Source organism: Pseudonaja textilis, chromosome 1, assembly GCF_049901715.1.
Source record: "Pseudonaja textilis isolate UNSWEBS1 chromosome 1, rPseTex1.2, whole genome shotgun sequence".
Lineage (NCBI taxonomy): Eukaryota > Metazoa > Chordata > Lepidosauria > Squamata > Elapidae > Pseudonaja > Pseudonaja textilis.
This window is the reverse complement of record NC_141990.1, coordinates 138,918,953-139,021,329: the sequence shown is the minus strand read 5'-3', so window position 1 is coordinate 139,021,329 and position 102,377 is coordinate 138,918,953. Positions and strand designations below refer to the sequence as shown.

At 37.1% G+C, this 102,377-nt stretch overlaps 1 protein-coding gene across 28 annotated transcripts; it reads left to right on the top strand.

The window, feature by feature from the left end:
• The first annotated feature begins 3,775 nt into the window (after positions 1-3,775).
• PUM2 (pumilio RNA binding family member 2) lies at positions 3,776-74,891 on the top strand. Of its 28 annotated transcripts, none has more exons than XM_087917812.1 (21): positions 3,776-3,898; positions 13,627-13,695; positions 23,423-23,528; positions 23,681-23,868; positions 24,688-24,860; positions 29,622-29,892; positions 30,467-30,560; positions 31,273-31,395; positions 37,790-37,932; positions 40,283-40,421; positions 47,111-47,254; positions 50,164-50,445; positions 53,019-53,255; positions 60,232-60,499; positions 61,025-61,154; positions 65,478-65,606; positions 66,213-66,350; positions 67,070-67,195; positions 69,488-69,609; positions 71,070-71,262; positions 73,087-74,891. In XM_087917812.1, the coding sequence occupies exons 2-21, from the start codon at positions 13,645-13,647 to the stop codon at positions 73,216-73,218; spliced, it is 3,189 nt and encodes a 1,062-aa protein (XP_087773938.1). In that variant the 5' UTR covers positions 3,776-3,898; positions 13,627-13,644; the 3' UTR covers positions 73,219-74,891. The 28 variants fall into 28 exon arrangements, with proteins under 28 accessions (XP_087773938.1, XP_087773935.1, XP_026551125.1 ...); XM_087917809.1 differs by having other exon boundaries at positions 65,478-65,612; XM_026695340.2 differs by having other exon boundaries at positions 29,619-29,892; positions 65,478-65,612.
• The last annotated feature ends 27,486 nt before the right edge of the window (positions 74,892-102,377 follow it).

Genomic DNA, 102,377 nt, shown 5'->3' with positions numbered 1-102,377 from the left:
TCTGCACAGCTGGGCATTTGAATGTTTGTTTGGGTATAACCAGGAGAGAGCAATAGGAGACCAAGAGACAACCAACCAACCACCAACCAACATTAAACCAAACTTACTTACTTACTTTCTCCCTTCCCTTCCCTTCTGTTCTTTATTTTGATTTTAATCTAATAAAATGCAATAAATTGTTTTTCCTACCACTATAAACATTACAATTTGGTTGCCACAACTTCCAAAAATGGTTAATCACAGGCTTTGAGGGGAGTTTCATATGGCAACTCTATAACTTCAGCAAGCAAACAAAAATAAATGATCACGTTGGCTGTGATCAGAATAATTTTTGACACAGGGGCGCTGTGCTTCCCAATTTTTGGGTGCAATTCTTATTTCTCTCCAAAAGCTGCCAGCAGTTTTATTTATTTGTTTTTTTAAAAAATTCTATGCTTCTTCCAGCATTTTTAAAAAAATCACAAAACAGTTTACAATTAACCAAGCAGGTAAGAAATAATGGTAATATTTAATGAGAGGAGGATGTCAGCACAAATACAAAGACTTAACTCTATAGGCAAAGTCTATAATAGTCTATAGGAAGACAAGAGAAGAAGAGGACCACTGTCAGCAAGACGGATGGACTCAATTACAAAAGCAATGGTTTCACTTTTAAAAGACCTGAAGGACCACATTGGGAACAGATCCTCCTGGAGAAAATCTATTTTTGTGGTCTCTAAGAGTTTGCCTTATTATTACTCTTCCCTTATTATTTTTATAACAACAAACATACTCCTTCCTTTTCCTATTTTACCCAAAACAACCAGGTGAAGTGGGTTGGCTTGAGAATGACTCGCTTCTATGTCTAAGGCAGGACTAGAACCTGCAGTGTTGCTTTCTACATTGGTACCTTAACCAGTAGACCAAACTGGCTTCTTATTCCACTTATTATGTTTATTATTATGCATATAACATATAATTATCTGATAAAATACATTAAATATTTAAATTATTATAATATAAATATATTTATTAAATTTAATAATATTAAAAATGTGAAACATATAATCATTATAATCATATAATCATAATCATTCACAACATGAGATCACAGCTGCCAGTTCTTTAGCTGGCATGTTGGCTTTCATGCACATTTTCTTCCCCAAAACTTAGGATGCTGTAATGTATTGACATAGTACATGTGCGGCTCCAAGCAACAGCCTTTTGCAACTGACAGATGGAAATTTTGTCAATTATTATTATAATAATCATCAATAATTGCCATTATTAATCAATACTACTAATATTTACTTATACCAGTACTCATGTCACATAATTATAAGCAGAATTTTAAAAATGCACCACAGACTAGCCCTTGAAAAAGCGGCAATGAAGACTTTGGAAAAGATATTCAGGTATCATGACATGTCTACACAAAGATCAGAATTGTGCATACTCATTTTCTTTGGAAGTGAAAATAAGACTTTGAAGAAGCAGGACAAAAAAAATATTGCCTACAAAAATTTGATGTTGGAGATACCATGGATACTAAGAAAACAAATAAATGGATCATTGAACAAATCAAACCAGAGTTTTCACCAGGGGAATGAATGACCAGGCTCAAATGATCATATTCTGTATACCTCATGCTGCAAGAACTCTTTTGAGAAGTGGGGAATGCTAAAAAAGATGCAAAGGGAGAGGATGACCTGTAGCAAGGTGGATGGATTTCATTATAGCAGCAATGGTTGTATTGTTGGAAGTCCTGAAGGGCATCCTGGAGAAGATACAGGTAGTCCTCGATTTATAATCAATATTGAACCCAACATTTCTGTTGCTAAGTGAGTCAATTATTGTGAATTTTGACCCATTTTATGGCTTTTCTTGACAGCATTTAAATCAGGGTTGTCCAACCTTGGCAACTTTAAGACTTGTGGACTTCAACTTTGCTGGCTGAGGAATTCTGGGAGTTGAAGTCCACAAGTCTTAAAGTTGCCAAGGTTGGACAACCCTGATTTAAATGAATCACGGTTAAGTAATTAATAATATGGTTACTAGTGATTAAGTGATTAATAACAGAGTTAGTAAGTGAACCTGACTTTCCCGTTGACTTTGCTTCTCAGAAGCTGGCAAAAATAACCCCAGGACACTGCAACCATCGTAAATATGAGTCAGTTGCCAAGCATCTGAATTTTGATCACATGACCATGGGGGTGCTGCAGTGGTCATTAAGTGTGAACAATGGTCATAAGTCACTTTTTTCAGTACCATTATAATTTGGAATGGTCACTAAATGAACTGCTGTAAGTCAAATACTTACAGGTTTACCTAAGTGGTAGCACACAAATTATCAATCAGTTAACGACTGACAAGACTTGAACAATGGACCCTATCCAACAAAATGCAATTTAATGTTTACACTTGGACAGGAAAAACCAAAGGTCCAAGTACAGATTAGGCACAACCTGGCTCAAAAACAGTAACTGTGAGAGGGACCTCGCAGTCTTAGTGGATGATCACTTAAACATGAGCTAGGAGCGTATGGCAGCAGCCAAAAAAGCTAAATACAATCCTTACTTATATAAATAGAGGGTCAGAATAAAAATCACATGAAGTATTAGTAACGTTTTAGAAAACCTTAGTAAAAGCACACCTGGAATACAGCATCCAGTTTTGGTCCCCACATTAGAAAAAAAAACATTGAGACTTTGGAAGAAGTGCAAAGAAGAGCAATTAAGTTGATTAAAGGCCTGGAGACAAAAACATATGAAGAATGGTTGCAGGATTTGGGTATGGCTATTCTAGAGAAAAGAAGGACCTAGGTGGAGCATGATTTCGGTGTTCCAGTATTTGAGAGGCTGCCACAAAGAGGAGGGGGTCAATTTATTTTCCAAAGCACCAGAGGGCAGGACAAGAAACAATGGATGGGAACTAATGAAGGACAGAAGCAACCTGGAACTAAGGAGAAACTTCCTAACAGTGAAGACAATTAACCAGTGGAACAGCTTTGCCTTCAGAAATTGTAGGTGCTTCATCACTGGAGGTTTTTAAGAAGAGACTGGACAGTCCTTTGTCTGAAATGGTACAGGATCTCCTGCTTGAACAGAGGGCTGGACTAGAAGACCTCCAGGGTCCCCTCCAGCTCCATTTTGATTCTGATCCTGAATTACTTCTGCATTTCCATTCTTGAAAAGTGCGCCGAGAAAAACGATTGAAGATGCCACGATTCTAAAATGGGCGTGAGAAATAAATGAACACGGCACAAAAACCAAATGGGCGGAGGGAGGGAGAAGAGGGGTCATCCGGTGTGCTGCAGGTGACCTTGACTGCGGACTGCTGATGAAGCCTGTCCCTTCGCAGGTGTTCAAGGCAACGTAGCGGTTTTGCGTGCCTGTTTTCCGAGGAAAGGTCCAATTCATTCAGAACACTCGATGAAAAGGCAGCTTTGCCTTTGGCGCGGCTTTGCCTTTTGACGCCCTTTCCCTTTGCAGCGGCATCCCACTTTAAAACCGACTGTAATCAAAGGCCGGAAGTCTCCTTAGTACCTTATGACGACTCGCACTCTTCGCTTGAACGGGTCTGGGCTTTGTTTGGGTGTATTACCCCCACCCCACCCCCGGCGGCGTGCGTCCGTCCGTCGTACGCACGCGCAAAAGCGGACGCCAAGCGAGCGCTTCACGCTTCGGAGAAACGCGCCGAGACGCACGCACGCCCGCGCGCCCGCGCTGTCAAGTCAAGCCGTCCTACCGTCCCTCCCTTGTGCCGGCGTCCGCCGATGGGTTGGCGGCGCGCATGCGCACTCGTGGGCAGCTGCTGCCGCCGCCGCCGCCGCCGCGTATGTCCGTCCCTCTCTTTCTGTCTTTCACTCGCCATGTTGTGAGCTTTCTTCCCGTTGACAACGACGGTGGCGGCGGCAGAGGTGGAGGAGGAGGTGGTGGTGGTGGAGGAGGAGGAGGAGGAGGGGGAGGGGCGGTGGCAGGAAGGCAAGGGTGGCAGGGAGGGGGCAATTGGATCGTTGTTGGCAAGAGTCTTCCGGGAGGAAGAGGGAGCCCCCTCCTTTCCGTGTCCGTTACAACAAACAGCGCTGCCCGCTCCCCCCAGCTCGTGAGTATCCGGCCGTGGGAGAGGAGGAGGAGGAGGAGGGGGGAGATGGAACGGAGGGGCAGCGCGCGAGGGAGGAGCAAAAGGGTAAACACCCCCCCCCGCCCCACCCCCACCACCCGCGCGCGCCTTTCCATTCCCCACACACGGCGCTTCACCCACGTTCTTTTGTTTCGGTCCCGGGGAAAGAGCGGCTGCAGCTGCAGCTGCCCGAGGCCTTGACGGGGTGGTTTGGCGCACGTCGCAGCCTCGCCTCCAACCTCCCTCCCCTCCCCTCCCTCCCTCCTTTGTGTTGCGGGGAAGTAGTAGGCCTCGTTAAGGCAGGCCCGGGCTGGCCGAAGCGAGGAGGAAGCCGTGTAAAAGGGGAGGTGGAGCGGGGTGGGTGGGGGGTGTGCAGCCGCCGCCGCCGCCGAGAGAAGAAAGGAGACGGGTCCGTGTGGGTGTGGTGGTTGGAACGAGCCACTATGGTGTTAGTAGGAACGTTTGACCGGGTGGGTTTGTTTCCGTTTCTCTCTCTCTCTCTCTCTCTCTCTTTGTTGTTATGGCTGCGTTTCGGGCGAGGAGGAGTCGGATAGAAGGTGGCTCGGACCGCGGCTTGTTTAGAAACGGGGAGGGGGAGAGAATGGTGGCTGGCGGATCTCTTTTTGTGGGGGGGGGAAGGGCCGTTTGGGGAGGAAAGGGGGGGTTATTTTCGTTGGGAGCTTCAGCTCTTCCAACCCTTCGGGGTGTCCCCCCCAAAAAAAATATTGAGGAGGATGCGTGGGGCAAAAGGAGAGGGGGGGAGGAGACAGCGTTGGACCGAGCAGACGTCGTTTGCAGAAAGGAGTGCTTGAGGGCCTGTTCTTCGGTGAGGGGGAATCAAGCGACAGAGGGGAAGGGAGGGAGGGATGGGGGTCTCCGAAGATTTACCCTGGATCGGTCGCGAATAAAGTACTTATACTGCCTTTGTTTCGGAGACGGGATTTGTCTCTGCGGACTCGCGGCGCTTCCCCTCCCCGGCAAGCGTTCACGTTGGGGTGCTAAAATGTCAAGCATGGGTCTTTTGACCAGGGAATCGGAAAGGTAAACTGATCGCTTGCTTTCATTGTATAAGTAGTCTGTTGTTAATCTTAATTAGGGTGAATGAATGCATGGGGGGCGGAACAGTGCTAGAAGAGGGGAGGCAATAGTCAGAATTCGCTTCTGCTTGAAAATTGGTGAAAGTATTTTAAAGGTAATCCGAGTTGCAAATAGAGAATATGGTTTGTTTGCCACTTTGAAATAATAAACTTTCCTTTGGACCTGCTTCTTTCTAGGATCAAATTATTCTTGGGAAGAAAATACAGATTCAAATCGAAGGGTTCAAAGAGACAATTTAGCTATTAATTTAGACGTGATTCTACTTAGTTCCATTCTCTGTATGGTGCTGTATATTGCAACGGTAAGAAGTCATCTTACTGATGACTTCGTGAGTTAGGTTCGCAGAACTTATTAGGCTACAGTATTGGCTGGTGATTATAGTTCAGTATGTTGTGCTAATATATTGTGTTTGGTGGTGAGCACCCCATTCTTACAGAACTTTTGAAGGCTGAGGTGAAATGAAATGTGTAAGAACAGTTTGTTTTGATGCTTGTGGGGAGAATCTCTGGAAAGTGCAACCAGATATTATGAATGATACAACAAGGGTCAACAAACAGGAAATAGTGTGGGGAAATTGTGTACTGTGGTTTTTAGGGTGTAACAAGATACTCAGTAAAAAAAAAAAAAGTCCTTCAACTATGCCTTGGTTAAAAAAAAGATATTCTAATATATTTGTGAAGCATAGTCATGATTTAAGCAAGGCAGATAAGCATATATTTCACTGCAATTTTAAATTAAATCTGAGTGATGTGTGAATAAAGCAACTAGCAAAAAATGTTTAAAAGTTTAGATAAATATAGTTCTGAATAGCATTTTCCTTTTTGTGTCTTTAGAGTAGTAAATACTTTTGTAGGATATATATAGTTCAAATGACAATAAATTTAGTTTTAATTAATGTTGCAATCAGAAAAAAAAAACTATTTTTTTCAGATTTTTTGATGTACTTTTCACTATATATTGAATAATGTAATTCAGGTTATTTAAAATGGTTAGTTTAAATAGTACACATTATTGTACATTTTACTGAAGAATCTAGATTATCGTTGCAGGTACAAGCCACTGGGCCAGTGGCATACATTTGTTCACCCCCAAACCTATAGGGTTTGTCTGTGTCAAAAAACATAGCTTAAGAGATTCTTCATGATCCAGTAAAATTGAATATTCATTAACAAAAACAAACTAAAACACTTTGTAGATTAAATCTAGAAATAACATTGAGAGTCAGCCTCCTCTACTTTCTGTATAGAGTTCTTTGTAGAGAAAAAGCATTTGAAAAGGTATGTCCAATGAATGCCCCTTCCCAAATATTCTGTTCTGCACTATTCTGGCTCTTATTTTACCTTATTTATGTATCAAATTTATGGACTGTCGTCTTACTCAAAACAACTTCTTGGGGGATGGAACGGAAGGGAGATTTGGGAGGGGAGGTGCTACTCTACATTCAAAGTAATTTTACACTCCAGCGTGTGTTGACAAACTATTTTTAAGAAACACTCCTTAACACAAACTCATGGGAATAAAAGAATGGCCCAGCTTCAATAGCTATATTTTCTGTGTACTAAGTCTAGGACTCAAGGGGAGAAAGCATGTTTAAAAACTTCAACCCACAGCCTATAATGCAACCCACAGCCTATTATAGCTCACATTAATCACATCTTTGCAGTCATTGTTTATATTATTCAAGACCTAGAAAGAGATAGTGTTCTAGTGGCAGTGGAATCCTTTTTTCCTCATAGTGTGTAACAATGCCTGTGAATCAACAAAGATTGCATTTGCTAGTGCTAGTCCAAAACAACATTGGACATTAGATTATGTCCTCTTGTACCATACATATACTTACTAGCTTTGGTTTTTTTAATCATGGTGCACAGATAAAAGGAAGAAGACTCATATAGCTTTTTAAAATTGGAATTACCACATTGAAAATGCATGTCCCTGCTCAGTTCAGAAGAGAAAAGAAATTGTGAAGTACAGGGGACTTAAACAGGCAAAGAAAACAGCAAATGGACAAGTAACTTTTAGTAGCTTACTTGCTTGATCAATATCATTGAAAAGAAAACTGAACTAATTGATTAAAACCCATACTATAAATATCAGGAGGCAAGTTTCCATGTGGTTGAACATGATGGACATATAAATACCAGGCATATGTTGCTCAGGCTGACAATCTAATCATGTATACTACAATCATGTGAATTGTAGAAGAAGCCCTTCTGAAAATTTCTTCATCACAGAGTGGGTCTTTCAGTTCTGTATGGAACTAAGTGTGATGTAGATCATGAGGAGAGCAAAATATAAACTGAGGAAAGAACAGTGTTCAGCAGTTGCATGGTTCTAGGATGCACAGTGGATTATTTTTTGGTCAAGAAATTAGAGGTAAATGAAATGAATGAAGTCGCCAATATTCATCAATGGTATTTAAAGCCTGTAAAGGCAATCCTTGATTTACTACCATGTGTTTAGTGGCCATTTGAAATTACAATAGCACTGAAAAAGTGACTTGTGACCGTTTATCACACTTAACAACCTTGCAGTATCCTTGTGGGTCATATGATCAAAATTTGGACACTTGGCAATTGGCAAGTATTCATGACAGTTGCAGTATCCCAGGGTCATGTGATCATCTTTGGTGACCTGTTAAGCAAAGTAAATGAAGCTAGATTCACTTAACAACCACATCATTAGATTAACAACCGCCGTGAATCACTTAACTGTAGCAACAAGGGTCATAAAATAGGGCAAAACTCACTTAACAATGAGCTTCTTTAGCAACATAAATTTTGGCTCAATTGTGGTTGTAAGTCAAGAACTACCTGTAATAGATATGGCCATATACCTTTCCTGTTTGTAGAGCTGATAGCGGTATGCAGTTAAATTATAGATTGGTCTGTTTCTTACAGGCCTGGTTTTGGTGCTGTAAGGCAAATGAGGACAATGAGTGTTGAGCCTGCAGCTATAATTATTAGAGCGGAAGACATTACTTTTTTCACCAGAAAGTCCACCTATGTTGAAAGGCATCTTTTATAGTTGAAGGATAATTTCCTCTGATGAGGATAGGAACATTAATGAAGTTGTTTGGAGAAAAGGTGATATCCATAAATGGGTGAAGGGCTTGAGAATAGGGGATAATTACAAGTAGTTCTCAACTTACGATCCTAATTCAGCCCAACATTTATGTTGCTAAGTGAGACATTTGTTAAGTGAGCTTGCCACATTTTATGCCTTTTCTTGCAACAGTTCTTAAGAGAATCACTGCAGTTAAATTAGTAATATGGTTGTTAAGTAAATCTGGCTTCCCCATTGACTCCACTTGTTAGAAGGTCACAAAAGGGATCACATGACTTTGGGACACTGCAACCGTCATAGATGTGAGTCAGTTATCAAGCATCAAATGTAAATCATGTGACCAGGGGATACCGCAAAGATTGCAGTGTGGAAAATGGTCATAATTCACTTTTTGAGTGCTAGTAACCTCATACAATCACTAAACTAACTGTTGTAAGTTGAGGACCACGTTTAAAGCATTTTAAAAACATTTTCAGCACTGTTTTTTCTAATTTTCTTACTTCCTGACCACAACATTCTATTCTCACCCCGCACCCAACATTTACTTATAGAATCTAGATTATTGGTTGAATATACAGGTAGTCCTGAACTTACAACAGTTTATTTAGTAACTGTTCAAAGTTATAATAACACTGAAAATAGTGACTTATGACCATTTTTCACACTTTATAACCATTGCAGCATCCTCATGGTCACATGATCAAAAATCAGACATTTGGCAACTGACACTTATTTATGATGGTTGCAGTATCCCAGAGTCATATGATGATCACCTTTTGTGATCTTCTGTCAAGCAAAGACAATGGGGAAACCAGATTCACTTAACTGTTTTACTAATTTAACAACTGCATTGATTCACTTAATATCTGTAACAAGAAAGGTTATAAAATGGGGCAAAACTCACTTAGCAACAAAAATTTGGGGCTCAATTGTAGTCATAAGTAGGAGACTAACTATATAGAGTCTCAAAGATTGGTGGTTAGAATTATAGGAAGAGAGTGCCTCAAAATAGTTCACAGTAGTTCAGTTCCTTCCTATGTTTTAAGTTTAGATTTTATCCATTGCAAGATATATTCCATTGGTTCCATCAGTAGAGTTTTCTTTCATATATGTGACTGTGAATCCAGAATAATATGACTGGTGGTATACTGCTCTTGGATGCTGAATTACACTGTTCCGGATTAATTGGGGCATAGAGTTGTGTGAAACTCATTAATAAAAGAAAACAACATACTCAAAAATTCCAAAATATTCTGTCCCTCCTCTGGATGCTTATTCTAGGTGAAACGATTTTTTGAAGTAAATCTTTCTACTGAAAGCTTGGGATACTTCAGCTCATTTCTGGTTCAAACAATTTACTTTCAAAAATCAACAAACTATATTTAGGAACAGCATGGTCTCTAGAGGAGGATCTGTTATGTTTCAGACTGCTCTATTCTTCAATGACTGAATTTTATATGTTTCTATTGGGCAGTAACTTCATTTTTTTTTTCCATATCCATGGAATTCATGAATTTGCCTTGTGCAAATTCATTGGCTTGAAGTTGTCCTACTAAAATGGAAGAATTTGAGAGAATACAGAAAATACCATAACTGTGATACTGCTAATACCTATACTGTAATTCATGTTTCAGCTTTTCATTGGCAGAACGATTCTGAGAATGTATTTTGCCCTCTATACTTTAATACTGTAATTTAACATAGATTTCATCTGGAGTATCTGCTGTTTTTATCCATTCCCACATTTTATAAATGTGAAGAATACTTTGAATTTTTCAGATATGCTGACTATGCTAGAGTTTTAAGAGTTTGTTGAATATTGTTAAAATAGAAGACAGCCCTTCTTTCAGGCAGATTGAAGCATGCGCAATCTCACATGAACCCAAAAATCTGAAGTGTGCAGATAGCCTGAGCCCCAAGTGATGTTTTTGTGAACCTCTGACAAAAATTGATGGAGCAAGTTCTCATTATGCCTTAGGACAGAACACTTTAAATGGTTTATCTTTTATACTGCTGTGAAAGGATGCAACTCTGAAACTGAAACTGTTTTGTCCTAAGCTTGCACACTCATATAAATTTTTGTAGGACTTGGTGATCTTATGAGATTATAACCATTTCCAATATTTTAAAATTAGAGAACTTTTTTAATGTTAGAAGTTGTTGCTGACCACTTTTATAGTAGAAATACATTAACAAGATTTATATGTATCATATGTTATTTGGTTCTGTGCCTGTTTGTTTAGTATAGCATTTGACTCATTGTTATTTTGAACTGGTTAATTCTAAATAGAAGAGAAGCTGGAGATGCATACTAGTTATAGCAGGACACTTAACAAGGTTATAGTGATGAATAGAAACCATTGTTAAATAAAACTCCTGAGTTTTCCCCACCATCTTCATGATAAGGAATTTGGATTAATTATAACTTAATTGTATTGTCTTTACCCTGTAGTTTTATAGAGACCTGGTCCCAAATCTCGGTTTCCATCTTACTCTTGTATGTTATTTTTTTTCCAAACTGATAACTATAGTTGAATGATAAAAAAAATAATGCTCCCCTTTTTATTTCAGTGCTGTCGCTGCACTCTTTTTAAGAATGTGTATGAGTGAAATCACACAATTTCAAATGGAGTACTAATTAGTTGTATAATAAGAATGCTACAGAATACTTAAAATTCAATACAGGTAGTCCTCGACTTATGACCACAATTCAGCCCAAAATTTCTGTTATTAAACGAGACATTTATTGAGAGTTTTTCCCCATTTTATGACCTTTCTTGCCTCAGTTGTTAAGTGAATCATTGCAGTTGATAAATTAGTAACCTTTTTATTAAGTGAATCTGGCTTCCCCATTGACTTTGCTTGTTGAAAGATTGAAAAAGATGACCACATGACCTTGGGACACAGCAACAGTCATCAGTATGAACCAGTTGCTAAGCATCTGAATTTTGATCACAATTAATGATCCTGTGGATGCTGCAAATGTCGTGAGTGAAAAATGGTCATAAGTCACTTTTTTTCAGTGCCATTATAACTTTGAACAGTCACTTAATGAAAGGCTGTAAATTGAGGACTACCTGTACTCAGATTATTTCAGAAAGTACATTCCAATTAAATAATACAAAGAAAAATTCTTTTAAAAGATTCATTTGCACAGGGAATACAATAGGAACTTCATAAGCAGTTCTCAAGCTTGAAGGTGATAGTGTCATAGAGCTGAATAGCTTGAGGGAAGCATGAATTCTGGCTTATATTAGAGAATTCTAAGAAAATAAAGCTCTTCTTGTTTACCAGAAGAAGGGGCCAATAGGAAAGATTTAACTTTACCTTTTCTAGTTAGAAGGCAGTGCTTAATGTTCTTTGCCATCTGGTGATAGCTAATTTCTTCCCAATCTTAGTTCTACCTTTTGCAGACTAAGAAAGGCGTTTCCTCTTTGGTACCATTTTCAGGACTAGGGTTTTTTAAAAAAAGGATGGAGGAAGGAAAATCCTTTTGGAAGTGCAGTGCAAGTGACAAGCAGACAGCCTAGCATCAGTACTCTGCTTCTTTGTCTCCGGTCAATGGAGAGTCAGTTGATGGAAAGTAGCTGTGTTAGCTGTAGTCAGGCCAAGAGAGTCTATTGGAGTAATCTTCTCTGATCCCCAATTCAGCAACGGGCCGAGAAGTCCCTCATGACTCCTCCCAGTTTTTTTGTATTTAGTCTGCTATCATCTTTGTATACTTCCTGCAAGAGTCAAATATTGACTGGCACTAGTTACAGAAGACCTACTTTCCCCTCCCATCAGAAGCAATAGAAACTCATACGGCTCAATACACCTGAGACTGACTTCAGAGAGGCACAGGCAGTTTGAGTAGTTGAGTAACATAGTTGGCTTCAGTTGTGGTGCCCTTTGATAGTCCTCCCCTTTCCAACAGGAGCTGGCAGATAAAGATGCAAATCCAGCTCCCATCCAGTGCTGGCTAATGGCTAGTGGTAGAGATTTCAGTTGTCTGCAATAAAAAGCCGCCTGCAGCTTCTAAATTAGAACAGGTACCTCTCCCCTCAGTGTCTTAAATGTCAAGATGAGAGTACTGAATTAGAGATGCTGCTTGCAGAGTATGTGGGCTCGGCTATAGCTTGGGCTAGTTAGGCCTAATGGACCTAGAATTATGGGAAAGTGCAGTTCCCAGTGGAGTCAGTGGCAGACTCTTGGGTGGATACAAACTGCAGTCTACCAAATATCAAGCAGAACAGTAGAGTTCTCGGTGCTGAATCATTTGTTGGACTGGTCCAAAGCAGTTCAGAGCTCACTTAAGTTTGAGGAGCCATCAACCATCCCTTTTCTTGTCTAAAGATCCTAGGGCAGTCTTTCTTAATAGGACCAAATAAATACTCACAGGAGTCCCTCTAGGAAAGGAGAGGTAAGAGAGATAGCAAAGTAACCAACAGAAAAAGCTCTTATCCAAACTCAACTTTGAATTCCTTAAATGGAAAAGAAAGCTTCTCACTAATACAGTGTGTGAGTGCGAGGTCTAGGAAATCAAATGGGCCAAAGGCTGCTTTTCAGAAAAGAATAGCTTTGTGATGAGGAAGATGGAAACACACTTTGGCACAAAGGTTCCAGAGGCTGTTCAAGTCAGATGCCTACAATGTGAAAGTCGAAAAGTTGGCAGTGTGCTACTGCTTACATTACTAAAAAGATCAGAGAGGTGCCAGGCACATTCACGCCAGACTGGGATTGCCTCTTCCTGATTCCCCCCGAAATAATTAGTAAGGAATGGGTGGAACTATTGAAGAAACAGAATTAGTGTCTTCCTTGTTTGACTAGTTTTATTTCCTGTCTGAGGAACATATGGACTGGATAAAAACTTGGAACAGAATTTGGGAGTGTACATGGGGCAGGAGCAAGTCCTTCTGCATAAGGATTTCATCTTTAGTTTAAATACAAAATTTAGTGAAATTGGATGTTTTGTATCAAAATGAGTATGTATCCTTGAAATGTTACTTGTTAGAATGGTTCATTCAGATTTTGGTTGTGCTGTATTTATTTATGTAGAAATTTCTCAATATAAACTCACTTAATGTTCTGTTTTTGTAGTTTGTATTATTTTTTAAATTCCATAACATTTGAATGTGGCAAATACTTATTCACAAAGTTTAATATTTATTTTGAAGACAAATAATACAATTTATAGGAAATGTTTTCATAAAAATAAGTGATAATGGAAACAATTAGTAAAAACTGTACATCATTGTTTGAAAATAAAATAATTCAGTTGTATCACCTGTACTACAATTCTGTGAAATCTGATATTGCATAACGTTTCATATAAAATCAATCAGTATTCTGTTTTAATTTATTTTTTCCTGTCTCTCTTAGGTTTGCTCTGTGGATGAAATGAATCATGAGTTTCAAGCTCTTGCATTAGAATCTCGGGGAATGGGAGAGGTAAATATTTAAAAATGCAATTTACAGAATATATATTTATATTTATTTGTTAATTGCAAATTTTAAGGCCTAGAAGTGTTATTCTATTTAGAATATATAATCATTCTCTCAAAACATAATTATTTAAATAATAATATACACAAAAGAGATCAATTTTAATGTAATTCTCATTTTTAAAAACTGAGTTTTTGCTTGTTCATAAAAGTTTAATTATTTCCTCAAGGGTTTTCAACTGATTAAAAAAATCAGTTTTTAAACATGCAAAAAAAGTAATCATCTTAATGTTTATTCTTTAACTGAAAACGCAAGGAAGAGAGGCTTCATGGAGTATCCAAATAATAGATGTATTTATTATAATACAGAGACTAACACTTGTTACATGCAATTTTTTTTTATTCTGCATGAGGTTGCAACAATTTTTTAAAAAACATTTTGGTGCATTACAGTGTTAATTATTCCCTGCATTTACAAATTCCATATTCATCTAAAAGAAACATTGCTTTGAGTTTAAGGGAATCCCTTTTTTTAAAAAAAAACAAAACAAGGCATAAACTTGCCAAAAATTCTACATTCTTCCAATTTTTCTTGTGCTGCCAACTAGAAGTGTCATCTCTCCCTGAAACTAATCCTGTATGAATCAGTATGAATTCTTCAACAGGTGCACATGTGATTCATTTGGTTTATGCATAAATGGTTTTGTACACTCCAAAAAGAATACATAACAAAATTTAATTGAATTAATAAACATTGACTATTGATTAAAAGTGCTTTAATTTAATTTATTTAATTTACATAAATTAATGCTATCTATGGGAGCGTGTATTTTGTATATATGAACGTACTCATGTACATGTACATGCAAAGAAGAGATGCATACACACATTCAAACCATTCTCTTAATATATAATGCTTCCTTATACAAACACACAATTACATATAGTCATGCAGAATAACTTTAAGCAGGTTAACCTGCTTTGACAGTTAACTCGCTGTCATCGTGGCGGGGGTGGGAGTTGTGGGGGGTGATTTTTTTTTATTTTTTCCAGATTTTGTTCTACTGTGCTTTATTAATTTATTTGATTCTTTTTGTTTTTATTTATTTTATTTTAAGTATGGTTTTACATTCTGTAAGCCACCTAGAGTCGCCATGGGTGAATAGAAGGCAATATATTATGCAAGCTCACTCAGCAATAAATCCCATTGTGTTCAGAGGTCATCAGCTGGGATGCTGGCCTTGCTCCTCTCTCATTCCTATTTCACATTGAGACCAAGAAACTTCAATGAAGAGCCTCTTTATTTACAGAGTCCCCATTCAATAATGGTCTTGCTTCCTCATTTACTGGAAAGTCTCTATTAAATAGAAGCATTTCGATGCTGAAAAAGTTGTGCATTGTTTATACATGCAAGAGAACAAGAGAATAGGGTTAGTATGTCTATCTCACGTTCTTCCTCTCCTCAGTTTCAGCCATGATATTCATTATTTGCACTTTTTTCATTAGCTTCTAAAAATGTTCTCTGCAGAAAGAGAAAGATAGGGCTAGCATATTCATCCCAGTTCCCTACCTGCCATTTCTCCTCTCTCCAGCTTTTATTTCAGTTTCTTTCATTACTTGTTTCTTTTACCAGTTAGCTTTCTATCAACAGTATCTCTGATTATTATCAGTAACGTGATAATAAATACCAATAGCAGGATAAAAACTCCCCCATCCATAAAAATCTTTATTTCAGTGCAAGAACAATAGCTTGAAAAAAAATTGTCTACCCGAGATAATTTGGGAAGTTCTTATGTAAAATAAGATGTTAAATGAAATATTCAAATTGTTGTAAATAACATTTATTAAAGTAGGGTTAAATTATTTTGGAATGAAAAACTGTATACAAACCTATCATTGTTTTCCCAAGTGATGTTACACTGATTCAAGAAAAAGAGTAAATATGAAGCAAAAGATTTGAAATAAATTCTATAAAAGTCTAGTTAAATAAGTTATATTGTCTTGCTTCTAAATTAGTTTTACGAGATGTATCTTGTCTTTGAATTGCTTTATTTATACATGCTACTTATATAGCCATTCATCTCACATCAGTTACTTTAGATGGTATAGAGAGGGTTATTTTAAAAAAGGAGCGCAATATATAATGTAAACAACCAAAATAATCTGAAATAATAGTAATATATGCCTACAGTCTAGAAAACATTCTATTTTCAATCTAGAGCAGCGGTTGCCAACCGGTGGGCCTTGAGAAAATTTTGGTGGGACGCATAGAAATCTCATCCCCAGAGCACCCCCCCAAAGCAATTAATCCAGGCTGCGCAGGAACACAAGGCTGTGCCGCCCACATGGCCCACAGGAACCCTCCTCGCCCACTCACTCCTTACCCAGCAAACTTGCCTGCTAAATTGCTATTTATCTTTTTTCCGACCATCATCTGTTCTGCTGTGCTGGGAGATTTACATTAGCTAGCAAGCAGGAAATGGTTGGATTTCTTGCTTTCTAGCTAAGCACCGCCAAACCTCCCTTATGACTGAAGGTTTGCTTGCAAGTAAATTCAGTGCAGACTCATGGCAAGCAAATTTGAGAGACTGAGCTAGCCGATGGCACTGAATGATTCTGTGAGCAACTCAATCTGCCTGCTTTGCCTGATTTTGGGTAAAAGCTGCTCTTTTTTAAATAAAAAAAAATCAATATTTACATGCATGGTGCGTTGTGAGTTAATTTTATGTGTTTGCTTGCAAGCAAATTTTATGTGACAGACTGAGCTAGCCGATGGCAGATAGATAGATCACTGAATGAATCTGTGATTCTGTGAGCAACTCAATCTGCCTGCCTGCTTTGTCTGATTTTGAGTAAAAGTTGCTCTTTTTTTTATAAAAAATTCAATATTTATATAAATATTTATAATATTTACATGCAAGCCATGCCCAGCCAGTCACATGACCACCAAGCCACACCCAGAAATTAGGCCATGCCCACAGAACCAGTTAGTGGTCCCTGGGATCTAAAGTTATGAGTTTGGTGGTCCCTGAGGTGCAAAAGGTTGGTGACCCCGATATAGAGCAAAACAAATAAATCTGCCAGTAGGACTGATTTCATCTCCCAGTCCAAGTGTCTGAGGGAACTGTCCATGTTTTTAATGCCTTATGAAAGATCAAAAGCTTTGGGGGTCTTCTGTGTATCTGGGAGGACACCACTCCATAGTACAGGTCCTAGACCAGGGGTGTCCAACCTTTCACCTTCCCTGGGCCACATTAGAAGATGAAAATTTGGTTTGGGCCGCACATAAAATAAAATAACAGTAACGATACCTGATCATCCCAAAAAAACATAGAAAACATAGTTAACATATTATATTTATTTGGAAATGAAGTTAGTGAGATGTTTTTATTATGTATTATTAATTATTTATTAAAAATTATTTATTTTTTATCACGTTTTTTTTATCACAGTTTTTATCACAGTTTATTTTCCGGCCAAATTTTGCGGGGGGGGGGGGAGAAAGCTCGCCCTCCTCACGCCTACCTCTCCTCCTGCAAATGGCCCAGCTGGATGAGGCAGGACTGGAAGGCAGAAGCAGCAGCAGCAGCGGCGGGGGCAGAAGCCTTCCCCGCCACCGCTGCCGCTTCTGCCCTCGTTGCCGCTGCCCCCGCCGCCGCTTCTGCCCGCCGCCGCTTCTGCCCCGCTGCCGCTTCTTCCTCTGCCACCGCTGCTGCTTCTGCCCCGCCGCTGCTGCCCCTGCCGCCGCTTCTGCCCCCGCGCTGCTTCTTCCCCGCCACGGTTGCTGCTTCTGCCCCGCCGCTTCCTCCACCGCCGCCCTTCTGCCCCGCTGGGGCGGCGGGGGCAAAAGCAGCAGTGGTGGCGAGGGAAGACGCGGCGGGGGGGCAGAAGCGGCGGCAGCGGGGGAAGCGGCGGCGGGGGCAGAAGCAGCAGCCGTGGCGGGGGAAGAAGCGGCGGCGGTGGGGGCAGCAGCGGCAGCGGCGGGGGCAGAAGCGGCGGCGGTGCCGCTGGCGGCAACAGCAGGAGGTGGCGCTCTGATGGTGCCCGTCTTTTCTCTTGCTGCTTGGCCTGGCGCTCGCCTCGCCCCGCCTCGCGCCTGCCTCTCCTCCTCCTCCTTGCTGGCTCTGGCACGAAGGTTGGAGTGGGCACTGGGCCGCATTACAAGGCGACCTGGGCCGCATGCGGCCCATGGGCCGCGGGTTGGACAAGCCTGTCCTAGACAGACAAGGTATAACTTTTTAAGTTCTACAATATGACATTTCCTAATAGAGTGGATCTGGAGCATCTGTTTCTGCTGGCTGCTGTGAGGTGAACAGAAACATAGATGGTCCCAAAAGAACTCTATACCATGGAAAGCTTTGTAGGTGGCAATCAGAATCTTGAGTTGCATCCTGAAGCCCATTGAAAGCCACTGCAACTCACAGAGCAGAGATGTCATATGGATATTTAATAGCGCATCCTACACTGCCTGTCCCACTGCATTCTGGACCAGTTGCAGCTTCTGAATGCTCTCTAAATGCAGTCCTATGTAGAATGCGTTATAGAAATCCAGCTGGGACTGGAGGGGAGGTCTAATGCTTGAGTTACTACAAGTAAAGCCTCCCAGGCAGACTACCACAATAGCGGCCTATCTCAATAAAATATAATTTTAGTCTTCCTGTGGAGTTCGTTTTCTGGTCTGGTCTTTGTAATGGGGCTAACAGAAAATGGCTCAAAAACTATAGCCATTTGCTTTTACTAGGTTTTGCTAAGGCCTGTTCTTCCCCATTCAGATTCCCAAAGCTCAAGACATTGAGACAGAACTTTGTTAACATGACTTTGTTGGCATGGGACAGAGATGTGTATTTGTTATCATCAGCATACTGATGATATTGTACTTTGCCCCATGCCAGAGGGTGACCTCTTCCGGTGGTGTCCAGTAGTTGTTAAGTAACAGAAAGGAGAAAGCAAAGCAGGGGCCTCTGGCTTGATCACCCACTTGCCAACATTGTTGGAAGTGGCCTGGGGAAAAGGAGGAAAAACACAATTTGCTGCTTTGCCATTAAATAGTTTGAGTTTGCTAAACTACATAACGTACTTACCGGACTATAAAGCGCATCAGAATATACGTCGCACCCAGTAAATTTTAAAAGAAAAAAATATTTTTACATATATTAGCCGCACCAGACTATTAACCGCAGATATATATGCATCAAGTGCACCAAAAACTACTGGTAGCGTCGTCTTCTATGCATTGACCTCTTGCGTCTGACACGTTTTTTGCGCCCCCTGATGGCAGTTAGCAAAGAAAAATCTATAGATAAGCCGCATTGTTGTATAAGCTGCGGGGTTCAAAGCGTGGGAAAAAAGTACCAGCTCATAGTCCGGTAAATATGGTAAATAAGGAGAACTAGTAGAATTCTGTTTATAGTTAAATGTATTTAATCTTTCCTAATGAATTTGGGAAATAGTACCAAACATGGCTTAAGAAGGACCCACTTAGGTTATTGGAGGAATGGGATGGGTGCTCGAATGTCAGAAGACTGAAAAGTTGATGGGAAAAGAGGAAAACTGCATGAAAAAGGATGAAACAAGAAAGATGACCTTGGGGGACAAGGGGAAGAGATGCTGCCTGGGAAACAATTGGATAAGAGAGGGAGAATCCTCCCAATGGCTTATGGTCAGGAAGAGATACTTAGGATCTGATCTAATTGATCAAGCAATTAAAAGTGGTGGCAGGAAGTTTGTACCTTTGGATTTACAAGATTAATGTAGCCTTATAATGAAATAGAATTAGCTCATCTAATTGTGTTGCCTGTCTGGTTTATCTGGGAGGGATTACAGTGAGTGATTGAAGAATTCTTCTGTAGCCCTGAAGGGCAGGAGAGAAGACATTGGCATCTGAAAACCTCAGAGGGATTTGACAGCTGATATAGACCAAACTGAAAGAAGAAGAGGCAAAGTCCAGACAGATGGATCATTAGCAATCCCAGCTTCAGAGTGGTTAAGCCCAGATTCGACAGCTGACAACAGGAATTAGACGAACAATAAAACAGCCAAGCAAGAGGTAGTCGGTAGTTTCTGAGATTGGGACCAGAATAAATAGTTACAATAGAACTAAAGCTCAATAGAGAGATTAAAAATCAAGATTTGGATTAAGAGTAGGAATATTAGACAGCTATAAAGGGATAACAACAAAGAGTGGAAGCTAGTTACACATAGTCCTCAATTTATGTCTGTCATTGAGTTCAGAATTAGTCGTAATTCTTGCCAGTTGTTAAGTGAGTCATATGACTGCCTGATCTTACAAACTTTTTGCAGCAGTAGTTAAGCAAACATTATGATCATTAAGCAAATTTTCACAAAAAATAAAGGAAACACAGGTAATTAAAAGAGTGGAGTATAACCCATTATCTGAAATGTCTCTATACTAATAAGTTGAGTTGGATGCTATGAGACACAAAAGCAATTATGATAGAATAGGGATTACAGAAATACAATGAGATGAAATCAATCAGTAAGAGGAATATGAATGCAAGCGAGGTAATCATGTAATAAGAATGTACATGTATAAAGGTACTCTAGATTGATACTAGCAAATTTAGAAAGTAGACTCTGCCTTGGATTTTGTCCTTTATAAAAAGGGAATTGGTGAGAATTCTTTTAAGTTCAAGTGATTGCATTGTAAGATTTTTTTTAATAACAAAAGCAAAACACAAAGGTGATATTGATGGGGGTGTATGTATGCATTGACAAAGAGAAGAGAAATAAAACACATTAAAAGTGCCTTAACAAATAAGTGAAAAACTACAAAGCAAAGTCTATGTCTATAGGCAGTTTACTTATAAATGGCAAATGCAATCAGGTCTTCAATCCAGGAGCCATATATTTATTTTTTCTTTATTTTTTTTCCCTATGCATTTATCTTTACTATGTTGCAAGTCTTTTGGCAATGGTATGGGCACAGAGAATACACTTATGTTGTCCATTTTTCAAATTCCATGTACTAAGTGTATAGTCAATAGTTTAGTATCCTCTGAAAATTTTAGCTTTTGTTGCATTTACATTATCCACTAGAGATAGTCCTCAATTTATAACAGTTCATTTAGTGACCATTCAAATTTACAACAGCACTGAAAAAGTGACATGATCATTTTTCACATTTATAGCCATTGAAGCATTCCCATGGTCATGTGATCAAAATTCGGATGCTTGGCAATTGGTTCATATTTATAATGTTTGCAGTGTCCTGTGTCATGTTATCCCCTTTTACAACCTTCTGACAAACAAAAATCAATGGGGAAGCCAGAATCACTTAACAGCCAAGTTACTAAACTACTGTAATGATTCATTTAACAACCGGGTTACTAACATAACAACTGCAACAATTCACTTAACAACTGTGGCAAGAAAAGTAGTAAAATGAGGCAAAACTTACTTAACAAATGTCTCACATAGCAACATAAATTTTGGGTGATTGTGATCATAAGTCAAGGACTACCTGTACTTTTCCCCAAAACTTGGTTTGGTTTGTTCAAATATAACAGTAGAAGGAGGAAAACAAATGAGGCATTGGGGTCATTGCTTACTCCAAATGAAAAACCTTCATAGATCTCAAAAAGAATATAAAGGAACTCATGCTAGTTTGCTTATGTCTGTTCAAGACTAACCTTGTCTCCTTTAACAAGGTAGCTAATGGTAAAGGGTTTGGATATGATTGCCTCAATTTCAGCTTTTTTAAGCAAGCTTTTTACAAGTGTGCATGTGACATTCTCATTGACAAGTTGATTTGGATGGCCATAAGTGGCTGACAAAATTACACTCAGCATAAATGGCACTTCATTGAGCTAGAGAGCAGTAACTATTGGGGTCAAGTGGGGATCTATCAAAAGGCAAGTATTGTTCAACATGTTATTAATATTGGGGTTGAGTTGCTTGTCCAATTTGCCCAAAATTCAAAGGTCTGGCCAACATCCTGGAAGATTGAATGAGACTATAACTTAATCTGGAAAGATTAGACATCTCAGCAGAGAAAATATAAAGTATTGCATTTGGAAAAGAGAGATGTATGGCATATATACAAGATGCAAGATTTATAGCTTGAAAGCATTATGTCAGAAAAGGACTTGGGCATAATCACAGATAGCCAGCTGAATGTGAGGTAGCTACTATCAGTAGGACTAATGCAAGTCTGGACTGTGTTATAAAAATGCAGTACTGTCAAATACAGATGGAATTCTTATTCTCTCCCCCACTGATGAAACCACTTCTGCAGACCTGTGTATGATTCTAGGCTCAACATTTCCGTAAACATATTGACCTTCCCTTAAGAGGCTGACAAAGATTTGTTGACAAAGGTTCTGTGATAAAAGGCTGGAAGAACCTGAGATGTTCAGCTTGAAACAAACACTGAGGGTAGACATGCCATTGTTCAGGTCCTTAAAAGGGTATCATGAAAAAGATATTTAGAAACTATGGTATTTCTGTTACGGCATAAAACAAAAATCAGAAATAATAAGTGCAAGTTTCAACTACCAAATTCTATTTAAAGAAAACCTTTTTGACAATAAGATCTGCACAGGAGAAGAATAGTCTGTCTAAGGCAGTGTTGGCGGGGGAGTGCCAGAAACTAGAAGTTCAGCTCCTCGACGCATGCATGCACACTGGGGAACTCTTTTTCTGGTTTCCAGCACACCCATGCGCACAAAGATCAGCTGGCCAGCGTGCTGGAACCCAGAAAAGCAACGGGCAATAGCTGGCGTGCCCAGAGAGATGGCTTTGTGTGCCACTTCTGGCACATGCCATGGGTTCACCATCACGAGAGCCTAAGGAGATTATGGGTTCTCTCTCTGGAGATTATTTTTAGAGTCCAAGCATTCATTCATTCTTCACAGTTTTGACTTGCCCACCTCTATCAGAGAAGGACTCTGACTGGTGTACAATAAAATGTTAAAATATAAAAATAGTATTTAGAAATTTAGTTACAACTCATGAAGATGGGTTAATTTGTTTTCCTGTAGCCTATAGAGTTCATCATCCTTGTGGTCCCTTCCAACAATTTTACAGCAGGTAGACTCTTGTTAATACTAAAAATATTTTTAAAAAACCAGCTTCCAGAAGTAATTGTTATGAATGTGTGACCTGGTTGAGGTGTATACTGGCCTTGAAACTGTAACCCCATAATTTGGTTGGAGAACATTTAGCATCTATTTCAAGTTCACATTTATTTATTAAACCTATATAGATGTTAATCTCCATACAAGACTCTAGGCAATTCATAAATAAAAAGATAGCAAAGCAATTCAAAAAAAGAGTGACTCTGGGTCAGTCATACACACTCATCCCAACCTATATCACAGGACTGTTGTAGGAAAAATAGGAGTGTTAGATTTTCTAATAAAGGCAGGATAAAAAATTACAGATAGTTAAAAACAATAGGAACTATAAAACCATTTAAAGTGAAAGCAAAATTTATAACTGAGACAATCATTTTATACCTAATAATATAATATAGCCACTGCACCAATATTACCATACCTGTCTATCATCATGCTTCTCAAATACAAAAGTATGGCACGTAATAAAGTACATTATTGGTTTATTAAATGCATTATTGTTTAATAAATACATTTATATCAAAAGAGATAAATGCAGCAACTCTAAATTCCTTTCTATAAATATAATTTATGAATATACATCTGGGCATTAGTTTGTTAATAAATGATCATATTTTTGAAATGTTTCTTTTGTAACAGCTGCTACCTGCCAAAAAATTTTGGGAACCAGATGATCCAGCAAAGGATGGACAAAAAGGGATATTTCTTGGTGATGAGTGGAGAGAAACTGCTTGGGCAACACCTCGTAAGTGGTACTTGTTTAAGTCATTATGTAAACTGTACAATTTACGGTGGGAAAAGACTGTTCCTAGGTTCAGTGATAGAAAAATCTGCATTGATTTAAGCTGTATTAATTTGCATATTGATTTTAATATTTCTCTTTAAAATTTAAAATAGACCACTCCATGTCCCATCCTATTATGGTTCAAAGAAAGCCTGGACATGTTTTTCATGGAACAAGTGAAGTAAACGCTGTCTTATCTCCTCGATCAGAGAGTGGTGGCCTTGGTGTGAGCATGGTCGAATATGTGCTAAGTTCTTCTCCAGCTGATAAATTGGACTCCCGGTTTAGGAAAGGAGCTTTTGTAAGTAGCTTGTTTGTATCAAAAGTTATTGTAGGCTATTCTACAATATTACTACCTGTTAGATTTCACTCATGCTGCCATGTAATACAGCAACAAATATATTAATTATTTTTGTTGTGGTCTCCAGAAAGCAGTGCTTTCTGCTAAACAAGATCTTATACGTATACTCAACTGTTCCATGTTCCTGTTGGGAAAATGGCTTCAAAATCATAATTGTAACATGAAGTGTTGTACATAGATCATCCATATGCCCTGCAAATATTTTTCAAAGGCTTTCTGTTCATAAGAAATCCTTTTAAATAGCTGTATTTATTCCAAAGGTGCTTTCATTATGAGAAAGAGCAAGATGTCTTACAAAAGCATAAAATGACATTTTGGTTATATGTTGTTCAGTCATTCAATGGCTTCCAACTCTTCATGATTTGATGAAGATAATTTTACTAGGATTATCTATCTGTAATTGCCTCTTTGAGCTTATGCCATTTTAATTTAATATGTCTTATAGTATTTCACTCTAGACAGTATTACAGGGAAGAAAGGAGTACCAAAAACTGCCTCTTATGTGCAGGGTTAAATTCCTTTGGATTATCAAAACCTCTCACAACCAGAAAAGCCACCCTTAGAAAATTTAACGTCCGCTAATGTTGATTTTTTCAGTTTTATCCTGAAAGCTAGCTTTATTTTATATATGTGCAACACATTTTATTTAAGAATGACATCTGACAATCAAGGTAGCTTACAACATTAGTTAGATTTGGTAATTGTGGGTGCTACATTTATTTTCTGCTAGATTCAGACCAAACATGTTTTTTTACTTAGGGCACTAGAGAAGCTGAAACAGATGGACCTGAGAAAGCAGACCAGAAAGGCAAGGTTTCTCCATTTGAGGAGGACAAGAACAGAGATCTTAAACAAGTTGATGATGACGATGTTACCAAAATAAATGGCAGAGGCTTGCCAAATGGAATGGATGCTGATAGCAAAGATTTTAAGTAAGGCTTAGATATTTGGGGGGTGGGGAGGAAGAGATATCTGTTTTCAATAAATAAAATTTATGGATGTACGGGTTCAGGTTAAAAGTTTCATTTAGGTTTTGTGATATTTTGCATAATGCTTGCGATCTTTATACATGTTAAGTTTTATTATGTTTTAATTATGGGATCTATGCAGGCAGTAATACAGATGGGTGTCCTGTTGTTATCACTAAATTTAATTAATTGAAATTGGAGTTCAGCAGCAACTTCTGGGAGGCCGTAAGTTGTTTGTTCTGCTAAAAAAAGAGTACACCCCCTCCCAGATGTTTCCACTAATTTAAATTGTAGGTCAGTCATCATCTTCAAGAAGAGAGCCTATTCTCAGTCTTTGACACCACATTAAAGGATATGATAATTTGTACTTTTTCTTTTCAATTTTTTTTTCCATGCTATGTTCATGGATGATCCATGGTTTTCTGCATTGATCAAGACTCATTGTTCAGATCTACCTATATGAATGTATCCAAATACATATGCTCGTGTTTCCTTTATATCATACAGAGTCTTCACTTAGCAACAGCAATTGGGACTAGAATTTCTATTGCTAAGCAATGTGGTCATAAAGTGCAATATCAGGTGACCTCATTGCTTAGTAATACCAAGCTTACTACAGGTCATTAATTGGGGACCTCCTTGCAACTACCTTCTATCTTCAGGTGACTGTGGGATGCTGCAGCTGTTGTAAGTGTGAGGCAGTTCCAAGTGCCCATATTGCCATCATGTGGCACAAGGGTCAGATGATCAGAACTTTGAATCAGTCATGTGTATCCCTTTGATCAATGTTAGGGACGGTTGATGAATGAATGATGCTGTTTAACCAAGGACTACCCGTACAACAAATGTCCCGGTTAGTTTAGTTGTATATCATCTTGGAAAACAGTCTGCCGAACACTTTATTAAATTCTGACAAAGATATTAGCAGCTTGGTATGAAAGAAGGCCAACTAATGACTATCAGAAATCACAAAGAATGCGTATATTATATTTCATTGGTGCATGGTTATGTAAACAGGGTTAACAAATGTTTTCCTGGGAAGTTCAGAGAGAGAAAAATGACACCCCCCCACAAATGTATATTTTGAATGATTGTGTACAGAACTGTAAGGGCTAAAAAGGTCATCTCCTGAATTAACTGCTGATCAGAAGGGGTATGTCTGGAGAATTGCTTATTGTCCATTGTATATGATTAGGTGACTGATAAAGGAGAATATTTGTAGCTCAAAGTTGAAATTAGGTTAACGATTGGGTGACTGCTTCCTGCTGAATAACCAGAGAGTACAAAGAACATAAGGTAACTTGGTTCCAACAAGATAAATGGGAACTGCTACAGAATTTCACTGGGGAATTTAAGTGAAAGTCCAAGTTTGTACTTGGCTAATCCAGAAGCCTGAAGGGGAAAAAAAAAAAGAAATAATAGATTTTCTACTGGTGGTAGTCTAAGAAGTGGAATGTTTCATCATCGATACTGAAAATCACAAAACAAACCCTGAATTGTGTTCTCATATTTCATGCTTTCACAACATGGATGAAGAATAGGAAGGAAAAAGAAAAATATTGCAAATCAATGAATGACTATGCAAGTTAGGTTAATAAGAAAGATTTAATTTCTGAGACGGGCTTGTGGTCCAAAGTATTTACATTCAAAACTACTGACATAAGATACATTGTATGTCATAAGGAATGGAAAATGTGTCTGGGCTGCACATGATAAGGTTGATTAGAAGAGCTTTACATTGAATCAGTGTATGTACACTCCTCGTTAAAGTCTTGTGTACTGTACAGAAGGGTTCTGGAAATGAACTTTTAAGTTTTTAAAAAATAGGCTTGCTTTCATTGCCTTCATTGTCTGTACTTTAATGTTCAGAATGAATAAAATGAGTTTGCTCTTTGGACAGAAGCGTAAATATGATTTAAAGATATCAAAATGACGTGGTGGTCTGATTCCTTTGACTGCATTGTGGCATTTGAAGAGGAAACCATTCTTAAGAAGAAAAGCAGTTGCACCGTCTGTTAAAAAAAATTGATTCCTACCCATAAAGCCAAATCAACAAACCTGGAATTGTTTAGCCTATTATCAAAAAAAAAAACCAAACTCAGAATGAGCAGAGGTTAGTGGAGATGCTAAGAAGAACAAAAACAATCTTGTTAGATAAGTTCAAAATGAAAAGAATCAATACACCAGCTGATCAATAAAGAAGGAAAAGTATTTACAGGCAACAAGAAAAAGCAGAAACCACCGAAGCTACATAATTTGTTTCATTTTTCCAGCCACAAAGAAGATTGTGAAGCCAGAATAATAGGGGTTGAAGCTTGTGATTGATGGAAACATAATCAGGGAAAAACTCTTTAGTTTGACTGGGTTTTAATCTTTTGGGGTAAATGAATTGCATCATAGGGTGCTGAAGGAACTAGTTGATTGACCTGTTATCCTGGTGAACAGATGAAGTTCCAGATGAATTGAAGAAAATAAAAAAGGCGGTGGGGGGGAGATCCCTTGTGCCCAGTGACTGACATCAGTATCTGGGCAGGAGATAAAGAGGTTGGTCTGTAGGCTCTTTCAAAGCACTGTGATAATTGCTAATGTTAGCGTGGGTTTATCTTGAATAAATACATTTTCCTCAATTTTTTTTTCATAGGATAACTTCCATAATAGATCGTGGGAGTGCTATATATCTTCAACAAAATACTCAGTGATTAAAGCTGACCAGAAGACATAAATTACATTAAAATTTTGATAGTTTGGAGAAATGGGTTGAAAAGGGTAGAATGAGTTTAACAGAATCAAAGATAAAGTTTAAACAAAAATCACATGTACAATTGTAGATGGCTTAGTATTAATAGTAAATAGTGTGGTTTGGCAATAGTTATGGAAACAATTGGAATTTAGGCAATGCTCTTTTTATGAACAGGTTGCATTCTGAGAGGCTGTTCATAAATCTGTTTTGTTCACAAGTCCAAACAAATATATATGTAACATGCTGTAAATTAACCTCCTCCCAATTTTGGGGACCTTTCCTGTTGGAGTTGTGGACAGGTTTTTTGTATTGGTGAAAGTTCATAACTCAAAAGTTTGTAAGTGGAATAATGTTTTGTAGTTGATTCCAAATTAAATATGAGCTAGCCATTGGATGGGACTCTCCAAAAGGCAAATATAGTTGTAGGCTGCAGCAACAGACATATCATTTCCTAATTAAAAAAAGAAATTATTCCACTCTGTTCTGCTTTGGTCAGATCCTGTCTTGAGTGTTACAACCAGTTCTGGGAATTACAAGGAGTCAGAAAAATTCAAACAAGTTCTAGTAAGAAGAATGAAGCTAATCAAGGGACTAGAAGCTAGATTGTATGAGGAGAGATTGAAAAAAAAATCTGTATTTAGGTTTGAGAAAAGAAGATTAAGGATGATGTGACAGAAACTCTTCAAATAGTCCTTTTTGAAGAAACTCTTCAAAAGTCCTTGGTTAATGACCATCATTCAGAGATTCTTATTAACAATGCTGAACAAGTGGTACTTATGACTGTTTCTCAAAGTTCTAGCTGTCCGACCCATGGTTTGGCAAATGGCTTGTACTGAGGAGGTTGCAGAGTCCCATATCACATGATTGCCATTTGCAACCTTTCCTGCTGGCTTTCCAACAAAGTCACTGGGAAAGCTGACAAGGAAGGTTGTAAGCCATTCCTGTAAGTCATTCTCATTCACACCACTTTCCTGCGTCCTTCCGTATTGCTATGCTTGTACCAGCAACCACTTGGCCTAGCACTGGCTTCTTGTCAGCTTCCCCATTATCGTTGCTTAAAAGCTGTCAGGAAGAGGTCCTCAGTTAACAACCGGTAATCCTCAGTTATGGTACGAACAGATTGTCAGGATTGCCATGACTAAATGATGTGGTTACATAATGTGCTTTATAATTCCCTAGTTTCTTCATTTTATCTTCAAAATAGGGTCTTGCCTGAAATGTTTTAATAGAAATAGTATTCAATTATGTAAGTTTTTCAGTGTAAAATAGGCTTGCTGTGTAATTGACTTGGAATAGGATTTCCTTAATGCTGCCCTTTTAAGATTCACAATTAAGTTGGCTTTGAAGACATGAACTTAGCTTTGAAGCCTGAGCTTCCCATATCCTGCCAAGCGTGCTTTCCTATCATCATCACCACCATCACCCTCAAAATGTAGATCTACTTTTTTAAAGTCTGCGCTTTCTACTATAGCATATTTATTAAACATTTATGTTACCTTTACCAGAAAGTACTAAGCACATACTGTGCGTGCTGTTTCATGACTTGGCTTGTTCAAGAAAAACAACAATAGCAGCAAATTTTACCAGCAGGTTAATTTTACCAACTGTTTACCCTAAAAAGCAATATCTATAAATTAATGTGTAGGTTTGGGGTCATTAATCATTCAAACATGTTAATTTTCCCATTCGCTGTTAACATTCCACTGCTCCTGAAAGTAATCATTAACATAACAAGATAACAGTTATTTTGTACATCATTATTTGAATTACGTACCAATTAATGTAAAATTATAGATGGATCTAATTTTCAAACAATTTCAACATTAACTATCATATAGAACAATTGTGTGCCATTTTCTTATAAATCAAGGAACAAAAAATTATTGTGACATCTTTATATGTATAAAGTTTTTCAACATCTTTTTAGCCAGTTGTGTTTTTTTTTAATAAAAGCTCATTTTTTTTCTTTTTCTTTTTCTAAGCAGTCGTACTCCTGGAAGCCGACAAGCATCCCCAACTGAAGTAACTGAGCGTTTGGGTCCAAACCCTAACTCTGCTGAAGGCTTGTCTTCGCTTTCTAATCCTTCAACTCACAAGCCACTGGTGGAAGAATTTTCAACCTCTGAATCTCAGAATTTGGATGCTATGGAACAAGTGGGTCTTGATTCTCTGCAGTTTGATTATCCTGGAAATCAGGTACAAATGGATTCTTCAGGAACTACTGTGGGACTCTTTGATTACAATTCACAACAACAGGTTAGTATTTCTTTTATAGCCATATTAATGGTTGGAATTATAACATTATATAACTCACCAGTTTCAACTAAAAATGGGAGTTTTCTAAAGTTCTTACATCTCTTTTTACTATTGCTGTTGTCTTTTTAATTTGTAGTAAAAAAATTGTTTACATCATGTCGATTCCATATCAAGGGAAGACACTGGATTCATATAATTTCAGTCATAATGTCTTAGCTTTGAATAAACTCACCCATTGTCATTTATGAATCATAATTCATAGCTCAATATTTTGCATGGTGTTTGAGACTTCTACCACCAGGTAGTACAGTATACTAAAGAAAAAGATGAAGTATAAGTTGCATTTCTGGTAGTAGTTTATTATAATGTGGAATTCTTTCATAACATTATTGAAGAATTAATTCTATTTAAATTTGAAATTCAGTGTTGAACAGTCCTGTGCTTAACACTCCATGGACCAATAATGGGCCAGTCTTATAAATTAAATAGGACTAGAAAGTGTCTTTGTTAATGTTGTAATACATGTCTCCTTCAAAAATCGAATCCCTTTTGCTTGTTGTCATTTTTGTCTTAGATATTTCAGAGGACTAATCCTCTTACTGTTCAGCAGTTAACAGCAGCACAACAGCAACAATATGCACTGGCAGCAGCTCAGCAACCACATATAGGTGAGACATTTTAAAATTTGTAATAAAAAATTTCTGGACTTAAAGTTGGTATAGGGAACTATGATTTTATATATATATACACATAGATTTAGTAGAAATATTTCAGGTTTTTTTTTAAGCCAGTGGTAATAAGCAGGAATATGTACAATAGATTTTTTTCCAACTGCCAAAGGGCTCTTGTTTCCTCCTCAAAAGACTATCCATAGGATTGGTAGATCTTAACAAATCATGTTTGGCTGTGTCTTTAGCTGCTGCAGTTGGAGGGAAGGAATTCTTGGGAACCTTAATGAGAAGTGCCAGATTCTTCCACTTGATCTTTAGCAGATGCAGGTCAGACACTGTGTGAATTGCTTTCTACCTGCACTACATTGTATATCACCCTTGGGACCTCAGAGCTTTGTCAGTAAAGATTGTGAAACTGTGAAGTAGAGTCGTAGTAGTAGTAAAATAAAAATATTTTATTGGAATGTATGTTCTAGTATGAAATGAGCTTACAAAATGCTTTATTGCATATTACTTATTACATATTTTACATACTGAATTTTTAATATTGGCAGAAAAATTTAAATTGTTGGTTACAATTAAAGCCTTTTCAATTTTTTACCAATATTCTCTGAAATCACATCAAACTTGTGACATTTAAAAACTTGTGTGGTACAACACTGTGCGATGTCTGTTTTTGGTGAAATTGAACCTTTTGTTACTGTAACAGGTGTATTTTCGGCAGGCTTGGCTCCAGCTGCTTTTGTGCCAAATCCCTATATTATCAGTGCTGCTCCCCCAGGTGCTGACCCATATACAGCAGCAGGCTTGGCTGCCGCAGCTACCTTGGCAGGTAAGGCAATACTGCTTTAAGACAACTCCAGTATTACATATTTTAAAAACATTTGCTTTAAAAAAAGTATAAATCATCCAGGTTAGTGATATTGTTCCCCTAGATTTTCAAATATCAAATTTACTATGGACACTATCGAGTATTCAGTCCTGTTTGTTTTCTGTTGAACCCATGTCTGTGGAATGAATTCTAACCAAGATTTTAATTTGACTTTTCTACACCTATTGTTCTTAGTCTACCAAGTCCCTTCATTCAACACCCGGCAGCAGAAAAACTAAACCAAATGTTAGCAATTTATTGTCTTCCTTTTGAATGATGTCACAAAATTGGGACAGGGCAGGAAAGAGGAGCATATCACTATTTTCAGTATTTTAATTATAAATTGACCATCAGATAAAATGGATCAAACCTGACATTTGAGAACAGAGATGAAGTCGTCCTTGGATTAAAATCCATAATCAAATAGATAGCATCATCTAATTTGCTATCTTAATCTGTACATAGTTAAGTTACTTTTTCTTGGGCTTAAATGATTTATGTATGGCTATCTAAGGGAGTTTGTTATTTAGGAAGCTGCTGACTGAAAGGCTGATTCAAATCACAAAACTGAATATGATTTATCCTCAGTTTTATTAATCTATATGATTTGCAGGCATAGAATAAGTTTTCTAAATACCAATTCCAGGTGAACCTATGATCACAACCACAGACCAGTCAATTAGGGTTCCTCTAGGTCTGGATGGAGACAAGTATTTAAGGCTAAAAAAGACAGATTCTACTAGCACCTACCCTCCAATTGTTCATAAGTAAACCCGTTTCTTGTTCTACAATTGTTGTCAGTTGATGCAAATTATTTGGTCACATCTAATTTTATTCTTAATAAATATTTAGTCTGCAACCTTATTTGGATTACTATAGCCAGTGTAATTGATGTAAATCTTTACAGCCTCGTTATTTGGTTTATGATAGCCTGATTTCAGCCTTAGACTCTTGCTGGCAGTTCTTACTATCTACACAGTAACCCAAACAAATTTTGCTGATAAGGAGAACCTGACAAAGTTTCTTATAAAGAAGCTTTCTCATCAGAGGAGGAAGAGCTACTGGGTTGGCCTTAGTGGTGGAATGTTATATTATCAAAAAAACCTCTAAAATATTGCCTGGAATTGGGATAAAATTTGAAAGAAAGGTACAAAGTGGCTGGCAACTAAAATGAACCTAGACAGCTCTGGTTGTTGAAGATTTATGGTATTAAAGTGGAACTAATATGGTATAATATGGACTGGTATATAGCTCAGTTGGATTTGGCAATGTTTATTAATTCATTGAGAGATCTGGAAAAGACCGCTGAAGAGTTTTGGGCACAATTCAGAAAAGAGTGCTGAATGATTAGGAAGATACATTAGGTGGTGTGGTCTGCTCTGTCCTTCTTGAGGAGGATGGAAAATCTAAGGTTTGCCACTTGGAGAAAAGCCAGCTGCCAGCCTAATTAACAGAGGGAAAATTGGTGTCAGTGTCAGTAATTTATAATTCCTTCCTTAATTCTAAATAAGGAAGTAGGTAGGTAGAAATATAATACAGTCAGACAGAGAGACAAGATTATAGAGTGCATTCATGCTGTACCCATAGAAAAATCTTATGTTACATAATATTAAATAAGAGAGAAAAGTGCAGTCATTCTACAGTTTAGAATCTCTTCACTTATGTAGAAATAAGTAGAAGAAGGTGTGCGATCAGAACTTGGCACATCAACCATAAATCTATTAGGACTGCTAAAGAAAAGCAGCTGTTGGACTGGAAGGAAAGGTTAAACAAATGGAATATACTTCTTTTTTACTTTTGTGTCCATTGTATGCAGCAGTGGGGTCCTACCTGTTCAACTACTGGTTCGGTGATTGCGCATGTGTGCACGCACACCTAACCCGCATGCGCAACTTTCCCCACACCAGCTGGGGCCTGCAATGCCCATCAGCTGAGAGGAGAAAGAAGAGAAAAGCGCAGGGACAGGTGGGAGGGCACTTTTCTCTTCTTTCTCCTCTCAGCTGATTGTCCTTTTTTCCCTCCTCTTAGCTGATCATGGGGGGACTTTTTTTTTTTTTTAACTAGCAGTTCAGCCGAACTGGTCTGAAACGGTAGCATACCACCACTGATTGTGTGGTACTAAATAAATGTTTGGAGGGTATGGGAGAAATCCTCCTCCCTATGTTTGGATCTTTTCATATTTTTAGATGGTTAAGATGATGATTCATGTTATTTGTATATCGTTGCCCATCCTCTCTATTTTTTTTAAATGTGAAGTTGTTTTCTTTTTTTCTGTAAGTCTGGATTCATTGTATTATTTCAAGACAGTGATACTTGTACAGCATTAATTAAAATATATTGACATTGCTTAGATAAATTAAGAACAGTAGAAGTAAAAAAGATAAATATTCTATCAATATTCATTACAATTTAGGACATTGGTACTGCAAGCATGAAATTATTTGATCTTTTCTTCCATAACTGAAATAACATTAAAAAAGAGGTTCTTGCAGATCACATTGAAGTCTGTATATAATGTAAATAAGAAGAGGAAATAAATACAGATTTAGCAAGAATTAAAATAACAAATAAATAAATGAGGTGGAAGGGGAGGAAAATGAACTATTGGGTTTCTAACATTCACTTTTTGGTATATCTGCTGATTTATTATTGTATACTATTGTATTGTAAATGTCTACAGTATTGTAGACATTTAAGCCCTATAGATGCCTGATGGTAAGTGATTATATTTACCTTGTGTTGTGATGTTTGGGAACTATTTTTTGCTTAAATTTGGTTAACATTCATTACATATATCTATACTGTTAGTTTTGCCATAGCTAAATACTCTGTGTCCAAGTTTCCAATCAGATAGAATTGTATCTTTCTTCCAGTGTTAAACACAATTCATCCTCACTGCTGTAAACATATCTTTCATTAAATTCTAATGTTTCTTGTTGATTTTTGCTGACATAATAACTAATAAAAAGCATTCATTTCTACTTAAAATTGCAAAATTTTCTGTGTTGTGGTATGTATAGCTTTCTAATACTTGAGTGGGTTTTTACATGCTCAGCATGTGGTTTTGTGACATTTCCAATATTTATTACTGTCTATCTTAGATATTATTATAGAGTTTTATACCAGTTGTAGAATACCTTTAAATTTTCCTTTAAATTTTTTACTTGATTTGAATTTTATAGATTTAGTCTGTAACTCTTCCCAATGCGGTGTTGTAACTGTCTCTTTAAATTGCTGCATCGTTTTATCATACAGCTTTTGTTTTCTTTCTCTTGGCGCAACATATCTAAGCAAAAATTTATACAGACTCCCTAACAGCTGGTGCTGTTTTTGTATGAGTATTTCAAAATTTTGCCTATTTTAAATGTCCGTCCGTCCTTGAAATTTGATTTTACTTTCCAGCAATTTGTAAGTACATCAACCAAGATACCTTCCAGCCTTCACCAAGTAGTTCTTGCTGTCTTTTTAGAATCTGAGTAAACCATATTTGCATATGTAATTACATTTTTCTTGCTACAATTGTCTCCAACATGAAAAACATTTCAGAGAACCACTAGAGATGAGCTTATTATTCTTTTCATTGAATTTCATGTTGTTGTCCCATTTTGTCTAATAATATATCATTTAAATTTTTATCATCCTTTGTAGTTGGCAACGATTAGCAAAATAAAATTTGCAGGGACTCCTTAACTTTGTTTTTAGCATCTCCACACCATAATTATGTACAAAATTATTGGCTAAACTGGTTCCTTCCAAAATTGCTGTTCTACAATCAAAGGATTTTATCTACTCTGTTGTCCACTACAGGCAGTTTGCTTTATGATGCTGTTTAGACTTTGGAAAAGCAAGATCATCTCTGTGGAATCATGTAGGATTTTTGTTGTTGTTTGATACTTGGTTTTTTTCCCAGTGTACATAAACTTACTGACAGTTTCTTACAATTCTTGTAGAGTTCTCTTTGAAATTCTGATTGATCCCATTAGGAATAGATAGTTTATCTTGGGTAGTACATTTATTTTAATCATTGTGTTCTGCTGACAATCATGAGTATAATTGAGCAACCATTTCATTTAACAACCAAGTTGCCAATCCCAGTTGTCACCAAATGAGGACCATGTGTAGTTTGAAATTAAAACAAAGTTTTTCACTAAATGGGCTTCCTGCAGAAGATTGGTTTCTCCTTTTGTTAAAAATATCTTGTAATTATTTTTGGTTTTGAATTCAGAATATACTCCAAAATGATTGTTTTCATGAACTATTTTATTTCCTATTGTGGTTCTGTAATAAAACCATGTCATCTGGATAACGTTTTTCCACAAATTTTGAAACCTATTATTTGTTTGAAACCTATTATTTGCAGGCTTTTTCTGCCACTATTTCTAAAGTAATGTTAAATAATAAAATGGACATCCTGGTTTATTTATTTATTTGGAAATCTGAAAAGAGCATTCCATTAGCTATAATCGTCACTTTTTTCTATTAGTGTATATGTTTAACCTAAGCTTGAACTTTTTCTGCAGGATTTATTTTATTCAATACTACCAGCAGGAATTGCCCTGAAAATGGTCAGAGGCTCTTTTTGCATACCCTCAAACCAGTTCATTTTCCTTCCTTTTCTTGTTTTTAGGTTCTATTATATTGATTATAACCCTAGTGTTGTTCTTTGTATTTCTCTTTGGGATAAAACCAGTTTAGTCAATATGTATGATATCTGGTACACATTTCTTCAGTCTATCAGGTAATATTGTTGTAAAAAAACTTGTAAGCTACCTTCAGTTCTCCTAGGGGGTAAGCACTATTGTAGAAAAGTTTGTAGAACTTGAATCATACCTGGAGGTAAGCAGAATCAGTGTAGTTCTCAAAGAAAGGGGGGTTACATGGTCATGTTTATTTAAAAATTTAAGTCATCTAAACATCAGAGAGTTAATTATCTCCAATCAATAAACAATATAAGTAGTTCTTGATTTACAACCACAATTGGGGCCAGAATTTCAGTTGTAAATCGCATCAGTTGTAAGTTGAGGCTCCCACATGACCAGACTTTTTTTGGTTATTGTTTTTATGGTGGTCATTAAGCAAATTACATCTTCCGTCCAAATCTATTCGTCCAAATGAGCATTTTTTGGATCACACATCGGGGTCACATGACCATGGGATGTTGAAACCAGTTGTAATGTAAACCAGTTGCCAGCTGCTTGACATACGGTTTTGACTGCAGGGAGGTAGCACAGCATTTTACAATTGCCAGAAGGGCTTTACAGGCCATATTGTACCCCTTCCAAAGCCTTTGTAACTCCAAACAGTAGGTAAATGATCAGTCATAAGTTGAAGACTACATGTGCTATAGTTACTACTAGTATTTTATAATAATACAGTAAAATAATGCTTTTTTAAAAAGGAGAGGCCGGTTAGGAAATCTTTGTGGGATCATAGTTTGAGAATCATTACTGTTATAAAACAACTTAGGATCCAAATTTCTTTCCCAGTAACTATCTGGTCTGTGCATTAAAAAAAAAAATGGGAGGATTTATTCACAGTCCCACTGGTGGCTTCAGCTCACAGTGAACAAAAGTAGGGCCTTTTCTGTAATGAAACTCCAATTATGAAATTTCTTCTAAGTATATGGCTTTCCCCAGGATTATTGTATTTTAAACAACTAAAATATGCCTATTCAGTCAAGTATTTATAAGATAGCTGTTTAGGATCAGACTACCCTGGTTGCTTTTGCAAACTGCTTTAATTTGTTGCATTTTTATTGTTTTGGATTAATAGTTTCATAGTGTTACTTTTTTGTAGGCCACTTTGTCTCCTTTTGGAAAAATTACGGCATGAAACAAAAATAATTATTAATATTAAATGGAATTTTATTTTTCACTCTGTGTTTTCTACACTAATGTTTTAAAAGATTGCTTAGGAAGTGATGTTACCTAATGTGCGTCAGATGATGCATGGGCAGAAAATGAGCAAGAACTTTTTAAAATTACAGAAAAGCTTCACTTGAGCTGTTCTTTTTATATTATGTATTAGTAGATTACATATGAAACATTGATTTGAATTGGAGGGAAAAAACATAATTTTCTCATTAAAATCAAATTGTAAAAGATTCAATTTGACTGGCTTTCAAGAGGTATTGTTTTATTGACTGTATACTAACCTCCCACATATTTCTTTCAACTGTTAGAGACAAAATATAGCCGTCTTTTGGCTGACAGGGAGTTTAAGGGAATTTTGATATCACATATGTAGTGATGTTTGCTTATTTATGATAATATTAGGTATTATCAAGTTACTTTTGTTCCCAAAGCATTAGAAAGTGAAAATATAAATATTCTGATAAAAATCTTTTCTTTGTCAGGGCCAGCAGTTGTTCCTCCTCAGTATTATGGTGTTCCTTGGGGCGTGTATCCAGCCAACTTGTTTCAACAGCAAGCAGCCGCCACAGCAAACAGCACTGCCAATCAGCAGGCTGCATCACAGGCACAACAAGGACAGCAGCAGGTAAACCAGACAGATAAACATGCCAAATATTTCTTTGCTTGTGTATTTTGCTATCTAACAATCTATATATTATTTCTCCCTCCCTCCCCTCTGTGTGTGTGTGGGGGGGGGTGTATAAATATTCCTATATGGCTTGACATATTTCTTAGATGTAGCAATCCAAAAACTCTGATTCAAGTGTATTTCATTTTCAGGTTGGTCTGCAATTTTTAGTTTCTATGAACCATGATTTTGACTGAACTTGATTTTTGAACCAGAGATACTTACGTTTTTTTCCCCTGTTTACTAGTTGAATTCACGTAGGCATCATGTTGGCTTTGTGTGTATGTGTGTGTGTGCAACACCCCACAGCAGCAAAGATCAAATTCAAAAAATAGCAGAAAGCCAGAAATCAACCAACCTGAAGGATTCCAAGTTTTACCTTGGAAATAGTTTGGAAAGCTATTGATTTCTCTTACCTGGTCCCTACTCTAATTTATATCTGAAAGAATCACAAGACATCCGATCCCATTACCATGCCCTACAAAATATTTGTGGAGTGTACTATTTCTCATTTCCATAGTTCCCTGCCAACTACCATACCAAATCCACCAAGCTGATTCCACAAGTAGAAATCATCTTTTTAGGAAGGCTGTTTGTCTAGCTCAAGGGTGTCAAACTGGCAGCCTGTGGGCCAGATGTATCACACGCAGGCCACACCCACCCCAGCTCTGCAAAGGGGGAAAACGTCACGATACATCATGTGACAGCAAAGCGACACTACCAGTTTGAAACCCGTCATCTAGCTGATATAGCCACCAATTTTTATTGCATGGCAAGGAAGAGAGAGTGCAGGATTTGCAGAGGGTGAAGGAATTGGCAAAAAGTGGATTCCTGTCTTAAATAAATAGAAGTGGCTTTTGCTGTTTAAAGCTGGAATCAGAAAATGCCTCTTGACATTAAAAATGGAGTTTATATGAGAATAATTATCCAAGGTATTGATCACAAATTGCTGATGTTGTCTCAGGATTATTTCAAAGGGAATTTTAAAGGGAATCTGATTATCTGTTATCTTATACAAATGTGCTTGAACAACATAATTTACTGCTTTATTAAAAGAAATGGCCTGTTTTTAATTATTTTAATTCATGTTAATGTCTCTTGTAATTTATATTTGTGCCTGTTATTAGGTGATAAATCTTAGGCTCATACAGATGTAATATTTCCTGGCTCCTAATTATAATTAGATTCCTTTCTTCTTTTACTCCTTTTTTCCCCAGCTAACTTTGTTTAATGTTATATCAGTTTGGTAATAGAAGGGTAGTTAGAACGTGGCTTTAAAATTAATTTGTAAATGTTGCTAATGATCACTACTATTAACCTATTTACCTCATGATTAATTGGAAAAACACAGGAAATTTGCATGTGATGCTGATTTTGAAGCAAAATGACTACAACAGACTTTGACTGCACTAGGCCTTAGGACAGTATTTTATGAGCGACACTTCTTGTTTCTTCCTACTACATAGCAGAACTGAGAAATTTCTTTATTTCTCATGAGGATAATTAATAATAATAATTGGATATATAACTTTAGACAAAATGCTAAATACTTCTTAAAATACCTGTCAATTGAAAAGAATTCTCTAGTAAAAAAATAAAAAAAAATGACTTTGATGAAGACAAAATATTAAATCATGAATAAATGTATATGAAAATATATTTTTTTCAAGAATTGTTGTAGAGGTCACATGTCAGATTTTTGTGATTTATCATATTGTATGTTCAGTTTCATCAGAATAATAGGTGAAAGATGCTTATTATCTATAATTTGAAATGTTTGTAGAGTAAAAATACTAATTCAATCCTCAGGAGTTCAGTCTGATCTGTACTGACTCTGATTGGCAAACAATTGACCATGGTTAAAAGTACTGAGGTAACTTTCACTAAACAAGATGTACTAAGAAAGAGATCATTATTATCTGTTAAGAATTCTTTCTGTATGATTTTGAGCCAACAAGCATTATATCTGCAATGATCCAAGAAAGTAGATACTTCACTAAACCTAGTAATCCCAATTTTCTGATAACTGCAATTTTAAAAATGTTAAGAAACACAATATCAAGGCTGGTGATGGTTATAAGGATGGAATTCTTACCTGTTTGCCATGCTTACCTACTGCAATGTGTGGAATTCAATTCCTTGCCATTTCTTGAATTATATTTCGCAGTATTGGATTCTACAAAACCTCATGTCTTGAACTTGCACCTCTTATGCTGTATATTTTCTATCAAAATAATTTGCTCCTAATACACATTTCTTTTGATTGTACACACAAAAAAATACAATGAAAGCCATTGGTCTTTTATAGGTTCTTCGTACTGGCGGTAATCAGCGCCCTCTTACACCCAACCAGAGTCAACAGGGGCAACAGGCAGAGTCACTTGCAGCAGCTGCGGCAGCAAATCCAGCTTTGGCTTTTGGTCAGGGTCTTGCCACTGGCATGCCAGGTATATAACGATGAGTCAAGAAAACTAAAAGAAACTCAGTCTAAACATCCTGAAATCTTGATGTTATCACAATAGCCTATTTAGCTGTAATTTCTTTATTTAGCCTGAGTAAAACTCTGAAATGTGATTTTCGCCATGTTTATATCTATCAGGTTCAGCACGGAAGAATGCATCGGGAGAAAAGCCAAGATTTGGGAATGATATCTAATCTAGTAGCCTGGTTCCAGCCCTCTAGCCTAGCGTGTTGTAGCTATACTACCTTCCCCCCAAATTAAAATTCCCTAGTTCTAATCTCCCACTTAATAGGGTTGGAAATAGGGAATAAAAATAGAGTAAAAATGGGCCTTGTTCTATTTCTGTAGTTTGTTTTCTGCTGCAGCCTTGGGTGCTTTCCAAAATATCCATGCCAGGAACCATCTGAAATAGAAAGTGAACCATAAATGAAAGACAATTCCTATGTGCATTGTATCCAGCACCATTTTAAGATGTTTATCTTAAAATGTATTTAGTATTTGTTATTATATATAATTTAGAACTCAGTTCAGCAACATTTCAGAAATGTTATTTTTTTAAAAAAAAATATTCTACCTTAATTCATATTGATTATATAATATATTGATATTAAAGCATGCATTTAGAGCTTTCTTTTGGTTAACGTTAATTTAGATTTGTAATGTATGCATTTCTAAATTAGAAATTGAGTTTGCATGCATAGCATTTAAGCTTTGCACTGCTGATAATGCAGCTGTGTTTCTCTGCTTTTATGCAAATCACAAAGCTGCAAATGGCTATTAAGGAGTTACTTTATTGCATAATAGTAAGATTTTGGAAAACAGTTTAAACTTGCTGATAATCCACAGCTATGGCTGCTTTGCCTATGAGTGCAAAAGGGTAGCTTGGGGCACTTTTTATTTGGAATATTTCATCTTCCTAGCAAATGGATAATTGATCATATTCCAAATAGAAGGTGAAGCTTTGTGGTACTTTTTCTGCAGTGTGTCTGACCAAGTCAGGTATTCCCTTGGCCAGTTGAATAAATCCTGTTCCACCAGGATTGCAGTTTCAGTTTATAATTCAGTCAACCATTTCAGATTTCTTTCAGTTGCTGCAGAGGAGTCCGAGAGCCTGTCAGCTCCTTCTCTCTCCCCTTTCACTCCCTTGGAGCAAATAAAAAATCCAGGGTGCTTTGATCCTGGATAGGTATGGGTTATCCATGCACTCTTTTGCAGTAGGTAAAACACAACAAGAATACAAATAAAATGCTTAATAAGAACCATCTTTGTAGTACCGCTTGGTGGAGATAGTTTGAATTTCTAATTAGTCCTGCCTCTACTATTAACTGGATTATCATCTTCTCAACACACACTAATGCCTCTTCTCTGATCTAATTAAGTCTGTTGTGTGAATATTCTCTATGTCCATCCATCTATCTACTTTGCATTTCCTTTCAAGCACCGGAACCCCTTTTCTCTAGATATAGTAATCTAATTTGTTACAGAGTCCTTACGTGCAAAAGAAGAAGAAGGCTTTTTGCCCCACAAACATTTATAGTAGAGTTTTACATATTAGACAGACTTCAGCCGGTATTTACATACACTTCTGTTCCGGCACAAATTTGCTGGTGAAAAATCTGGGCATTGCAGAATATTGCTGTTTTAAAGTTATTTAGAATGTTTTCTTGACTGCATTTAACTGTTAAACTAACAAATAGAAAGTATAGGAACCCTTAGCATTCGGAGATACAAGTATTCTCATATTATGTTACAATATAAATCATGCTGCATATAGCTTCATTATGTATCAGTGTCACTCGCATTGAATTCAATTTTAGTTGGCAAAGCCAGACTGTTTATAATTTTAAGCATTAAAGAGAATCTGAGGGGACATAACAGCTTTTTTTGCTAAGTAAACGTATATAGGTCTACATTATAATGGGTATCTATCCATGTATACTTGGAACGAAATCCTATAATATTTCCACCTCAACCTCCTCTTTTAAAATTATTTTAGTAAAATAGATACCAGAGCTTGTCCAGTAAATTGCAGTTAGATATTTTTGGAGATTTAAAAAGATAAATTTGTTTTTTAAAAAAGAAAAAAATTAAAAGGAAAAAAAAGAAGCAGCATAATTGCTAAAGTATAAGGCCAAAGAAATACTATAATGATTAAGTTATGATGTTTTCCAATTTAACATTGATTAAGTTTATCCAGCGGTAATTGAAGTGGCTTAGGTAAATCATGGAAAGATTAAATTCAGTGTTATGAAAAGACTTCAGGAGAACACTGTAGATCTCAATTTTGGATATTTCAGGTGTATTTTACCTGATTCAAGAACTTTTAATAAACAGAATAGAAATAAAAAAATGATTGGTGCTACACCACTGGCATGCTCATACTTGTAGAATAATTAAGTAATGCTTTCTTCATAGAACTCAAAGTCAATATGGAGTACAGATAGTCCTCAACTTATAGCCATTCATTTAGTGATTGTTCAAAGTTTCAGTAACGCTGAAAAAAGTGACATGATTGTTTTTCACATTTACGACCGTTGCAGCATACCTATGGTCATGTGATCAGATTTTGGATGCTTGACCAATGAAATGTTTTTATGGCAGCTGCAGTATTCCAGGGTCATATTGATCAGCTTTTGTAACCTGACAGGCAAAAACAGTGGGGAAGCAAGATTTTCACTTAACAACTGTGTTACAAACTTAACAGCTGCAGTGTGTCACTTAACAATTGTGGCAAGAAAGGCTATAAATGGAGCAGTACTTAACAATTGTTTTTGCTTAGGAATGGAAATGGGCTCAGTTGTGGTCATAAGTCAAGGACTACCTGTGTATTCCAGATAGTTAAGAATTCTGTTGTGAAATTATATCACAGCCATGAATGACAGTCAAAGAGAAGTGTATTCATATATACCTTTTTAAATGAGTAGCTACTCTGCTCTGCTTCCCTCTTGACAAGTATTCTTACTTGGCATAGGTTAGTTTTCATTCTGCCAGCTGAAATTTCTACAGTAACAAGATGTAAATCAACTTTGTGTTAGTAAGATCCTAATTACTACAGCTGTTTCAGCTAGTAGAAGAACTAAATAAGAAAAACTTGACATTGTTCCTTAGAATTTTTGCTTATTTTAAGGGGAAAAAACTAGCTAATTTTCTTCTCTACCTCCAGATCAAACTTCAGGAATGGACAGATACGCATAATGTTAGGGATAGTGTCACCATACTAATTAGAACACTTTATGATGCTAATGTACTTATTTCTTACATATCTAGTACTGCTTATGACGCACATTCAGTTTTAAGTAAATTGTTATTTTACTTTTAAATATCCTCTAACAGATTATTCTACATTCTTTACAGAGGAGCAGTGAGCAGAAAGCAGTGAAAACCTGATCATTTGCTAGCACGTGAAAATATTAGCGAAGGTAGTAGAACAGAACAGCACAGTTTAGCTTTGTATATGCATCTATAATATGAAACACAGTAATTCCACTTTTCAGAAGCATATTCTGCTGACAATACTTGAGTACTGTAGCGATGACTTAACTCTGCACCATCTGTTTTGTTACCTTTTTGTCTGTTTGGTATATTTGCTTATTTCATGCTAAGGAATGATGTATGCCAGACATCAAATAACAATTCTTTCTAGGATTACATCTATAGAATATTATCACTCAGAACATGAGTGCTCTTGAAGGAAGTGATACTGGATCATGTTGCTGAAGTTTCTACTTGCTTTAGTTTCTTTGATAGATGTTAGCATTCTTATTAATAGGATAGGTATAGTATCATGAGAAGCATTTTGCTAAAATTAAGAGAGAATTGCCACTATAGCTTGGTTGTATCATTTTACCTCATGAGAATGATGGATCACCTGGGTTTGTGACTTTTCTAGAAAATATAGCCTTGCTCAGATTTCCTGCTCTTTATTTGGAATTAAAGAAGATTCATGTTAGAATTCACATAATACATTGCGAGGCTCGGAGCAGTAAAAGTATCAAGGGTTCTAGCTGAAGCATGAGTGCCAGGAAATTTGTACGTCTGTTTTAGTTCTTACTCTAGCAATGGTGATAACAGGGTGAAGTGGTCACTTTGCCAACACAATTTTGTAGATCCCTTTTGGGTGGGAACCAGCTTTTGGAGTGGACATGCAAAGCAATAGCATGAAATGCTAGAACAGCTTTGCTCTATCTGCAGAATTATGTTGAGTACTCAGACATATTCTGATTCAAATTTACTGTTGGTTTGGAGACAGAAATAACTTCGGACCTCCTGGTACCCCCACAATTATATATCTGTAATCATACAAAAATTACTAACTATAATTACTGTGCTATATTACTATGTTATAGTTACTATAACACCCCTCACAATTAGCCGTGCCAGCTGGGGGAGTTAGGAGCTGTAGTACAACAGTATTCAGAAAATCATAAGTTGTTATTACTTTGATAACTTATCAGAAAATAAGTAGGTGGGATAACCAGGAAATTTTGACAGCTTGGAAAAAATGGATTTGTAAATCATGTTATTTATTCTGGTATTTTACTGAATTTCTTAATGGGGAAGGAACACAGGATGCCCAAAATCCTTGGAAAAAATATCTGAGAATGTATTGCCTGCATGTTACTCCTCTGTACCATTGCCTAAGAAATGACCTAAGGAGTCAACGTTATCCTTACGTTCTTCATTATGTACATTAATCTGCTAGAGTAAAAATTTGTGATTTTAGAATGACAAGCCAATAAAATGTGAATTAGACATGTATCTTTCATTTTTATCTTTTGACTTTGGGGAATTCCAGAAGCTTTTGAGGTGCTGTGTTCAAATAAAATGGCCAATCTGAATAAAGGAATTACTATTGCTGTAGATTGGTTTTATTTGCCCTGAATGAAGAACTAAACGATCAGTGTAGTGCCGTATAATTTGACACTACTTTGGGGAAACCTATGGGGATTGTGACAATTGCTTTTTTACACAGTGGGCATAGTATCCCTGGTCCAGTCCTGCCTGAAAAGAGCTGATTATGTATATTTTGGTGACTTCTGAAAAGGACAATTTTAATGTGCTCTGCAGGTGGCTGCCTTCATCGATAATTCAGACATTTTACCTGTTGCAGAATAGGACTGCACAAATAATGGCTGAAACCTGCTGATTATTCATGTGGTACGATATTGCTCCAGCTGCATATGTTCCAATGCATTTTCCAATCCAATTTAAAGTTAGGGTTTTAACTTTTAAAGCTTAAACTATTTGGGCTCAACTTAAAGATTAACTTGTCCATTTTCAACAAGAAAGTCCCTTTACTTGGCATATGTTGCTACCAGAGTCTCATTAGAATCAGCAATTTGATGATCTTCTATTGTGGATTTGTCAGGAATCTTTTTTACAATAACTGCTTTAATACTAATGTAGTTTGCTTTGTTGTGTGGCTAGAATCCGTTTGAGTATTATGTAAGACAATTATATACGACAATATTGGCCATAAGAAAATTTGAGAGCTGCCTTGGTTATCCTCCCCTCCCCGCAATAATCTGTGCATCTTGCACAGATCAGAAGTAATTTTGACTGTAATAGCTGTAATATATAAAATACATTTCATAAAGTGGAAACTCTAAAAGTATGCGCTTGCTGTTTCTTTGCAATAAGCTTTAGGAGAGTTCTATCACAAGCTTATACTACTTTATACCTGATAAAATTTAATATATCTGCAGTTTACATTCCATCCAATAATACAATCTGATACAAGATCTTGGTGTGTTCTAAGTTTGATTGTTTATTTGCTGATATTTCATTATCCAACAAGGTAATACCAATGCAATAGTGAAATTTGTTCACTATTTATATACAAAAACTTGCCCTACCAGTTTTGATGGTGGTGGGGTTTTCTCCTTGATAGTTCCTTGATTAGGGTATGAAACACCCCCACAGGCAACAAAACTAGCAGGGCAAGCTACTATACATAAACAGGGAGCAAACCCTACTCTCTACTGATGATGTTACCTAGTTGGGTAATGAAACATTGGCAAGCAAAAAACGAAACTCACCAAACACTGAAAATACTTGACACTGAGCTAAATATATGGTTTTCTATTATAATCTGGTAAAGTTAAATCCCCCCCCTTTTTTTTCTTTCCTTGTTTGATGAAATGATTGAAACTCAAAAAGACTTCAGCTAGCCCAGTAAAGGTGTTGGTACAATGACCAGCATTTCTAATTCTTTTGTAGTTAATCTGTTATTGTTTTACCACACATCTTTTACATATTCTGCTTTGAAATAGTACTACCTTAATGCTTCCTTTAAAAAGTTAATCAATATTTCTGTAATATCATTTTGCCTGGCTAGGAAAAATGAGCTGGATTTATCTTGCATTTTTCTTCTAGTTTGAAAATATCAGGAGAATGTGATATAATGGCACATGACTGAATAACTAGATGAAAGCAGGAGGGAAGGGCAGGTGCATGGCCTTATTTGTTCAGTCTGGCATTAATCTATCTAGCCTTGAACAAAAACATATTAGCATACTGTACTGAGTAATACTTAAGCACAAAAAGAATAAAGGTTTTCAGTTCTAGAAAACAAATAACATCTACCACTTTGCTCAAAAGTTAATATAGCCAGTTAGTTACAAGATGAAACCTTCACTCTAAAACTTATTAGATTGTGTGTTTTGTATTGATTAGGCTATCAAGTGCTAGCCCCCACTGCCTATTATGATCAGACGGGTGCCTTGGTGGTAGGTCCAGGGGCCAGAACTGGACTTGGAGCACCTGTCAGGTTGGTGGCTTCAGCACCTGTTATCATCAGTTCTGCAGCTGCACAAGCAGGTAAGTAGCTTTTTTGCAATTTTATGTTTAAAATGATCTAATAGTTCTTTTCCCGCTTTGCAGTCTTCTAGATACTGTTCAGAATATTTATTTGTTGCCACACTCACACATAGATGCAGGAACGTTCTCATCTCGGATATTTCTCTTGACATTTATTCTGTCATTTGTCCCAGGGGCATAAAAGATTTCAGTTACTGTTTCTCAGGTTAATTCAGAAGTACTCCCCATTTGTTTTATTTGTGGCATAGTGTTAAAAAAGTCTGGATGAAATAACAGTGAACAGAGTAATCAGCAATACTCAGTGTGCTATAGTTAAAATATATTCTTTCCATCCATTAAGAATAAGGTAGTTCTGAACTTGCAATCACAGTTAGGACCAGAATCTTAGTCACTGAGTAAAGTGGTTATTAAACAAGATGTTACACTCGATGACAGCAATTCAGGCAATCCTGTTTATGGCCATTAAGCAATTTTGCAGGCCATTAAGTGGACAGAATCCCAGATAAGGAGGATTGGGAGCCTGGGAGGTGTGATGCAGGCCTCACGTACCAGTAAGTGTTTTTGAGCTCAGAAGCTGCAAAGCAGAAAGAAAAAGCTACCTGCCTGGTTAGATTCCAAGTCTAAACAGCACAGAGCTAAAATTCTTCCATGGGCAGCTCTTTTAAGAATGCATGAGCTGCCTGCCAAAAGATAACAGCTCTCAGAGACGAAATCGCCACCACCAGCCCAAGAATCAAGAGGAAGTCCTCTTGGCAGGCAGCAGCATCATTCAACCTTCCTTATCAGTTTTTCCATTGACTTTCTGGGAAAGTCAGCAGAGAAGGTTGCAAATAGCAGTCGTGATTGCAGGGAACTTGACATGTCATTTGACCGTGATACTTTGCAATGGGCAGAAGTTCTTTACACTGTAAAATACCTTTTCCAAATCTATTGTTAATGCAAACTGTTAAGTAAAAGGTTTTAAGTCAAGGACTACCTGTACATTTGTTATAAAGGTTATCTGTGTAGCCATTTTACATTAAGAAATCTTGATTAGGATGGTGCTGTTGGGACATGGAGAAGTGGTTCATTGGCTGAAATTTTCCCTTTTTTTGACATTAAATAATTGGGCATTGTACAGATGTAAAGGTACATACCAAATTAATAGTAAAATATGAATTTAAGATGCATTAAAAGTGCTGCAATTTGTGTTCATTGTTGGAGATGCAGTTCAGTAGTTGAAGCTTATTTGTTGTGTATTAATATTGCTTGCTTATTTATTTATTTATTTATTTATTTATTTGCGCATGTCCTGCTTTTGTCATATTGGTATAAAATTCATACAAAAGTTTACTTTTCAAAGAACCATATTCTTCTATCCCCCGCTCCCCAAAATTGGAGTTAATCAAACTCAAGAATTGTGATGTTTTTATGAAGGGGAAAGATCTTGGGATGAATCTATATTTGATCTGCCCACAGAAATTCTTGACCCATTGCATTCAGTTAACACGTCTCTAACAAAGGGGAAAGAAAAGTTAACCTTCTGGCTCTCCTGTCATTTTCATTTAAACATTTTTATAGTCTATACTGACTGATAATTACAATTTTAATACAAACTACATGATTATGCCTTAGTATTTCTTAATGCTTATGTAGGAAAACAGCTGTCAACCATATAATCAGTATAACACTAAAAGATGAATTAAATATTTGTAAGTTTTTTTATATACAATATAGTATATTGCTACTATCACAGTAACTTTGTAGGGAATATTAAGTTTTTTTATTTTGAGCCCTGATTAAAACAGCCTTAATAAAAAACATGTTGTATTCTAAGCTGTTCAAAAGAAACAAAATATGGAATGCTTATAATGTTCCATTATAGGAAATAATGGAGTAAGAAATTTATTCTGCATTCCCCTGATTTTCTTCCAAGAGCCACAAACAAAAATAAAATGATAGTTGACTGATACCTATCATCTAGCTTATAGAAAAAAAATGACGAAATGATTTTTAAAGTAAAATCAAAAGCAGTGATAGAAGCTGAGCATACACACAGTATTAATTGAACAGCAATAGCAGCAAAAATATTTTTCTCTGGCTATTGACTTGAGACCTCTATTTCAAGCATTTGGTACCTGCCAGTGTCGCTCAAGAAACAAACAATGTACCGTGTTTCTCATATAATAAGGCTGGGTCTTTTTTTTTTTTTTTATGAATCCCTAAAAAATGGCTAGGCCGTCTTTTTTGGGGTGACTTAATTCCCCCCCTTGCATCTTTGGGCAGGCGGCGACGGCTTGGATGTTGACCTCGGCGTTGGTGAGGCACTTAGTATCAGGGTCAACGCAGGCAGCACCATATCTGGGTGTGCAACAAAAGTACTTCCTAATGGCAAGCCCCCCCTCACCATTCCCCCCCATTTTGCATGTTTTAATATAGGCCTTAATTTGGGGGGAGGGGCTTAATTTCATTTCATGCCTATAAAACATGCTGGGACTTCCTATTGGGGGAGGCCATATTGTTGGAGAAACAGGGTAGTATTTATATTTAGCTTACAGCATGAACTTTCACTTCATTAAGTGCATATAGTCACACATATTAAAGCTCACAAACAAACCAAAGGGCCATTGAATTTGCATTTTAAAAATTTAGAATTGGAAAATCTCAACATTATTAGCAATATTTAGCAGAACCCAGCACAGATCTTTGCATTCGTCCATCAGAGGATGTGAGACTTTAGGGACATTCAACAGCCCCAGTTATTTAAGACAGTGTTCTCGGAATACTGATGTACCCCTAATATTTTTTCTTAGGCATTGTAACTTTTTGTATTGAAAATTTGCTATCATGGGAGATTTTAAGTGCCCTATTTCTAAAACTTGAAATGTTCTACATTCCCACTGATTATTGAAACCCGTGGTGTCTTTCAGCTGCCGCAGCTTCAGCTGGAGGAACAGCAAACAATATCACAGGAACCACAAACGGGCTTTTTCGGCCCCTTGGTCCTCAGCCTCAACAGCAGCAACAGCAGACAAACAACAATCTACAGTCTAACTCATTTTATGGCAACAATACTTTAACCAATAATTCTCAGAGCAGTTCACTCTTTTCACATGGTCCTGGTCAACCAGGAAACACATCTCTTGGCTTTGGAAGCAGCAGCTCCTTGGGAGCTGCCATTGGGTCTGCACTTGGTGGATTTGGCTCAACCGGTAAGTTATTACTTTGAAAAAAAGAAAAGAGGGGAAGAGGTTACATGGGTTGATGTGAATCAAATAATTTTTCTTTAAATTATTTGGATGCATTGAATTTCTATCTCTTGATCTGAAAGAAAATCAGTTGGACCAAGCAGATCTCGCATATGAGGAACAACTTACATTAGTGACTATGAAAGATAACTCGCATTTTAAGGGTTTTTTTTAAATAGCCCATTTTTGTGCTCATATGATTTTATATTCAAGATTGTTGCATAAGTGTTAAAAGGGTTACTTTTGTCACAGAGGTGGGCAAGAAATATCCTTTTGCTTTCCTTCCCCCTCTCTCCAGCTTGGTCAATTATCAGGAGGACTGTTGCTGGAAGTGAACAATAGTTTCCTTTCTCAGTGTTGCATGGATGCTCTCAAGAACACCTGGAGGACTATGTTGAGCATTCTTCACTGTTTAAGCCAGGCATCTTACAGTATGAGAGAGTAGAAGCAAATATCTTCCATTTCCTGCTTGAAGACATTTTGCTTCTATATGGAGGCAAGAGATGTTCTTTTGCAGTTGTCTTGGAAATTCATGTAGCATTTGTCTTTCAAACACCTTGCAGTAGGTAAACTTTGTTTTAATTGTTTCAGTCCACAGATGCCAAATCTTGTCATTTTCTATAATTTCTATTGTATAATGTTTACTACTTTATTCACAGTGTGATGGTACATGGCCCCCCTTTTAGAATTCATAAAGTTCTTAGATTGTGCAAATTGTTTTCTCACCGGCGAACACGTCAACATATATTGATGCAGATAATGTATGACTTGTTTATTTTGCATAGGCTAAGGCATGAAGAAGCACACACAATTTTGTGCACTGTATATAAGTGAGCTTGCACACCTTGATCTTGGAAAATGTCCCATGTGAAACAATTTTTTTTAAAAAATAGAGGACTTATTGAAGCTGTTCATATTGATTGTTATAAGCAATTCCTCATCACTTTTTTGTCTTGTAGAATTTGTATTTTGGTTGATGTCCATTGAAATTAATAAATAGAAAGAAAACACTATAAAAAGAAAGGATCTAATAAATGCATAGTCATTCATTACATGTTTTTAATTGAAAATTATTAACGGCAAAATCAAGGAGTAAGTTTCTGTGATTTTTTTTTACCCAAGGAGAATATCCTTAAAATATTTTTAAAAATTGTAGGCTTTCAGTCTTATTTATAATTTTTCTGCATTTTTATGAATAATTAATTCTCTGTATGAGTATTCCACTCAAACAAATCCTGGCTTTTATATAAATAAGTTTATTCAAATCCATAATTAGTTTTTTTAAAAAAAAAAACTGTATAAGACATAGTCTTTTTGTACCAATCACTCATTTTTCCCTTCATTGCATTTAGAATACAATTATTCTCAACTAGTCTTAAAAGTGTAAATTTCTGAAATACATTTTTAAAAGAATACCTTTGCTTGCTACTCTTATAACATTATCTCAAGGAGACAAGATTAAGTGATTTGTCAAGAGTCATCTAGTGAGCTTGACAGTTGAATCAGGATTTTAAAATATCGATCCATATTTCATTTTAATTTTGAAAGAATTCATCCCCCCCATATTTTACTGCTCAGTAAATTAATTGCTCACTGTGCTATCTTAATCTTTAGAAATCACTGAGGTTTCTTTTTTCTGCATTAGACTGAAATTAAGAAATTCTAAATAAAATATACATTTGCTAAATAGGGATGCAAAATTGTTAATTATGGTTAAACAGCTCAAAGTTCATAAAAAGTGGTATTTCAAGATTTATATTAGTTAAATTACTCAGATGAAACATTCTGTGAGATCAGTTTAGAAGTATAACAAATATTAATGTAAACTCCTAAACCATACTTTTATGAACACATCCAATTTTGTTATTTATATTTGTTCACCCATCCCTATATTCTCTGTCTGTGATCCAAATCATTTTAAGACTTGCTTTCAAAGTATCTTAGATTTTTTTTTATTAAATTCCTTTATTTGTTGTTAACCAAGAATGTATAGTGTGGCCACTATATCTTATTTCTGAAGAGTGCAGAATCTAAGGCTAATTTTAGTAACAGCTGTAAAACAGGATGAAGGAGTTTATTATTTAGGCTATCTTTATACAAAAAGCTCTGTTGCATGCCTAGAATATGATTGAGTAGTTTCCCCCTCTTAGACTAGTATTTAAACTGAAAAAAAATTGAAGACATTTGCAGAAATTATTTGCACTTACGATTCAATTTCATTGGTTTGTATTAACACATTAAGACATGCCTAACTTGGTCCCAAAGCCTGACTCCAGAATGCCAAATACTATGACAATGTAACTAAGTCTTGAGTGAATCAAGATTTGGAGATTGCTCAAAAAATTTTCATATCTAAGGAATGCTTGTACTCATTTGTGATTTATTAAATCATGTGTGGTTATCACAGTAATTGTCTCTAGCATAACTTGATTGTTATAACGAATATGATCATATCATGTATTGCCCAGCTGTAGGTTGGGGCTAGGTTTTCTTTGGTTGACACTGTATGTAATAGGGTCTTTTTATTTCTTCTTCAGTTGGCAGTTCTGCAAGTAGTAGTGCCACAAGGAGAGAGTCTCTATCTACAAGTTCTGACTTGTACAAAAGATCTAGTAGCAGCCTAGCACCCATAGGGCAGCCATTTTACAATAGTCTGGGATTTTCCTCCTCTCCAAGCCCAATAGGCATGCCTCTGCCAAGCCAAACTCCAGGACATTCACTTACGCCACCGCCATCACTTTCATCACATGGATCCTCATCCAGTTTGCATTTAGGTAAAAAAAACAAAGCCCTTTTTTGTTTGTATATGTTTGTGTGTATATGTATTTTTATATGTATATCAATATTTTATGTTGGGTAAAGATGTCAATCTGCCTTTTTGGTAAAACACTGTATAGGGTGTCTAGTCCCAATATGTTGCTAATTGATTGGTCATTGAGAGTGATCAGGTTTGGGAGCAAAGTATTGGCCCATGCCACCCTACAGGTTTTCCACATAAAAATGAAATCCTGATACTTAAGTAAAATAAGAATGGGTTGTGGTGGTGGTGTTGTATGACAGGCAAAGATATATATATATATATATATATTCCGTGTAACTGTAAATCATGCATCTTTTTTAACGGAGTCAGCTTTAGGCTAATGTTTGGTACTTGGTAATGGTACAAGTCTTGCATCTCTGTTTTAAAAAAAGCTAGGCAAAGTATGCAGTACAGAAAATTGATTTTAAATCAGAGTAATGAATTCACAGTAAATTTTACAAATTCACTTTCAAAACAAAGAAAAGTAATAATGAAAGGCTTTAGGGAAATAGTGGCATTCAATCTGTAATGGTTCCTTTCCATACACCTGTAGTAATTTCATGCTTGAACCAGTAAGGATGTATATAGGCATGGTTTGTATCTAGATTGATGTTGTTGACTAATATATGATAAAATTACATTATTCTGTGGCAGGCTTTGCAGTATGTAGTCATATAATTCCCTATTATTTAATGTAAATTTTGAATAAATCACTTTATATGCTTTATTGTATAGGTATTTTACTAGCGAAAGGTCTCACCATAAATGAAATCTCAAACTTGAATACTAAAAATGTTTCAAAAATCACATATCATATAACTTTCTTAAACTAAATTTGCTCAATTATGGCACACTGACCAAATAAATACTCTAAAGTTCAAGTGCCATGCCTACAATGAGGAAAAAATGGACTAAATAATGTTCCAATAACAAAATAGAATAGGTAGAAGATGAAGTTCTTCTTATAAATGGTCATGCATAGAGACTTATTCCAATTATAATGAAAAGTGTTCTTGAAAGTATCTTTGCAAGTCTCCCAAGTTCTCTTGGAATCCTAAGGTAGATTGGATATTGTTGATCACAACAAAATCTCTATTTGAGAAACAAAATGAGGACCCTTTGTTCATGGCTGCGTAGATTTGGTTGATATAACATTTGACTGTGTTATATTTTACTTTTTCACCTATCCCTAATTTTTCTGTAATACCATTCTCATATTAGATAATGCATCATTTCTCACTGCAACTTCAACCTTATGCCCACTGGAAGGATGTTCCTAAAATATGGACTTCCAGAGAGCAAGAAGAAAGTGCAATATTCATCCTTCCTATGTCATTTATGCACATGGGTCTCTGAATTTTATCCAGAATTGGACATTAATGTGAAGTATATATACTAAGTGATCCTAAGATCATTTATTACTTCAAGATCTCATTAATGTACAAACAAAATTAATGTACGTTAAGCTTCAAAAGTAAATAACCGATTTCACTTGTCTGATATATAAATGATATACATTCTTCAACAAGTGCAAGAATATACTTTTTGTGAATTATCTATTACTTACTGGACGTGATTTATACTATACTGTATAATTTATTCTGCTTCCATCTGGTCATAGAGAAGAGCAAAAGATGAATGCACAAACATTTCAGCTTGCTTATTTCAGTGCTGGATTTGGAACATCCACTGGATTCTTTTGTTCCAGTAACAGCTTTAATTTTGTGTTCTCAGCCATATAGGCATAAACTTTCAAATTAATTTATAGCAAACAATTTTAAATAATTTAAAATGGCAATAGAACTGTTTACTCACTATATCTACTGTAGAATTTTGTGTTTGACCAAAGTTATAAAAAACACCTGTGGAGTAAACATCATTTAAGTGCAAAATGATTGATTCTGTGTAAACTTTGAAAAATAGCTGACTTTTAAAATAAGAAATAGATATTTCAAATGTTGGCTAGCCATCAACTGATGTTATTCTATGTTAATGTAGTTCTAAAATTTACTTTCTTGAGACAGTTTAGATAAAGCACACATTCTGAAAAATATTTTTAAGACTTCCCACAAGAACTGTATGTGGGTACCTGTTAATAACTTTGCAAAATGTGCCACATTATAATGTGATAGGTGATACATTGTAAACCAAAAATATTTTAAAGTTTTATTTAAACATTTTAAAACATTTCCCATGAGTATTAAAATACATAGCATATTTAAAATTAATACACATTTTTATTTATAGTTTGTGGAAAGCAAGCATTATTCAAATCCTTAAAAATTCAGAAGTAAGTTTTTATTGAAAACAAATTTGAATTAAATAATGTCTAAATTGTAAGATAGACCTATCATCTTTTCTCTTTCTTCAACAAAAGCATACTCCTTAGCAGAATTCTGCTTCGGATGCTCTTCTAATACAATAAAATCCCCTCCTCCCTCTTTCCATGCAAGATGTGATATTTTTCTGCAAAGCCTGCAGTCCTGCGGAATACATCTTTGCATGGACAGAGATTTGCAATAGGAAGGGAAACTGTTATAGCAGCTGCATGAATCATAGCCAAGAATGTTGTTTCTTTAACACTTTTAGAGATGCCTTGTTCATGCTTCGGAATGCTTTGTACCACCCCTAAAAATTAATATATCTTGGGTCAAAGACTTTGGGTCAGCCTCAGAGATTCTTTAGTAACAGTGAGGAGCTTCAATGGTGGATTTTTCTTGTGGGCATTGGAAGCCTGCCTTGATATTTGAGGGGACAGAATCATATGTTCCAAGGCTGATAGCATTGTTGCCATAATGAGATAAACTCTCAAGTTCCGAATAGGTTAAAGACAAAGATCATTATCTGTTAATTTTATTAATTATCGCCATACAAACAAGTAGAGAGAAATTTCCTGCCATGACTGCTCTTTCTTACAGAAAGAGATTTTTAACTGTGCATTTCTATCATTTTCATTATGCTAGAGAGAATAAGCTAATAGCAATAGCACTTAGACTTATAAAGTGTTCCATAGTGCTTAATAGCACTGTCTAAGTGGTTTACAGAGTCAGCATATTGCCTCCAATAATTTTACTTCACTTGAGGTAAATGAGGTCCTCATTTTACCGACCTCAGAAGGATGGAAGGCTGAGTCAATCTTGAGCTGGTCAGGATTGAACTCCAGGCTGTGGGCAGAGTTGGCTTGCAATACTGCATTCTACCCACTGCACCACCATGGCTCCCAAGGCTTTAACCTGATTAAAAGTATCTCAGAATAACATTAATTTCTTTCCTTGGTGTATTAATCTTTGTTCTACCTGTTTTAAATGAATTGTTATTGCAGCATTTTTGCTCACTCCCTGCTTCTTTGCCTTTCTTTCCTTGCTCCATTTCCACCTGGATCAATAAGCTGTTGCCACCTCTGCCTCCCATTATCATGGTCTTTCCATGTATTATTACTGAGTTTTAATTCTTCTCATAAGCTTATCTGTTTATTTGTGTAATTATGAAAATGATGATAAAATGGATTTATTCATGGCTTATTTTATAGAAAGACGTTAAGTCTGGATATTTTGTAAGAAAATAAAATAAAAGTAACTTGTATCTATTCCATACTTAATAAAAATTGCCAAATATTAATAGAAAAAATTGTTTCCAGGGACAATTTTCCGAATAAGTTTAGTAAGATATTTTTAATAACATTAATTATCACGTGCTAGATGCATATCTAGTCACATGGCATATGTTTTAGTAACCTTGCTTAATGCTGGTATTTTAAAATTGCATATATTTTATAAAAAATTACAAATATCTAGTTCATGACCTTTTGCTTAAAAACAAAGCAAATTGTGTGCAAGGTAGTCTTGATTTGTTTATTTTGCCTTGATTGTGTGCGCTGTTTACATCATTAAATCCGTAAGAATTTCGTTCCCATAAAAATCTATTACTGCAGATGCAGACTTTAGATAGTTATCTGAAATATCGGAAATGGTAAAAAATGCTTTATTCTATATACTAAATGAACTTTGCTGTCACCTTTGGGCTTTACATTGTGAATGTAATGCACTTGACAAGATTTCAACTAGTAATCTTCCTATGCTTGTATTAATAACCTTATGCACATAATATATTTCCTCTCTATTTAGGGTTATCTACAGAACAAGAAACTATTAGCTTTGTTAGTCAGTACTTTAAGAAAAGGAGCACAATCAATCTTTGGAATAATTTTAGATACAAAACTGTTGCTATATTCTTCCTTTTCAAATAACTAATGCAACGGCAGATTTTTTAAATTTATCAGATAAATATCACTGTCATGTTTCTAAAAAAACCAGAGCATTTTTGTAAAATATAAACAGACAAGTTTGGGTAGTTTGGATGGTTTAAATGAAGTCTAGTTGGGCAGATTCAGAAAAAACAGGTACATACTGGTAGAATTTTCTGATGGAATAGGTGCTTCTAAAGACATCTTCGTGGATTTGGAGTTCCCTCTGCCAACTGTGTGGGTTATGGTATAGAGGAAAAAGAAGGAACAACTTTAAGCAACTCTCTTGGTGCAAGTAAAAGGGTCTTTTACGAGGGAACTCTTCATATCCCAGTCTGTGAAACTAGAATTTTAGGTTGTAAGTTATTAAATGTTAATGTAACCTTTGGTTTACAGGCATTTAACTTTGTAAATACATTTAATCTTTAGTTTTGAATTTGTTTTCTGTAGCAGAATAGTTTAAGTAAGACAATAAATATAATACCTTTCATGATGAAATTGCATATCCAACACAAACCAATATTCCAAATTTTACAAAATACTTGAGTTATTTTAACTGCATTACTATAGGAATGGTCTCTAAACATTTAATATCATGATGTTTTGGCGCTACATTTAATTAGATAAAATTAACTACTACTACTCTTTTCCTGGGCTGCCTACACCTCTCTCCAAAAGAAAATTTTTGGGAGCTTGCCTGTATTGAATTTTCAGAAGTTTTCAATAGCTATGCCATTTCCCATGCTACTCAGGAAGGTCTTTCACTCCTCAAACTAACCTTTTTAAGGGACATTTTTAAGCAGGATGTAAAGTAGAAGTAGTAGAAGTCAACTTCTATTAATTTTATGTTACATACATGTTCCTCTTGGTTTGGCTATTTTTAAAAAAATCAATTAGAACAAAAGGTTAAACAAGCAGAAAATGTATTGAGCAACTGATCTCCCCTCCCCCCCAAATATTGAGTGATTTTTGTGAGCCTCCTCATGAATTTATAGTTAGACAATTAGACAACCAATTCACAATACACACAATATGTGTGTGTGTGTGTGTGTGTGTGTGTGTGTGTGTGAAGTTTTCGCAGGTACTTACATGTATGGCATTCAGCTTTGTTCGGGTGACGTGGGAAAATACCCGAACAAAGCTGAATGCCTGCCATACATACATACATTTGTAGATTTTCACGAGTACAGGTATGTAGGTCTAGATGTGCCAGTGGCACGAAGCTGAAAGCACCAGCCTGAGGATGGCAAGCGGGACCTCGCCAAAACGTCTCCAAGATACTCTTTATCTTACACGGGAAAAGACCCGAACACACCTATACATACATACATACATACATACATACATACATACATACATACATATAAATTAGTGGTAGTAGTAGTAGTATTACATAATTGATTCTTCTCCCTCACAAAATGTTCTTTTTAATAGTTACATCAAAATGCCCATTCCCCTGTATTACAGTTAGATAAGAAACTTTCTGTAATTCCACATCTGATCTGTTAATTCCCATGATTGCTGCCATGGTGGTTCAGTTGGAAGGTTTTGTCATAAGATTTTAAATATGCATTGAATTAGTATGTTTTGAATGCTGGCTATTACACATAGATGAAAACACCTTGTTTCCCAGTATTTCAAATTAAATAACAGTTATTTGATTGAAGACATGATTGAATATATGTAGCACAGGGTTGAACTGTGAAGTCCTTGGTGGTCTTTGAGCTTGATTGTTTGCCTACTGACATTTTATTGCCCAACTAGGTAATATCACCAGTGTGAATGAGTATGGGATGATAAAGGAACTATCCTCCCACCAAAACTGACAGAACATACTACTACATATAATAAGCAGGGAGCAATCCTCTCCCCACTTACTTGCACTGATAATGTGATCTAGTTGGGTAATAAAATCTCTGCAAGCAAGGATCCAAATTCAGATATCACCAAAGATTCCACAGTTGTACCTGTTACTATTTATTTATTGAAATGCTTTATTTTGGTGAGTTTTGATATTTTAACTACCTTTGCTCTTTTATATTTTATGTTAACTGCCTTGAGCATATTGGTAAAGAGAATAATTTTAATGGGTTGTTTAGGAAGTAACATGGAGGGATGCTTGAGTTATTTTAATCTAAATAATAATAAAGTAGGTAAAAGTAGGATTTAGTTTGAGCAGGTTTTGTAGTTATGATAAAAAGCATTTATACGTTTGTGTGTATATGTTTTAGAATATTCCAAATCTCTAACTTAATTAGCTGATTTGTTAATGCTAATTCCTTAGAAGGGAGTATTATTATCAGGAGAAGGGATTTAGTTATCTAATGTGTTCCACCATGTGAGAAAGTTTAAAAGGGGTAACTTATATTGTTAACTTAATATACATACAAAGATCAGTAATTAAAATTATATATTCTTTTATGGAAAAAACATTAATATCCAGAAGCTTGTTGCTGATTTTGTTATATATTGAAGTTGTATTTTTCAGAGTTGTTTCAGCTGTTTCTTTTTAGACTTCAACTTTTAAAATTATGATACTTGGAACAGGCAAAAGGAACGAAAGTCATTCTTAAGTAACATGGTTACTTGACTGGTTACTGGAAGTTAAGAAAATGTGAATAGAAACTAATTCTAGCTTTTCTTAGTTTGAGAATAGTTAAGTAGTGCATACTTAAAACGCCACACTAACCAAACTGCTTCATTGTAGGGGGATTGACCAATGGTAGTGGTCGCTATATTTCAGCAGCACCTGGAGCAGAAGCCAAGTATCGCAGTGCTGCAAATACCTCCAGTCTTTTCAGCTCAAGCAGCCAATTGTTTCCTCCCTCACGACTACGTTACAGTAGATCTGACATTATGCCCTCTGGGCGGAGTAGGTTATTGGAGGATTTCAGAAATAATCGCTTTCCTAACCTTCAACTAAGAGACCTTGTTGGGCATATAGTTGAATTTTCACGGGATCAGCATGGCTCTAGGTAAGCATATATAGCTCTCCTGAATAAATAGGGGAATATATGTTTCTTTTAGTAATGTCTTTGGGGAATATATTGAATGTTTCATATATTAATATTTAATATTCAGTATGTGATTAATAATTCTTATTAAACATCTGTTCACTCTTGGTGTACCCAGAGACCTAAAGTTGGGGATTCAGTTGGCATTTATTACAAGATGGGATGTACAATATGAGGTCAAAATTTTGTTTTCAAAGTGAATCAGAGCCCATTTAAATTAATTGTACCTCCCTGAAATTGGATTGATGGGATTGTAAATAATAAAAGCTGTACCTAACTTTACTCCAACACAATCTAAAAGTAACTTTTATTTTACTATTTCCCATATTTCATTCACAAAATAATTGAAATAGAATTTCAAATGTGTATATGGAATTCAGTTTCTCGTTGGCTTGATTGATTATAGTCATCAGTATTGTACATGAAAAGCTTTAAAATACTTGCTATATTTATTTATAGTGGCATATACATTTCTGACATTTACAGATTTATACAACAGAAATTAGAGAGAGCTACTCCGGCTGAGCGCCAAATGTTGTTTAGTGAAATTCTGCAAGCAGCATATCAGCTGATGACAGATGTGTTTGGAAACTATGTAATACAGAAATTCTTTGAGGTAAATATGTTAAGAATATTGTTTAAAATTTTAATCATATGAATGTATTTATAAATAGATTATTTGGGAAACTTAACAAACCTTAGGGATAGAGTTACTTTAACAAGCAATGAAAATAAAAGTTAAATATGCACATTTTGGTCTGTCTTGTATAAGTAGCTACAGGACAGAGCTCAGTAAATAAGCAGCCGCAATGGATTAACTGGTAACAAAACCCACAAACAATGCAAATTTAAAAAATATTTTTCTGGCTGCTGGCTTGAGGTTTTGTAATATACATGCATAATGTATGATTTTTGTGTTTGACATTTTGAAAGCTGAACAGGATAGTAACTATCTATAATCCATATGGACAACTTTATTGACTAAAAAGTAAATGCAACCTATAAAATACATAGAGGCAGCAGTATTATAATCCAGGAACTCTTAACTTCTCCATAGCACAAAACTGACAAATATGAAGTACATCTACATGTCAGGTAGGCAAAAATGTTTCTAAGCAGTTAGCTATCACATTTGATGCAGTGTCATATAGTCTCAGAATTAGCATACTCTAATATTCATTGGCTGGTCAGTGGGGCTTAACCATGTTTGTTAGGAGGAAAAAATGGTAGTGTATGACTGCTGGTTGTCAGAGGGTGAAAGACTATCTTCCAATGGCATGTTGGGAAGTTCAGTAGGAGACTGTTTTTCAGGGAAACCAGCTTCTCCATTAAGGCAATGTTTAAACTCAAGATACGGAATGTCACTTGCCATGGAGAACATAGTGTAGCAATGTGTAATAATCGATGAACCTGCCTAGATGCATGCCATGATGACTAAAACAGTGTTTTGCCATTTTACTTTTTCTGGCTTATGGAAAAACTACAATGCATTCCAGGGAGATTACAGTTAACTCTTATGCCCTTGTGCATAAGAAGGCAAGATTCCCTCCTCTTTCTTCATGCACAATTGGATACGTCCTTTTGCTTGCCAAGGGAAACACACTGTTGGATCTGGTCCCCTGATTGCTACTGATGCCAGAGTTGAAATATGCCTTCCTACTTGTGCTATGCCTCCTGGCAACAGCCTAATCTCCAGACCTCTGCATGGGCCATTTTTAGAACTTTACTGTTTATGATATTTTTCTTCACTTGAATACTCTATCACACAGTTACTTCAGAAAGTACTTTACATTAGTTCCCAGTCAGCCTTCTTCAGATTCCAACTGAAGTTCAAAGAAATAGATATGAACAGAATCTGTATTAATTTAGATGAGCCGATAGACAAGTGTGAAGATGAATTTTTATTATAGTTTGTTAAGAAAGCTTACCTCTGTCTAGTCCTGTTGTGTACCCTCCACCTCAGGAAGTCATTTAAACAAGGTAGGCAGACTTCGGTTGCATGTGCACAGAAAGCAGGAATCAGAATACTGATTTCACCGTTCCTCTTTTGTTACACAGCAATAGAACTACTTTGTAATTTCACTGTACCCCAAGTTTCCAAACAATAATACCAACTTCCACAGGATAACTTTGGAACTAGCCATATTAAGACCTGGACTTCCTGCCAAGTGCGAAAAGAAAAGTTATCCTTTCCATTGGTGACCCTGAACCCATGATTTACAGTAGCTCTCTGACAGCAACCATCATTCAGGTTATGGCCCACTTTATCTCATTTGCCAAGTGGCAACCATTGCCTTGGAGTAAGGCGGCATCTGCCTGTTCCTGATTCCTGCAGCACGAGAGATGCTACTCGATATAGACTTAATGCATTAATACTGTTTCTATGCTATATTCTGACAATATAACTGAATTCCTCCTAAATAAACAAGCAGGTCTGGAGTGTCGATTAGAGATGTAAAGATATGTAGATGGGATGTAAATTAGACGGAGGTGTTCCCTATCTTTCCCCTTCTGAACTGTCCCCTGTAGTACTTAGTAAGTAACGTTGAATAAGAAAAATCATTATTAACTATAAGGAATAGAGTTGGAAGGGAATGATAACCTCTGCAAATAACCATTTTTTACCAATTAATTTCTATGATTGTATCTGTGATTGCCAACTCAAGGTTGCCTCTATGAGTCAAACAATCACACATAGATCTTACTATTTAACATGTGCTCAACTGTTTCTCAGCCTTTTTTCTTCCTTCTTTCACCAGCTCCAGTCAATAGCAGCTGCAGTGGAACTTGTGTCTGCTGCTTGTTGACTAAAGCAGTCTATAGTTTTCCTTAGCTTAGATGTTTTTTAAAGTTAATCATTAATATTAGAACAGTTAAACTATTTTTTGTCCCAAACTTAAGGCAAAGTTCTAGACTCAAAAACACTCCATAGTTGTTCCAAACCTTTGTGCATCCCTTATTTGAAGCACTTACATTCTGAATCTCAATTTTTAGAGTAGCTCCTAGATTAACATTAAAAAATTAAATATCTTACACTGTACCTCTAAACCCAGGGGAGCTTAACTTGCAATCCAGGGAACCCTTGGAAGGTTTTCCTCCAGATTCTGAATGGTGTAGATCAGGGGTGTCCAACCTTTCACCTTCCCTGGGCCACATTAGAAGATGAAAATTTGGTTTGGGCCGCTCATAAAATAAAATAACAGTAACGATACCCAATCATCCCAAAAAACCATAGAAAACATAGTTAACATATTAAATTTATTTGGAAATAAAGTTAGTGAAATGTTTTTATTATTTATTATTAATTACTTATTTAAAATTATTTATTTTTTATCACGTTTTTTTTATCACAGTTTTTTATCACAGTTTATTTTCCGGCCAAATTTTGCGGGGGAAGCTCGCCTGCCTCACGCCTACCTCCTCCTGCAAATAGCCCGGCTGGATGAGGCAGGACTGGAAGGCAGAAGCAGCAGCAGCAGCGGCGGGGGCAGAAGCAGCGGCGGGGAAGGCTTCTGCCCCTGCCGCCGCTGCTGCTGCAGCGACGGAGGAAGGCTTCTGCCACCGCCACCGCCACCGCTTCTGCCCCCGCCGCCGCTGCTGCTTCTGCCCCGCCGCCGCTTCTTCCCCGCCACTGCTGCTGCCGCCGCTTCTGCCGCCGCCACTGCTTCTTCCCCGCTTCTCCACCGCTGCTGCTTCTGCCCCGCCGTTTCTGCCCCGCGCCGCTTCTGCCGCCGCCGCTTCTTCCCCCACCACCGCTGCTGCTTCTGCCCCGCCATTTCTCCCGCCACCGCTGCTGCTTCTGCCCCGCCGCAGGGCAGCGGCGGCGGGGCAGAAGCAGCAGCGTGGCGGGAGAAGAAGCGGTGGCGGCGGGGCAGAAGCGGCGGGGGTGGCAGTGGGAGAAGAAGCGGCGGGGTGGCAGCGGGGCAGAGCGGCGGGGTGGCGGCGGGCAGGCGGCGGGGGCAGCAGCGGCGCGGGGGCAGAAGCAGCAGCGGTGGTGGTAACAGCAGGAGGTGGCGCTCTGACGGCGCCCGCCTTTTCTCTTGCTGCTTGGCCTGGCGCTCGCCTCGCCCCGCCTCGCGCCTGCCTCTCCTCCTCCTCGCTGGCTGTGGCACGATGGTTGGGGTGGGCATTGGGGCCCGTGGGCCACGGGTTGGACAAGCCTGGTGTAGATGGTACAAAAAGATTAAGATCCCTTGTTCTTATCTAAGGCAACAATTTCAGGCCATGCTAGTTTTCAGTCATGTTTCTTGCTTACAGCAATCTTCCTTCATTATTCTGTAACCAGAAAACAAACTGAAATCTCCCTTTTATCACTTCCAAAGAATTGTAAATCCTAGAAGAAAGGGAACAATTTCCCCATCCTAATCAATATCATCCTGAAAGCATCAACTGTATATATCCTGCAATTTTGAAGAATTAGGCTTATTTAAATTGTAACTTTTTTGAGAGGATCAGTATTATTTATATTATATATGTGAGAACCAAATGATTTATTTCACTTGTTCTCTATTAGAAAGACATTCTCTCCAATAATTTAGAAATTCATAAAAATCAAGTTGTATTGCTTTAAAACCATTTTGCTTACCCAAGTCATAAGAAACCTGAAGTATGCTACAAATCTTAGCATTTTCCTCCTTTGGTCATACTTCCTGGGACTGCTGAGTGTTATAATTCTACAACAACATGTATAGATGAAATTGAAGCTGGAGTTCCTTCACTGGATGGTTTATTTCTGGGATTGCAAATTACATGTACAGTTAATTCTCAGGTGGTGAAATACAAATCCTTGAGAAGAGACATAAGGGAGATTCTAGTAATAGCATATGATAAAGTGACTAACAATGCAGATGCTGTTCATGAAGTTTTTAAACTTGTACTTTTCTGCAGATGAACATGTAAAGTTTAAATTTTTTAAACAGTGCTTTCACTTTCATTGTAGTTTGGAAGCATTGACCAGAAGTTAGCACTTGCAACGCGCATTCGTGGACATGTTCTCCCCTTAGCTTTACAGATGTATGGGTGTCGAGTCATTCAGAAAGCTTTAGAGTCTATTTCACCTGACCAGCAGGTAATTGTAAGTTAGATCAATATTTTGTATTTATATTTATAATCAAAATATAATCCCTTTTATTAGTTCTGAAAGATACTCTTTGAATTCTGGTGACTTCTTATAGGCTAATTGGTTGATAGGTTGAATCCAGCAATAAGTGGATTGTTATTGCTTTTTTCTGAGTTACTGTTTTGACTTCTTAGTCTAGTCTTCAGTTCTGGAATTTTTTTTAGTGGCCTCTCATCTGAATCTCTGGAGATTCTCAGTCATCCAGGTCATGGTTGTCCCAGTGGTGCTTTTTCAGGAGGCAACTGGACTTCCTCATTTCTCTTTGAAACATTCTGATCCAAGAAGCTTCTTCAGCTCTTCTTCAGCTGAAGAAGCTTCTTGGATGAGAAGTGAAATGTCTTCAAAGAAAAACGAGAAAGTCCAGTTGCCTCCTGAAAATGCACCTTTGGGTCTCTCTTCTGAATGCTAACCAGGAGTAACCTACTTCACATTTGGGTACCAGCAAACATTAGCTCACTGCTAGTACATATCTAGAAAATCATTTATAGAAGTATTTTGTGAGAGGAACATCAATTAAGAACATTTATAATTTGGATCTCTCATCTCTCTTTGTAGAATGAAATGGTGAAGGAACTAGATGGTCATGTCCTAAAATGTGTTAAGGATCAAAATGGAAATCATGTGGTACAAAAGTGTATTGAATGTGTTCAGCCACAATCACTCCAATTTATTATTGATGCTTTCAAAGGACAGGTAATTTTTCATGTATTATTTTGTGAATGAGGAATGACTCCCATAATTCATAATTAGGCAAATGATAACTGTGAGCATACAACTTCAGTTTTGGATTTGTATTGTACAAGAATAGCCTTTTATTCTATAAGAGATTTTTCCTTGGTGCCCGTATTGTAAGTCTTCCTGCATGTACTGAAAGTAGTTTACTTTATTCAATTTACAGTTATAGAGATTTATGAAATATAAATTTCAAAACTTTCAACCTTCCTGTTTCTTATGACTTATCACTGAAAGATTTTTCTAGGAGGTGCTATGAATCATTCGATCCTTTAGCTTTATATGTATTGCACTATGCAGAACTTCCTATTAGGGCTGGAGAATGGAATGTTTCAGAGTTATCTGGAATGTTCCATTCTTGGACTGAGGAGATTTCTAATTACTATTTGTGTAGGTGCATTTAATAATATCTGCCTGTTTAGTATGTTGCTTCATCAAGGTGAACTGCAAAATAACTATCCAAAATGAATTGGAGATTAAAGACAGATATTCAGATTGTCACTTTTTCTTATTTTCTTCTTGAAATGAAATAGAGTGCCTCAGATATTAAATACATTCCCTGGGAGCTGCACAATTAAAATATTCCCATAATCTGACATGAATAAGGATGGGAATTATACTAAAGATTTCATGCAGGTTGAGATAATATATTCTTACAATTAAAATCTTGTTATTTTAAGGTGTTTGTGCTTTCAACTCACCCTTATGGCTGCAGAGTAATTCAACGTATTCTTGAGCATTGTACTGCCGAACAAACCTTGCCCATTTTGGAAGAATTGCATCAACACACAGAACAGCTTGTGCAGGTGGTGTATACTAAAATGCCAAAATGAACATAAACAATTGCAAAATCATTATAGGTAGATAATTTTGGGGTAAATGGATATTGGATTATGTTTGGTACAATTTAATTATACTAACTATATTATATGATTTAATTAGGCAGGATTGTGAATGTAGGCATGTGGCTAGAATGGGATCAGAACTAAAACTAAGATTCTAAGCCAACCAAAATATGCTGTGATGTTATTTCATGATCAAGCTATGGAGACCACTAGGAAACAAGGGCAATGTGCAGACCACAAAGTAAAATCTCATGTTTAATCTCTTGGTTTGTAAGTCACTAGGTCTCAACGGCTCCAAGGAAGCCATATGCAACGTTTCCTGGACCAGAATGCTTGACCACAGTACTCTGGCCTCTAATAACCTCCAAGTTAGACTACCGCAGCAAGCTTTATGTGGGCCCTTTAAGAACACTCAAAAGCAGCAGCCATGGCAAAAATCATTTTTCAGACCATTTTGTACTGATTCTGAATGAATTGTACTAGCTATCTCTTATATTTAAGGATTACAATTTAAAACCCTGTATGTTAATTAATACTTGAAGGAACATTTTCCTAATGTGCACCTGAACAAACATTAAGATTTGCAGGGGCAGGGAGGGGCTCTCTTACTGGTTCATAGCTGTAAAAGGTAATTATAATCTCCCTTATGGTATTCCAGCTTTGGTTTGCCATTTCCTTAAAGACCAAACAAATGCTAACATTGTTTTTAATGTCAGGTGAAGACTTAGCTTTTTACTGATTTATATGGGCCTTTGCTGCAACCTGCCCATGCCTTATTGCTCCATAATATTATTTAATGCCTCTCCACTAGGAATGTGCAGTTATTTGGATTCCAAGCAGAAAAGTTGCTTTGCAAGCTGGGCATGCTTGCTGAATCTGTCAGTGCTTCCAAGGATGGATGGATGGATGATGCTTTCTTCATTGAATACATCTATCATAACTTTCTTAAATATACATTTTGGGGGGGCCGTGTGTATAAATACAGGAAAAGAAGCAGTGATTTTAAGGAGGCACTGACACGTGCAGGAAATACAATTCCGTCAAAGCAGATTTCACATTTTGGATCTGGATTGCCATATTTTTCTGTCTATAAGATGCAATTCCCACCCCTGAAAAAAGTGGGTGGAAATGTCTGTGCATCTTATAGAGCGAATGTTGCTGAAGCCCTGGCCCCCACCCTTTGGCCTCTGCCTCCCAGCAGTTTGCCTCCTTGCAGCAAACAGCCTGGTCAGCTTCAGCACAGTCTTGTCAGCTTCAGCACAGCCTGATTTAGCATGAGCAGCTGATTGGAAGTTGGATCAGCCTCCTGGAATACTGCCAGTCAGCTGTTCCAGGCTGTGGGGAATCGCTGCCGCCCATCTCCGTCTCCGTGTGCCCCATTTTTGGCTTCCACGCATCTCGTTTGCATCCCGTTCCAGGTGGCGGCTTTGGTGGTGATGAAACTGTTCCTTCCACTCCCCCCTCCCCCCCCCAAAAAAAAAGCAACAATCAGAACGCACTGTTCCAATCTGCCTTTTCCCAGCCTGGGCCCATGGACAAAATGAGCAGAGCCAGGCAAACTGTGTCTGGTGTATCTTGGAGGCTTTCCATGGGAGGAACCAGTCAGGAGAACAGGTTGTTTTTGTTAGGTGAGAATGAGAAAGAGCTTGTTTGGGGCTGTTGTTGGAGCAAATAATGATTTAGAACAACTCAGACTGACATAACAATTGAAAGATGGATGGGATGGGTAGAAAGACGGCACCTTTTTAACTGTTGACTCTAGTGGCAAATGGCTTGGAACTTTGGTCGGACACATCTTATAGTAGTTAGGAGAATACACGTTTTCCTTCCAAATCTATGTAGCACTCAAGACAATTTGAGTTTTAAAACCCAGATATCTCATCCTGCTTATGCAAAAATTCATTTTTAAAGTAATTAATTGCATTAATATGCAATGTAATGGCATATTGCTTCTTTTTCCATCAAAGTTGACTGGAATATGTGAACTTGGAGGACACAGGAAGTGGAGCAATTTGTATAATAGTCAAAATAGTGACTCATGAGTGACTCGTGCTGACTTGATCTTGTCACTTAGCATATTAGATAGATATGCCCAGTCCAGTGAAATATTGTGCCTTCTATTGTTTTATTTTGGCTTAGTATTTGCTTGGACATGGTTTGGTTTGGTTCATATACCTTACATTTTTAAATGCTGAAGCATTTTCATGCAGTGAATAATCACCTCTTTGATATGACTGTATTAACTAATTTTAGGATCAGTATGGAAACTACGTTATTCAGCATGTTCTGGAACATGGCCGCCCTGAAGACAAGAGTAAGATTGTTACTGAAATCCGAGGGAAAGTTCTGACTTTAAGTCAGCATAAATTTGCCAGGTATGGTAAACAACAATTTTCTAATAGTACTGGCCTTGACTGGTTGAATGCTTTTTTAAAAAAAAAAAGGTAGCTGAGTTAATTCTTGAAGAAGAAGAAATACATTTGTAGTTGGTAATATTTGCATTTGGAACAGCCCTAAGCAAAATGGAACACAAAAAGATGAAAACCTTTATAGTCCCCACACCTGTTCTTCTGCTAGGAATATACCAAGCAAAAAAACCCCAAAAAACCAAGGAATGGAAAGAAGCCAAAAAATCCAAATGTTTCGCCAGATATTTTAGTTAAAAGTCAGCAACAAGATAGAGATTATAGGCTAAATGCACTTAATAAATGTTGAAGCAAGATAATATATAAGAATATTTGCTGATAGTAGTTTGATTGAAACCAGAAATTAACATACATGACAGCTGGTTTTGAATTTTCCAAGTTAGTCTGTGTACAGCAATGTAATATACATAAATGTATTTATAAATATAATGTGGAAGTAGAATTATATTTGCATAGTAGGAATGTCCCATATTTCCATTCCTCTTCTATTCCCTGTACCACCCCAAATCTGAACAAAACTCAGGGACTGCTCAGAGTACACTTTGTGGAAAAAAGGTCAGAAAGCTAAATTGTTATAGGAGTTCCCAAATACATTGTATATTAATGATGTGTAGAATGCAGCTGATTTTAACACCTTGGCTCCCTCACCTGCCCCACATTGTTTCACATGCATGGAAAAAAAGAATGGGGGTGTGTGTGAGAGAGAGAGCTGACAGTTTGGTGTAGAGATTAAGGCACCAGGCTAGAAATCAGGAGACTGAATTCCAATCCTGCTTTAGGCATGAAAGTTGACTGAATGACCTTGGGCCAGTCACACACTCAGCCCAGGTCACCTCACAGGGTTGTGGTTGTGGAGAAAATAGGAGGGGTAAGGTGTATTGGATATATCCTCTGCCTTGGGTTATGTATAAAAAAGTACAGTGGGAAGTAAATAAATAAATGAAAAGATTACATATTTTAAATTTTTAATCAGGAAGTTTCTTCTCTATACAAGGATATGGAGGAAATTATTCATTTTGCTGAGGACAGTTCTTCTGCCATTAAAAATACAAAAATAGTCCATTGGAGCTCTTGATCTCCATTCTGTAATTCAATAGATCCCAACTTTTCCTGATGAAGGGCAGGATTTTTATTTTTCAGATGAAAATGGAGTGTGGTGGTATTATTTGTTCACTTTTGTGCAGGTAGAAGGGAAATCTCAATTCACTTGCATTGCAAAGAAACTCCGTAATATGCACTTCAGTATAGTCTATGGGTATCAGATGGAACCCCAGCAATTACTCAAGGAAAAGGTTAAAGGAAGCTCATATGAATTGCAGTTAGCACGAGGCAATAATTTTGTTGTGTTGATTGAGAGTTCAGGTAAAATCTGTGTTTGTTTCTATTTTCCAATCTCATAACTTTTACAGCAATGTGGTGGAAAAATGTGTGACTCATGCATCTCGTGCTGAAAGAGCTTTGCTTATTGATGAAGTATGTTGTCAGAACGATGGTCCTCACAGTGCCTTATACACCATGATGAAGGACCAATATGCAAACTATGTTGTTCAGAAAATGATTGACATGGCGGAACCAGCTCAGCGTAAGATTATAATGCACAAAGTAAGAATAAAATCCTTAGATCCTCTGCTTAAGAATTGTTTCCATCAGCAGATCAAGGAAAGAACAATTCCTCATCCCCTTTTGAAGGAAAGGAGTATGTCTTGTCACAAGTGCTGGCTTTTTCTTGTGAATTTATTGCAAGAGTTTAAAATTAAATATTTTCCAAGATTTGTAATTAGATTGATGCAATTATGTCTGCCAATCATCTCCTATAATGCCATTTCTATTTTCTTATTTTGTGTAAGTTAATAACCTATATTTTATGAAAAATATTTCAATTTTTAATTTTATTCTTCCAAATTTCTCTCTGCAATCTTTTCTCTTTATATAAAGGTTGACAGAAACAAACTTTGATTACCAATAACTTTCTTTGTAAAATTTCAAACATTACTGTATAGTGTCCAATTAAAAAAATACAACAAGGAGGAACAATTTAACTACTTTAAAAAACCCTAAATTTTATCTTCACCAAAAGGACAGACCTTTTAGGGATGAAATTTTGAGTCTTTGAGTGACACCCTTATAACGTGTTATCTCCTTTTTAAAAAGGTGAAAAATACTAACGTTGAACATTTTAGAGTGCAATCTTGGGTACTATGGGAAAAAAGAAGGGTTAAGATTGCATGTAGCCCATTTGTTTCTCAGCCTTCCTGTAGATCCAGTCCATTGTCCATACTCATAGGGCTGCACAAATCTTTAATTCTGTGATTCAGTGCAACATTAGTTTAATTGAATCTCAGAAATCAAATTCAAAAATCAGATTGGCTACCAAATCAATTCAGAAAATCTAACACCCAGTTTCACACACTGAATTGTAAAATCAAGAACTGATTTGTTTTTTTAATCAGTTTGAATCAGAGTATAGCTAATGTTCACACCTCTACTGGTTAACTGTTGTCTAAATGTACATTATCAAATCTTTAACCCAAAACATCTCAGTTTAGTAATAAAATAAGAGTACCCAGTGTAATGGAAATGTATAACTAACTTTGGGGTAGCATGATTCATTTGTGGATAAAAAATAATTGCCATTCTTTACTGCAAATGTGTTCTTTTCTTGAATTCAGAGTTTAAGTCCATAACTTTTTTTGACTGCACCGACATTATTTCTTTTGTCAGATATATTGTTATACACCTAAAATGTGGCATTTTCATTTGACTGTGTTCTAGGTTACAGTTCCCTATCTGTTAATATAACAAATTGTCATTGGGTTCTCTCTGTGATCCAGAAAAGCTTGATCCATTTTTTTTCTTCACTTCTATATTTTATATGTAATATCCCTGCTTGAGCGTGGAGTGGTGCGGTGGCCTAGAAGTGGAGCTCTCGCCTCACAATCAGGAGGCTATGAGTTCAATCCTAGGTAGAGGCTGATATTTCTCTCTCTAGGCACACTGAGAATATATCTGCTGAACAGAACACTGCATTGACAATAGGAAAGGCATCCGGCCATTAAAACATTCTGCTAGCTCCATTCAGTTGGCTAGACTCCACCCCACAAGGGATTATGGGGTTGTTAAAAGAAGAAGATGATGATCCGTGTTTGAGCATACTGAACCTGTTCCCATTCAATGCAAAAATAGGAGAAAACTCTAGTTAATAGGCATTACAATGCCTATTGTATCTGTATACATACTAATGTAGCACTTTTACTCACAGTTGGTTCTTCATCGGGGGTCTTAACATTCACAAATATTCATGGTCACAAATACTAACTAAAGACACCTTGAGCATTTAGTGAAAGACGGGTTATATTTGTCTTTATCCTTCTAACTACTCTTCAAAATGGCACATGGTATTTAATAGTCTCGATTTCTTCATTCCAGATTCGACCCCATATTACAACCTTGCGTAAATACACATATGGGAAGCATATCCTTGCCAAGCTGGAAAAATATTACCTGAAGAACAATGCTGATCTGGGGCCAGTTGGAGGACCACCAAATGGGATGCTTTGAAGATAAGTTTAAGAAGCAGTCTAAAAGAGGAATTGTATTGTGAATTATCAAAACACCCAACTTAACTAAAATTTTGTGATTTTTTAAAAATATATTTATTGACTTCATCCATTTGTAAAAATTTTATTCATGTGTATATTTTGGGGGAATGAATTACAACATAATTGCCATTTCTTAACAGAGACCTATCAGATTGCAAGGCTTACAAAGCACAGAATGCCTGTAAATGATGTAACTATCGGAATAGCTCTCCCATTTTGTAAATTTTTACCTTGTAAAGTCACTGAATAAAATAGTTTTTAAAGGGAAAAAGTACAGTATTCTTTTAATATACTGGCTTACAGTCTGGTAGGTCTATCCACCATCATCGCACAACATGTTTATATAATTGTATATAGAATTAGTTTTCATTTTTCCCCTTTGTGTGGAATCTTTTTTATAACAGTTGGAAATAAAGCAATTGCATAATTATTATTTAACATGATACAGAAAGTTAAGTTCTGTATTTTGGTGGTTCACAATTTTATAGTCCCCAAAACAATCAGGATACTGCAAATATCAGTAAAGAAATCGTAAAATGTGAACACTGATGAGTAGTTTCCACCTTTTACTCTGGAAATATTTTTTTTTTTAAAAAAACAGTGCCCTTTTCTCCAGCAGTGTACAGAAGCTATGTATATAATTTAATATTTAACTAATGGTGCAAGAATAGGGTATAAAATCAAGGTAGTACTTGGATCCAGCAATGTACTGTCCGGGAAAGAGTAAATTCAATAAATAAATAGGCAGACAGTTGATGTAAGATGTGTGTTTTGCTTTGCATATACAATTATAAGATGGGATTTGAAAATTGAGCATATGCTTGAAGTAGTAGATGAATTTGTAGGCAATTCAAGGAGGAAAGAGCCTACTTAAATTTGATAGTGCAACATCTAAAGCATGATTAAATATCCAGATAGGTTTTTTTGCTTCCTTATAAATATAAGCATTATATAAGTATAGTTAATCGATGTAAGTTTACCGTTTGTAAACCGATTCCTTGTTTTCAATGTTTTAAAAGCCTTGCTAATTAAGTAGTGATGCTTACCTTGGTTGTACAGATGTACATTTGTAAACCTTCATGCTGTAAATGTAATTTGTTTTACCCCTTTTGGGAAGAAAATTTGCATTTTAGTGTATATTCATATCCCTGCCCCTCTATCCTGACATAGTGTTGTATAATGTAAATTTATTTCGGCAAATCAAGACTGGTTTTTTAAAAATTCTATCTTTATATGGTTTCAGAGATGTGAATCAGCTTTCTTTGATCTGTTACAAAAATCCTTTGTTTATTACATAGCTATTCTGTTAATATGGACATTTTGGAAACTTAAATCAGTTTAAACATTAATGAGAATAAAGATAATTAATAGACAGAAATACTGACGACAGAAACCAGTGCTTCTTCCATCTTAAATGTGGCACGATTTGTTTTTGTATAGAAGAATGCTGTATTTTTGAACAGCTTGTTTCATCCTAAAGCAAATATGTATGATACTGTCAATTTAAACACAACACTGTACCAGTAAGATAAAGGTGTACATTTACAAGCGGCCTTATGTACATTTCCCAGTTTCCTTTTTAAGGCAAGAATTGTGACTATATGTGTATAATTAAAATCCTTTTTAATCCTTTGCCTTCGAAGATATTTTGGAAAGACATTTACTTTATATGTTCAGTTTCTGAAAGATAAAATGCATTGTATTTTGTTCAAGCTGACATTTTGTATAAAAGCGCTTCTTCATTTTTGTGACATAACATAGGTACTTTGCCTCAGAATTGTTGGAAGGAGTGACAGTTACAGCATATGCAAAAGTTTTGGGGTGGAGGCTCCAGGAAATGGAAGAGAACAGTGCATCTCATTTACGCAGCTTCTTAATAGAAGCATGCAAATTCCTGCATACCATAAAAATAGTTTATTCTAATGTTCATTTTTTTTAAAATAATACCAACTAAAATACCTGAAGTGTATAGTAATTTCAGTTCATAATAGCTCGCTCTCAATTTACATAATTGTTAAATATGTGATAATTTTATTTGCTGTAGAACAGTTTTCTCATAGAAGTTGCTACTTGATAGAATTCAGAAATTCCAGTGAAATTTATCTTCTCATCCAAAGAATATATGATTTGAAGAGTTGAAAGAACATAGATCTTTTGTACTCTGCTATACGTTAAATAGCCTACATGTATATAAAGCTTAATTCAAATATAATTTACTGCTCCTCAATATATTGCAAATTTACCCTATAACTTATTGGCTCAATGAAGTGTCATATTTATAATACAGGGAACACTGTTCTGCTATCTGACTGAAATATATTTACACAGTAGGAGTATGGAACAACAGGAATGGCTTTCCTCAGCTAGTAGCTTGGAAACAATCGTACATATGTTGAAACCTTCTCTTATCTCACACACATACACACATACCCTTCTTCGATATCTCCTTTGATATAGATTTGTTTAGGTCTGCTCAGCATCTAGGCCGCTATTAGTTCATATTGAATGATGTAATGTTCACTTGTAACATTCTGTATAGAAAAATGAAAATGTGTAAGTTTATGCAGTATGTTGGTCTTACATTCTTCTTTCCAAAAGGGGGTGATCCACTGACTATAATTACTACTCTACTTTCTTTGGAAACTTTAGCTATATGAGGCTAAAAGAAGGTGCATAATCTTTTTTTCTTTGTGGATTTTTATATTATTATTAGTAGTAGTATTGATTGTGCAATCAACCAGATGCTTAGACTGGATTTGGCATTTTTGTCCACCTGATGAATCCTTTCCAACTGGAACTGGAATAAGTAGATGTTGTTATTTGTAATGTTAAAGATATTGTTGCATTATTATGGTTGATCACACAGCCAGATGGTTAGACTGGATTTGACATTGTTAATCCACTTGTCAAGTTTTTAATTACCTGTTCACAACATCGCAGCTGCAGTTGGTCTTCATACAAATAAACTTCTTCCCAAGAGCCCAGGATGTCATAATGTATCAGCATAGAATATCTGGGAATCTAAGCAGTGTGGCCTTTTGCAGTTGATAAATGGAAATGTCAGTGCACTGATTTTCTAAGTGCTTTCTAAGATAACCATTAGGACCACCATGGCTGGTTTATGTCACTTCAATTTCAATTTTCAGTTCTTGATATTAATATTATTATTTAGTATTTATATGCCGTCTATCAAAGTACCGGTTATGCTTCAATTATCTGTTAGTTTCCCACTTGTTAGGTCACTTATGAAACAATCCCTTGCAATTGAACTTGGTAGTTGAAGCTAATGGGAGCTGTTTAAGATGAACCTTTGTAGTAATACTTGATCCATGTACTTTCTATAGAAGCTTCTATGTATTCGCCTTGTAAAGTTTCCACTGGAAAATACAGAACACCTGAGATCCCAATGTTTTGTATGTCCAAATTTGTATATCTGTCACATTTATGTATATATTGGATAAAATACATTTTAACATCCATTGTCTAATTACTATTGTATAAATGAAAATGTTCTTAATGATAATTAGATACCATATCTAAACCAGTTATTTACCTATGTATAAGAATTCACTTTTTAAATTAATGTGCTTTTTTATAAATTAGAACTTACCTGAAGGGTATCTGTTCTTTGAAATCTGACATGGATGCATGAAACATCTTTTCCTCTATAAAATTGGTGAAGAAATATTTCTGAGTGAATCTATTCAAGAGAAGTTATCCTTGGGAAATTTGAGAAGCTACGTTTTACATCAATCACGGGGCCCCTTAATCCTTAGAAGTGACTTGGAAGGCTCATGGAGCAGTAAACAAGAAGTCAGAAATACATATTGGATAAACAGAGTTCTCCTGCCTTTATTCTTCACAAGTCAGTTGACCTGTGGATTTTCATCATCCTAATTTTTCAAAAGTATTAGTATTGATTCCAGTTTACCCCTATTGAACAATGAAAAAATGAAAATAGCAGTTACTTAAGTTTAACTGGAATGGCAACTTCTCAAAAGGAGGCAGGGAAGTAGTTTATCAGTATCAGTAAATTCCGTGTCTACTTAGTCTCTCTTCACCCCTCCATTTTTCTTTTTTTCCATACATATTTCTGCATATAGCTTTGTCTTATAACTTCAAGCTGGCTTCATTTTGTCAGAAGTTTTATGTTACCTGTGCAGATTGATACCCATTTTCTTATCAGAGAAAGGAACTGTTCGGACTTCCAATTGTTTTGTTTCAGCCAAGTACCGGTAGTTATTGTTTCTGCTTTGCTTTCCTTTTCTAATAATAATTAAGTTAGATCACATTCTTGAATATTATCAATAACATCAATTTTGGTTTAACTTATTTTGAAATAAATTCATGTTATTCTAAGCCGGCACATTAAGGCCTCCCTTGCAAATTGATACTGTTAAATAAGTGAATGGAAGAACTTGAAAAGGTCTTAAATAATACCTTCCAAATGAAATACCTATCCTGTATGACTCACTAGTTCTGTTCTAGCCCATAACCATCCTGTTGGCTTTGTTGTGTAATGTAAAAAAGGTTCTCATTTCTAAAACATGGATACATTTACCATTCTGCACTACTGATTGAGAAACTAATGACAACGTAGGCCTGCTTAAAAAGTGGGCTTTGGAGTAAAATCCCCAACTCCTTGAGGTCCAAGGCCCCCCAAAAGTCCACTTGGGAATGAAAATGGAGGCAGGAGCAAGCAGCCCAGGTTCAGTAAGTGATGGTCTTTCCTATAAGTTCCTTTCACCATTTTGAAAGTACCCTAAAATCAAAAGGTTTGTCAGCTAGATGCGTTTACAACAGTTCTCATTTTACTTTTTTCCAAAATAATCTTTTCTACCATAGATAAACAAGTGGTCATACTTTATTTGATTGACTGTTACAAATTGAAACAATCGCAAAAGTCTAGTAGAGGCCATTCTGCCTATTTGCACGTGAAACCACTATGTAATAATAAGCAGGACTTTGAATTGCACTTGGATTTTATTTATTTTTTAAAAAAACACTTTCTAGGCAGCAGTGGCCAAATATTTTACTATCAGCAGAAAAACTGCACGGGTGCCTATACAGTTACCACAGATTGAACTTGACTTAAAAGTGGCCACCTTTTAATAAATGAACCCAGAAATACTTTTCTCTAGTTTTTAAATTCCAGCTGGCTAATGTTTTACCAATCTTGTGGTGGTAGAAACAGGAAGTCTGAATTTGCTTCTTTGGGGAATGCCTCAGGTAATCTTACCACATTTGTGGCAACAATAGTTTGACAACCTTTAAAATAAAATAACAGAGTAACAGAGTTGGAAGGGACCTTGGAGGTCTTCTAGTCCAACCCCGTGCTTAGGCAGGAAACCCTACACCACTTCAGACAAATGGTTATCCAATATCTTAGAAGCTTCCAGTGTCGGAGCATTCATAACTTCTGGAGGCAAGTCGTTCCACTGATTAATTGTTCTGTCAGAAAATTTCTCCTTAATTCTAAGTTGGCTCTCTCCTTGATTTACCAGTAGATAATGGTTCATTTAGCTTTCAATTATCATCACTGAACACATATTAACAATTTTCCCAGTGACTTAAACTAAAATTCAGGGATCTTCAAACTTGGCAAGTTTAAGACTTGTGGACTTCAGCTCCCAGAATTCCTCCTCCAGTCATGTTAGCTCAGGAATTCTGGGAGTTGAAGTCCACAAGTCTCAAACTTACCAAGTTTGAAGACCCTTGAACTAAATCATCAAAATTCCCTTTAACTTGTTTTAGCTGCTGAAAAGTTTTCACTTCTGGGCAGGTAAGCAGCAGGTTCTGGGCACCAGATTGCAAACTTGGGGTGAAAAGGGCCATAATACAATTCCAAAGCCCATTTGTGTAAGTGGTTAGGAATAAAATTCTTTTAATCCAACTCCAGGGCAAGAGAAAATTCACATAAATGAGGGATTATTTACCTTGTCAGGTGCACACAACCAGATGCACACATGCAGAATTCAAGCTAGCTATTATGTTCTGTCTACAATCCATGAATCTCTCCACAATAGCAGCCTTCTCTTGGGAACAAATAGTTCCAAGGAACTTTGGGTCAGTCAATCGGTCCTAGGCCATTTGCAGTTGGGTAGTGACTCCGGGCTAACTCCAAGTGAGAGCCTTCCCCAAGGCTGGCTGCTTCCCAACACATTCTCCTTATTAGCTAGAAAACAAAACAGAAGTATAAATAAGAAATAAGGTGATATGCTCCCCGATTTCCTTCAGATTTCCTTATTATTGAACAACCTCAAGCTGCTTATACACTTCCTCATTACTCCTGTAAAAGTTATTTACATTTTGCCCAAGAACTTAACACCCCCCTTCTTGACTCTTAAATTACACCCACCCACCCACCCCCAGAGCCCAACAATTGTGTTTTGCTTTCTCGGCCTTCTGGAACACCCCACCATCCAAGAACATCTGGTCTCCACTCTGGCCATAGTTACAAAAATTCTGAAAACTTGGCTCTTCCCCTAGGCCTCAGGTAAGCACAAGTGCCAGATCCTGGGTATTTCATTGTTTTCAAACCATTGTTCCTTTCCCATATTACTTCCTTTTATCATATGCCTCCCAAAGTTGTTATAGAGTAAGGTGGCCTTATAAATTTAATAAAGAGCTTGCAAAAAAGCAAGAAAGCTCGGACTGGATTAGGTCATCAATCTGATACTCTGGTTAAAATGTTAGGTGTGGTCAAGAAAAAGTCTTATAATTAACCGGATTCAATTGTGATTTGGCCAGTTGTCATTTGGCGTAGTCTGTTTTAGAGATTTGTTGCACAGATAAAATGGAAGGATGAATGGTATGTGCTCTGCCTTGAGTTCTTGGAGGGTAGGATGAATATAAATAGAAAAAACAAAGACAATCCACACCTAATAAAGGAGATCACCACCTACCAATGAGCCTGCAGATTATCTCGTTTCAGAAGACTTCTATAAGAATATAGAATATAGAGGCAGTTTTCTCCTTTTTGTGGAACACTCAGGTTTCAGCCATTATCTAGAAAACTGCACTTTCAGTTGTTAGTTTACTTGCAGATCGGGATTAAACTGAACATCTCAATGTATCTGAACAGCTTCCATTTTTGTCTTTGATTGTCAGAATGAGCTTGCTTTGCATACTTGCATGATTAACAAATGTCTACAAAAGGAGAATATATGCTCTGTGTTCTGTACCACTGGACTCTAAATTTTTTTAAAAAAAGATCTTACCTTAAAAGTAACAACAATTCTCTGGTATAAATAGTTAATGATATGTAAATATTTTTCCACTGTACTCTAAAAGAATGGGAAGTAGCTCTGCCACTTCCAGAAAAGTTGGTTAAAAGTTCTAGTGATAGAAGAGAAAGTGCGCTTTGTTATCATAATGATAGTAGAGCATTGTTAAAATTTAACTCTTGAAAAGCAGGAAAGTGATAGGATGTGCTTAAACCTCCTACCATGTTTTCCCTGCAAACAATTGAGATAATAAAACATTTTGGAATGAAGGTAACTTTTCAGTGATAATAGTGGAATGTCTGCCAGGGTGTTTTTCCCCATGAGCCCAAAGGGATACTTAAAACATACTTCTTTCTCTGCAGTTCCAGGAGCACCACTATGCTTTCTTCCTCTGCTCCTTAACCCTCCTTTCTATGTCAAGGCCCTGCCTATTATTAAGGTCGTTCTTGGTTATGCATGTCAGGAGGGGCTGCACAATGCTTTGAAGATACGCATTGCCTATGTTTGGAGGCATCCCTCAAGGAAATCAAAGATACGTTGGGCCTGTGGAAAGCAACCAAATGACTGCATGAAATTCATGTTTTTAGAGGAGCCGCCCACAAAGAATTGGCTGCATGCTATTAGCTTGTATGTCCCTCCCAAGAATATTGATTTTAGCTGATTCATATTATACATATATATTATTTCATATTTCATCACTTAGTGATTTATAGTTATCAGATGCAGGATCAATGGCTGTGAGATGTTGCATTAAGCTTTTTAGATGATAGAAAATTATGTTGGTAATAATTTGAAGGACTCGTTCAGGCAAGTTAATACTGAAATCATCATAGTGTATGCATACAAAGGAATAAATCAATTACATTAAACCATGGTCAGCTTTTTAGCTTAACACACTCCCTGGAGGGAAAAGAGGCAAGGTTGTAATGATCACTATAACAACAATTATTATATTTTATATCAAGCTATACTTATTTTCAAGTTGTAGAAATTTTAAAAATATATATATTTTTATTGAAAATGTTTCAATAACAATAGTTAAAAAGGACAATCTAGACTCAAAAAGAACAAGAATAAAAGGTGTACAGATATATAATGTGTGTGTGTAGGTGTGTATGTATACTATATGCTAGCTGGGGATTTGAAGTCCACAAATGTTAAAGTTGCCAAGGTTGGATATCCCTACACTATAGCATTACAAGCAATTATTTTTTTCTTCACATCCCTTATCCATACACAATTCCATAAACCATTAACATTTCACTTCCAGTGTTGCCAAAAAGTACCTAAGGGGATCCCAGCTTCATAGAGGTGGAAGTCTCTATGGGCTGCTTTATGTATCACATGAAAAGCTGGTTCTCCCTCCAAGCGATAGGCTAGGATCAGGTTTGAGTAGGAGGCTATTTACTCTGGTTCTTGGGGGTAGATTTGATTTTGCCCATCTTTTTATGGATTGTCTTGAGGGGCCTGGAGTCACTGTATGAGACAGCGGCCATACAAGTCTTCTAAATCATTCAATCACACCAATCCAGAGCCCTCCTGAACTGACAAGCTTTGCTTGTCTGTCTATTTATTAAACTTCTATGCCGCCCATCTTGCAGAGGCATATGACCAGAATACAGGTGGCCCTCATTCAGTGACTGCTCAAATTTGCAATGGCATTGAATAAGGAGACTTATCAGCCTTCCTCATAGTTGTGGCTGTCATGGTGATCATGATTTGGATGCTTGGCCACTGGTTCATAACTACGACAGTCGTGGCATCCCATGGTCACATATCCGCCACTTGTGACCTTCCCTGCCAGCATCCAACAAGCAAAGTCAAAAATCCAGCAAGAGAATACAGAAGACAATCATGGGACTGCGTGAGGCACTGTGACTGTGCGGGATTCACGTAACAATGGCAACTGGGACTGCAGCAACTGCTGTAAGTGGGCACAACCACGTGACATTGAGCTTTACGACTTTAGTGACGGAGTTGCCGGTCCCAGTAACCATTGTTTAGAAAAAGAAAAATGCAAGATGAACATGCATATGTTGAACATCTCTTAACATCTGGGAATAAAGCCAGGTCTTCACACAGGTCTCTGGATCACACAGGGAGTTTGTTTTGCAGGGTGGAGAAGATCAATACCTCAGAGAAGCAATTAAAAAGACTTTTCAATGGCTAAAGATAACTTGGCTGTGACTACAGGTAGTCCTTGACGTACGACCACAGCTGAGCCCAAAATTTCTGTTGCTAAATGAAACATCTGTTAAATGAATTTTGCCCCGTTTTGTGACCTTTGTTGCCACATTTGTTAAGTGAATCACTGCAGTTGTTAAGTAAACAAGACGGTTGTTAAGGGAATCTGGCTACCTCATTGACTTTGCTTGTCAGAAGGTCACAAAATATGATCACATGACACACACACACCCCGGGACACTGCAAGCATCCTAAACATGAGTCAGTTGCCAAGCGTCTGGGTTTTGATCATGTGACCATGGGGAGGCTGCTGTGGTCGTAAGTGTGAAAAACGGTCGTTAAGTCACTTTTTTCAGTGCTGTTGTAACTTTGAATGGTCACTAAATGAACTGTTGCAAGTCAAGGACTACCTGTATAGTCCACATCTCGATGAGTGTGATGGGGTATAGTGAGGGGTGGGAGCTACAAACAACCCCACAACCTTAGGTTGTGCCTCCTGGTACACAAAAACCAGCTCTTTTGTACAATGAAAAGTTTACCCATAAAGTTGACATGAACTATCATTCAGCTGTCCTATGAATCAGAAAACCCATTTCACTGCCCCCCGTGAGTTGATAGGAAACCATGATGACAAACAGAAAAAAATTCCCCTGGCAAATGCAGTTATATGGACAATAGAACAATGATTAATCTTAAATTGTTTCAATAATGAACATTAAATATTTTCTTACTTAGAACTTGACCCAAATTTTTGTTTTCCCATTTCTTCCACCAGTCCATTATTCATTAACTACATCCTAGATTCTTTTATACTATAACATTCTCGTTTTGTTTTGAGATATATATATATATATATATTGGTAGTTTAAAGCTATTCCCTGCACACTTTTGGTTCTGATAACAAGATCCTTGATTGGGTTAGGTGGTTGGGGGCATAGATTTATAGGTTTTGCTCCCTCTAAGAACAGTTTCTCTATCCTTGCAAATGATTGGGTGTCCTGCGTTCATTAGTGAAAGCTGCAGGTGGCAGCACCTAGCTGTACTTGGTTGATCTTGAAATGCTAAGCAAGGCCCAAGCAGATCCTCAGGGCCCTGCACAGGCCTTAAAAGGATTCAGAAATTCACCTGACCTCAGGAAAACCCAACATGGATGAAGTGGCGCTGAATAGAAAAAACACCAATTGAAATTGAATTTCTGCTGCTCAACATTGTCTGAATGTACAGCCAAGATACTGCAAAGGACTGGACAAATATACCATCCTTACTAACAACAGGAGGAAAATAGTGAATGCTGAAGGAATTAAGATGCCCTATGGAAATAACATCAAGAGTCTGGAGGAAGACAATCAGGAGAAATAACTGGGCATCCTTCAGGCTGATACCATCAAACACACTAAAGTTGAGAAAAAGATCAGAAATGAATATATCATGGGAAGGAAGAAAATCTTAAAAGTCCAAAGTCAGTTAATGAAAAGTCCAAAGTCAGTTATCAAGGCAACAAACACCTGAGCAATTCCAGTCACCCAGTAAAACAGAAAGGCCAAAGGAAGAACAGAAAAGACAAATGGAAGGCAAAATATTATATGTCCAGTACATAAAGAAAATAGTAGGAAAAGCAGATTAGAAGATCTACCAGGGGTTAAGAGCAGGAAATTTAAAAGAAAGAAACAGAGGGCATAATTCTGGCTGCGCAAGATTAAGGCTGAAGAACAAATGCATACAAAGCTTGAATTGGGAAGACAGCAACAGACAGCAAGTGCCACCTATGCAAAGGAACCAAAGAAACAGTAGATCACGTGGCTAGCTGCTGCAGGATCACATAGACAGATTACAAATAGACAAGAAAACAACAATAGTGTATTGGAATACCTGCAAGAAATACGATGTACCTGCAAGAACTGGTGGGACCACAAAATAGACAAAATAATAATAAAAAAAGCTAAAGTGCTCTGAGACTGCAATTCAAGCAAATAAGTACCTGCCACAAAACACCTCAGGCTTAAAAAGCAGTTTGTAACTTACATCCTGTGACAATACCTATAATATTATGAAACAACATCATCTGCCTATTCTTTGGTAGGTGGACAAAACCCAGAAATTCAACTCCTTGATAGGTGGACAAAATTCAAAATTCAAAATACCAATCCAGTCTCAACATCAGGCTGATTATTGTGACCAACCATGACAATAATAATAATATGGCTGCTTTACTTTCAACAGCATCAATGGATTTCTTAAAGTAGCAGCAACTTTTGGGGGGTTTGCAAGACTAACCCGAAGGCGCCAAAACAACAAAAAAGAATCGGGAAGACTTTTTTGTGGGGGTCTCCTGCTTTGGGCATATGAAACAACACAGATGTGTGGCTGAAGCTTGACTAAACACCTGGAGCACTACTTATAGTTGTTTAAAAAGAGTGGTAGGATTGACTGCGATCCTCACAAATGTTCAATGGGTTATTGACTGTGGAACTCATAAATCTTGTGATGATGTTGGTCACTTCTGGATAATGGAAGGGCTTAGGGGAAAAAAGGAAAGGAGTGGCTTTAGCCTGTCGGATTATGATTTCTGCTTGCCTTTCTGAAAATGAGAAGCGGCAGCTCAGAAGTTATTAATGGTTTAAATGGAAAAGTAACCATATAATTACATATCCAATGAGCTTGCATAGCTCAATATATCTTTTTGATTGGACTTGGCAGTCTGCGTCTTGGGGACCATCCTCAGAGCTTCCTTTCTGCCTCTTTCGCCAGGCTGTGCTTCTCCAGACCCTGCCCTGGCACAGAGAAGAGCTGCCATCCAACTTCACAGGGCACCTCCCGCTCTGGGGACGAGGCTATTATTCAGCACTTGCCACTCCCTCCTCCTTCTCCTCCGCAGGTGGGAAGGGTGGGAAAAGGAACAAGTCGCCAGGCCTTTCCATGACAAGGAAAGACCAGCTGTTGATAACGGAGGCTTCCTCCCACCTGAGTTGCCGTGCAGGAAGGACAAGGAGAGGCAGCTCCAGGCAAAAGCCCTAACAACTCTTCTGCCGGTTTCCTGGTGTCTGAATCAGCACTTATGCAAAACGATGAGTGAACTGGAACACAAACTGCTGCAGCAGTTACAATCTCTTTGAAGCTGCTGATCAAGTAGCCTTATACCTGGGTTCAATCACAATAGGGTGATATCAGAACAGGGTAGGCCTTGGGGTTGGGGAGAACCAGTTTGGAGGCCAGAGATGCACTTAACAGGAAAGGCAAATCATGGCTATCCAGTTTGAGAGCCAGTTTGGTCTAGTGTTAAGGCTCCAAGCTAGAAACCAGGAGTCTATGAGTTCTAGTCTGGCTGGGAAACTTTGGGCCAGTCACTCACTCTCAACCCAAATTACCTCACAGGATGGTTGTTACCAGGAAAATTGGAAGAGGAGGCAGTAGGATAGAATAGATAGAATTCTTTGTTGACCAAGTGTGGTTGGACATACAAGGAATTTGTCTTGGTGCATGTGCTCTCAGTGTACATAAAAAGAAAAGATACCCTCATTAAGAATCATAAGGTACAACACTTAATGATAGTCATAGGGTACAATAAGCAATCAAATCATACTACGAAACAGTCAATATAAATTGTAAGGATACAAGTGACAAAGCTACAGTCATACAGTCACAAGTGGGAGGGGATGGGTGATAAGGAGGGATGAGAAAATTAAATAAAGCTTTTCCTTGGTGCCAATAAAGCTTTTCCTTAGTGACATTTCAAAGACTGTGAATTATAATCTGAAGCCCGGTATTCCCAGCTTGCAACATCTGATACACGACAGGTTAGCTATCGCTGGTCTAGTTTCGGTTCTAGACCACATACAAGTACATGCCACAAGCGGGTGGAATATTTCTGGAGGCAATTTTCCACAAAGATACCTATACATATACCACTTCAATTTTAAGACTTCAATCAAAATTCTTGATGAAAGTGGTATTGATATGGTCACCCCAAAATAATTATCCATTATATATCTTGCCCAATTATGTTCTCAACAACATTCAAATTCACCAAGTAGTTACACTTACATGCGACTTCGAAACTCTGGTGGTTATTCTGCCTGATTCAGATTGTCCTGGGAAACCAGTTCTGAAGGACAAAACATATTTTAGTTACTAGTAGTTATAAATCAGTAAAATAAGTATAATTAAGCAAATTACCTCATGCTCCCCACACAACCATGAAAAACAGGCCATGCATAGCTTGGAGACGTCAGTGCTAATTTCCTGGCCCAATTTGCTGTCGCCAAGCATTCAGTTTTGTGCAGGAGATCAATTCAAGTTTGGTCCAACATTCCAACTTGCAAAGCATTTTTAAAAGCATGATTATTCTTCATAAGGAAGAATCCCAAAACAGCATCTAAAAATGAGAACAACCATCTCTTACTAAAATAAAAGACAATTTATATTTTTTTTTCTCCATGTTTAAATCTATCATACTTAGCAGAAAGGTTTTGGGTTCAAGTTTTAAATTTTGTTTTGTTATATTTAAAATCCAATTTCTAATATTTCTCCAAAACTTCTGAGCACATGGGCAAGTCCACCACATGTGAAAATATGTTCCTTGTGCTTAGTTACATTTCCAACAGTTGGGTGGTAGATTGGGGAACATCTTAGCCAGTCTCGCAGGAGGTAGGTGCCAGCGATGAACCATTTTATATAAGTTTTCTTTATACGAGACTGACATGGTTAATTTGTAATTTGTTTGCCAGATGTGTTCCCACTTATCTAATAAAATACTATGACCCACGTTTTTAGCCCAAATTATCATAGATTCTGTGACTGTTTCTTCTTTTAATTTGTAATCCAAAAGATGTTTTGTTTTACTAATTGTTTTCTTTTCCTCTCCTAGCGATATTTTATCTAATTCTTGTGGGGTCATATTAAAGCCAAATTGTTCTCTATCTTTTTTATAATGGGTTTGTATTTGTGCAAAGGGCCACCATGCTATCTCCTTTCCTTGAATTTGTATTTGGTTCCTATTTTTAAGCTCTCCAGTGTCATATAATAAATCTTTATGCCTGACAATATTTTCATAATCCAATACATTTGGGATGTGTGACTGCTTCCAATGTAGATAGCCACAATGGAACCTTTGGGTAGTGGTTTTTTTAAATCTTTCCCCAGATATTGAACAACACATTTCTTACATGGTGCCTTTGGAAATATGAATGTTGTTTAGATTTTCCATCCCACATGAAGGCGTGCCAGCCAAGTTGGAGATCAAAACCTTCTAATACTAATAACCTTCTATTTTCTAATTTAACCCAACCCTTAAGCCAGTTTACTATAGCAGCATCATAATATAATTCAAAATCTGGAAGGCCAAATCCTCCTTTTTTCTTGGCATCCTGTAATAATTTATATTTCACTCTGGTTTTTTTCCTCTGCCATATAAATTTAGATATACATTTGTTTAATTCTACAAAAAAAATTCTTTTCCAACTTGACTGGCACTGTCTGAAACAAGAACAACAGTTTTGGCAAAATATTCATTTTTACTATCGAAATACGTCCCAATAGCAATAACTGCAATTTGGCCCAATTATCCAAACCTTTAAGTATTTGCGTTATTAACTTATCATAGTTATCTTTTTTAATCGACGAACATCTAGCAGTCAACCAGATCCCTAAGTATTTTACTTTATTTACCACCTGCATACCTAATTTATTTGCTAGTTCTTCCTTCTGCTCCTTTGTACAGTTTTTTGTTAACACTTTTGTTTTTTCTTGGTTAATTTTTAACCCTGCCACCTTTCCATATTCTTCTATTTCTCTTAGTAGTGTAGGGCTCGCTTCTAAGGGTTCTTCTAATATAAATGCCATATCATTGGCAAACGCCTGGAGTTTATATTCCTCTTTTTTAATTTTTAGTCCTCTAATCTCTTGTTTTTGCCTAATTTGTACTAAGAGAGTCTCTTCTGCCAGTATATACAATAGAGGAGTTAGGGGGCAGCCTTGTCTTACTCCCTTATTTATCTTTATGGTATCTGTATTTTCCCCATTTATTAATATTTTTGTGGTTTGCATGTTATAAATTGTCTTAATAAATCCTATAAAATTTTCACCAAATTTCATGCCTATCAGTTGTTTAATAAGGAAGTTCCAATTCAGGTTGTCAAATGCCTTCTGGGCGTCTAAAAATACCAATGCCATTGTCTTGGCTGAGTATACTTCATAATATTCTAATATATCCATAATGGTTCTTGTGTTTGTTTTTATTTGCCTATGGGAGAAGAAGCCATTCTGATCAGTGTGGATAATTCTACTTAATACTCTTTCCGCCAATATTGTAGCCATTATTTTGTAATCTACATTTAAAAGTGATATTGGTCTATAGTATTGAATTTTTTATGGGGCTGATTGTTCTTTATAAATAAGGGTAATATATGCTTCCATCCATGATTTAGGCATGTTAGCATTCTCCAGGGCTTCATTGTACAAGTCCACCAATATCTCCTCTATTGTTTCTTGGAATTCCTTATAAAATTCCAAAGGAATTCCATCTGGACCAGGGGAGAAAAAATATCAATATTTAATTTTGCACATCATAACTGCGGCCAGAATAACCTATGCACAAAACTGGAAACTGTCTTCCATTCCTTCAGAGGATATGGTAATTTAAAAAATACATGAATGTGCTGAGATGGATAGCCTAACCAAATTGTTAAAAAATAAACAAGATAGTGACTATTATGAAATATGGAACATTTGGTATGAGTGGTTAAAGAAAAGGTAATATTTGATATTTGGATAAGTTATGGAAATGACGTGCATTTAATCATAAACTATATAGAGAAATTAAAGCATTAAAAGAACGAAGGAGTTATTGTAACAAGGCAGATCGCGTCAATGATAAAGATAAAAAAAAAATTAACCATTGCTCAATATATACTGTAAAATATGTGTGTGTGTGTGTGTGTGTGTGTGTGTGTGTATGTGTGTGTGTGTGTGTGTATATATATATATATATATATATATATATATATTTGTTTTCTGAGGTTCTCGCGGGTATTTATATGTAGATCTTTGGTTGTTCGGGTTTTCTCCCGCGTAAGATTTGAAGTATCTAGGCAACGTTTCGATGAAGTCTCATTCATCATCTTCAGGCTTCTGTCTCCAGCTCTGTGCTTCTCGAATGAACACATCTGACTACCAAACCAAGCTAACCAACCTACTCCAAGACCCCACATACAAACCCCTAAAGACAGACCCCACCACCTACCTAGAAAAAACTACCAACTTACGCGGGAGAAAACCCGAACAACCAAAGATCTACATATAAATACCCGCGAGAACCTCAGAAAACAAATATTGCACCTCTACGGGGAGGAAACCCACCATCTGACCAGGACTTATGAAAAACTTGAAGTCCAAAGAGCCTCCATTTTATGTGACCTTGCATTCCTATGCAACTGCCGAGATCAAAATTTAATTCCCACAAGCTTCCAATTGAAATTCCACACCAACAGAGCAGCCACCAAACGCATCCTTAAAAGAACAGAACTGGCCCTAATTAGAAATGAACTTCACACAAAAAGGTTTCTCCTAGACCAAATCAACAAAGATCTCCTCACACTCCACCTCAAACTCAGCAACAAGATTCACCTCTACTTTGGGACAAATCCAAACAACTCGCTGTCTGGAGAGCCGAAACACAGACCATCCTCAAGACAGACACACAGACCAACAAACTCAGGAAACTACAACAATGCCAAAAACCAACTCTTCCCCCCACAGCCACACATGAAACAAACAGTGCACAACATCTCAGACAAGATCCTCACTGAAGCTGAAACCAAGATCCTCTCAAAAGGATTCAACTTTGCTGTCGCTCCCAAACACATCCCCACAGAAACCATCATATGTGGAGTTGAAACCAGCCTGACCAAAACCAACCCTGATGATGCTAACAAAATCAGACTCGAAATCACCAACATCCTCTGCACTAGCAAACCACCCAAAAGCAACTTATCCAAAGAAGAACAAACTGCACTACGTAACCTGAAAGAAGACACCAGCATAATAATCCTACCAGCAGACAAGGGCAATGCGACAGTGGTAATGAACACATCTGACTACCAAACCAAGCTAACCAACCTACTCCAAGACCCCACATACAAACCCCTAAAGACAGACCCCACCACCTACCTAGAAAAAACTACCAAGAGAAGCACAGAGCTGGAGACAGAAGCCTGAAGATGATGAATGAGACTTCATCGAAACGTTGCCTAGATACTTCAAATCTTACGCGGGAGAAAACCCGAACAACCAAAGATCTACATATATATATATATATATATATATATATATATATATATATATATATATATATATATATATATATATATATATATATATATATATATCTTTCCCTGCTTGCTCTGTTCCAATAAGTTGGCCCTAGGCTTTACTCACCTCAAAGAGACTATTAGAATAAACTGCCATGTAAGTTATGGGTACAGGTATGTAGGTCTAGGTGCATGGTATTCAGCTTTGTTCGGGTATTTTCCCACATCATTATAGTTGTGCTTTTAAAGTTGTAGCAACGTTTCAGTAAGATACTACACAGGCATCACATCAAATAAACATTTATTTGTTTGTTTTCTTAAGTTTTCGTGGGTACTTACATGTATGGTATTCAGCTTTGTTCAGGTATTTTCCACGTCATTATAGTTGTGCTTTTAAAGTTGTAGCAACATTTCGGCAGAATCTCATCTGCCATCATCAGGCTTCTGTATTGTGTTCGTCTGTGAGTCAGACTTTCACAGCCGTTTCTGTTTTGAATTTGGTGCTAGCCTACTGCTGTGCCAGAATGGTTTTTTTCTTCATCCTGATTGGTTGGGAGTCTTGGTCTGTGTTTATTGGCCTTGGAGTTTTCTGTGTTCTGCTTGATTGGTGTTTCTAATATCTTCTGTCTCTGGCCTCCAATAAAGGAACACAATGTTGCCAGCCAATCAAGATACAAAAAGAGCCACAAAATGGACAGAAGATATTAGAAACACCAATCAAGCAGAACACAGCAAACTCCAAGACCACTAAACACAGACCAAGATTCCCAACCAATCAGGATGAAGAAAAAACCATTCTGGCACAGCAATAGGCTGCCCCTAATTTAAAACTGAAACAACTGTGGGGGCCTGACTCACAGGCGGACACAATAAAAGAAGCCTGATGATGGCAGATGAGATTCTGCCGAAATGTTGCTACAACTTTAAAAGCACAACTACAATGACATGGGAAAATACCTGAACAAAGCTGAATACCATACATGTAAGTACCCGTGAAAACTTAAGAAAACATATGTATGTATGTATGTATGTATGTATGTATGTAGGTCTAGGTGTGTTCGGGTCTTTTCCCATGTAAGATTAAGAGTATCTTGGTGACGTTTCGGCGAGGTCCCACTCACCATCCTCAGGCTGGTGCTTTCAGCTTCGTGCCACTGCAAGCAGCCAAAAGCACCAGCCTGAGGATGGCGAGTGAGACCTCAACAAAACGTCGCCAAGATACTCTTAATCTTACACGGGAAAAGACTCGAACACACCTAGACCTACATACCTGTACCCGTGAAAATCTACGAATATATATATATACATAGACATAGACATATACATACATACACACATATATGTTGATTTGTCTGTTTTAAATGTATGTCAAATAAATGTTTTTTCTAGAATTAAAAGAAAGACAATTTAGAGAGAGGCAGTAGGCGGAAAACCAAAAAAAACCACCCCCTTTTTTTAAATTCTTGGGGAGGCAGCAAAATTTTTTTGACCAGAGCAGGCGGGAAGAGAGCAATATGTTGACCCATTTGTAGGAAAGTACCTTTTCTCAAAGTGGTATCTTCCAGAACTTTGGGCTACTTTTCCCATCATTTCTGACCAAACTGGGGACTTGTGAACTAAACTATAAGGCTAAGGATGCTTGATCTGTTTCACATCTGAATAAATCTGTTTAAAGTTCTCCAATTTTTAGCCCTCCAATTTTGACATGTGGAGCCTCCTCTCCCTCAAATTTCCCTGTTGCAACAATGACTTTGATACAAATAAGGATCCTTCCCTGTCTTGGCTGCTTGGCTAGCAGAGTTTCTCTGCCTTTTCCCTATGGTCACTTAACTCACGACTCTGGACAGCTTACAAACAATTAAAAATAATCATAAAAAAGCAATACAAATCAAGTCAAACAAAGCAAACTGGCAACCAAGGATGTGCCCAGGGTTAGAATTACTCAAAACACTGATTTTCTCTCTTAAGCAGAGATCTTACTCCGGGGTGGTATTCAGCAGGTTCTGACCAGTTCTGGAGAACCTGTAGCGGACATTTTGAGTAGTTCAGAACACCACCACTGACTGGCCCCACCCCCATCTATTCTCTGCCTCCTGAGTCCCAGCTGATTGGCTGGGTCTTCTTTTGTTGCCCTGCACAGGAGAATGGAGCTGGAAAGCAGGTTAGTGGGGTGGGGAGGGAATGGAGATTTTGCAGTAGTATCCTTCCCCTGGAGTTGGATGGGAATGGAGATTGTACAGTATCCTTCCCCTGCCACACCCACCAAGCCACACCATGCCACGCCCACAGAACCGGTAGTAAAAAAAATTGAATCCCACCACTTATCTTACTAGAACCACATATACCCATCTCTATTTACGGAGGAATTATCCAAACTGAATTTGTTGGCTTATATACATTTTCCTGCAAAAGTGTGAACCAGTATTGGCAAGCAGGAAACAGCTAGGTGTGAAATGAAGGATTTTAGGAAGGAAAAAATAGCTAGGCTCTACTGTGCCAAATTGGAGTTGCACCTACCCTAAAACAAAATTGCCCATCTGGATTTTTCAGCCAGATATTCTTGGTTCTGATTGAAATGGCATGTGGCCTTTGTCAGCAATGCTTTAAAGTCACACTGTCACCGCAGGAAAAGAGGCACAGTGTAAATATTTAAGGACTAGAAAATGGGCACGTGATGGATATGAGATTAGTCATAGTGCACAAGCCTACGAAAAGTGCAGTGAGGTTAAAAATGGCCCATCTCAGGGAGTCTCATTTAGATTCTAAGCTCTCAGCAAAGGTGATAAGTCTGGAATTGATAAGAGCCGGATCCCCCCATGTAGATATGCAAAGGGCCATGAAGTGAGGGAAAACAACAACAACAACAACCCAGGGGCCTATTCAAGAGTCATGATTTCTGCTTGCTTTTCAGTAGATCATAGACTTCAGTGACTTTCCCTCTGAGGGAAGAAATGATTATTATCCTGAGAGGAATTCTTGCAAATTGGAAGTACCAACCCCACCTAAGTTTTCCCAAGAAGAAACAATGAACCACAACAGTGTATTTCTCATTTTTTTTCCTCCCTCCTGGTATGACAAAAAAAAAAAAAAAAATCCAGGAAGATGGTTCAGTTTGCAACAGCACTAAGCTTCTGGCTCATAATCCTCATTTATGCTCACCCGAATCTGGAGCTCTCCCTAAATGCTTGTGATACATTTTCTATCACCCTCAGACACTTGGCCCCTTGATCTTGTTGGCTGGGGATACATAGTCCAAAACATCTGGCTTACATCCTGATCAACATTAAATTGCAGAAAATGTCAGTTCCTGATGGCAAACTAGCAGCAGAAACCAATGTCAATATGTACTTTTTTTCTTTCGATCTCTCCAGCACCTCCAAGGTGACACACGTTTTTCTAACTCAACCTGTATAGCCAGAAGAGCCGCTGTAAGGAAAAGCGTAGAAGGCAAAGAGTATTTATGCTACAGTATAGTGATATGAAATCAGCAGCTCACCCCCCCACCAGCTCCCAGAGAAGGTTCAAGGAAAGCCTTAATTGCTGCAGTTAGGCACCTGTTTTCAGACAGTCCCCTCTTTCTCCTCCCCCACCCTCTAATAACGCTGCCTAGAAATCTAAACTTGCAATGGTCCTGCAGTAGGGAAGGAACAATAATTCAGGAAAACACTGTGTCGCAAGGGGAAGAGATGCTAGAGTCCCTGCCAAAATCATTTTTTTTAAAAAAGGGTGGTTAAGGAATGGAGCAGAAATAATCTGGGTTAGGATCACAAAGCAAATGGCACAGAAGATGCCGTGCAAAAATCTAAGGCAGGGGATGTCTAACCTGGACAATATAAAGATTTGTGGACTTCAACTCCCAGAATTCCCTGGCTGAGGAATTCTGGGAGTTGAAGTTCACAAGTCTTCAAGTTGCCAAGGTTGGACAACCCTGATGTAAGGTATTGTCCTAATCCAAGGTAGCCTTGGCAATGCTTTTCAGAAGCAGTTTTCCTTTGCCTCTTTGCTAGGGATGAGAGAGAGAGGAATTGGCCCAACTACCTAGCTGGCTTTGTGTTTATAACTGAAGTAGAACTCAAAGGCTCCTGGTTTCTATCCTACTGCACTATATCAGACTACCTCTTATGTTCTTGATCTAGAACGGCTTTGTGGACTATATAAGGTCCACTGCTACCTTTGTTTAAAAAAGAAATAGGAGAACAAAAAACCCTGGTTGATATTTTGCATAGGAAACTTCTTAGCCACCTTGAGGATTTTGTATGTTGCCTGCACGGGATGGTGGTACATATTGATAAGGCATTAGTCTATTGTACTAATTTGTCTAAACAATAAGCTGCCAGGCTTCATATGGTATTTGAAACTATAAACCATGTTTTTAAGCCAGAATGACTAGATTCACACAACACGTCAGCAAGAAACCAATGATGGCATATATCAACCATTCTTACATCCTGAGGGCTAGTGTCACCTTACCAGTGTGTTCTTTTACTTTGTTTCTTGGTTAAGCCAAGAAATGCTGAATTGTAGCCTTGTGGCTGCAATGTTTGCCAAGGAAGTCTTCCTTGCCAAACTGTCCTGTCAACCATAATTCACTAGATGGTCCTCAGGAGATTAGCCTTGTCAGCTTTCCATCTGCAATGCCTTAAGAACAAGAAGACTGACTGGTTCTTGTCAGAATTCCTAAGTGGTATCCATGGGAATGGCAAAAAAACATCAACAAATGTTGTTTAATTTGTAGTAGCTGAAGGATTAATATCATATCTGATCTCTGGTAGAGGTTTCTTCATTCGTTCATCCCACACATTATCTCCGCCTCCTTTTCTCCTTGCAATTTCTGTGTTTAGCTGGCATGCTAAAGAAGAAATATTAGATACCAAGTGATGTCTTTTACTTAAGGTGTCTTACTCATGTTCTTCAAATTAAAAATGGGTGTCAACTTGGATACCCAGGGACTGTAATCAACAAGAAACAAACCAAAGGCATAACATCCAAGTTTAAAGCATTCTAAGATGGCAACTGTTCTCAGGCCAGCCTGAAACACAGACTACAAAGGGCGGGAAATGTCTCCCAATCTAGGTTTTCTTAGTAGATTGTGCACATACGGACCTTCCTTTATCCTTCCATTTCTCATCCTACATTTAGCCATTATGCACTATATGATGGCTAGGTTTGCACCATATATTTATTGTTTTAATGTTTTATGTTGTTGTTTTATAAGCTTCCCAGTGAGATATTGAGATGGGCAGCCTATACATTTGAGAAATAAAAATAAAACAACAAAATTTGCTTCTGACTCCATGCTACTGGGACCCAATTTCCATTATGGTTTATGGTTTGGCACTTATGTCACAAATAGGAACTCCATTTTGGTTCGTTCTCAGCTCCATACCTCGTGTGTGTGTGTGTGTGTGTTAAAAACAAACAAATTGGAAGGTAGCACGTTGGAAAGCAAAGCTCTGGCCTTAGGAATTTATCAGGGTGCTTCTGGGATGTATAAGTACACCAGAATCATTCTTAGAAAAGCAAAGATGGTGAGGGATTGCAGTCAAGGGCTGTGTAAATCCAGAAAAAAAAAATTGAGAGAATTGTGGAAGGCAAGAATAGGTCTTGAGAAGCAATTTCAGCAATTCTGCCTGCCCCCCCCCATGGTAGTTACATTTTCTAAATTTCAAATATGCTCTTCGATCCAGACTCCAGGCTCAGCATGTTTATTAACCTAGCCAATTCATGGTTAACCAAAGCATGCCTTGGCACATGTGTGCATCCATTTCTCTACGTGCCCATGCTGAGGAAGTCCACTTAGAAATGCTGACTGTGTAGGCTTTTTGTCAAAACCTCCAAGTTCTTTACCATCATCTTTCTTCTCTCACCACCCATTCTCTGTGTACAAGAAACAGCATGCCTCTGCGCTGAGAAATGACTCATGAAGATCAGGACTCCAGACAGACTCTCTGGATAATTAAGCTATATATTCTGTCTAAACAGAAACAGACCTATACCTGAGAGAGAATTAAAAATCGGAGATCCTCGGAAGTTCAGTAAAGGAAATGGGAAGGTAATTTTATAATGAATGGGGCAGGACCTTGGTACTTTAGATATTGTAGTCAGGCATAGCTCATCTATTAACAAATCACCCAAAGCCTGATCACTGGGGTGCAAATTATACTGTAGAAGAAAACTGTTGTATTTCTCCTTTTCTTTTTTTGAAATTTTTTAATTGATTTTCTACTAATTACATTTCTTAGTGCTTAAAAAACATCATGTTGTCTGGTTATTTAGTTTGCTTATCAATATAGATTATATTCTTAATCTCCACCCCTTTTTTCCAATCACTGATAAAATAGATTCCATGTTTGATAATATTCCGTGTCTTCTTTCTTCGTAATTTTCAATGTCAATCTACCCATTTCTGCATTGTCTAGAATCTTAATTATCTCTTCGTCTCGTGGTATTTTTTCATTTTTCCAATATTGTACGAATATAATCCTCACTGCTGTAATCTGTAATACTAAATACATACTTTCTGATCAAGTTTTTCTGATATTATACCTAATAAAAACAGTTCAGGTTTAAAATCTACATGTTTCCCTATCATCTTTTCTAGCCACCTGTGTATCTTTGCCCTTTTTTTTTGCGTTAACACATGTCCACCACATATGATAAAGTGTGCCTGTTTTTTTATTACATTTCCAGCATTTGGTAGACATATTTTTAAATATTTTAGCTAACCTAGCAGGTGGTAAATGCATAACATGTTATATAATTTTTCTTTATACAAAGTTGCCATTGTTAAGTTATAGTTCCTTTCCCATAAATTTTACCATTTCCCTGGTTCTATATTATAGCAATTCCCCCCCATTATACTATTGTGTCTTTTATTTGTTCGTTTTCCATTTTCAAATTTAGTAAGAAGTTATATATCTTCTTAATTAATTTTTCATCAGAATTAATCAGTTTCTGATCAAAAGGTGTTTGTTGTTTATAAAAGCCATACTTTTTCATGTCTAAATCATATCTAGATTGTACTTGCAATTGAGGCCACCAATGACAGTATAGTGCCCTGGTCTTCAAGCTCTTGCCTCAATTTTAATTTCCCTTCAACGTCCCAAATATCTTTATATGTCACATTTTTTTCAAACTTCACCAGATTTGGGTATGTAAAGGCTTCCATTGTTGAGAGCCATTCTTGGATTTTCAAGTATATTTTAGGTTTTATTTTTCCCTTACAGATATTAGTGAGTTTCTTATACAGTGATTTTGAAAGTATCTATGTTACTTTCAAACATTACAAGAATCTAAAGAAAATGAATGGTTTGGACTACCAGATTAGTTTTTATATTACCAAGCAAATGTGATAACATAGTTAAAAGAATGAATAACCCTCAGACATAAGAGATTGTTATACTCAGAAGGACATGACTTACAACTGGGATGGCATGCCTTGCTATATGGTATGAGAAGAATAAAATTCATAGATACTTTTAAAATCACTGTGTTTCTCCTTTTCATATAACCTGCTTGGAAGTGACTAGTTTACCACCACTAGAAACAGATTACTGAGCTAAGTTTTTGGGAGTGTTCAGAAAGTCTGCTGGGCATGGGGACTGACAGGAAAGAGGCAAAGCGCATTTGACAACTATCAGGCTAGCCGATTAGGGAATGCTAAAAAGAAGAGCATGTTATCACCCAAAAGGGAAATTATGAAGAATGTGGCTCTTGGATTTCAAACCCCTTGAAGCAGCTCTGCTCTATAAATGGTGGTATTCTATCGGTTCGGACCAGTTCTGGCATACCGGTAGTGCTGAAGATCAGCTGGCAGAGAACCAGTCCGCTCCAAGTCTCTCTGACGCTCTGCAGTTGGACCCACCCACCTGTCCATGCTCCTAGGTCCTTTTTAACCTCTCAGCTGTTTGAAGCAGAAGAGCGGATTTCTGTGTTAAACAGCTGAGAGGCGTAGTAGCTTAGTTACTGCTTTAACACATGTGCATAGTGCAAGTTTGGATCCCACCCGTGCAGCCATGCCCACCAAGCCACCCCACAGAACCGGTGGTGGGAACTTTTGAATCCCACCGTTGTGGTCTATGTTACCATGGAAAAAAGAGGGAGGGACTTAGCCTGAAGGCATTGGCTGCATTTTAAACCACTGGCCAAATCTCTCTCCCTTAGCCATTTTAAAAAGTATTTATTTATATCCCACCATTACTACTTTTATAAATACCTTACGATGGTGAACATACCTAATACTTTTCTTCTGCCTGTACTCCTCACAACAACAACCTTGTGAGGTGGATTGGGCTGAGAGAAAAAGGGTGACTGGCTCAAGGTCACCTAGCCGACTGAGGTTGGACTAGAACTCACAGTCTCCCGGTTCATAGCATGGTGTCTTAACTGCAAGACCAAGATGCCTCTTGTTGCTTTGTCCCCCACATCACTTGATTCAATCCATTTTCAACTCTTTGACAAATTTGGTGTAGCTCTCTTCAGAGTAATTCTGGAGAGTTACTGTGCTGACAGAGTGTCAGAGACCAAAACTTTTTTCCATGTGATCTCTCCCCACAGTTCTATTTGGGATGGAAAGAATAAATAGACAATGCACAAATTTGTTTAAAATCTGCATAGACTAATTTGCGGGCACAGGTACAAATGTAGCAATGAAAATATGGTAAATCTGAACAGAAATATAACATACATCTGTTCCAGGGAGACTTGTAAGCAAATGACTTGCATTTTATCCCATCTGCTGTCCAGGTGGTCACCATCGATGAGTTCCCTCAAGGACCCTGCTTTTTTTTTCCCCCTTGATGTCCTTTCTATTTAAACTGGACTGGACTGGACTATCCTATAGAATATCTTTGCAGCCCTTCAATTACACAGCCTTATAAATAAAAGTCTGCACTTGGACAGATGGCAGATGGAAATATTGCATTCTCTCACTAGATAATGAGAAAGACAAAAAAGTATTTTTTTTCCCCCTTCTGTTCTGGCTAAATGTAATTAGAGTAACCAGTTATTGAAAGGAAACCATAGCAAAGAATGTTATTAAAGGAGTGAGGATTTGTCTATATATAAATACATAGTGATGCAAAGTACTGCTTGTCGGTTTTTTAATGAAGCTGGATTTATCTGTTGTTGCGAGAAGAAATAAACGTCTACAGCTTTCTTCAGACATTGAAACTCTATTTTTTTTTCTATAATAATAATACTCAAAAGTTAGGAGTAGTTTTATAATGGGTTTGCAAATCCAAAACAGGAACATGGCATTTTTAGGAAAAATGAAAAATTGAAGAGCTCATATTTACGTGCAGTATATGTATCTTTTTCATACAAGTAGTACTCAACTTACAACCATTCATTTAGTGTCTGTACAAACTTAGAGTGGCACCGAAAAAGTGACTTGGGATGATTTTTCATACTTATGACTGTTGCAGCATCCTCATGGACATGTGATCAAATTCAGATGCTTGCAACTGTCTCATATTTATGACGGTTGCAGGGTCCCAGGGTCACGTGATCCCCTTTTGCGCCCTTCTGACAAAGTCAATAGGGAAGCTAGATTGACTTAACAACCAGGTTACTATTCTAACAACTGCAGTGTTTCACTTAACAATAGAGGCAAGAAAGGTCATGAAATGGAGCAAAATTCACTTATCTATCTTCCTTAAGCAACAGAAATTTGGGGCTGAATTGTGGTCATAAGCCAAAGACTACCTGAATTTCATGCCACTGAACAAGAAATATCTTTTGGATACATTGATTGTTTCAAAAACAATCAATTAGAATGGAACATTAGGTTTAAGTTTGCAAGAGTTTCATGTTAGAGAGAAAAGACGGGAAAAAAAAAGTTCTGGGAAAGAGTTGGAATTGCAACCATAAAACTCTACTTTCCCAACAAACAACTAGTATCTCACAGAACAGAAACATATCTACAAGCCAGTAAAAACTTGTGACTCGGGATCTGAAGGAAAAAATGGCTTATCCAACAAAGAAATTGGATTTAAAATAATAATTGCAGTTAACTTTTAAATCAACTGCAAAAAAATTAATAATACATTGGCTACTAACTTAAATGGCAAGTGAAACTAGATCATCAAAATGAAGCTGGTTGCATTTATTCCAAAGTAATACCTTTATATTCAGGATCAGATTTGAAGTCTAATTATTTCCTGGAAATTCTTTCTGCTACAAGTGCAGGTTTTCTTTTCTGCATGAACCGAGTTAGGTTTCCTCAGACCATTCACCTAAAAATGTTAATTAGTGCAATTGTCTTGTAAAATGTCCTTAAGTTAGATCTCCCACAAGGAATGTATTCATATGTTAGGTGAGAGGATTTTCATTTTCTCACATCCCAAAGACATAACTGGTGTTTTGAAGGGGTTGTTTCCAACCACAAATCACTTATTTGCAGGTAATTGTCTACTAGTTAGACCACAAGTGTAATAATTTCCCCACAGAACCTGGTTTCTGCATGCATACATGTGTGTTCACTGGAGCTAAGATTTGCCCCATGCATATCTTTTGAGGCAAGGTTACTCCTGTGGTTTCCTTCCAGGTAAGTATAGGATGGGTACCCTTTTTATAATTTCTGAGTAATCATAAAAATTATACCCCAAGTTCCCACACTACAACTAGTTCTGCTTACACTGGAATTTGACTATGAGCAAATTTCAAGAAATTAAAAAGCTTCCCCCCGGCCCCCAGGAAAAAGAATCAGGCATATATATCTAAGTTCGTTTTACTCTGAAATACCCAGGAAAGATGGATTCCTATCAGTAAGAATGGTATGTTGAATCTAATACTGAATCTAATTCATGGTTACTTAGAAGTCACAACTGTTATATGTTCTCCATCCACAAAATAAAATGGTCAGTTTGGAAAGAAAAGAGGAGGCCGAGCAAATAAGTGCAGAGTGTCCTGCCATCACCAACTGAAAACAAGGGAAGCATTGCAATTCTTGCAAGGGAATAATTTAGGTTAGAATAACAACTGATTTATTGGTCTTCTCCTTTTCCAACCTTTGTATCTATGGGTTGTTTTGGATATAAATAGTGCTGCAATAAGACTCTAAGTTGAAAAGCCATATGCCTAAAGTTAAAAGACACAAGGATTTGTGCTTCTGTAGAATAAATACAGAATACACAGTTGGAAGGGACCTTTGAGGTTTTCTAGTCCAACCCCTTGCTCCAGCAGGAGACCCTAAACCTGTGATGGCGAACCTATGGCACGTGTGTCACAGGTGGCACGCGGAGCCATTTGTGCGGGCACGCGAGCCCCAGCCAAATTTACCTGCACTGCCCATGCGCATGGCTCCCAAATGATTTTTGGCCTGTTTGACGCAGTTTTTGCCCTCCAGGGAAGCCTCTGCAGCCTCGGAAGTGCTGAAACGGGCCCATTTTCAGCCTCCCAAGGCT

What these genes read in the sequence shown, in the direction of transcription:
- PUM2 (XM_026695333.2), top strand. Translation starts at nt 3,817, where the DNA reads ATGTCCGTCCCTCTCTTTCTGTCTTTCACTCGCCATGTTGTGAGCTTT. An exon ending in GCTGATAGCAAAGATTTTAA is followed by an intron (nt 24,861 to 29,618) that starts GTAAGGCTTAGA and finishes TCTTTTTCTAAG; the next exon opens with CAGTCGTACTCCTGGAAGCC. An exon ending in CACCTGACCAGCAGGTAATT is followed by an intron (nt 65,613 to 66,212) that starts GTAAGTTAGATC and finishes CTCTCTTTGTAG; the next exon opens with AATGAAATGGTGAAGGAACT.